Source organism: Aristolochia californica, unplaced genomic scaffold (assembly GCF_029961685.1).
Source record: "Aristolochia californica isolate CCGP_79_NKW_82.1479 unplaced genomic scaffold, dmAriCali1.0.hap1 SCAF_14, whole genome shotgun sequence".
Lineage (NCBI taxonomy): Eukaryota > Viridiplantae > Streptophyta > Magnoliopsida > Piperales > Aristolochiaceae > Aristolochia > Aristolochia californica.
Window position 1 is genome coordinate 10,996,331 of NW_027181815.1, and position 143,673 is coordinate 11,140,003.

The following is a 143,673-nucleotide window of genomic DNA, read 5'->3' on the forward strand; positions in this document are numbered from 1 at the left end:
GATCTCAGTCTTGGCCTGTAATATTTTTTCAGAACAAAGCCTCTCTTTCTACAGAAAAGACGAAGAAGAAGAAAGAGCTGATGCATTTTCCCTTCCTATCATCATCTATTCAACAGCAAGAAACTCTGTTCTTCTCCTTCATCCAGGTCCAGCTGCATGCTGTAAATTATCCGTTTCTTGCTCCCAAACCCCTGCCACTACTCCTCTCCCATCAGAACTACAGACGCCCGAGATCGAGCTTGAGTTCGTCGGAGTAGGTCGCAGTTCCTCTTTCTGAATTTTCTTTCGTAATTCGCTTTCATTATTTTTTCCTTAATTTAATTTTTTTTCTGTAATTACTTTTGTTCATGATTTGGTAGTCAAAACCGCAGGCCGATGGGTCCTATCCCGTGCAGAGAGTAACTGCCATAAGCGGGGGATAAGCTGCTCAGAAACATCACGCAGGACAATAAGATTGAGTTCTACAGAAGCCTGACTCCTGGAGCAGAAACCTGTAAAAGAGAGCAGCATTCATTGTCTTTAATATCTACTTTGAACTTGTTGTTGATAAATTTACTATTTATCCAGCTATTTGGTCGCTTTTCCTTCATTTGAGCATCATTTAGTCTAGATTGTTTATTCCAGACAGTAAGAGACCTGAAATATGTACAACAAAGTAGGAACTTGAATTTTAGTCACAAACCTTGTTTTAGACTTCATTTGGGAATCCGGTTATGGTTAAACTTAATAAACCTTTATGTTGAAATTGAAAATATGCCATTTTCCCTTTTATTCAATCATTGCCTGATCCTATAGGAAGCATTTTATTGAGATGAACTGATAATTTTGTATGTATATAATATACCCAATGGAGGTTGATGAATTCAAATGCCAAAGCTAAATGGCCCCTAACTTGGTTGATCATCACGCCATTCCATCCCCCACCAGTTCTTCCAGACCTTTCCTCAGCCTCCCCGCAGCCACCTCACAGTCAGCCTCTTTCAGTCCGCCAAAAGATATTCGAATATAACCACGCCCACCACTCGCACTTCCTGGAATCACAACAACCCCATGCTTCTTTACAAGCCAGCGGACAACCTCAAAGTCATTGGAGTATTTCTCAGGAAGCCTTGCCCAAAGATAGATGGCACCTTCCCCTCCTTTTACTGCATCTTCACCTAGAGGAGAAAGAGCCTCTCGGAGGATATCTCTGCTCTTGACGAGACCCTTCACTCGATCTTTGATCCAATCATGTCCTGCTTCAAGAGAATAAAGGGCCAAATGTTGCCCTATAATGGAGGCACAGATGGGTATGTTATCTTGGACTTTCAGAAGCTGAGCCCGAAAGCCTTCTACTTCAGATGGATAAGCAATCTGCAAGCAGAGTTATTTAATATAAAAAAAACGCTATTAAAAGCAGAAGGAATTTACTAGAACAATGCATGAGAACATATTTCTCCAATAATTGATATGGTGACAAGAAGACAGACTGCAGCCCATCCAGTATGTTGCAGGTCCATCTACAATGCCTTGCCGCAAACAGACAGAAGAATTAGCCTTTCCTAAGTAGTTTTAAGGTAGCCATGGTTCAAAGAAAGGCGTGGATCTAATGGATAAAAGCAAATGACCAGGGAGCTGATGACTTTAGAATAGACAGGTCCCTCAATGAGAATCAAGGCAGAACTACATTCAACAGGCATTGCAAAAGGGATACTTGACATGCAAGGAAGTCCCAAATGGACTAGGATGCCCTCTCCCCATGGGTACTGGAGATATTGATTCTTATCTATAATGGCACGGCACAAAACTGCAGTTAAATGTGGAAATGACAAAAATCTCCCTGGCATAATGTCCTTAATTAAGTGTTAGAGCAAGACCCACTGTTCTGAATTCCTACGAAGTATTCAAGACTGGAAGTGCTACAAAGCTGTTATTCAGGACTTGCTAACTACCATCATGTTAACAATGTATATAAATACAGCCAATCAATTCCAGGGTCAAACTTTCACCTTCAGCACCTAGAAAAATTCCGTGAGTGTTATATTTTGAAAGATCTTTGTGTCAGTAATTTCGAAACTACAAAGATTCAAATAAAATCAAAACATAAACTGATGTTTGATGTGTATTCTTTCAGTGAACTTTTATTGTATTTCAACCTTTCCTCTTTTGATGTTTCAATGCTAATTTTACCACTATTGATACATAGTGAATTATTTCGTACAAATGAATCTTTTCAACTTTATATTCAAACTGTAAATATTGCATAAAAATATTATATTAGTTTATTCATGAAACTCTGCAGATAAAAATATACATAAAAACAAAGAGACTGTTTGATATTAACAGACACATGGCACAGCAAAGATATGGACCAGATTATGTAATGGACAAATAAAACAAACTAGAATATCAATGCTCAACAAAGGGGAGAGAGAAGACCAGAAAGCAGTACTTACATATCCAACTCGCCATCCCATCATACCATATGCTTTAGAAAAAGAAAAGAGATTGACTATGTGATCACCTTCTATGCATGAATGTTTCAATCCATCATACATAAAGTATCTGCAAGTTGTGAGAGCAATTGCATGTGTCACAGCAAATAAATATTCACAAAACAAACCTGAAAATTTTAATACATGGACAAAGCTTCTGTCTACTTTGTGAATGGACTGTGACATGGCAACAAGTGGTTCTACCTACACGGAGTAACTTCTTTGCAAGAATCACCTTAGTCACCTACTACAAGAGGAATGACTGAAAGTTCATAACTTTATATATGGAAAACAGATCGACAACAGGATGCCAGTTGATTTATGTTCCCAAAGTCAGTCAGCCATCATTAACTTACTCATAGGTATTATCCACAACAAGCCAAGAACCAGCACGTAGACAGAGTTCTGAGATTCTCTACGTAACGGGAAGAAGATAATTAGTCAAAAACAAAATAGATGATACCAAATATGCAGCCTTTACTCAAGTGTGTATGAAATTGAGTACATAAGCTCATATAGAAAACAACATGTGCACTGTGAAGAAAAAAGGTTTAAAGACAGATTACCTTGAGAAGTTGCTCAGAAATGTAGGTCCCAGATGGGTTCCCTGGATTGACAACAGTGACAAGCTTTGGGATAGGTTTATTCTCTTCTCCTGCGAGAGTATGCTCCAGCCAATCTGCAATTTCAGAAGAAAAAAAAAAGTGTAAAAGAAAAAAATAGGATTGGTCCAGACAATAAACAGCAGATCTAATCAATACTGCTATTTCCCCATGCATTCATGTCACCGCTAGGCTATGTTATTAGAGATTATAGAAAAAATTCTTGGCAGCTTAGACTAAAACCAACAGCCAACAAATTAAGGAAAAGATCATACACAGAAAATAATTCACTATATATATTAAAACCACTAAAACTATTATATAGGTTCGATCCATTTGCATCAATTTCCTTTTCAGGGAGCCAGAAGCTTACAGCATTAAATAATTGAGATATTAATTCTCAGTTGTCCAACCTAAAAAAACTAATATTATTGAATATTTACACTCTCTTAATTCACATTTTACTTCAATCAATAAAACTAAAGGTAAGGAGTCTCCCACCTGCATCTGGTTGAAGTGTTTTTGGATCACCAGGACCCACCAGTATGTTAGTTATGCCTGTCATCTGGAAGGACATGTATGCATTGAAGTAGTATGGTGCAAACATTACAACAGAATCGCCAGCATCACACAGAGCAAGCACCAGATTAACAAATGCCTGTAGATCAGAGACAAAAGTTTCTTAAGTTCCAGAAATATTAACAAAACTCAGTTTCCCCCAGAAAACCGGATAACTTTGGCATGAGAGCTAATTGCTTCTACAATAATTGATCCACAGAAGCTAGTGAAGATATCAAAATACAAAATTTCGATTAAAATGTAACTTAATTGCAGCATGCATGGATAATTCACATGTTGTTACGAGGAAGCATTCACCATTTTCAAAGGTCAAAGTTGAAAATGAAGATACCTGGTTAGCACCAGCTGTCACCATTACTGAGGACTTGTGCAAATTATTCTCCCGGCGCAACTGGAAACACACATTAATAAGTTAATATAGTTAAATAGACATGCCCTGTGAGATTCTTATTATTCGGTGTTTCCAAAAAGCACATAATTCGAGCAGTTTATGAAATTGTCAATAGTAAACAAGTTAAAACAATGTATTCTTCCACTATGATAAAGACGGGTTTCTCAAATGTGAGTAACCGTAACTTCTAACTCTCAGGACCAGAATCAGATTTGACAACATGCTTATCAGTCCACATTCATGAAAACATATAAAATATTTTTAAAATATTGGATAAATACAGCCCTGGTCTTCAAAAAAAACAAACATGCAAATTATCTGAACTTCTGATCATGCTTTTTCATATTGCGAATGCACATTGTGTGTAATGTGATACTTGTTGGATGTGCATATTAGATCTAATAGAGATGGCACTTTGTATTGGGCTGCATCGTGTGACACATATTTCACATTCCTGTGCTCAACATGGTACCCAGTTCCTGGGCAGTAGACACACTCCTAAGAAACATGTCATTCAAGGCAAAAAGCATAAACTATGCACCCTACACCCAATCCAAATTTATACCTTTTCAATTAATGCTTTTCTAAGTTCTGGTATACCATCATCGGAACCATATCGACTAACTGAAGGTTCACAAACAATTTCTTTGACCTTGTCTAGAGCAGTAGCTGGAGGTTGCCAGTGCACAACACCCTGCATAAGATCCAAACAAGATAAACATCGTCACATAAACATTTTTTTGCCAACTATTTTCTATTGGTTGAAATATTCTCTTTTCCATGCCTGAAGTCTATATTCAATCATTATATTACTCCATGCTCAAAAATGCTAGCCAACATCACAGACATGGTCACCAGATTGGACTTAGGCCAACTGATTCTAACAACTGAATGATGAGGCAGCATTTAAACAGATAGGGAGTAGGACATACGGCCAAGTAATGATTGATACTCAACTGATACAAGTTTTTATAAGTACCTGGAAATTGTCTTCTTTTGAATTCCATCAGACAGATTGACAATAATCAAGCGTCATGGTAACTTAATAGTATAGCAAATTCATATCATTCAGCATGATAGTAGTTTTGTTCTCCCCACAAGGAGGAAAAAACAAGTGTTTGAAGCATAAAATTTCAACTCCACCAGTTCAGGCCAAAATGAAAAAGAGACATATACTCAGCACATTGATATTTCTTAAATAATATCTTCATTTGGTTTCCAACAAGAGATTGACAATGATAGAAAGCCATAGTAACTTAAAAGTTACCAAACTTAAAATGCTATGAAGCATTGAAATTGCAATATAACTGCAATGGTATTGAGATGACTATCGGTATATTCAAGAAATTGAATGTTTTATTAGATGCTAGAAAATGATAAAGCAGCAATATCCCAGCCCTAAAGGCCTCAGCAGATGAACATCCAGAAAAGAAGGGTGTCAGTAGCATGGTGCTTATTATCCTTTACACATAATTGAATGTCACTAAGAAGCACCAGGGTTAAAATATTTTAAATTTAAAGTTTAGAAACAACTGATGTGAATTTTGACAAAGTGGATACCTTGCAGCTTTCATATAGCTTCAAAGGCAAAAAAAATCATTACTGCAAGAGAGTTAATCAAAATTCTACACACGATTGACTTTACCAGCAATGCAAATAAAAAATAATCAACATGATAATTACTGCTAACGGTTAAAAGACAGACACATAAAACTATATTCTTCGCCTTCTATTTTATTTTTTACCATTCAGATGCAGAGTAATACAGCTGCTACTCAAATTGCTATATTATATACCGCTTGAAAGCATGAAAGCTAAAGTCAGGCCACAGATTTGGATTCTTTCAAGCTATGCAACAATGTTTTACAACTTCTTCTAGCAAACCTAAAAAATACATAGTATTCATGATCTCCAACCATTGCCATAACCACCTTTCCAGAGATTTTACACATCCTCAAATTCCTATGTATAAAACAGCTAATCGGCATCTCTGAACATGATAAAGAGGCTGGCAACCCACAAAATATCTAAGGTGTTTCAAGAATCCACCATGTTTAGGAGCCAAAGTAATACAGACAACACTACTACTAGCAAACTTTCAAAAAAAATGTTCATTGGTTCAAACAGAGGAACGATGCCTAGAAAAAAAAAAAAACAACACGAGTTACATTCAAAAAACATTACTAGGACCAAATGCATCGGCAAATACCCGAACAATGTTATGGATCCACAGGTAAGATTTTTAAAAAAGAAATGTAGTTGTCAAGACAAAGAAAACCTGAGCCAGAGAAATCGCATCCTTAGCTCCCCCAATCAATTCTTGTATCTACAAAAATGAAAGTTTCTTGAGTCGGGATCAAAATCATTCCATAAAGAAAGACAGTACAGAGCACGCATGTAACAAGCACATAGTCATCCCTGTCCATGCATGCATCTCCATATGGGCCTGGGAATCCACAAAACCCTTGGCTTCATCAACAAACAATGACAAATTAATCATATTGGTTGCTGATTCATTACCTGAACCATGACCGGTGTATCAGTTTCCAAAGCCCTCCTCGCAAGCTTTGCAAAAGTCCCCATGTTCTCTTCTCTTCTCTCCTCCTCGCTTGTCTCTTTCTCCTCTCCTGGAAGATCACCCGATCATAAGATGGCGTATAAAATAGAAACGCGAGAAAAACATCACGAGGACAAAACAAAAAACTACCTTCCTCTGTTTTTTACTGAAGGAACCACCAAACTTAGCTAAAGATAACTACTCAGCTACCGATACTTTCAACAACCGCAGTCATCATCCTCTCAAAAGATGAATAAGCTCCAAACCAGCCATAAAAGGTAAACACCTTTGCAGCATCAATATTTTGACCACATCAAATGCCTTTTTATCTGATTTCTAGAAGCCGCCTCGAAAGTAAACAAACCCTGCCCAGAATAACTCCAAGAGAAACCACAGGACAGTAGAATAACTCCAAGAGAAACCCACAGGACAGCAGTAGATTACAATAAAAGCTGTTCCTTATATTATATATGAGCCTGTCTATCCTACGAATCTCGTCTGCAGTGTTGCTCCAGAAAGAAAGGGCGCAATCTGTTTTGAATATCTCTTTATAAGGTTCTTTGTCCTTTATTCAGAGGATTAAAATAAAAGCAACAAAATTTTGTCATCACGCATTCCTCAGGCCGGGTGACCTCAATCAATGGCATCAGTGCGTCCCTGACTCATCTTCCTTTTCGGAATACAGTCAGCAATCAGTGCCTTACCGCAGATTTTTTCATTTTTCAGCGTTTCACCGAGCTATGTGCGTTTGACGGAGAAACCCGATTCTCTCCCTCTGTGCTTAACTAAAAGATGGCTGCTATCTTTAACGGACAAGGTTAAACAATATGTAACGGAGAAGCAAAACTACTGAGCAGATATGCATCAGATAGGTTTACCGAAAAAAGAAAGAGCGTCAGATTAGCAAGTCATGCGTCAATTAAGCGTCAATTACGTACAGAGCATAGTTCCAGAGAATTCGAATCTAAATCATGAACCACCACTCGCAGCTGGCGAGAATTTGATACGGCATGGGAATTTGGCTGCTGAGAGAAATCTTTATGCTTGCCCTTTTTCACCGTTCTTCCTATTTCTGTGGAGAAAAAAAAAAACGAACAAACTTCCCCTGTTTACAAATTGATTACCATTAACGGTGGACCACAAAAACCTCATTTCTGCATCAACTGTTGGCAGTGACTGGCCTGAAAAAACGATGAAGAAGCGAAACAGGAAAGAAAGAGCACCAGAAGCTTCGACGACCAACAAATCACAGAAGCGCCGTCGCATGTGCGACTGACGGTTTTACACCGTTTGGTAACGTTTAAGTCTTTCTCTCTCTCTCTACTGTTGTGTTGAAAGTTGATTTTAATTATGATCTTTTCTACCAATTTTCTTACGTTAGATCAATCTATATGTCATGTCTGTATAGAAATTACTGAGTACGGGAATATTCCTGGTGAGCCACGGGGTTTGATTTGAGCCTTTGACACACCAGCTCACGTGTATGTTTTTTTTTTTTTTGGCTCTACGTATAGTTAGGGGTGGAAGCCAACTTATGAGTACCTTTTGGAATACAATGTAAAGTTGGGTACAAGGCTCATCCCAAATTGGCTAACCATCTTAGAAAACCTCTTCCCTAAATTATCCATATGATTACATGTGAGGAGAGAGTGTTAAGGAATAGTCTCACATAGATTAGTGAGATCAAATATCTTGAATATATTAGCCATATTACTAAATTCATCTCCTGACATTGTTAGTGAAACACCAATGTTCTAGTCATGTAGATGACTAAGATGAATCTGAAAATCATCTCCATGGTTTTATTTCAGGAATCTGGGTTCCACAGTATATTGCGAATCATCCGGATGAAGTGGGGTGAGGCATTTCAAACCGTCGTTGATTTTTTTTTTCGGTCTCTCTCCCGCACCTTCGCTCTCTCGGTCTCATCCTTCCCTCATCTCTTCTTCCTCCGAATTTTTTTCTCTCACTCTCGGCCTCCATCTCCCTTCTCCCTCTCGTCGTCGCCTAATCCTTCCCCCGCGCATCGCCTACTCTGCCTCTCGTCGCCGTCGCCCTCACCTAGTCATACCCTAGCCAGAGCAACTGCTCTAAACCCTCTCTTGTTGTAGTCGCCCCCTACCATCGCCTGTTGCCACCGTCAGATCAGCCGGTCACCGCTCTCGCCGATGCGGCATAGAACCGCCCAGATACCTAAGTTGAGGGGGGGAATTATTTTCCCCCTTGGATGCCCCGTCCCGCACAGCATGTGAGTTTCGCATGTGCGATTTTTTTATAAAAAAAACTTGCAAATCCTATTTTTAGCCTATTGTTCTTTTGAACGATGCAATTTACTCCGCCCCAACCGCCTCTAGTACTGCTTTTCCTCCGGACGATGCAATAATACATAAAAATATAGTGTGTTAAAATTAGCAATTTATCAAAATTTCCTATTTATTTATTAATTTTTTATAATTAATCATGTGCACAGTTATTTGGTTCACATAATTATTGTATTAATGTGCAATAAACTGCAATCATAAAATAATATAATATCCAATTTAATTAATTAATATATTAATATATTTTAATTATACATTAAATTACTTATTGTGTTGTAATCATGTTTGTTTTACCTAATTTGAGGTTTAAGTTGATTTTGGTATGTATTGTTTGATGCACACGAAGAACTCTACGAAGCCACACGGTTTGATTTGAGCCCTTTTTTCCCAATCTAACTCGGGCAACCTTGGGGGGTTAGTGTATTAAAGGGGAAAAGGAAAAGTGAATGAACTAATGAAAGTGAAATGGAAAGTAAATTACTTTTTCATGTTAGTATGTTCGATATAAAGTATACCGAAAAATACTTTCTTGTGTTAGTGATATCAAAAACAAGAAAATAAGTTATTTTTTATAATATACCTAAACTAATAATAAACCTAAACAAACATGGTTACTTTTATAATTAGTAATTTAATATAATATTAAAATATATTAACATAATAAATAATTAAGTAGTTTATTTATTAATAAATTAAGATAGATTGTAGTTTATTCTAAACTAATACAATAATTACGATTTAAAATTAAATTATTAATTCAATTAATTATAAAATATATTATACTCAAACAAAAATATTTACTTTTATAATGTCTAGATACTTTATCAAATTCTTAGTTTAACAATATATTAATTATCACTCTTAAATTAGTAACTTAATATAATATTAAAATATATTAATGTGATAAATAATTAAGTATGATATTTTATTAATAATTTAAGATAGATTGTAGTTTAGTCTAAATTAATATAATAATTATGAGTTAAAATTAAATTATTTTTAATTAATTATAAAATATATAATACTCAAACAAAAATGTTTACTTTTATAACGTCTAGATACTTGATCAAATTCTTAGTTTAATAATAAACAGTAATGAATATAATAAATAAATAAATATGGTATTTTATTAATAACATAAGATAGATTTTAGAGTAATGAAAATTAATAATATAATTTTGAAGTAAAATAAAATTATTAGTTTGAATTAATTATAAAAATAAAAAATAAAAAGACTTTGGTACAAAATTTGATAACGGATGGATTTTTTTAGCTTAGTGACATGTTTAGTGTCTTAATCTTTATCTCATTGTGACAAATAACTTTTTTTAAACATTTATAAGTATCTTTTATTTATTGAGGGTTTGTGGATTAATCTAATATATAATAATAAAAAATATCCTCGAAGATCCTATAGTTCTTGCACAAAAGCATTCGGATGGCTAGAGAGGGAAGAAAGAGAATAATTGAGAAGGCGAGAAGAAGAAGAAAGAAAGGAGTTGAGATGGAAAGAGGTTTCTATGATAGCGAGAGGGTTCAGTGAGACGGTGAGAGAAGACAACACGATGAGCCAACAAAGAGCGAGAGGCGAAAGAGGGGAAGCGGAGAACGTCGAGACAAGGTTCCAGCAACCGGTAAAGAGAGAGGAGCAAAAGAGGGAAAGCAAAGAAGGTTGAGTGAGGGAAGGTCGACTAGCAGGACACAGACCGTCAAGCGAATGAGTGAAAGTAAATGAACCAAGATTTGGTTTGGAATTCACTTTCACTTTCACTTTCCTCCGGGAGATAGTGTAATAACCTTTATTAACCCCTTCGGGTTCACTAACAAGGCCTGGTCGAATGCTTTCAGGCTATCAAGTCAAATAAGTAGTCAATGTTTTTGGCTACTAATAGTCAATATTTGCGTAAAAATTATTTCACCAATAAATATTTTGTGTTTTTTATTGCATTCTCACTTCAAGTTGAGCAGACCGTATTTAAACGACACGTGTTTTTGGGAAACTGGGTGAGTCAAACTCATCCTGGTTGACCGGAGCCGAGTCCGATACCGGTTCCGGTCACGAACCAGTCCGCCTTGGAAGTGTTAACGTCGTCGTTCGGTTCGTCGATTCTAATGCCACTCTGGACGCCTGTAGTGAAGGTCACTCTTGTAAATTCTGATGTGAAGTTGCTAGATCACGTGTAAAGGTACCCTTTTTTAATTTTCAAACTGAGGGCGTTCCCGTAATTTGGCCTCATCTCGATAAGCTTCTAGGGCCACGATTCGTTCGATTCGACGACAATGGGGCCCACCTCGGTTTTGCATTTAAAGATTCTCTTGTCTTAATGCCCTTGTATCTGGTGATTTACACTTTTGCCTTCACTTCAAAATTTTAACCCGAGAGTGATTAACGTAACAGCCAGCGAAATGAGATGGAAAGACATTAATACCCTCGCTTTTCAAAAATTTCTTTCATGCATTTGGATAGTACCGGGAAAAGTGTTTTGAATCTGTGGGGGTAGTTTGGGTAATTCGTTAGGATTGCGATGGTTGACAATTCCTTCCGACATGAGGAGGTTATTGTAATTTCGTATCATTTATGAGACATAATTATTCCTTTTTTTTTTTTTTATTATGCGAAATTTGATTTGAACTGTATGCCGTCCCGCTCACGCTCCGGTTATTTTAAGGAGCGGTTTCTTCCTTTTTTCTCTCTGCGGATTCTTTTCCTCTGAATCTCACTCTCACTCTCGCTTGCATGGTCGTCTGGGCGGAATCCCTTTCTCCCATTCCGGCCATTTAGCTCGGGATGCAGAGAGAGGTTAGTGGGTATTCGAATTTTATTCCTCTGGATTCTTCTTCTCCTTCTTCCTTTTTTGTTTGTTGTTTGTTTGTTTGTTTGTTTTTTTTGCCTTTAACGTTTGTTACCTTATGTTTTTCTATTGATTGATGTCTTTAATAGTTCGATTTATCGATTTTTTGAAATGTTGAAGCGGATAGCTTTTGGAGGGTGGAGATCCGTAATGCAGATGATTTTTTCCTGCATTTGTCTTATGGGCTACGGGTCTTTTTTTTTTTTTTTTTTTTTAATTTCCTTGAATTTATTTCGCCAAAGCGCTTTAGATTTACATTTTTTATGTTTCAGGGTTTTGTTGGTTGGAGCTATTTGATGAATGTAATCCGTAGGATGGGTGAGATGAGAGCTTTGCTTTTGTTCTCTGCAATTCTTTATTTCTTATGTTTTTTAGGCGGCTTCCCTTTGTGGTTTGGGAAGTTGCATGTTGTCTATTTTGAAGCAGTTGGATTTAATTATTCTCTTATTTAAGTTGATAAAATTATTTTCTGCTTCTATTTCCTACGTATGGGGCATTTTATTTTTTTGTTATTTTCGGCAGAATCGTTAAATTTCTAGCTCATTTTGTCAAAGTTCTTTTCTTGTCTCCTTCATCTGTGCATTGTACAGAGTCAGTGGGATATCATTTATCCGGACTGTCAGTAGCGGCTCCAAAAATGTCTGTTACTGGGATGTTAATTCCTTGTACAAGGTTCTTTGTGTGTTTTTTTTTTTTTTTGAATTGTTTTTCTGTTATGTACAAGACATAAAGTAGCTCTGGTTATTGCACAAATACATTATGAGAAAAAAAAGGAATGCTTCTAGAAGTTCTCAATTTATCTGGCGCCTGAACTTTGAAGATAGGAAGTGTTCTTGACGAGCTTAATGTTAAGTATTAGCTTATCCTGGATGACAATTCTCTCAACATGTTATCTGTCAAAATGTAAGCCCCATCTGACCAAATTTTATTCTAAATGATTAACTCTAAAATAAGTCACAAGGAGAGGCAGATGTAGGTGCCTAGTTGATCATGGAACTCGCATCCATGAAAGGAAAAAAAGAACATCTAATGCCAGTTCTTAATTTGCTTCAGGTTCTTGCAGCATGTGCTTTCCATTGATCCTTCTGGACATAGAATCATTGAACAGGTTGAGAGTTTGCTAAAACTACAAAATGAGCAAATATTGACATCCTCTACGGAGAAGTAAAGAAACTGTTTGAATTCCTGCAAACGGTCTCAGTTTGATGAATTCTCTGTTATACAGATGTTTCCTTGAGTCAAGTAAAGCCATCTTTGATAAGGGGTAACAGATTATGACTGTATGAGACTAATCCCTGGTCGTCTAGTCTCCTTTTCTTACTGAATGATGAAGTTGCCATTAAATATAAAAATCCACTTACGAAGGTAGCTATAGAAAAATCTAAATTTGGTGACAATTAAAAGTAATTCATAATGAGATGATTTTTTTACTGGTTTTTTTCTTGGGTTTTGAGTTGGAGACTAGAGATTAAATTGCTTGCAAGTCAAAAAGTCACCATTTAAATTTCCCTTTGTTGGTTGAAGAAAGTGATTGCATCCAAAGCTGAAGATGATGTATATCTGCCTCGTCCAACTTTGTTCTCATTGTTGTGTAATGGTTTCAGCTAACATGAAGTTTAGAAAAGCATAACCTTCAAAGGCCTTATGTGTTAGTTCAAGTGGTACTTGGCAGATTTAAATGTTTTGTATGACATTCTTTGACTCATGGATTTGCAGGTTTGATGATTGGTTCCAGCTAAGACCTTTGCGTCTGTAATTCCTTCTCTAAGTCCAACATAATGAAGGAAAACATAGCAATTCCGATTGACAGAGGGTCTATTGGTCGTATGACCCGAGCTCGAGCTGCAGCATGTAGCTCAACTAGTGGTGCTCTTCCCCCGAGACCACCTCCAGTCAAACAAGATCAGGTGCGGGTCCTGCGAGGAAATTCTAAAAGGGCAGCAGCATCAGATGAAAATAGATATAGTGCTCCCACAGCATCTTTCCAAAATAAAAGGAGGGCAGTCCTAAGGGATGTCAGTAACATCTGCTGCCAGAATTCATATAAAAGCTGTGTCAATGCAACAAAAATGCAGGTTAAAAGACTTTTTTTTATCATTACCATGTTTGTTTTTTCCAGTTTCAAGTTAAATGATAGATTTCCCTTGAGTCAAATGAATGAATAACAACTTATCAACTTGTTTATGCTTTCAGATTAAAAGCAGCAGAAAGGTTAGAGTGTGTACTGGTAGGAAGGAATCAAAGGTGATCCCAGTTGCTTCTTCAGAAAACACGGAGGTCCAGGTGGAAGGAAAAACAAAAATGGCTGAAGAAATATGGGAAATGGGGATATCAAAATTACAGGATACCGGAATATCTGAAAAATCTGAAGAACCACTACCAGACCAACAAAATGCTGATAGTGTTTGTGATGGCATGAATAAAACAAGTTTTGCTCTATCTTATCCTTTGCTTGAAAAACAAAGTTCCAGACAACCTTCTTCATTGAGCACTATAGAAAGAGGTCTGGGTTGTGCTTTCATGTTGTCTTCTTATTCACATACTATGATTACTATCTTTCACTACATCTATCCAAGTCAGCAACAGAAGGCACTGAAAGCGGAGGTTTTTCAATATTATTTCTCATAGTTTGTAAAATAATTTTGCTAGCAGGAATCCTTTAGGGACTTCAATAATGGCCTTCTCAGTGGGTTGAATTGTATTCTTTAGTACATGGACCATTTTTTTTTTTAGAAAAGAAAATAACTGGATTGCTCATGTGATACAATTTTGGCTTAAACATGCAGTTGGAGGGAACTTTTGTGAGGACCACGAGTGTCCAAAGGATAGTAAATTTGTAGATATTGATACTGATTTGAAGAATCCTCAGATGTGCAGCCTCTACGCGGCAGATGTATATACATGCTTGCGTGTTCAAGAGGTTGGTATCATGGAATCATGTCATTTAAATTCCTGGTACCAGTATTTTCTCCTTATTTATTGTCATGTAAATAAGACATACCTATAGAAATAAACCTACAATACTATGTTTAAATTCAGCGCCATGTTTCCTATAATAGCTTTCTGTGTTTCAAGTCTGAACTCCTGTCCTATGTATTTTGTCAATCCTTTGTATGATGTTTGACCTTTTTGGTAACTTTATGAAATGGTTGAAGATCTGTTGTTTTGCTTCCTCAGCTCATGCAAAGGCCTTGCTCCAATTTCATGGAAATGCTGCAATGTGATATCACTCAGAGTATGCGGGCGATTCTGATCGATTGGCTTGTGGAGGTTTGTGGGTTGTAGTTTTTTCACTTTTGTGTGTTTTGTTTTGTTTTGTTTTTCCACCTCTCTATGGTGAGGCTCTGTCATATTTAAGTTATTAATGTTGTGTTGCATTTTTAGATCAAATTAAAATATTCAACAAGTCTTCTAAAGAGAAGGCTGAGATTAACATGGATGGAAGCGGTGAAGAATCATTTAGAAGCCAGACTAGCCAGAGAACTAGCAGAGTTGAGGAAAATCATGTGGTTGATCCCTACATTATTGGGAAAAGGCTTTGATGATTATGATTACAGTTAACATAGTTGTCTAGGTCATACCTAAGGCCGTTTGGTTTAGTGGTATTCTCTTTACATCAAGCGCGTCAGGTCACGAGTTCGAATTGCGCCACGCCCCTCTAAAAAAAAATAGTTGTCTAGGTCATCACTTGCATTATGTTCATTTGTAGTATAAATTTAGGATAGCATAACATTAGTGGTGGTAACCATCAAGTTGTGAGCATTTTCTGTATGGGGTTGTCAGCTTATTCAATTAGAACATTTTGAATGTTTGTTTGATAAAGTAGAACAATTCTATCCTGATCTTATAAATATTTTAGTTTCCAACTCATACAATAGTCTTTACAGATTATTTGGTGGCCAATTTAAAACTTAATAGGGTCTCAGTTGCATCCTCACTTCTATAATGTAAATTTTGAAATGACTAGCATTTACTATTTTGAATATAGTACTCTGGAAAACGTGGTCTCCAATGAGAAAGTTCACCACTCATATGACTTGTTTGTTTTTGTTTTCTGAAGGAAATGATACTTAACTGAAGTAATTGATGAGAACAATCCAGAATATCACCTTTCTGTTTTTAAATATAAATCTTGTTTCTGAGGTATTAGCTAACATATTAAATATTAGACATAGCTACTAGATATTAGGTAACATAATATAGTTTTGATGGTATTATTCATTTATCTATTATGTATGGTGTAATATCTTTATCTGGGTTACTTCCAAAATTTTTTGGATGTCTGCAAGATATCATATAAACTCACTTTCTTTACCTGCTCAAGTATGAAGCATTGGACTATGGTGCCTTTTCCGTTTTGGTCAAATTGAGTGTCAAAGTTCTCTGCAGATTTGACTCTCGAACCTTTACAGTATAATGAGTATGTTACTGGTGGCATGTCTTCTGTTTAGGTTTCTGAGGAATATAAGCTTGTTCCAGATACGCTTTATTTGACGGTATACATCATTGATCGGTTTCTTTCAAAAAATTACATCGAGAGACAAAAGCTCCAACTGCTTGGCATAACTTGCATGCTGATTGCCTCGTAAGCTTTTCCTTGTACTACAGCTGTTTTTCCTGTTCTTTTTTGATGGAAAAAGGTAATAATTGAATGATTTGTGTAGAGGGTCTCTTCTTTGATTTAATTGCTGAAATTGGTGTAACTTTTGTAATTTCCTTAGTAAGTATGAAGAAATTTGTGCTCCTCGAGTTGAGGAATTTTGCTTCATCACTGACAACACTTACACAAAAGATGAGGTATTGCAAATGGAAAGGCATGTTCTGAACTTGATGGGGTTTTACATATCCACACCAACTATCAAAACATTTCTCAGGTGAAACAAATAGTCCTTCCGAGAGTTTCTTTCTTTTGATGTGTATCAATTAAGGGGCTAAAGTAAACCTTTTCTGAATTTGGTTTGCAGGAGATTTCTTCGAGCAGCTCAGGCTTCTTATGATGTAAGGACTACAGAGTAGCAGCTCTGATGGGTGGCAAATAAATCTCTGTTTTGATGTCTAAGGTTCAGTTCATGTAAAATTCTTTGTTAAGATACTTACTGATTTGAGGTCAATCCTCTGACTTTTGTAGGTTCCAAGTCCTGAGTTGGAGTTCTTAGCTAACTATCTCTCAGAACTTACACTGACTGAATATGGTTTCATGAAGTTCCTTCCTTCCATAATAGCAGCTTCAGCTGTGTTCCTTGCCAGATGGACGCTTGACCAGTCTGATCATCCATGGGTTTGTATTTATTTCTGCCTGTTCTTATAATCTTATTACTCAAGACTGCCTTCCCAAATTTAATCTGGAATGGACTTCATTATATTTACTTGCAGAATTCGACTTTGGAGCATTACACTGATTACAAGTCTGCTGATCTGAAGTCTACGGTTCTCGAGATGCAAGAGTTGCAGTTGAATGCCAAAGGCTGTCTTTTGAACGCCATACGTGAAAAGTATAGGCACGAAAAGGTACACTACAGCCCACCTTTACTGAACCATCTTTGATCGGACTGTTAAATAAATAAAGGAATATCTCACTTAAAGCTGTAATACCACAAGACCTTATATGCTCAATTTCCTAAAGCAAAACAAACTTTTATATTGGTTGCTGGGTGTGGCTTTCAAATGTGTAATAAAATGTTGCTTCTTTTTAACCCTTAGTTTCATATAAACTCATCTTTTTCACTTAATACTTACTCTTGTATGTTTTTATATGTATTGCCATGTTCACAGTTTAAGTGTGTGGCATCTTTGACTTCACCAAAACTGCTTCAGACAATCTTCTAATGACACATGGTGGATGTCTGGCTCATTATCTGACCATGGGTTCTCACCTTATTCAGATATACTTGTTCTTCCCAGAGTTCTGACATGATCTCTATCAAATATCTTGTCTTTCCCTTCTGTTTGTTAAAGTCCAACTATCGTTGTTGTGGCCTTTATTTATTTTTATCAGGTTTTGGTTCTTCAAAACCCAAAATGTAACATTCTATGTTTAAAGAAGAATAGAGCCGTCAGTTTGAAGTTAATAACATGCTAAAGTGGCTAAGTTATTTCAAGCTCTTTTGGCTCTTGTAAAGTTGACAGCTGATAAACTGATGACAATGTTGTTAAAAGAAGAGATGCAGCAGCTCTTTGAAGGTAATGCACCTCAATCTTGATTCATTTTCTTGATTGTTCTTTCCAAAGTGAAAATTTCTATAATATCTTGTTACTTTTTAGGTCGTATAGTTTATCCAATTGTCATTTGAAGATTGGATTCCTTCAGGTTTTAAGCTATTTTAACTATTTGACTATAAGTGGGCACGATGAGTATGGGCAAGCGAAGTACCTGTTTCTGCAACATGGTTCTCCAGTTGTATGTGAAGTTTCAGGTCTATTGAGAGCAGAAAGAAGGCAACTTCTCCGGTTCTCAACAATTTGATTATCTTAATCTCCAGGAGAATCGACATGTCGCTGTCTTGATCTCATGTACAGGGTAGTGATTTCCTGATAATGGTTCTTGTTGTTTCGGGAAATCCGTGTTGAATCCAGCAAAATGGTTGAACGTGATCCTTAACCCTTTCCCCCTCTTGCCGCTGGCTTGTTTGACTCGCTCTCCTCAGTCGGGAAAGATTAAAAAGAGGTCGGGGGATTGTTGATTGTTGATTGTTGACTGTGTTATCCACAACCGGCCAGCCGCATCGAATCCGTGTCAGACGCTTTTTTTTTTTTTTTTTTTTGTGCGTCACTCTAGCTGGGGACGGCCCTTGGTCTACATATACCTACTTGCAAGGTATTTTTAACGCGCATCTGGCTCTGGGAAATTACAACCCTAAGGCCAATGAAATTAAGTGGGCAAAATGAACACAACATATCGATCCAAATGTCCCGTTATTGAAGACGAAGATGGTCATGTCTTGGACCATAAGAGACCAAAGACCGTAGACGATAACAAAGAAAGGCCCACCCACCACTCATCAACCGTGTCCCAGAGAATCGTAGCGCACGTGAGCCATTTCGCAGCGGAGAGGCCAGAGGGCCCAGGCTGCGCCTCTTCTCTAACGGGAGTCGTCAGTTTCGTCGCAGCAGCAGCAGATTTCTATTGGCGGTTTATGTCTGTGAAATTAGTTTTTTGTTTGAGTTATCCGATCAAAGAAAACAGAGACCGGAAAAAAAAATAAAAAAATCTGCTCTGCACTTCTGGAGACAGTTTGCCGCGGTAGGTGCGCTTCTGCACGGCTTGAACGTCGACCGCTTCGTACACATTTTATGCGCAGCCGAGATACGGGGGAACCAGCAGGCAGGCGGGAGAAGCTTCCAAGGAAGGAGGATGACGATATTGAGCGTCTTAGCCTACCCTCACGGGTCTCACCCGCTCCTTCCTTCTGTTTCTCCCTATAAATTCAATTCCGCTTTTCCTCCCTTCACCATCCTCTCTGGTTGTTTTCGGAATATCGCTACAGTCCCTTCGTCGACTTTCGTTCTCTCCCCAATGCCTACCCAACCGGCAAAACCGGGTGCGGATAAACCTGAGGCCCTTTTTTGGCATTATATATTTGTTGATTCGTGCCTTGCTCTGTCTATTGCAATTCGTTGTCTATTATGAATTCTAGGAGTAGTTTACTCTCATTCATGTTTTTTAACACAAAATTCGGGACTTGAGGTCTCATTGTTAAAAATCTGATCTAGGACGGCCCAGGACCGCGCGTTAGTTCGGTACCATACCTGGAATTATGAATGTTTTGTTAAACTTCTTGTAAAAAAATCTGGTATTGCATGTGCTCCCTGATTGTTCAATATGAAAATTCATTCTCATACCTTCCTATTTAGCTGTACCTCGCTTATTTATTGTCCATTGTAGGCTGACAATCGAATTTTTCTATTTCCGTTTTTATTATGGAAATTTGGTAGATGAAAACGGTCCGGGAAATGAATGTGTTCTTTCTTGCTTTCCTGAATTTTCAGATATTTTTAACTGGTCAAATTAGTTAAATGCTGTTGTTTTGAGATATTAATAGCCTCCGGTATTATTTATTTATTTATTTTCTTCTTTCCTAGATGATTCCCATTTTCTGGCTTCTATAATTGTTAGTTCTTCTCATATATCATATTGAAACTGTGTTTATTTTTTTCGAAAAAAAAAAAGAAACAGCTGTTCAGTCACTTGTTTCTGCCTAAAGATTATGTTAATAAGGACGTTAGACTGGGGCCCTTACCTATCTAGGTCCTCTCTGATGTCTCCATGTACAACATATGGATGGTCAAGTACATATGCTGTTTTAAAGCTAATCAGTTGGATGAATTTCAGAGGAGTTCTCAGGGTGTTCTTGGTTTGTGTTCAACTTCGAAACATCTTAAGCTCTCCTTCAGTTGTAGAGATGGACACCAGTTATGAATTTAGGATTTCTCTGTGGAAAAGAAAATGTACCATCATTAGTCCACGCATATTGTCTTGCTTTATGACCTTTTTTTACCTTCCGTTGTGCTAATTCTTCCAATTAGATGATCTATCACATGATAATTGTGTGTGGAAAATTCTTGAACTTTTTTCAAGAGCTTTCTCTAACTGGCTATGGAATTTGACAGATGTTTGAATTCTTGATACTATTTTAGTATCACTGTTAAATTTGGAAGCTGATTGAGGAAGTTTTGTTCTTTGGTTTCAGCTCTGCTCTCTTCGAGACATAGTTGTTCTTGGATGCAAGATACATCCACAAACTATGTCAAAGTCTCTAGCAGAGGATGCAGGCCTAGGCAATTGAACTCAGAATTTCCAACAACTCCAGCTGTAGTTTCTACTGTTGCAGACCTCTTTGATTTCATATGTGCGGGCCCACTGATTGAGAAATTGGGTCTCACTCCTGAAATGGTAGAGTCCTCTATAGACAAGTGGCTAGAGTGTGGTGTGGTCCTGTGTAGATTGTTTAAGATGAATGAGTTGCAATTGAGTGAGGCAGATAAAGTAAGGGTTTACCACTATTATGTACCAGTGTATATCTGGTGTGAAGATCAGATATTACACCACCAGTCATTGTTTAAAGACAGCGAGGAAGTCCCTCCTTTAGTGGTATGTAATGCTTAGTGTGAATCACCTCAGTTTAATTTTAATTTATTTTTAAAGAATCAGAAATTCGCTAGATGCACCATTTGTTCAGCCATTAATCCTTTTGAAATTTCTGTCTGCTGCAGATTGGGGTTAGTGCTCCTCAAGGGAGTGGAAAGACCACTCTAGTCTTTGCTTTAGATTGTCTTTTCAGAGCATTAGGAAGGTAAAGCTATTGCAACCACCACTAATTCTGCTTCTTCTAGAAACTTCTGAGGCTCTAGAAATATGTTTCCTGAAAAAAAAATGTTTTCTACTTCCAGGAATTCTGCAACACTATCTATCGATGATTTCTATTTGACTGCAGAGGATCAGGTAATTTGTGATGATAATTGTTTGCTATAGTTCTCTGTCTCATTCTTTAATTTCTATTGATTGACGTTTCATATTAAATGCAGGCTAAAGTTAGGAGTGAAAATCCAGGAAACTCCCTCTTAGAGGTATTTTACCCATAAATGATCTCCTTTTCCCGGTGACTAATTTTGGAGGACTACAAAAATTATCTATTTTGATGGGTATATCATAGTGATTTTGTTTGGATGTTTGTCCAGTACCGTGGAAATGCAGGGACCCATGATCTACCATTCTCAGTGGAAACACTGACAGCTTTAACCAAACTAACTAAAGAAGGTAATTTTCCTTGCTTTCTATTTACTGAACTGTGTTATTCTTGGGTGTCTCCATATAGATACTAATCGATTCAGCTATAGTGCAGGCATGAAGGTGAAAGTTCCACGTTATAACAAAGTAAGCCAACACAAGACCCAATAACTTCCCCTTAGTCATGATTCCAAAAATTGCTTACTGATGAATTTTGTCACATATACGCAGTCTGCTTATGGTGGAAGAGGTGACAGGGCTGATCCTTCTACATGGCCCGAGGTTAAAGGGCCACTCACTGTAAGGACCTCTTCAGTAGAGTTGGTAATGAAGGAAACATTGTATTCAGCAGTTATCTAATTGGTCTTCTGTTTTTTAGGTTATTCTTTTCGAAGGATGGATGCTTGGTTTTAAACCTCTTCCAAATGAAGTAGTTAAAGCAGTTGACCCTCAGGTAGGGCATTGAAATAAGCATCTCCATTTGTCAGTGTCTTCTTCTACGAACTGTTTTGTTCATATATAAATGATTTTTACAGCTGGAGGTTGTCAACAAGAACATTGAAGCTTATTATGAAGCGTGGGACAGGTTTGTTGGGGCATGGCTCATTATCAAGATTAAAGATCCCAGTTGCGTTTATGAATGGAGATTGCAGGTAACCTGTTATTGTTGAAGTTAGTCATTGCAAATCTGCCTACTTTGTATGTTTCCTTGAACGTTTATGACCTAAATATTACACTTACTGGATCCTGCTCATGGGTTTATAGGGAGAGGTAGCCATGATAGCAGATGGCAAGCCTGGTATGTCAAAAGAGGAGGTGAGTTCTTACTCCACTGTTTTGTCTTTGCCTGTTTTAGTTTATTGACACTTTTAAGGAAGTGCTGGAACCTTTCTTCTTTAATCTGTTAAATTTGTCTGATACTTCAAATCTTGAGTAAAGTGTGAAACATTACAATCAGTCCAGTTGGGGAGTGCTTGACACGGTTTCTTCTGTCTGCTATCTGGACATGACTTTTTTGCAGGTTCGGGACTTTGTTTCACGGTATATGCCGGCATACAAAGCGTATCTTCCAACCCTTTATTCCGAGGGTCCTGTGGGTTCTGATCCAGAGCGGCTCCTTGTTGTGGAAATTGATGAAGAGAGGAATCCCATCTTGGGTTTATGACCGCCCTGTTTGTTGGCTAGGTAATGCTAGGTATTTTTTCCTGCAGCAATTGTAATTCTAATCCATTGAAGAAAGTCCTATTCTAATCCATGAAGAAAGTCGTCTTGGCAGCGATTTAATATGTACATGTAACCTCGTTGTATCGGCCTTAAAAAGTATATTGAATGAAAGCAATTCTTTTACTCGTCTCTGTGTTCCTTGCATAGAGTGAATTGTTGCGTCTGATGTGAGGAACTGAGCTTAGTAGCAAGCATAAAATCTTTAGCCTGCCAGTGATAAGCCAGAGGAAGGCCAAGGATGAGGGCAAGGTCGAACGTTACATTTATTCATCATCCTCTCCAAATCCTAAAGGGTAGCTCTATTAAGGTTACCCAAGTCAGTTGTGCCTAATGATACACCTTATTATCACCACCATTAAAGACATATTTGAAGAGAAATAACAAACGTGCCCCATATCTTCTATTTGGGTTTCTTGGGACCTGCATGTATGATTCTGTCTATGTACAAATTTTTATAGTCATAGGCAGAGTAGAATGAGAGTTATAAGGGAATAAGTGATTGCTTTAATTGATCTAATTGGGTTGCTATTTGATTTTTTTAGGAAAATAAAGCACATGGTGACCCTAATCTCTTCATCTCATCTTCCTTATCATTACCATTACCCTCTTATTATTTGGCAACTTTTCTCCTACCGTTCTTTATTTACTCTCACTTACACATTTGGCCAATCCTTTTGGAATGTTGCTTAAGTTGGTCCCTTTTTATTTATATGAGTGTTTTTAAGTATTTTGAGATTTTTTATTGGTACCCTTTAGTTTTTTTATAGTTGTCTTGTGAATGATATGTATAACCCACTTTAGTGATTATTATCACTATATCTATTCGAAATCATTTGAGGTGGTTTCGGCTTATCACCCATCTCGACCCTTTGAGAGTGTGTGCCTAGTATCGTATTTATCCTTGAAACACCGGATGAACTTATTACTATGTCTATGTTATTTGTTTTAAGCTGGGAATACTGCCATTACCTCCTAGTTTGAGGGGGAGTAATGGGTTTCAAACCCTACCCAGAATGGGGTTTTGGACTAGTGTCCAAACCCGCTCTATCTATAACGGATAAAAGTATAATATTATAATTATGTCATTCACCTTAATAAGAGTGAAGAAGAGATAAAAAAATATAAACTAATTACATCAATGACACCTTAATTACATCATATCTTCTAACTCATTGGCGCTCATGAAAGAGACGAGACCCAATTCAACTAGGCGATATGGTCCGAGTTTAATTTTGTGATTGAACCGGTTCAACTGGCTGATCCAATGAAGGTTTTGTAACATTGGTTTATATATTAAATTTTTTAAAATAAATTGAGGATCTTGAGTAAAAATTACGCCATTAAAGTAAATATTAATACATTTCCTTTTTCTCAATGCTTCTCCCTTGATTGATCTTGCGAACATAACCCTTTTTCTGCAAAGAGTGAAACGCTTTCATTCACCAATGTGATTATGTCAACAAAACTGAATTCAAATTCAGGAATTAGAATGTAGTTTTTTCCGATGTCTGTTAAGAATTCATGAGTACCTGCAACTCCAATACGAAGAACTGTTTTGAACTAGGTCCATCGTGATTGTTATTTAGGAAGAAAAAGACTCATCGCGGAAACCAGCCCAACCAAGACTAATCTTCCCAGATCTCAGACAAGGAAAATATGGGAGAAGCTTGATTTTCACGCCCCTTCTCTATATGTCGGGAAGTTCCTTTTGTTCTGTGTGAATCCCAATTTCGCCAATCCGTCCCTCCCGTTTATTTCTTTCTAAACGAAAAAGAAAGGAACACAGACAGCTATCCAATCCTGTATTGTTGGCCGCCGGAGGAGATTACTTCCAGACGTGACATTAGAAAGAAAAGGTTCAATTCAAGGGGCAAAAAGCCGCCGGAAACAAAGAAGATAAGGCAGAGAAGAGGTAAATATGAAGTCTTATCCGGGCAAAAAACAGTAACAGGACGAGAAACACAAAAAATGACGGAAAATAATAGCAAAGTAGAACATAACGTTACATATATATATTTTTACTTCCTTCAAGAACAGCAGCAACAGAGAATGTCCAAGCAGCACTCGCACGTCTCGAAACAGCAAAAGCAGCAACATAGAGCAAATAGACTGCAAGAGACAAAAGGTAACAAGTGTTACTTCTGTACATCTTTCCATAATTTTGCCTTCTTCGCACAAGGTAGTAGAAGAATTCTAGGGAAAGAATTGAAAAGCTATTAACCCCTGGATTCTCATACGAATACGATCCGCTCTACCGGAAAAATTAACTCGTTGGCTCCTAAATAAACTACTCCAGTTTTAAGTTTCAGAATCGGCAGATCAAACCAGGAATCTCGACCGGTGAGGAAGAAGCATATATATCAGCGGCGGTCCATTTTTACGCAAATCGAGAAGTAGAAAGAGAAGAAGAGAGTTTAAAGCAGTAATTGACCATGCGTAGAGGAAGCCTCTGTCCTCGTGGCGTCGCCGAACGTGGTAGAACATATCCAGATCCTGGTAAGGTGGAGGGGCGTACATTTTCACCCTGCTCTTCTCCTCCTTCCTTGTAAGTATCAGGCAGGTGTGAGGGCATTTTATAGGCTCAAATGAAGCGTTTCCTTAGTATAGAAGGCAGCAGGAAAACAGGATTGACGTGGTTATCTTCTTTCTCTGGTTCTTGTTTTGATGTGGATAGAAGCTTTCTGTTTATCAGATTACAAAATACGGGGTCAGTAACCGGTAATCGCAGAGAAGTTTCGTTGCGCTTGTCTTGTATGGATCGCGACCTGAGATATTTTATCCATGTCTGCACCAAAACGAATTATTTTATTTTTACCCAGTTCCGTTTTAATGGAGAAGAAGAAGTCGATTGTGATGGTTACCCACGTATTAAACTGGCTCCAATCAACTTCTCTGGCCGGCATTCTTCAAATAGATAAGATATGCAATTCAAACTTTGACATCTTTTAGAACCAGATCATGCAAGATTTCATTCACAATGATCATCAATAAACCTGTTTATTAAATAAATAATTAATTAAGTAAGTTCAAATTTGCTCATTAAAAATTATACATTAAAATTTTTATTTTGAAACCATGATTGTAACAATTGGTCTCATAACTTTATAAAGAAATCAAACAGGGACTATCAACATGTCCACTAAAAATCGTCATGGGAAGATTTTTTATTAGTGGTTCTGCTAAGTTGTTAGAGAAGGTATCTTTCAAACAACAACCTCCTCTTTTCTCGATGTGTCCCAAATGTAGTGGTATTTGTCTTTTATATGTTTAGCCTTGGAGTGGTAGTTTGGATATTTTGTGATAACAATAAATACTTCATTATCACAAAAAAAAAACAGTATTGGTCTCTCTCTACATATTCCACTACAAGAAGACTTTGCAAAAACTTTCTAAGTGCTTTTGAGTAGAAATCTTTCGAACAACAACTTTCTCTTTCATTAAATTATGAAAAATTATATATAAAAAATAAATAAAAATAAAAATAAAAATATAATTTTAAATTATACAAAATTATAAAAATAAACAATACATGACATTGAAAATGGATCTGAAGAACACCGACTCTCACACTCTACTTGCATCTGCTAAAAAACCTGATGTGTCTCGTCTTGCTACATAGCCCTCATATTACCCTCATACTCCTCTAGTAGAGATTCCAGTTGCTCATCAGTCTTACAGTGAGACTCCCTCAAGCTCTCATTAATCTCACACCGTCAATTGCTTTGGAGTCTAGCTCAAAGCTTCCTATGTCTAATGCAGCTCATCCCCGATATGTGACATGCATTTTTGCCTCCTCTTCATCTACCTCTACCATAGCTGTCACTCCCCTTCCCTTGAGAGGCATAGTTGCACTTTTGGATTGATCAAGTTGGGAGTCTGGTGCCTCGGTTGGAATATGGAGCATGGCTGCACAAACATCATCAAAAGTGTCTAATCAACTAAGTACATGTGATTTGGTAAAATCAAGGTAAAGCTTCAAATTGGCAAGATAGATGGCTCAAACAATTGCTTCTATTTGTTTATCTTTAGTGGAAATATTTGAAGAGTGTGGTTGAGATATTTCCATTCTTGTAGAAACCCTCCAAATCGAGCAAAATACCCACGAAGATTATCACCTTGCATTGTCATGTATATCTCCTGAAAATATCATAGAGCTTCTAAAGACTATCAAGAGTGGAATATAGTTTGGCACGAGTGTATCAGACATCTTTGGCAATATCCACGTGAACAAAGTTAGTAGCAATAGATTCTTCCATGTTATTTATCAACCAACTTGTAACAAGGGTGTCCTCCCTTAACCACTTTTGGTAGGAAGGATCTTCTTCAACCATGGAGGGCTGAGTGAGGTGTCCACCAAGGTCTTTTGGAATCAAAAAATGTTTTACAAATTGAGACCATGATGAGTAATTAGTCAAGCCTTTAAAGTAGTATGGTAGTGATTCATAAAAATGTTGGTGTAGGTGGTTTCTCTCAAGGGAGGTGTTGATTGAGATATTTCAAATTAAAACTTAGTGTGACAAATTAAAATTAAAGTTGAAGTAAGTGTAAACTAAAAATATGCAAACACCACAAATTTAACACAAGGCTGTTTTGTTCTCCTATTGGATTTATCGCCCAAGAATCGTTACTTGGGAAATTCCACTAATTAGTACTATTAACTGGAATTTATATAAAAGAGATCCAACTCTCTTTTAAGCCATGTGTATGCTCAAATAAACGGCTTACAAAAATCTCCCATGAGATTAATTGGCTAAATTCTAGCCCTAGCAAACCCTTCTATCTAGAATTAAAGGTCCTAAATCAATCTATGAAGTAAAAATACAAAAGAAGAAAAGATTACACCCTTGAAATGATGGATAGACAACCTTCTCCTTTGAGATATTCAAGCCTCTGATCTTGAAGCACAATTCAGAATGATTCTAGAGCTTGACTTAATGTAATGCAAGGAGAAAATATTTGAGAGATGGTGGAATTTGTAATTTTCTATTTCTTTTTTCTTAAAAGTGGGTTTGGTGTGACTTTTTAAGTAAAAATTGATATGAATATAGTAAATTTGTAAATAAAATCTCAACAAATACTCTAAGATACGTTTGGTGGGGTATTTATAGTTTCCCTAAGCCAAACTAATTGTTATATGGCCATTTAAAAAAAGCTAACAACTCAATAATCGATCAATCATATGTAATAATTATATTTTTCTCAGATTTTAGATAATTGATTAATCTATTGATCGATCAGTGCATGTATGGCCTTTTAGAAAAGTTAAGTTGATCAATGAATCAACCTTGATTGATCGAACATGCAATGAAGCTTGGACTGTGCAAAATTAAGTATTATCGACCAATACAATGGGTATGATCAATCATACCTTATGTCCTCATTGGCATAATTCTATTTGATCAATCGCTACATAAGTATGACTGATCATGTCTTATAATTTTTTAATAATTGGACATCTATGATCGATCAATGTATTGGGAGTGATCGATTAAGCTTTATGACTCATTTTGGTATAGTTCTATCCGATTGATCCAACCATTGGGTTGATTTATCATGTTTTATATTTTTGACCAGATTGCACTCTCGATGATCGATCATTACCTGATAATGATTGATCATGACATAGCCAATTTTCTAAATTAGGCTTCTAAGAATGAAAAAAAACGATCCTAAGGATTTCTAGCAAGTTGAAAACAATGATATGCATGGGAAAAACATATTTGAATGAAATGTGTCCTAAAGCTCCAAAAACTCATTTTTACCTCAAATTTGAACTTTTGGTGTTATCTTCTTACATGATTAGAATTCTTGAGACTTTTCTAAACAATTTGGATTCTAATCTTCAAGTCTTCATTCCTTCACTTGTGGGTGTTTCTTCAAAATGACTTGACATATGAATCGAGCTTGAAGTCATGAGATGAATTTGTAGGTTTTTTTGCAAGGACTTTGATTTTTATGTCTCTTGAAGGAAAATATCTAAAATTCTAAATTTATAATTATTACTACTATTAATTTTTGTTATCATCAAAATATGGATGAGAGTCAACTCTCGATCAACAAAAAATCATGTTTATTGAACTCATATATGGAGTTGAGAGTCTCATGTCAACTTTCATCCATGGTTAGACAAAAACAAAAGTAGAACTTGAAGACTCAAGGAAGATTTAAAAAGAATAAGAGAAGAATTGAAAGGACTTTGCTTAAATTATCAAGTGATAACAACATTAGTTAAGCAACACCTAAACTTATGTGTATATTTCGAATCCAACAACCATACTCTCAAAAAACAAGATTTTTAAGAGGTCGAACATAGCATATATAGTGACTAAGAAATATTGTGGATGACTTGAACTTGGAGAGAAACCAAAAAAGAAGAAATAACAATGAAATTATAGCTGGAAATTCAAAATGATATCTATTTTGTATAAAGAGATCTTATGCAATAATTAAATCCAAATCCAAAATTCGGGTTTCAAGCCATGAAGCAAGTAATTTAGACTTTATGACAAGGACTTGCAAGGCAGCAATATTTCCAGATTAATTCCCCAAGTTAGGCAGATTGCTTTTAATCAAGCACTGATTTAGCCCAACTTGGACCAGACCTTGTCGGGTCAACCAAATGAACTAGCTACTTGAGAGCCACTTACTGCCTCTCTTCCACTCGGGTTAACCCAGCGGGCCGTATCGATTCAGCCCAACTTGGACCGAGTCAACTCGGATCTGAATCAACTTGACTCAGATCACTTACATACCTATTTCTTCCGCGATTCGGCTATATTGGTCTAAGACCTGACTCAGCTGGATTCTGTCTTTGTCTCCAGCTGGATTATTATTTTGAGGTATTTTTAGCTTATTACTTGGTTCTAACATATTATTTAGTGCAACTTCCTTATTTAGTGTTGGACTATCTGTGGATTATTTATGAGTCATTTTAAGGATTTTCAATATTTGGGACATGTTATTTGGGCTTAGGCCCATTTCAACTGCTACTATTGTGTCTCTTTAGTTGAGACATTATTATTGAAGAAGGACTTCACAGTTGTTGATTGATGTCAAAATTAATTATTTTGATGAAGAAGAAAGTACATGGTGGCCCCTAAATATTTTCTTCAGGTGATTTCCCATTATCCCCTTATTTGACATTTTTACTCCTACCCTAAATACTTATGTCTTCCGCTCCTAACAGGCCGGTCTTTTGGGTAGCGTTGGCTAGGTGCTTAACATTGTGAAGCCTAATTAACACCTTACACCTTACATGTGTTGATGTGTCCACGATATATTAACTGCTATTTCATTAAGGGTAGTTTGGATATTTCACACTTATATTATGGTTGCCTTAGTTTTCTCTTTAAATTTGGGGGCGTCATTGTTAGGGTTTATCATCGAGAAAGATACTCAGTTGCAGTTGAGAGAGGTTAGAGAAAAACACGAGTGTGTGCGATTTCTCTTGTAAACTATTTCATCTTCATAGTGGTTTACTGTAGCGGCAAAAGACAGGACATAGTCTCACCTTGAGGCATACTTGTATAAATCTTGTGTTCTTCGTGCTTGTTTTCTTTTCTTCTTTTGTGATTATTATTGCTCTTGTTAGTATTGAATTAGGGCGTGTAATTCCTAACATGTCTCTTGGAAACGAAGAAAGAGACCACCAACTTGAGGGGGAGTATTGGAAGATATGGTGGATTGCAATTTTATGCGAGAAGATCCTATACACCATTTTCAACAAGTTGGGTGCTCATGATGTTCTCTCACCCCTAGCATGAGAGGGAGTGTTGGAAGATAGGTCCAAGCCCACATGACCATAGAAGACCCACAAGTCCAAGTATGTGGAAGATGGGCTCAAGCCGACAAGACCAAGGAAGGTCCACACATCCAAGAGAGATGAAAGATGGGTTCAAGGCCCAAAGACCAAGGAGAAGGCCCATAGGCCCACACAGTGATGACATGATGGTAAATAAAGAGTCATCTCATAAAGATGACATTGATGTAATTATTTTAAGTTTTTAGGGGTATTATTCTAATATTATAGGATTATTAATCTATAAATTGAGCCTCAGAGAGAGGGTTAGGACACAAGTACATAACCTTTTTCTTCCTCGTGTTTTATCCCAATGAGTCTCTCTCTCCTTTCCTTTATGAGCCAAATCCATGGAGTCCTAAAAATCAACACCTTAGGCTACATGATTCAAAAGGAAAAAGACATAAGAGGACATACACCAGTTTATATAATTACAATTCTATATCATCTCTTTGGAAGTTTTCCTTATTTATTAGTCATGCCACCCCTACACACGTGGGCGTCCTTTAACACTCCCCCTCAAGTTTGTGTTTGTAACTTTACTTTGCAAATAATCTTGGTAAAAAAACTTGTGTGCTAGTAAAGAGATTCTAATCTTGTGTGGCTTGAAAAAGAAATTTACGTTGCCTTGCATTGATTCATCTTCTTCTTGTTCATCTTACATGTAGTCTTCATCTTCTTTTTGTTCATCTTATATGTAGTCTTCATCTTCTTCTCATCTTGTTCTCCCTCTTATTTGGATATTCTAGTCACATAAAATTTGATTACAATAGCACGAAAAATTCTTCATTGTTGGTTACCGCTTTCTTGTACTTCTTCTTCCACTTCTTCTCCTCAAACTGGGTATCTCTTTGTTCTTTACCAAGAGACCTACCTTGCACAATATAATAGTGAGAGAAGAAAAATTATTCCTAGCTGTACGGCAAAGCTTCATACATCAGTTAAAATGGTCATAGTCTGAAACACACTCCGCTTAATTTCAATGGTAGAAAAAGGGCCCCCAACTTTAGGGCACAACAAAAAGATTAACTTTTTAAGGATAACTCAAACAAAAAGCTAACTCTTGGGTGAATAATAAAGAGACTTGAATCAAGCTAGATGTTAGGCATACTCCTATACTTTAGGTAGTGGGTCTATAGGCATTGCTCTGAAATGATTTTAATAATCACAAACTGAAGAAAGTACTTTGAGGAATTAAGGTATGAATGAAAAGATAACAACTCTCATACTTCAAATTGAAGGAGGCGGACAATGCAATTCTTTATAGTTCCAAGTAAGAAGGAGGAGCTTTTAGACCAATAGATGGATTAAAAGTTACAAGGTTTGACTCAAGAGGGATATAAAAAATAATTCCTATATGAACATGATGATTAAAAATCTTTAATAGAATTTTTTTAAAATAAAACATAACAATGGAAATTTTCTAAAAATTGGCTTATCATATAAGGCACTTACTTTTTTACTCAACTTGACTAATTTGGAAAGAAAATATTCAAGAGATAAATTCTAGAATAATAGAGACTTAGGACACTAATATTTAGAATTTTTAATGAGGAAACAAGACTTTCTAATTCAAAAATTTTAGACTTTGTAAAAAAGGAAACTAAACTCATATAAGGAAAGATCAAAGAAATAAAAATGTTAATGAAGGAAAAATACTCAAGTTGGCAAAATCTTGACTAGAGTTTGAAAATGAATAGGAAACTTAACCAATATTAGCAATTCAAAAGGTGAAACAAAAAAATTGGCTTAAATTCGGATTTTCACATGCAACAGGATACCAACATGACCTTTGATTTTTCTAATGTCGATATCTCTCTCTAGAAATATAAAATTGAAAAATAGTTTATTGGGATAGAAAGTAGAAAGTAGACTCACTTTTGAGATATAATTCTCTATATAAATTCTCAGTCATGTTAGTACAAATCGTTCAGAAATTTGAGGGTTTTTGCTACTACTCAAAACTTGTCTACTGATTGACCTTTGTTTCTTTAGATAGCGATTTATCTCTCTAAAAAATCCAATTTCAACAATTAATTTTGAGTTAAAAATTAGACTCAAATATCCTTCCGAAGGTATATAGTTTTTTATATAAGAGTGAGAAAAACAATAAAAATAGGAATTGGAAAGAAGACTAAGGGAAAATGAGAAACTCCTTTTTTTTTCTTCTTCTTCTTCCTTCCTTTCTTCTCCATCTTCTTCTCCTTTTCCATATCAATATTTGCCCGCTTTGATACCATGTTGATTTCCAGGGCCAACTCATGAGTACAAGAGATTTCAAGGGAAGGAGAGAAGAGAAGAATTTTAGCTCTAGGGAGAGAGGAGAGAAGAAGCCAAGGGAGAGAAAGAAGAGGAAAAGAGAGAGAGAGAGAGGTGTCAAGACGAATTTGAGTCAAGAAGAAGAGGCTTGAATGCTCTCCCTCAGGCCTTGTGGTTGTATTTATAGTTGTGGGAATGTGTTTACATTGATTAGAATGCGCTTAGGACTACATGATTCAAAAGGAAAACAACATAAGAGGATGTACACTGACTTGCATAATTACAATTGTATGTCATCTCTATGGAAATTTTCTTATTTACTAGTTATGCCACCCCTACACACGTGGGCGTCCTTTAATATTTTATATCCTTATGAGTTATTGTCATCATAAAAAAAGGTGGCGAATGTCGGTCTAAAGCATGCTTGCAACTCTAAAAAGCCCTAAAAATTTTTTTGGTAGCATATTTTTATACCAACCAACTCATGCCAAAAAACAAGTTATCCAAATCTAGCAATGTCTAACCATTGAAGAGAGTTCAGTACTGTAAGCAAAGAAAACACATGGGACTGAACAAAGTACAAGTGCTAGTCCAACAGTTAGGAGAGAGAAAATTCTTTGTTGCGAGTTTTTAACCATAACAACCAAACAACTAGTCTGATGTAGGCAGAAGTGAATAGGAAGATATGACCAAGATATAAAGCTCCTCTAGTTGATTGATAGTTGACCGAATGACTGGAAAGAGAAAACTCTCTCTTCAGAATCACTTGCCTAGATGACCAAACATTCAAGCACCCTCAAAGACTTGAAAAAGAGAAGAAAATAATTAAGGTTGATCAATCAAATTGCCTTTACCCAATCAATATTAAAGAGAAAAGTTGCTGGAAGCTTTCATTTGATAAACCATTCGAATGACCATAACAAAGAAGCCAAATGCCTAGAAGATGAAGTTGAGGCATCTAATGAAGATTGTTTGATTGATGATCACTCATTTGTATGGCCCACTTCAAAAAATTTATGGGAATAAAGGCTTTGATATGGATAAGATAGGTCTCCAAAATCTATATGCAACCTTCCTATCTATGTGATTAGTCTCTCGTCTTGAAGATTTCAAATATTTTATCAAGATTCTTAATCAAGATTTTACTGATTTTGACAAGAGGACAAAATGTCCATTTTTAAGCTCAATGGTTTAATTTTTTAAGGTTTTCATTTATTTAAGAAAATTTTGCCCCAAAAATAAACTTTTAACTCCTAACAAAATATCAATGTCTCCCAACTACTCGCATACTTTGGAACAAAACTTGCAATTGAACTTAGGCATTTTGAAAAGCCAACTAGAAAAGAGCATTTTGAAATCCTCATGTGTTTAGTATCTTTTATTCTAAAATTTTAATGGTCATACTTTGAAATCACATTATTCATTCTAGCATTGGAAATTAAAGGCGATGTTGAATAGTTTTAAAATTTTGGGGTTGTTATTTACAAAAGCCAAGTATCTACCAATTTATATTTTGAAATCAATTGTTTATACTTTGCTAGACATATCTAAACCATTGTTCTCTTACTTTGAAATCAATTTTATGTGTTCACTTTAAAATTCAAGCATTGGTGAGCTGATATTTTGAAATTAATTGATTGGTCTTAGTCTAGCATATCTGAACTCAAGTTATGATATTTAGATTCCTTACTAGTGAGTTTGCTTTATAAAATCATATTTGAATTGAATTGCTTGAAGTACCCCATATTTGAAAAGCCAATTCAGTTTTATCAAGAGTTTTGAATTTTGATATCAAGTAATTAAGCACAATTTTAGAGCTATTGATTTTTACATTAATTACGTACTTAAAATTTTTGTGTCTTTTTATTTTTGTGATTGAATTGTAATATTTGCTTTATTGAGAGACTTTAATATTTGAACTATAAGTAGAAATTCTTGCATTATTGGATCAAACCTTTAGCAAGGTAAGATCTTTCTCATCTCGATTAAAGATTTTTCTCAAATTGTCAAGTCTTCGATAGAAATCAAGTCTAAAATTTTTAAACATATCATTATACTCTTAAAAGGTATCAAAATCTTATATCTTTTTGTCTCAAGTTGTTAAAATATTTCTCATTACATTAGATTTTTATGAACATCTCATCTACCCAACATCTATTTAGTATGTCATAGAAGTAAAATATAGAAAATAGTAGAAAAATGATATTCTATTTGTTTGTTGTGTGCAAAAGAGTATGATAAAATGATATTCACTAGAAACTGCCAAAGGCACTGGGTACACTTGCTATCAATTATATTCATGTTCAGATAACTCACAAAATTTAAAAGTGGAAACTAGTCTAGCCATATAGTGCAGACACCACACTGCAACAGCAACAGTAAAAAAATCATAATTACCCAATACTTGGCTAATATTAAATTATATATTTATACAAAATTTCTCATTTTTTTATTTTTTTTGGTGCTACATTGGCATCAACAAGTAGAAGTGTCTTTTCTCAGTTCTCTCCTCACTCTTAGATAATCAATTTGGATGCTTTTGAACTTAGAACCAGCTAAATACATTGCTTTCAATATACCACTAATAATGTCACAAGTTTGTACATTAGTTGATGGTTCTCCATCTACAATTCACAACAATGGATCTTCCAAAAGCACATCTTATTCTTTCAGTGTCAAATATTCTTAAAGTTCCCCAATTTTCTTTTACTTTTAAAAGTCAGTAACCTTACAAAACATTTTAATTGCACTATCACTATGTCTACCACTCATTGTGTTTTTTTTTTAAGATCTACAAATGAAATAAGTAATTATTGGTGGTTGTGAATATGGTGCTCTAAACTACTGAAACAATGATCTCTATGTAGATAACAAAAACTAAAATTATGTACCATTACAATGGCACTACAATTATTACAATATCAAGTTCCATAAAACACTTTCCAATTACAACAAAGGGGGGGTTAGTCCACAATGAAGTGGAATAAATTCCCCCGTATTACGTAGTTCATTAAATAATGTCGTTAGTGTAGAATGAATTGAATTGAAGTTAAATTACATCACTTCATTCTCTTAGGCAAAAGCCGGGGAATTTGGTTTTCCACCTATTTTGCGAATCAACCGATTGAATCGCGTGTTGCTCTTCCCCTTCCTTCGGCCAATTTTTTTTTCTCCCTCTCTCTCTCTCTCTCTCTCCCTCTCTCTCTCACACTCGCTCTCCCTCTCGGCCTCCAGCTCGCTTCTCTCTCTCTCTTCTCCCTCTCTTTTCCCTCTCGGCCTCCCACTCCCTTCTCCTTGTTGCAACTCTCTTTTTCCCCAAAATACCTTCTGATTTCCTTCGATTTCCCTCATTTTGATTTCGATTTTCTCCGATTTTCAACATTTCGGCTTCAATTTCCCCATTTGGCTTCGGTTTTCCCAAAATTTTATAAGGTAAGCCTAAACCCTATTTTTTTAATTAATTTAGTGTATATTTGTTACAATGTGGGACCCACCATGGTTGCACGAGTTGGTGGGACCCACCATGAGGACGTGAGATGTCAGGAAGAGTCCTCACACAAGCTGGCATGAGTTGGGAGATAAGATACCACGAGTTGGTATCCTTATGAACATAAACTGGAAGATCAAGTGGAACCCACAAAGATAAGACCATGAGTTGGCTTCCTCTCTTGTATCTTAAAGAAGAGTTCGTGTTTGAGTTATATTAGACCTCTAAATAGATTGTGTCATCTTATCATGATAGACTTATATTAGAGAGTTAGAATTAGAATGTAATTAGGAGACTTAAAGTTTAATTGTACATGGACTCTATCACCTCCTCTACTATAAATAGAGGTGTTGTAACTCGGAATTAAGATCATCAAGTTCTAGACTTCTCTCTTGAGTGAATTTCTCTCTTTGCTTGACATCTCTCTTATTTTTTTCTTCTTCACTTCTCTCAACCCGAGAGTTTTCTTTTCTTTTTCCTTCTCCCTCCCCTTGCTCAAGATATTAGTGAAGGGATCCTAAATTCAACAATATTTGATTTAATTTTAATTTTTGTGCGTAATTTGTATTGATTGCTGCATAATTGTGGGATTTAGGATTAGGGTTTATGGTATTTAGGGTTCAATTTCTTCTTTATAGGGTTTAATTTCAGGATTAGGGTTAGGGTTTAGTGTATTTAGGGTATGGTTCAAGGTATTTAAGGGTTTAAGGTTTTTTTTTTTAAATTAGGGTTATCAGTTTTTGGGGTGATAGGGTTTAGGGCTTGGGGCTTTTAGGGGTTTTAAGTTCTAGGGTTTAGGGTTTAGGTTATGGAATTAGGGTTTAGGGTTTTTTCAAAAAAACTTAGGGTTCTCAATGTTTGGGGTCATAGGGTTTAGGGTTTGGGGATTTTAGGGGTTTTAAGGTCTAGGGTTTAGGGTTTTTGGTTCTTTTAATTTTTTTTAGGGTTCTCGGTTAGGGTTTAGAGTTTGGGGTGATAGGGTTTAGGGTTTGTGGTGTTTAGTCCAATTCAAACAAGGCTGAGTCGCCTACATGGGCGCACATTCGCCAATAAAACCCGACCGCCATCACTGATGAGGTATGGTTCGTAGTGACTGCGAAGTCATATGGAGCTCTACCAGAGGTGTTCAGTGAATTTGTACTTGATGAGTGTGTTTTTGCATTGTTTAGTGCTTCTGCAATAGAATTAGTTTAATTAATTTTGAAATATTTTAGAATGTTGTTGAATATTTTAGAAGTGCTATGGAATTATCTTGCCATGTGGTGAGGAGATTTTGGTGTTATAAATATCCACCACATGGTATTTTTTTGTTTTTTGTGTTTCCATGTGTCCCTAGTTACTATGACGAGTAAAGGTTGTCTGATAAAGTTTTCTCCTTGAGGACCATCTCGGATTTAGATTATAAATGGTTGTAAGAAGACAGTAAACTGATCGATCATATGACATTTGGACCTTCGATGAAGATAGCAAAATGTTCGATCTCTTGGTCGAACAAGTCAATCTAAGGAACAAGTCGCCCAATGGGGTTTGGAAACATGAGGTATATATGGACTGTATCAATAAGTTCAATGAAGATGAAGTCAATCAAAAAACGATTGAGCAACTCAAGAATTGAACAAGATCATGGAAGAAAACATACCAAATGGTAACGAGCTGTCTCAACACTAGTGATAGTTGTATCTTATTATTTCATATGTACTAAACTTGTAACTTGATGATTTTAATATTAAAGACACAAACTCGTTATTTGAATAATTTTTCTTAGGTTATTAATAAAGTTGTATATTTATTTATTTATGTATTATTTTTATTAATTTTTATTACTATATTAAACTAGATATTTTAGTCTAGTAATTAAAATATAGTTAAAGTATGCATTTGATCAATTTATTATTTTTAATTTTGTGGAAATATATTATTAATTAATACCACGTAAAAAATCCATCTTTTGTTATTAATAAAATATTTTTATTTATTTATTATTTATTTTTAATTATTGTATTATATTAGTGATTTAATAGCGGTAATTAAAATATTATTAAATCAAACATTTGATCAATTATTTTGGTTTCATTAACCTATTTTTATAATTAATAAAATCAATGGTTTTAAATTTAACAGAAAAATATTACTAATTAATAATACATAAAAATATATTGTGTGTTAAAATTAGCATTTGATCAATCTGCAATCGTTAAATAATATAATATCTAATTTAATTAAATAATATATTAATATATTTTAATTATACTTTAAATTACTTATTCGCATAGTAATCATGTTTGTTTTACCTAATTTTGGGTTTAAGTGTTATGTTTTAATTAAGTATACTATTACAAGTTACTGATTTTTTTATTTTTGATATTTTTCTCATTTTGGGGTATTAATACTGGAAACTGTTTTTAAGTACACATAAACTCGTCCACACTAATGCTAAGTATGAAGTTGAAGTTAATGTAGATGAATGAAATGAATTTGAAGAAGGAGATAAAGATGAAGTTCAAATTTTAAGTTTGTTGACTAACCCCCCTATATCACTAAGTGTATTTTCTTGAAATACGCACAAACTTGTTAAGACCCATATCATAATCAAATGAAATTCTATACCTCTATTAATCTCATTTTTTTGTATGTTGTAACTGTAACTCTCTTATGTCTCATAGGATCTTGGTTTCTTGCCCTAGCCTGTTGTTGGATAGCCCAAAGAAGGCAAAAGGAGGAAGAAAAAAAAAAACTCTAAATCACCATGGGAGTACGACCAACCGACTCTGTTCCTTTTGATGGAGTCTTGGAGGTGACTATATGAATACAATATCTTCTGGGCCCAACTTGGATGGCCTGTTGCCCTTCGAAAACCTGGATTATCATTGTACCAAAACAAGGTCAATGCTTCACATTTGATATCTCATTTCCCTAATACTCATCACTTATAATCCCCTAATTGTGTCTCTTTCCTCTCAGTCTTCTCATTCATATTTGTCCTCCACTACCACCCTGATGCTTTTTTAACTCGTCTACCTTGGTGAATGTCCATGGAAGAACTAAGATTTATGTACAAAAATGACATTTTAGGGAACAACATTGCCTATTGCCTATTGCCTATATGGATGAAAAAAACACCAGAACAAAAACAAGAAAATTGGTCGGCAGTAAATGGATCTTCATAATCACACATAATCCTGACAACAGTGTAGAACGACTGAGAACTCCATTGTCCACAGAAAGGTAAGGGAATTGATATCTAGAAAATCTTTTTGCTAAATTAAATTATGTTCTCAATTGTTAGTAATTATTATCATAAGGCTATTCATCAGTTAGATATTAAAAAAAAATGTCTTTCTTAATGGAATTTCCATAAAGAAATGTACATAGAACAACTACCAGGACTATTGAAGTAGTAGGTTAACATTTTTAAAAAAAATAATGTGCATAATCATGCTATTCTTAGTGGGTATGTTTTGTCAGAAATATAGTAAGCAGATAAGGCATCACGATTATTCAATTTGGAAGAAGATGGGCATCTATGACCAACATGATCTAACATCAGGGGGATTGTTGGAGTATTAAAATAATTATGGCTCTATTAGTCAGTGCATTAATAGGAATAAAGGCAAGCCAATTTCCTGAGTGTCTAATACTTACTTGGAATGCATGTCATTTTTGTAAACCCTCTCCCCGTGCATTTTGATACTTCTTTTGTGGTATAGTGTAAGTGTTAAATCAAGGCTGCTTGGACAAAGCAGGAAAACTTCACTTCCTCATTCCAGGCTGCTGTTTGCCTGACTAAAGACGCTTCATCCAAGGCTGACCACTGCAATTTTTGGGGGTCAGTTGTGATGGAAGTCTATGCCTCACACAACAAAGAACTAATCAACAATCCGCACGGCTGCCGGCTCAATAGATGCAGGTTTCGTCTCTCCAGGGATAACGAACAGGCTTAACAAATATAAAGATCAGCATTTAACGTAACTACAGACAAATGAGGAATCAATTGTAGTAAAGAAGAAACCAACATTGGAGGAAAACATGCCAGGAGAGGATAGTTTTCCATGATCACATCCATCGAACAGGGGGAACAGCACCCCACACATTACACTGAAACAATTTTTAAAGTAAACAAATAGATTTTTTTTATAAAAAAGGTACATTTTGGCATCCCATCATCCTTTTTGTCTTATGATATATATCAAACAGATGCCCATACAAGAACCGCACAAAAAAAAAAAAAAAAAAAAGGGACTAGCCTACACATCTTAAGATACACATTACCCTCCTAAATTAATTCAGACCATCGACAATAATGGGAGAAGCAATAGGTACGGGTGTTACCAGAACGGCTGTGTTTCCAGCCACTGGCCTGTACCCTGCCGCACTCTCCAGGCGTTCCCACATGAGCTTCCGCTTCTCCTCTGCTGCCTTTAGTTTTGCTTCTTCTTCATCAAATTTGCTCTGACATGTCTGGAACAGCACCTCATCCATCTCTAAGAACATCTTGCGCACGTTCAAAGTCAGGTTAAGCACAGCCTGGTTCCAGTGGTTCCGAGTGTTACTCTCCAGTGCAGGGAATATTAGGGATAAGATGCCCTGCCTGTTCTGTGCTATCAGGCTTACTATGTGATCATTGTTCCACAAGAAGAGAGCCCGTTCTGCCACCTGAACAAGAATTTTTTAAAGGTTAACTCAAACATCTGAAAAAGAATTTTTAAACAGTTAACTCAAACATCCTTCATCATGAGACCAGCTGAAAGGGACATGCACAAATGGTAGACAAAATAACGCAGTTCCCTGGTACCATTAGTAGAAAAATGCACAGAGGTCACTCCATGAAATTCAGAGAACATTCAGTATGCTTTTGGTCAACTCATGGAGGTGAATGAAAATTGTATATCAAGTATGCCTTGATGGGGAAAAAAGAAGGAAATAAAACGAGAAAAAGCCTTTCTTTTTTAATAATAGGATCTTTTTTTAAGAAGAAAGGGAAAACAAAGATACAAGGCTTAGAAAGGATTCACATTCAGGTGTTGGAGGTTGACCCCCAATTTCTCAAGTTTGTTAGCAAGGCTAAAAACAAAGACTGAAAAAAATGAGATAAGCAGGTAAAAAATGGAAGGCGAATTGGTAAAATGAGCGAAAAGTGGTGACATATGTTCCACGATATGCCCCAGAAAACAAATCCCTCCCCAGCATCCAAGTAAAGACTTACATTAGAAGGTCAACCAGAGCTGATTAGAGCTTTAGGTGATGGAGCAGCGAGTAAAATAAATATTTTGTAAGAAAGAAGCCAAAAGGAGGTAACAATTGGTCAATTGACATGCCCCATCAAAAAAAATCCACACTACCTTCCTGGTAAAATGATATACTAGAATGTACCTAGGGGCAATCATAACACTCCACGACTGAACAACCTGCAACACTAAAATCTTTTGGAGAAAAAAGCCAAAAAGAAAGTATAACTTCCTACCAACAAGCCTCTATCAGACTACACAAATAAAAACACATATTGAGATAGATCATGTCACATGACAGTGGCTATAATCCGCTAGATCTTTCTTATGACAAAGGTGATCGTCTCCGAGAACACACTAGCTGTAAGGCAAGTATTAAAAACCTTAGGTAATTGATTAGGTGCTGAAGTAGGATAGGAATTCAATTAACTAGCGGTCAGAAAAAGGTGCAAATCAAATTGAGGATGTGGAATGAGCAGTAAAAACTTTTTGAGCTTAACATTTATTAAAAGGTTTAAAAAATATTTTTAAGCTAAATATGTCAAAATCAGGTAAAAATGATTGAACACAAAATTTTGTGCCACACATTGAATCAATAGTTATTGGATAATTCTTTTCTGCCTCGAGTTGAATAAATTTTAAACTTAACCAAATATTGAAACGGAGACTGCAATTTAACAAGTTCATCTTTTTTCCACTTACCCATCCCATTACCTTATTCCTGCATTGAAGAATCATTTCAGCCAAAAGGGACATCATAAAAAAGAAGGATTCCATTCTCCAGAAGTAAGATGGGGAATGACAAATACGTTAATGAAGACCACCGTTGTTTTCAAAATGAGCTCTTGGGTTCAAGTCTCAAATTACTGTGATCAGGTGCAACATTTTCTCTAAAAATAGAGGGATTAAGTATAGCCCATGGAACAGAAGACTAAATATTTGCATGAATATTGATGGGCGAATAATAGTTTCTAAAGAACTGTAACTGATTCATAATTATGTGATTAGTTCTGAATAGACAACTAGCATCAACTACAAAATATATGACAGAGGAAAGACGGTGGCAATTTACGACAAAAGTCTTTGCATGGTTTTGAAATGGAAAAAATTTGAATAAAACACTTGAAACACCAAGATCCAGCAATATCAGGCTGAAAGAAATGGGAAGTCAGTTTCCACTTCATATTAGAAAATCTCCTACAGAGTACAGCACAGACCAAATGTTGTATCCAGAAGAGGACTGAAAAAAGCCATTACATGATGCATAAACAAAGCAGCAAAATTCTCAGAACAAAAAGGCAACCAAATTTCAAATATTTGAAGGAGTTATTTTTTGAAGATATTAAAAGTCACAAGATGCAAGGACTTATAAAAAAAAACTATACAGTGGAGGTCAAGAAACCTTCAGAGTTCATTGACAGAAGAAGCCTTCACATCATGGTGCAATGAAATGCATCAGCAAATAAAACTCAGAAGAGAGCATGCAGCATCTCATATCTAAATCAGTAATCTGACCACATCAACTAAAATCTGAATCACGATTACCAATTGAAAACAAAAAGGTTGGGTTTGTGTGTAACCATCAAATCAGTAGCAAATCATGTCAAAGTTTACCTAACATGACAAACAGTACCTTGACACAGGTAATGGACATTGTGTCCTCCCTTCTTTCCTAATGCTAATAATTTTTTAATATTGACATATGGGGCATATTGTTAACAACTACGAATGGCCAGCTAGAAAAGTACAGATGGATTGGGCCTTCTGGTCACTGTCCATAAGGGGCGGTTTCTAATGAGCTCTTGGCTTCGGGTGTAATTTGTCTACAATAAAAAAAATATATATATGCAAAGGCCAAACTGTATAAAGCAATGAGTTAATGATGGAAAAAGACAATGGGGGCAAGAAACATGCATTAAACTGATATAAATACAAAGAAAGAAGGAATTACCTGGAAGTGGGAACTATTAAGGCAGCTACTTATCCGCCTGAAGAGTGGGACCATACATTTTTGAAACTCTGACATGCTAGTTGCTTCTAATACTTCTTCCAACTCACCCAAGAACATAACCTCCTTTTGACTATTAGTCACTGGCCAATACTTCAACAGCCCCCTGATCACTATACTTGCCAACTTCGGATCCTTCTCAATAAACTGGATCACACAGAATGTCAAAGGCTGGAGATATGATCCTACAGATTTTGGCTTATGCAAAGGAATTAAAGCCCTACACAAAAACATCTTGTGCTCCTCCTTCAAGGGCAGAGCAAACCCACTGATAACGCTTCCAAATATTTCCAACAACTCAGCGATCCCATTATGCCTTTCCGTTTCAAAGACAAAACGGTAAAAAATGTTGCTCACTGCTTTCCGGATAAATGGCCGATGAACCATAAACTTCCCATATATCCTATGCAATATTGTTTTCAAGCAATCCCTTTCTCTTGGATCCTCCGAATCAAAAAGCTCGAGCAATCTCAAAATAAACGAATGATCTACATACTTTTTTGCTACCTTTGCATCAAGTGAAGAAGAAGCAACAACTCTTAGCAGTAAATCATACACAATTTGCAAATGGGACCACGCTGGATCAAACATCGGTTCTTCTTCTTCAGTTTCTGCTCCAGGTGTATTAGATCGGTAATTCGGTGGGAAAACCCTGAACAAGTTAACAGCGGCCATTTTGCACACTCCTGCAATCATTTGTTCAGAGAACCTTGCCGATCCGGAGGCAACGAAATCAACAAGATCTATTAAGGATTGCCGTTTGAGGTCTTTTTCCACGGCGTTCTTGTTAGAATCATTGAAGTCAAAAACAACACTGCAGAGATTCAACTTACTAATGAATAAGTTCTGTTTCTCTGCAGTTGGGACGTCTTTGAAGGATAAAAGAGGTTCGACTCCAGTAACGACGCTAGCCGGAAATACAGCCGATGACATCCTCTTGACAGACGGCGACCTTCCGGAGGCCGGATTGACGCTGTTGGAACGTTGTACGGAGTTACCAGAAGAGGCTGAGCAGTTGCCGGAATTACTCGATGCCGAATCAACATTGTCGGATTTCGAAGACTTCCGAGGAAGTTTGCTGAGGAATTGCTTAAACATGGCGGCGACTGCAGGTGTGCTGAAACCCTAGATGAAGATCACGGTGCCCCATACAGTAAATTCAAACTCGACATCCTGAAACAGATGTCGAAGCCGAAGATCCTGGCTAAAGCAGCAAAAAATGAAGGGGCAAATGCTTGATTTCTTACACAAATCAGTACCAATAACGAAGACTCACGGATCCTAACGATTGCGAGTTCGACTAGATCGAAGTCTCCGGCTGCAGCCAAAACCCTAAATACAGTAAATGAAAGAAAAAAAAGATGCTCTGAGATTTCAGTCCAGTATATGAAACTCCAGCAAAGAGAAGAGGGAGAGATAGATCTTGTTTGATCCAGCTCCAAAAGAACAAAAAACCCCAAGATTTACAAGGGATTAAGAAAAAGACACCGTTTGCCTACCATGTCCAATCAAAAGGGCAACCCTACACTTGGGTTCTGAAACTGAAAGAAGAAACCTAGATTCCGGTCAAGCACGGGTTATTTAGGCGAAATGGTAACATAAAAGCGAGAAGACAATAGAAACCCTCGATCGGATTGGTCCGTGACACAGATCCGGAGTTCTGAAGTCGAAAACTTTTGCGGCCGAGAAGAAGGATCCCTAGATCAAGATCTTTCTCGCACGTATAAAATTGGAAGGTTGAAGGTTTCAGGTTTCTCTCATCGCTCCATCCGCCATGGGTTTTCTCGAAGTATGGAAGAAGAAGGCATTTTTCTGGAGAGAGCAGGTATCAGGTATGGCGGAAGAAAAACAAGTTCCTGCGGGCTGCGAGATTGGTGGTGGTCGGGACCCACTTGTGGGTCCACCACTGCAAGCGCACGCCATCCAATGGCCCACCCGAGATGAGACGATTCGTCCTCTGTACCCACTATACCTGCCGGCTTCGTTTCGGCCGCCTCCCTTCTTGCCTGCTTCAGCAGAACGGTCCGAAGACGACCGAATCCCGTGGCTCGTGGGGATCCTCATCGTGGGATTGTGTCTACACTTCTAAGCTCCATAAGAGAGCTTTTAAATTAGAATTTAAATTAATATACTTTAAAACGGAATAAAAATGCCCAACCCTAAATTCTAAACCCTAAACCCTAAACCCTAAATCCTAACACTAATGAATATTTATACGTTTTTATATATATTGATATATTCTATTATCATATAATATTTTTAATTATTTATATATTTTTTTTTATTTTGAAACATTGAAGTGTTAAAGAGATCCCCGGCCTAAAGGAGGGTAATAAGTTGTGACAGCCACATGGATTTTGTTTTTATTTTCTTATTTTTTAGGATGCATGTCCCATTTACTAACTAATATATATTATGTTCTAGTGACGAAGTATGGTGCATCAACGTTAATAAATTATGTTGGTATAATATGAGGGGTGTGGAGAGATATTGCGGAAAATTTGTAAAATGTCTTAAAATGTAAGCATACAATAGTAAACAACTTGAGTCTTTAATGGGCGAGGTGGTGTCACGAATCTAAAGACCAAGGGTATTAAAGGCAACTTAAGTGTATTTTTCTAAAATAAATTTAAGTTTTGGTTGTAAATTATTTATTTATATTGTGTATAATTTCTGTTTATATAGATGTCTCTTCATCCTTTCTATTATGATTTGATAATTTAGGGTCATTTATGCTATGATAGGAAAATAAAATGATATGTTTTTTTTATTTGACTAATTTTTTCTATCTGAAAAAAAAAATCTCTTTAATGAGTTATCTTGCATTTTTTTTGTCACATATATATATATATATGAAATGATGATAAAAATAATTAGAGTATTTTTCGGATGTTAAAAAGAAAAAATAATGGGTAATTATATAAAATATGATGTCTTAGTTGCATTGTACACCTAAAATATTAATAAATATTTGAAATTTAAAAATATACTACATAAAATACGTACATTTAATACATTACACAAGGGTAAAAAAAATCTCAATGAAATAGTAATCGATAATGGATGGATATGTACATTTGGGATTGAATAATTTGACTAACATGAGTTATCAATATCTTTCTTAACTTGGTCACTATATTCCATAAATATTTCAGTGAGATATGCACACCGATTGTGTCAACTCAAATTGTTGAACAATAAAAATGTTACATTTCTATGAACCTCCATCGAACAATTATGTGAATAACTTTATAGTCTATACATCAAACCAAAACTAAATGATAATTAAGTGATCAAGACATTACAATATGAATTCTTTGCTTCCAAGCCAACATCTTGGTTCCTACTATATTAAAGTTTTATTTATCAAACCATATCCTTACCAAAATACAATACAATAGAAAAATACTTAATCACTTTTGATCTTCCCACAAGAGCATAAACTTATTCATACTCTGCCATCATCATTTTATAAACCAAATATTCTCAAACACTAATTAGATTTCCATAAGTATTGGAAGATAATTAAACTAAATATTTATTTTCAAGTGCAAACTCTTCATGCTTGAAATCTTGGGTTTCATTTGCAACATGTCCTTCATGGTAAGTCTCTCTTGTTAAACTTAGGAGTCAAGAGAGAACAAAACACAATGAGAGCCATCAACAACACAAGAAGGCAAAGCACAATTTACATGGTTCAAGATAACTCCCTTACAATCTCATTAAACATACTTTAGTTTTATATTTGGTAATTTTTTTAATCTTTACCATTAAATATTAGGTTTAGGCCCATGTTAAACACCTAGCCAATACTACCACCCAAAAGACCGGCCTGTTAGGAGCTGAAGACAAAGGTACTTAACCCAGGACCATAACATCACACCCCACCTTCGCGAGCCGACGTCCACGGCGGCGCAACGACACTGGCCCAACCCGGTGGCCTACTCTAGCGGCCGCCTACTCCTAGTGCCCCTACGCAGTTCTCCAGGTCGCCCCTTCCGAACCTACTAGTAATTTTAATCCAGCCTTTGCGTGCCCCGGGACTCGAACTCGCGACGTGGGAGCCTGCTCTGATACCAAATGTTAAACACCTAGCCAATAATACCCAAAAGACCGGCCTGTTAGGAGCGGAAGACATAGGTACTTAACCCAGGACTATAACAGCCCATCTCAGAAAGACTATATGGAGTTAAAAAAACGTTTTCACAACTAATAACCGTAGGATTTTTATGACATTAATATCTGTGGAATTATTCCTTCTAACACTCCCTCTTAAGTTTTTCCCAACTGTAATCTACACAGGATTATTCCTACTAATACACCCTCTTATGTCCAAGCTTACACATACGACTAAGAGGCCTAAGACGTGAATATAATATATGGGTTTTAAACCAAATAGGACATGAACTAGGCATAACAAAATAGAAGTTTTGCTGGAATACTATTCCAAAGTTGGCTTCATGTCCATCGCAAAATGATTGGCAAAAGTTATGAGATCTTTTTTCAACTAAAAATCATAGAATTTTTTGCAACATTAATTTGCGGGATTATTTCCATTAATAGCCCTTTAGGCTTTTTTGGGACATTAATAACCCTTTAAGCACAATAATTGTGGTATGATCTCACTAAAGCACTTGATCAAACCCAAAACCTCAACCATTGTATGTGTGTTAGGCATTCCATATTTAAACAAGCACGAATAATTTCAAGATATTGGCAATTTTTAATTGAAACAACCAATTTATGGGTCATCTAGCTATAAAATTAGCCAATCTTGCAATCAATTTCCCAAACAATTTCTTTAGCTAGGTGGACCAGATGACCAACAAAACAAGTCTGGATTTTGCATGAAGTGATTATCATCCTGTAAAGTACAATTGATATTGAATATCAATCTAATTTTTCACCAATAGAACTTCAAATTTTTGAACCTATACGTGGTAATTTAAACATATAGAGATTCAAGTGAATGGGTGTTATGTTTATACTTTACTAAGTTAGCTATAGAAATTTTAAACTAAATATTTTAAATGCTAACTTAAGAAAACAACTCTCACTCCCACTATTGATGATCAGGTGGGGGGACCGGATAAAATTAAATACAAATTAGTTGCATTGAAATCCAAGGTATCCTTTTATTGATTCTTTATAACAATTTTTTTTAGCTTGATTGTCGAAAAATTAAATAATTTAAAGCATTCATATATAATTTTTTACTTTTAAGAGTTTTTTTTTCTTTCTTTACCAAAAATATTTTTGAATTGTTCACTTTTTTACATTACCAATAAGAAGAGTTAAAAGCAAATGAAGACTAATTTTGTACCATGAAAGTGCAAATCAATATTTCTTCATTTTAAAGTGAAAGTTGTTCTAAAATTTTATTGCATGGTTGTGTAAAATATGTATTCACTAGATCAAACCTCCAAAATTGGATTTCACAAATTTGGAGGTATCTTCTCAAGGTATATATAACATCGATGAGAGCAAACAAGCTACCAATATATAGATTTTACATTGACAAGAGTAGAAAGTTGATTTATGAAAAGAATAGAAGGTAATTTTTTAAAAGAGTTGTTAATTACACTTGCTAAATCACAATTAAAATTTTACACCCTAGATGCAATAGCTTTGGTAGCCATGTGGCTGTCATAGGGTGAGGCAAGAAAGTAGGGATGCTTCCTCTCAGAATCCCTAGTTGTCACACCGCTATTTTAGGCTAAGATTCAATCCTAAAGCTTCGGCGTGTTGCCTAACTTACTTTGGGTGAAAAGTAGGCTAGTAAGTCTTCGTTTCAAGGGAAAACAAGATCCGTACATTCCTTCCATCTTTTGGCTTGTTGCAAGGTTGTTGGGCTCCTCCAAAACTTTCTCAAAAGGATGCTATGAGGCATAAGCGATTGTTGTTTGGTCACCAACTCGAACGGGCTATAGCCCGTGAATTCACTTTTCTGCAAGTTGTATGAGAACTAGGCCACACCAGGTAGCTTCAGCCAGTTCTTTTGATTAGCATTAACAAAATCTTGTAAATTCTCCTCCAAGATAGCATTGATCCACTCCGTCTTCCCATCAGTTTGATGATGGAAACTTGTAGAAAAGTTAAGGGTAGTTCCAATAATTTTGAAGAGTCTGATCCAAAACTTACCCATAAATCGAGGATCTCGATCATTTACAATTTTTCTCAGAACTTCCCAATGTTTTACCTCATTGCCCATGAAATTTTTTTCCACCTCTCCAATACAATCACCCGGTACAACCACGATTGTATTGTACTTCACAAATTGGTCCATTGCCACCATAATGGAACCAAGGCCTTCAGTTTTTTTGTGTCTAGAAATAAAGTCCATAAAAATAGACCCATGATCTTTCTAGGATAGGTAGGGGCTTGAGCACACCCCATGGTTTTCACTTTTCCACCTTATCTTGCTGGCAAATAAGACAAGTAGGAACATACTCCTCAAAATCTTCTTCCATTCCAGGCCAATAGTAATTGCCTTTTAATAGAGCAAGTGTTCTCTTTTGTCTTGGATGTCCAACACATTTGGTATCATGACATTCCCGCAAAGACTCACATCAAAGACCATCGTGTTTGGAAACAAGAAGTCTTCCCTCTTTTGTGCACAAGATGCCCTCATTCAGCCAAAATTGACACGTACCTCCAAGAGCGGCGACCTCCACCAAATTGCGAGCTTGTGAGTCTTGCCTAAGACCCACCTTGATACGATCGATCAATGTTGAACGAACCTAATTGAGAGAAACAAGAGCTTCTAATTTAAGTGTAGCTAGTTCGGCTTAAGGAATCGACTATATTCTTGTTTGTGCCAGGTTTGAAATGAGCAACATGTTGAATTCCCTCAAAGAAGTCTTGTCACTGAGCTTGCTTCAAGCTAAAATTCCTTGACGTGAGGAAGTAGCTAGATGCTATGTTGTTCGTCTTCAATACGAACCTCTACCCCAACAAGTAGAGGCGCCAAGTGCGTAGACAATGCACTATGGCCGTCATTTCCCGTTCTTGAATGGTATAATGTTGTTTTGTATTATTAAGCCTTCGACTGTCAAAAGCCATCAGATGTCAGTCATATTCTAAAATACCAACAATTTCAAAGTTAGAAGCATCAATAACTACCTCAAAAGGCTTACTGAAATCAATAAGTTGCAGGACTGGTTCCTTAGTGACAGCATCTTTGAAGGACTTGTACGCTTCTTAGCATTTGGTTGACCACATCTTCAAAAAATTCATCAAAGGAGCTGCTAAGGCTGAAAATCCTTTAATGAATCTTTGATAGTAGTTCATGAGCCCAAGGAAGATTTCAACTTGGATACATTGGTTGGAATGCATCATTCATCAATTGCTTGTACTTACTTTTCATCCATCTGTATCTATCATCTTCCAATCCAATGTCCCAAAAGGGACACCTCTGATAGGTCAAATAAACACTTCTCCCTTTTGTTGAAAAAAGAGTTTTTAATGCAATGAAAATGCTCCTATATGTCCCTACTTTACACCACAATATCGTCCAAAAGATAACTACAAATTGATCTAGAAAAAAGGGTGGAAGAGTTTGTTCATAAGAGTACAAAAAGTTGTCGGTGCATTTGTCAAACCAAACGACATGACTACAAACTCAAATAAACCATACCTCGTTACACATGTGGTCTTTTTCTCATCTCATTCAGTGATTCACACTTATTAGTAACCCAACCTCAAGTCAAGGTTACTAAAATATGAGCAAGATAGAGTTGATCAAACAAGTCTGCAATGAGGGGAATTGAATACTTGTTCTTTATAGTCGCCTTGTTCAACGCTCAATAGTCGATGCATAACCTCATGCTTCCATCCTTCTTCTTTTGGAAAGGTATAGGTTTGCCAAATAGAGTTTTGGAAGGGTGGATGAATTTGGCTTAAAGAAACTCCTTGAGTTGTTTCCAAAGCTCTTCCAATTCTGTTGGTGTCTTGCGGTAGGGTGCTTTGGCTAGTGGTTTAGCAACTGGTTAAAGCTCAATCATGTGGTTTACATCCCTTCGTTGAGGCAACCACTTTGGAAATTCTTCCGGCATCAAATCCTAGAACTCCATTAGGACCTTTTCAATGTTGGTCGGCACAGACTGAGTCTCTAGTTGTTGTTCATTTTCTTTTAATGCAATGAGAAAAGTAGACTCTCCTCACTCCCTTCTTAAGCCGGAGATCTGAAAGCATTGTGGCTTTCCCTTTTACATGATCCCCATTGTTTGAAATTATACAAGGCCCAACATCAATCATAACCTCTACAAGTCCCAAATAGGGCATTACGAATGCCCTCCAATTACGAAAAAAGTCCATGCCCAAAATTACATTAAAATCATCAATGTAAATAACAATAAAATCGAGAAAGCCTACCCACTTTTCGACGATAACTCAGGTGTGTTTTGCCATGCCAAGCACCGCCTTGGCCGTAGAATTTACAACCTTCATAAGACTATCATTTTGCTCCAATCATAGGATTAATAATTTCACTTCTTCCACCAAAACAAAATTGTAACTAGCTCCAGTGTCAATCATAGCTTTTGCTTTAATGTCATTAATCAAAACATCTAAATAGAGGAGTTCTTGCTTAGATCTTACAACGGTTTTATGGTGATCTCGATGTGGGCTTGAAAGGAGTTAAGTAACATCATTGAACCCATTCTAGGTTCGTTGCTTAGTTACTCAGCAACTTTGTCTATTTTGATGGCATTCAATTGCCTCTTTTTTGGGACAATCCTGCACCATATGATCACCTTCACAAATAAAGCATTTAATATTTTTATTAGAAGTACCTTTGTACGCAAAGTTCTTCTCCTTCTCTCCATTTTTGGAGTTTAGGTTCTCGTTCTTGGAATTCTGGTTCCAATATTGCTTCTTATTTTAATTCTCATTGTGACCATTTTTATCAAATTTTGTGGACTTGGAGGTGCTTTTGTCGGATTTTCTATCAAAATCCATTAACTTTTCAGCGGTGGCTAGAGTGGCAGCAAACATCTTCACATCTCGACACGTCAATTCTTGCTTGACCCATGGACAAAGTCTGGCCAAAGATTAAAATAACCAATCCTCATTGGTCATGTTAGGAATACTAAGCATCAAAGAAGTAAAAGATTGGATGTACTCACCGATAGTTCCCCTTTATCACAATGCCAGCAATTCCTTTTGTGCCAAGTAGTTGACATCTTCTGAAAATAAGTAACGCTTCAATTCATGCTTGAAATCTTCCCAAGTGCCCATCGAGTCTTCTCCATCCTCGGCATCACCCACTCTCCTCCTCTACCATAAAATAGCATTATCAACAAGGAACATGGAAGCGGTACAACCTTGATTCTCTTTAGAGTTTTGAAACTTTAAAGTATTGTTCTACTTGTCACAAGAAGTTTCCGCTCACTTTTGGATCGTGTATGCCATTGTACGATTTCGGTTTGGGCACCTTGATCTTCATCAGTGACAAAACACCTTCTCTATTTAGAATGGCTCATTTGAGAATCACCATTCACATTCCCAACTTTTTTAGCTCCGACCACATCTTATCTGGGTTGTTGTTTGTGTCCGCTTTTAGCACGACAATGGTTCTATGAAAATTGTCTTCTAGCTCTTGAATCGCGTCAAGACTATATTGTCGGACATCGACCATCTCTTAAATCTTCGCCTCCCAACTTGAGAATTGGAATTCCACCTTCTTGAGCCTAGATTCCAAAAGAAGTTAAATGAGATTAAGTTTTAGAAACCTTATTCTTACCTTTGTTTGAAGAAATTTCCAATGTCAGTTCCGAGTAAACCATGGCATAAACAATTCTACTTTGATACCACTTGTCACGTTGCTATATCAGGCTAGGATTTGATCCTAAAGCTTTGGCACACACGACCTAGATTACTTTGGGTGAAAAGTAAGCTAGTTCTTCGTTTCAAAGGAAAACCAAGCCAAAAAAAAGAGAAATGAGTTCTCCCATAAATGGGGTAGTCTTTGCATGAATTTTGAGATGGTTACATCAAGTTTACAAAGCCTATTTAGAGGCAAATAAAGGATAAATCATCCTTATCACTTATCTTACATGAGCCAATGAGAATTCGCAACATAAACAAGGCAAATCCCATGTGCCCTTTTTTTTACTCAAACTACCCTATCTCAATCCCTTTTGAGTAGGAGAAACTTAAATTTCAAATTTTGAAGCAAAACTGCCCATTAGCTAGCCAGCCAGTTGTTGGCTGTGTGCTGGGCTGGTGTTGGTTGTGCGTGCCACGTGCTCCACACTTGCCAACCGAACGCACTCGCTCGTGCGTCCTCTCTAGTGCGCCTGTGTACCCTGCCTCGCGTGCTGCTACTCACTTGCGCACGCCCCCTGCACCCCAACCGGTGTAGCCTTGGGTATTTTGTGCCAAATTCTCGTTTTTGGGCCCTATGAGAGTGTTTTTACCTCTAAATGTTTTTTTAGTGTTTGGGGTTGACGTACCATATTGTGAAACCTTTTTTTATGTTATGTCTAGTGCACCCATATTTGGCCTTGCGGTGCACGTGTTCGTCCATGGCACTACTGACCATGTATCCCTAGTACACATGTACTAGCATTTGCTTGATCCCCTTCAATCGCATATACAAGATAACATGGATCCCATTAATCCTCCCTATGTGATACTTGTTGCATAGTGCTTATAATAATAAATCTGAACATGATTTCCTTTTTAGCACAATTTGGATTTTTGACAACCTACTAAATAGAGGCAACTGTAGGGGTGGAGCAACCGAACCTCGACATTGGCAGGGAGACAAGTAGGTTGATCCCTCCTACCATTCTGATAGTAAGAGTACGAGGAAAGGAACAATCACCTCCTTTATCTCAATTTTTTCATTAACATTTCCTCTTTGGCCGAAAGAAAGAATAGAGGGAAGATGTTCTCTAATCTTTAATTTTCACACTAGTAGAAGGGAGGAGGGAGAGTCAGGCCTTACTCCTACCATGTGAAAGAGAAGGACAAACACTTTCCCACCAAGGCCCACCTTTTTTCCATGGAGATGTGAATCAAGGGAAGGGATTTTCTTTGGAAGAGGGCTCCCCTTCCATACACAAGTATATAAATGTGGTGGAAGGTAGTGGTACCTCTCCCTGCCTCACCGTCGTCCTAAAGAGACAGGACCAAAGGAGGGACCCCACCTCCCCATTGTCCTAAAGAGATGGTGGTCATTGTGAAAGATACCAAGCTATAATAGCAACCAAAGACTAGTTCGAATTACCGTAAATAGAGGTTGAAGACCAGATCGTCGAGATGCAAAAAAACCCTAATATCTGTTGTATAGTCTATTGTAAAATCAATATAAATAAATGTAAATCATCACTATTTTATTCGTGGTGATTACATAGACTTTAATCAAATCTTACATGGTATCAGAGCCATGGTGGGTTGACCAGTGAGAATCACGAAATGCAACAATGAAAACAGTAGGTGGAGGATTAGGGCTCTCGAGTGATTTCTGGAAGAACTCAAAGCTCTCATCTTTAGAGACGAGGTCCGAGAAATAGGGGAGAGGCGTGAGGGCCATTTGTGTGATGGAGAAGGTGGAGAAATTGACACTGAGTCCACGGAGAAACTAGTGGTGTTTGTTAGCGATGTCGACAGGTCTATGGATTGCGTGAAGTTGGTTGTAGAGACCCTTGAAAAAGCAGGTGTAGGCGGCAACAAATTGATTTGTGAGCTTCAGTTGCTGGAGGTAGTCCTTGAGAAAAAAATGGAGAGCCTTTGACCGATGGTTGAAGGCATTTTCCAATGTGAGACAAACCTCACGTGCAGTGGAGAGGCCAATGGCTTCGACCATTAGTTTCTTGGTGAGGGAGGAATGGAGGAGGTTGAGAAGGCATTGATCCATTGCTCTCCATGCCAAAAATTTGGCAATAGGGGTGGTAGAATCTGTGGCAGCAAACTGAGGTGGTGGTGCAAGGGTTCCGTCCACATATCCGAGCAGATTTTGACTTTCAAGAAGGAGAAGAAGTTGACTTTTTTAGAGGAGGTAAGTTGTGGAGGAGAGTTTAATGGTAATCATGTAGATTAAAGTATGAAAGGGGAGAAGATAAGAAAAGGATTCAGCAGCCATTGAGGTTTGACTCTTGAGAGATAGACTACTTCACATTTCGAACCTTCGAGATCAATGTCATGGATTGGACAGAGAGACGAGGGATTTTTCCAGAAACTTTGAAAAAGGCAATTTTTTTTAAAATGTTTGTGTACCGAGTTGGGCATAGGATTGAACGACAGACCCATGTGAACTCGGGTTCCCTTGTGCGGGTTGGGGAAGCCTTGGCTTAGCTCTACGACTCAAAAATGTGGGACACTGATTCTAGTGGTCTCTCCTCCTGGAGTCGAGGAGGTGCACAAACCATTCTTGATTGGATTTCGGCGAGGTCATTGATGTTTTCAGTGATCTTGAGGAAGAGAAGGTAGGGCCATAGGACGCGATGATGATGCAGTTGGCAAGAAAGGGGGGATCATCGAAATGATGCCAAAAGTGAGAGTGGTGACTATGCCGGTGTCGTGGCCATGGGCGAATGCACAAAGTTGCGACGCCAGTGGAAGCAAAGTAGGAGGAGGGCAATAGGGCTGTCAACGCTGTGATGGCGGTGATGAGTCGAGTGGATGTCAGAGACCGCAACTCGATTACATCGGTAAAAGAGGGGTACCCCGTCGAAAAAAAGAGAGAAATGCAATTGGGTGACAGTAGGTTGACGAGGACTCCTAATACACATCTCCTTTGTGAACTGCATTTTTCTATTCCACAACGACCCCTTATCTTAACAACAAAAGTGAAATTTTCCTGAGCTCCAATCCAATTTCTCACAAGTGAGTCAAGAATGTTAAATTAGATCATCATTTTCTTTGAGAACCTATTGTTGCTGACAAACTTCACACACAGTATGTACCATCTCACCTACAAGTTATTGACATTTTTACCAAAAGTATTCTATGCCCTCTTTTTGAATTTTTTCGGTCCAAGCTTTAGGACTTTTCCAATCCAACGCTTAGCTTGAGGGGTGTAGAATTTAGGATCCCATGTAGAGGACTTTGATCAACCTAGAAGAAGAAGAGAAAGGAGATGAGAGGAAGAAGGGATCAACTACAAAAGGGAGAGAGCTTGGACCAGGAGGAAGGAGAGGTGCGCCAACCAAGGGAAAGAGGGGGGCTGGACGAATTTGGGAGAAAGGAGGAGAGAACTTCAATGCTCTACCTCTTAGCCAATGCCTTTATTTATAGCTTTTACAATGCCCTTTGGGCTACAAGTTTATAAAAGAAGAAACATAAAAAGGACAAGTATTTACACCTTCATGTCATCTTTATGAGAAGCATCCTATATTACCCATATGCCATCACTTAGATGTGTGGGCTTCCTTGCCTTGGACTTGTGGGCTTGAGCCCATCTTCTAACACTCCCCCTTAAGCTGGAGGAGAAAAAATATCATAGATGCCCAACTTGCCACATATATAAAGGATAGGATTTTAGATGTAACTGGTTTAGTGAGGATATCTGGTACTTGCTCTTGTGATGAAACATGTTTGATGGAGATTATACCCGATTGAAATTTCTCCCGTATAAAGTGGCAATCCACCTCAATGTGTTTAGTCCTTTCTTGGAAGACTGGGTTTGAAGTAATATGAATGGCTGTTTGGTTATCACAATGTAGATTTGTGGGACCTCCTTTATAAAATCCTAATTCGGTAAGAAGGGTCCTGATCCATAAGAGTTCATTAACTGTGTGGGCCATAGCTTTGTATTCTGCTTCAGCGCTAGATCTTGCAACCACATTTTGCTTCTTACTTCTCCAGGTGACCAACTTCTCTCCAACAAGAGTGCAATATCCAGACGTAGACTTCCTATCATTAGGTGATCCAGCCCAATCTGCATCTGAGAAACCTTCTATGTTGAAATGGTCATTTTTTTATAAAGTAATCCTTTTCCCAGGTCTCCTTTTTAAGTATCGTAATATTCTCTCCAAGGCCTGCCAGTGGGTAAGTTGTGGTTTATGCATGTATTGACTTACCGCGCTTACAACATATGATATGTCTGGTCTAGTTACCGTGAGGTAGATCAATTTGCCCACGAATCTTTGATATTTACCAATATCAATATTTTCTCCAATCGTTGCACATAATTTTATATTAATATCCATAGGTGTGTGAACTGGTCAACACCCTTTCATTCCTATTTCTTCGAGGTGGTCCAAAACATACTTTTGTTCAGACAATATTATCCCATGTTTGGATTGAAGAACTTTTATGCCTAAAAATAATTAAGCAGTCCCAGATCTTTAGTTTTGAATTCCTGACATATCATATTTTTTACCTCTTGTATGCAATGTGCATCATCGCCGGTTAAGATAATGTCATCAACATATATAACCAATAATATTTTTCCTTTTGAGGTATCTTTAAAGCATACCAAATGATCTACCATGCATCGACGAAAGCCAAACCGTAGTAGTGTCTCGCTAAATTTTTAAAACCAAGCCCGAGGGGACTATTTAAGCCCATATAAGGACTTTTATAACTGGCATACAAACTCCCCCTCAACCACATAACCAGGTGGTTGAAGCATATTAATTTCCTCGTGGATATCCCCAATTAGGAAGGCATTCTTTACATGACGAGTTAGTAGCAAGAGATAATAAGATATGTACCGAATTTAACTTGGAAATGGGAGAAAAGTTCTCCTCATAATCCACTCCATCACATTGAGTGTATCCTTTAGCAATGAGTCGGGCTTTAAGAGAAGCAACGAACCCATCCGGGTTATGTTTAAATGAAAACACCCATTTACAACCATTTTTTTCCTTTTGGGATTGGTGCTAAGTGTCAGGTTTGATTGTCATATAACGCATACATTTTCTCATCCATAGTCGTCTTCCATCCTGGATGCTATAGGGCCTCATGATAGGACTGCAAAATTGAAGTAGAAGAAAGAGATGCAAGGAACTGAGAGCAAGCGGAAGACAAACGATGGTGAGACATAAAGTTGGATATAGGGTGAGAAGTAGTACAAGAATGACGTTCGTTTCTTAAGGCAATATGTCTTGTATCAAATTTTGAATCAAACATAGGAGGGGATGGACTTAGCAACGTAACACTGATTTTATCAAAGGATGGAAGTGTGAATGAGCTAAGGAGTTGGGTCTTAGCTACCTCAAGATATGGCTTGATATTCGTCAAACAAATGGTTGTTGCCAAGGCCTCTCGTTGTCTTTCTTGAACCGTAATATCTGTTGAGTACGGTTGAGCGATCTTCAATTCTTGAAAAAGTCCCCAAAATTGGGCCAAGAACTCATGAATATTATCCCCTTGCTTAGTATTCAGTATATTTTGTAAGACATCAAATAATTTTTGCAAGGAGGTTGTGCTAGAGTATAACTTAGCATATGCGCCCCAAATATCCTTGGCAGTTTCCAAGTGGACCATATTGTTGGCCACATGTTCTTCCATGTTTTTTATGAGCCAACTAATAACCAGATTATCATTTTTATCCCACTTGAGGTAGGCTACATTTTCTTCATCAATCGGAGGAGAGGGTTTGTTTAAATGACCGAAAAGATCACGAGTAATGAGAACCCGTCGTATCAATTGTGACTAGATAAGATAATTGGAGAGACCCCTCAAGGGAATAGTAGTAATTCTACATGTATATCTAATCTCCATGATGAAGCAAATCAAATGCTTAAATCACACCAAGATCAATTGTAAAGGGCGTCTAAAAAAATCCACTAATGCAACTTGGAAGATTTGTGGACCAAATCAGGCACTTACAAAGAGAGATATAGATTTTTTCCACAAGAGTAGGCACTAAATCATATCCTTTAAAAAAATGATAGATTTAAACCCTTATGCCTTAATCCAAACTCAAAAAAACTGTAGCCAAACATTTAAGAATTAGAATCTTCTTTTGAGATCCTTAGTAGCAAGTCAAGTCTTTTATAACTCCTTAACTCGTGGGAACAATCCAACTTCAAAGAAACAAGTGTTGGAGTTCAAGGAAGTAGAAAGGGCAGCAGAATGATAAAGGCAAGTAGACGCTAGAATTTGAACCATATGACGATCATCTAACAAAATAACAAGACCCCATAACAGTACCCAAGTGTGAGAGAACTTACCACAACATGTCCTGGAATTCTAACTCATAGAAAATTGATCCAAGTTACATGTAGGTAATCTAATCGCAAATCATTTTCATCAACACATCGATCTTTATGAAATACTAGCATCAACCAATCTTGATCAAGCTTGCAATTTAGCTACAAGAAGATCAAGATTATAACATCACAAGCAATTAATCTTCACAACTTATATGAAGATCATTTTGTCTTGATGTAAATAAAAAATCAAGACCTCAACTTATAGAAGGAGAATATGTAAATAATGATCAAAATTGACTTATCTCTTCATGGCTAAACTCCTTCCATGAATAAATTCTTGGATAAATTTTCATAAATATATATTTGTATACTTTATCAAGGGGAATCCTAAACTCCTTGTTTTGATACCATGTAAAATTAAGGATCCGATGTAGAGGACTTAGATCAACCAAGAAGAAGAAGAGGAAGGAGAAGAGAGGAAGAAGGGATCAACTTTAAAAGGGAGAGAGCTTGGACTAGAAGGAAAGAGAGGTGCGCCGACCAAGGGAAGGAGGGAGGTTAGACGAATTTGAGAGAAAGGAGGAGAAAACTTCATTGGTCTACCTCTTAGCCAATGTCTTTATTTATAACTTTTATAATGCCCTTAGGGCTACCACTTTAGAAAAAAAAGACATAAAAATGATAAGTATTTTTTACACCTTCATGCCATTTTTATGAAAAGTATCTTATATGATCCATATGTCATCATTTAGATGTGTGGGCTTCCTTGCCTTGGACTTGTGGGTTTGAACCCATCTTCTAACAAGGGTTGTATGAAGGATACCAAGCCGTAGCAGCAGCCGAGGACCAATTCCTATTACTAGAAAACATAGGTCATAGGTCGTAGACCAGATCACTGAGATGCATAAAAACCCAAATTTTCGTTGTATAGTCTGTTGTAAAATCAATATAAATTAATGTAAATTCTCACCATTTAATTCGTGGTGATTACAAAGATTTTAATCAAATCTTACAGTGCTCTTTACCCTCTTCCTAATACAACAAAAAACTGGAAGAAAAAAAATGAAAACTATGGTAAGCCGCACTAACCTCTCAAAGTAATGGGTTCTTACTTGTCCTAGTGAAGTATAGGTAATATTACGCAAGTAGTAGCTTTTCAATTTCAATAAAAGACCAATCGTAAAAACGAATGATGTAAGAAAAGAAGTTTGAAGGTTGTTGAGACAAGGATTAAACTGAGGTCCCCTCAGGATGAGGTTGTTTAGGGGTGGATACCCTAGAGCAATCCTGGGTCGCTGAGCTCTGCCGCCTGTAGTTCAAGTGACCTTCAGATCGAGATATCTTATCTCAAATTTCCAATTCTTGCCCGATCTTTCTTTTCCCCGTCGTAGGAGATATAAACGAAGAAGATGACATCCGGTCGGGGCCCCTTCCATTCGTGGGATCGATGCACGGCGTCTTTACGAGCCTAGGAACCTAGCCTTTATGCCCTCAACTAATGAACCACCGGAACTCGTCCTTTTCCTGCAACAGCCGCCACTGGTAGTCGTTCGTTCTGGATTAGAACTCCAGAATCGTAGACAAAGCAGGAGATAATCCGCCAACAAAAAAGAACGTGGTGAGCTTCACGTTATATTCGAAACTAGAACTTTCCTGAAAGTGATTCAAGAGGCTTCACAATTCAGTTGGGTCCAAGAGCTTCCAACCATGTGCATTACATCATATTCAATTCATACATTCCCCCGCACATCAAAATCCGAAACTCGGGATCAACCAATCGCTCATAGAAAACAGTTATTTATACTTTCTATTGCTTCGGCTTATTGTACTCTTTCTTCTGTGTTCTTTCTTTCTAACGAAATGGGGCTCCATCCACTTCGAGCATTGAACACTTCTTATCAAGAACGACATCAGAGTTGTGATGCTCTTGCGTGTATGGGCATCCACTCTTGTTAATGAAGCACTAGAAATGGGAGAAATCACATAAATCTGTTGCTTGAATCACACAGCCCATCGATGGTGTCCGGGTTCTCTTGCCAGTTTCTGAAACGTTTAAACGTTTTTATAGCTTCTGCAAACGTCCGTGCAGGTTTTGTCTCAGAAACCTCTAGCAGTATCATCGTCTCCTACAATTTAATTATGTGAAACTCCGTGGCTGCCTGCAGGCCTTGTCGGAGAAGATGGCTGCAGTAACAGAAAGTCGGTATTTTTTCTTGTTGACTAAACCAATGCGACTGAAAATCTGAAGACCCATTATGTCATCGTCTTAATAAAGGAAAATCAGAAACATTGTCCTGATGACACAAATTCAGTGTTAAGTGGCAGAACGCCCACCTCTTGATCTTCTTGTTAATGAAAGAGCGGCACAACCTACAGTCTCAGCTCCATGATAGCAGTCTGGTTCAATAATAGATAACCCAGAAATAGAAATGCTTAAAACACCTCTGAAGTGTCTGTATATTTATTGCTGTTTATAAGCCAAGAATATCATTTCAACAAATGCTAGCTTGTTTCAGTCTATATAATTCAGAAAACCAAAAATTGCTGTGGCAATGTCGATTACATTAGTACAATCGCTTTTCCTTATTTCTAATCTTTAAACTGTGGTCAGAAGATAAAAAAAGAAAGCTTCTCTTGACTCTTATATACATGCTTCAGAACATGTCTTCGCCATATATATCAGGATGAGTTCCCGCGTCGATCTGGCGTCCTAGAAGCTGCGTTCATAAAAAAATCCGGATTAGAATCTGATAAATTGATAATATTATGAGAAGATGGAAGATGGTTGATGAAAGATATCTAGAAAGTAGATTACCTAAACCAGCTGCCTCGGAGCTCTTCATCAATCGAAGACGCTTGCACGATTCAACGAACATTCTGCAATTTAAAAAAAAAAAAAAAAAATCCTGGCTTAAAAACATAAATGGAGAAAGAGAAAACGGATACCCAGAAAGAGAAATGGTTTCCGCATCCCAAAGCTGCATGGCGTAACTCGAGCGAGTTAACAAATGTTTTTTTTTTCTTGAAAAGAGAAAGAAAGACCGTTATTATTGAAAAAAGTCATTTAGCAAGAACTTACTTCCATGGGACATCACCAACGAGCATCCAGTCGCCATCTTTATCTTCGTAAGTGGGAACATATTGAGTGCCATTCACAAGGTCCATCAGCCTGCTCTCGCACAGAGATCGTTCTTTTCCAATACCCAAGGACAAAAAATATCAAATCAACACCGGGATTAGGGAACAAAAGAGTCAAACCCTATACCAGAGAAAATACAAGAATACTTACGAATGGTGAGGCAGCTGAACATCTCCTCCAGAGCGTTTAACAGCTCCTGGTAGCTTCTATACATCTTCAGGTCTACCTTCCGCAGATAAGGAGCTCCATCAACAGCCACCTTGATATACGTACAGCTGCTCTTCACGGAGTTCTTCCTGAACGACCTCACTGGTGGCCATCCGACAACTTGAGCCCTAAAAATTCAAAAAGTAAAAAAAATCAGCATTTAATAACTCGATTCTCTCACTTGAATAGCCGAAGTGAAGAGAAACAATCAATCATAAGAGCAATTTGTCAAGTGCACTCACTTTGCAGGAGGGGTTTTTCCGGCGGTAGAATGCCCATCACCACACAATTTTGAGCAATCAGACGAGTCTTTGCCGAGTGGCTCAACGCCAGAGCTTCCGATGTTAAGATCAATGGTTTCGCAGAACCCACGTTTTCCTCTGGTTTTTCCCCCGATTTTCCCATCGGTGGAAGTAGCACTACTCCTCGACCCACCGGGTAGTCCCAACGTCAGCTTAGTTTCCTCTAAATTCAGAGCGGAAGAGCGCGTCACCGGTAACATACTTGCCATCTTCGGCTACGTTTTCCTCCTCTTTTCCTCTCCAATGGCGAAAAACTCCATTACGTCTTCCTCATCCCTCCGTTCCTCCTTAATAAAGGGTTACGAGGAGAGAGAGAGAGAGAGCGAGGCGCCGAACAAACTAAAGAAGGCGACGTGGCCCGAAAATTGGACTATTTGACATGAGGTGACGAAAGCTTTTTAGAAATTTGAACCATCTGTAGGCGCCATTGGAGCCCATTGTCAACTAGCTCCCAACACATGTCGACTCGGCTAGGCTCTAGTCATCCTCGTCATAGAAGGTGGGCCACTTACGAAACGTCGGCGTTTCGGAGCTTAAAGCTATTTTGGCTCTAAGCCGCGGGAAGTGTGGAAGTGAAAGGAAAGCGACGGCATTATTAACACGAGGGGTAAAAGCGTAAACGGGTGAGGTGGGGCCGGCGTGCGTTGGAAGAAGTCAACTCAGCATGAGGCGAGGAGAGATGAAGGGGAAGCAACGGTGCTGGTGGGTCCCAAGAGAGGCATGTGACTCTGTTGGCATGTCGGTGACGTGTCAGCCGATCAGCAAAACTGTCGCCATCTTAGAATAAAATTGGATGGATCGTGGAAGGGGGGAGAGATTACTTAGACAGCATGGAGCCCTCTTTTAGCTTTCGTTTCACGTGTTTTGTGATTCTAGTGAAAAGGAACAAACCATAGGTTGTCCTACTCGTAGTCCCCCCCCCCCCCCCCCAATCTCTGAGATGGAAGAATTAGGGAGGGGGCCCCTATAGAACTTATTCATGTTACTTGGGAAGGTGGGGGCTCCTCCCGAAAAGGGAGGGGAAGGGTGTAGGGCGTAGGCCCCCTCTAGTTCGATATTTATACTTTTAACATAGATGTTTGGAAGGTGAAGTGCTCCGCCTTGCCCTCTCCCATTCTATATCCAGATAGAAATTCTCCTTTGTTTGCATATTAGAAGATGGGAGTGAAGACAATACAAACCACTAGAATTGGTCAGTTTGATTGACTTGCTCTTCCTTTCTTCAGTTTTTTTTAAATCTAAGCTTACATATGATGTTGGGTTTGGTTGAATCAGGTTTAATGACATTGATTAGAATAGTAAGAAATTCATTTTTCTATCTCTTTTAACTTAATTTGAACTCGGGTTAATTGTACTCATCTCCTGCGTCTCCTAGCATTGAATCACAACGGGTCCAACTGCAAATTGTTCTCACAGTAAAAGCTTTGCGAAAACGAAGATTACCACCAGCCTTACTTCTGCTGCAGCTGCTCTTCAGCAGGAACAACGGAAAACCAGGAACGACCCAGGAGTCGGGACCTCCTTCTGGTTTGGAATTTTATGTAGAATGAAAGGGAAGGGAAGAAGGGTAAGTCCACAAATGAAACGAAGTAACGAACGAACGCACGAGAGCGGGGATTTTAATCATCTTGGCCTCCCTTTCAAGCTTCCATCATTCTTAAAGCTATGTCGGGTAAAGACCAAACTGACTCGATGAGTTTTAAATTCAACAAATAAATGATGCGGCAGACAGGACGTCAAAGGTATCCATGAACCGGGAGATCTCTTCGAAATCAGAGATGCTCCTCTTTTAATTTCAAACTCTCTTTTGGTCCTTGTTAACTGCGGCATTATCGCAAGGGGACTTCGTCGATGAAGCAAATTCCCTACTCCTGTGGTTAAACCCAGAAATTTTCTTTTCTGTTCTCGATTCCTCACAGCTCCCGTATCGTCACTTGTCTGAACTGTGGGCGGAGAGAATTAATTTAGTTTCAGTGGTGGGTAGGCCAATGTTCATGCACTAGTAAGACGAGAACGTGGATTCTTCAAACAAGGCCAAGTCTTTCAGCTGTGTTACCTCTCTTCAAGTCAACGGAATGAATCCATGAACATGCACGCTTATCAGCTCTGAAAGTCTTCAAGAATGATCCTCGAAATTTGAAACAGTTAAAGATTCTGACTTCACTGTGTTCAATGAATCAGATTCGAGAGGGAAGCAGTGTTCATTGTAAACTTTTGCCATTTTAATCGTCGGCTTTCGGAGGGTTCAGCGGCGGAATCCTAAGAAGTCTTAACTACCAAAAGGCCCCTTCGGTAGGCACCGGTGTCCGGTAACAAGGGTGGGCCTACCCTTGCACAAAGTTTAGTCACCCCTAATTTTTCTACTTTAATTTAGTTAATTAATGTTCCCTCCAAAGCTAAGACATATTGAACATTACACGTATAATGCCTATATGCCCACTCTTGTCATTGATGTGTGACAAAGATCGAGGTTACAATAAAAATAAGCTTCATAAGTTGTTCTTCTGATATAAATTACCAATCTTTATGAAGTGAAAGTGTCTATTTTCAAATGTGAAAGCCTTTTCCATGGTCCGTAGGCATCACCTCTCGGACTTCGATTAAGTTTTAAAATTTCAATCGGTTTTTTCGAGTAGAACAAAATTTTACGAGTAGTGTAAAAATACATATTTACGTGAGTAATTAACCAATAAGAAGATGTTATATGACCAATTAAGAATATGCTATATTACCCTAAACTTTTTATTTTAATATTTAAATGCTTTAAAGTGTAAATAAGTTAAGCATTGCATTGAGTTGGAAAGTCCTGACCACTTTTCGGTTGACGACCGAAACAAAGTTTTTGGTGAGCTTTTGTGCTACGATAAGATGGAAAGGAATTACTTTTATGGGCAAAGTTTTCACGTTTTTTAGAAAAATCTTCGGGTTTTTTTTTTATGATACATACAAGAAGATATTTCTTTTCTAACATTTTAACTATCTAATTAAAATTTTATTAATCAAATAAATAAACACTAGATTACTAAAATAAAAATTTCAAGATACCTAATTGAACTAGGGTCAATAGTAAATTGCTTAATTTGTTGGCAAACTAGTAGGGAATCTCCTTTTAAGTCGAGATTTATTAGTTCATGTAAATGAATCTCATTTATGCTTCTCTAATTATTTGAATGAAATAACCTTAATGCTATTTGATAAGCTAAGTAGATTCAAACATATAGGTTAGGAGCATCTCCTAATCGGTAAATAAAGCGGATGCGAAACTTGAAGAATCGGAAGAAGGATGAAATTTGTCGTGCTTTACATTAATGAATCATCGGTAGAATACATGATAAGAGTTTTTTTTTTTCTTCTCTTCCTTGGTGGTCACTTACATGATGTTGGATGGTTGAATTATATGGTCCAACTGTGGTCGGGACCTGTTTGGTTTGTACTCATTGCTGGGGTGTCTACATATTAGAGATGCACGAAATGTTGTTCCACACCCTCACCAAGCATGTCCCATGAACAGTTATCCGTATTCATGTCCATGTCCCGGCCGGTCCCATAAAATAAAACTCCGGTTCCTTTCCACGCGACCAACCGATTAATGGAGATGGACCCCATGGCAGGTCTCAAATCGTCCCGAATCGACGGATAACTAATTACTAATCTCCATTTAATGCAGACGAAGCAATGTTTCAGTGAGATTTGATGAGTTGAAACGGGAAATGAAAACAAGGACCCACACAGTGCCGACTTCTACCAGTACCGAACGAGAATTTAACAAACAAACAAACAAAGAAACAGTGGAATACTGGAACCTGTCTCTTCTCCTTCTCCTACATTGCTTTTCCTTTTTTTTTTTTTTTGTAATCACTAACATGGAATGGAACCCTAGAATACCAACTTTTCCTCTCATAAATGACTTTCGTAAAACCTATTTTTTGATCCCGGATCATGCGGTGTTCGATCGGGAGCTGGACGGATGAAAGAACGTCTATTCGTTTTACAGGCAACTTCAACATAAACACTCGGTACTAACAGAGAAAAACAGTATAAGAAACAAGTCGTGAAACATGATTGTGTTCAGCCATGCTGTCGACTTCTCTGCTGCACGCCTCCTGGTGAGCTTTTCAATTGCAGTTGGAAGCCCTTGGCTTCCGAACTTTTCATTATTCTCAGTCTCTTGCACGAGTCGGTGAACATCCTGCAGTCATTACCAGAGAAACGTGAGCATCTGCTGAAATTACTGATCGTACGGTGTTTGAAGAGATTCAGGCCTCTATCACTAGCTCATTCCGTTTATATAAACTACTGATCAAGATAAAGCCAGAAAGCTTTGGTTAAGGTTAGGGAACTTACTGCCATGGAACGTCTCCGACAAGCATCCAGTCTCCCTCTTTGTCTTCATAAATTGTGACATATTCCGAGTATTCGGACTCTTCTTCTCCGGTCAGGCTTCCTGCCAAAGATCCACCACGAAGCAGAAATACAATTTAGCTCTGGAAATGGATTACATGGTATCTGTAGTTTTTGAGTAATAGACCAATAGTGATAGCTCTTATAAGTAGTGATCTATTTCTTCCCGACTTGGAATTATCGAACGTATTTGGGTTTTCTTGGATGGTTGAATATGGATGTGTAGAATAATTTCATGCAGTTAGAGAAGTAGTTTGAACGACGGACGGTGTTCTTCACACACTGACGCCATGGAATATTTCAGTTTAGAATGAAGAACTTGATAAAATAGTAAACGAATCAGTCAATTATAATCTCAGGTTTTGCAGGTGTGGAAAGATCAAACTTGGATTTCGCATGAGGGGCAAAAATTAATCTAAAAAACCGAATGAGAAGGAGAAAGAATCAGGACTAGTTGGACGAGAAACTAACCGATTCTGAAGCAACCGAAGAGTTCCTTCAATCCCGCCGAAAGGTCATAATACCCTTTGTAAGCACCCAAATCAACCTTTCTCAAATAGGGAGCCCCGTCCATGCTAACTTTCACGTAAAACTTCATCTTCTCCGTGGCGTTCTTCTTGTCGAGAAGAGCGTGATTATTCTTCTGCCGATACGAACACACGGGAGGCCAGCCAATGACCCGAGTCTCCGTCTGGTCACTTCTCTCATTGCTCGAGCTGTTCTCATCCTCCGCGTCACCGGTCGTGATCATCTCCGCGAAAACCCTCTTCTTCTTAACGCCGCTGTTTTCCACGCCGGGAAGACCCAGCCTCAGCTCTGTAATCTCCAACCCTAGATCCTGCCCTGCCATTTTCTTTTTCCTCTTTCCGACTGAATCTTTCTTTTGCGGTTGCTTTCTTGCGAATACAATATTCAGAATTCTTCCAGAGCTTTTGATGACTTTGTGAGATTGAGGACGGCGAGATTGGTTTTTATAGCAAGGAGACAGACAGGGAACAGAGACAGGTCAGGGAGGGGGCGTTGGCGGTCGGTCACATGAGAGGCAAACTCGGGCCCATATGCCCGCTACAACGCCGTTCAAGGGTCGACTCAATGTGCCGGAACGGGACACATCCAACGGCCCCTGACGGTCCATGCGCTGGTGGATACAGATGCCACCCGTCGGATCCTACCCACGTGGCAACCCTCTCGTGACGTATGTCGCTCCATTACGTCTGCTCGACGTGTCACTCTCCGTCGTCCCGGTGGCGTTCGTCCGCGTTTCACGGTTTTAACGCTTTTTACAGATTGAAGATCTAATCCACCAGCTATCGTCTTCGAGAAGCACATACGTGTGCCACGTTTGGTCCCACATTTTCATCTCGAGTATCTGGTCGAGTTCGTGGTGGGCCCAGAAACAATATAGGCAGAACGTCTGGAGAAGGCCAAAATCCGGTTGGCCTTGGTCCGGATCCGGATCCGAATCCGCATTTAAAATGGACGCGGTGACAGATCCGATTAAAAAACAAAAATGACAAAATGACCCAAGCAAGCAGGCGACAAAGTGTCGGGCCCACTAGGCTCTGGCAATATCAACCACAATCGTAGATGCCGATGCCTTCCCAATTGAGATCAAAACCCGATTATGTGAGTTGAGAAATTAATATAAAAATAATGATATTGGGGAATATTTTGGAATAACTGGATCTGATAATTAAAGGGGATTTCATGGAATCTTAATCGGAGGAACTGTGGGCTTGCGATCCACTAAAATAATCCAGATACGTGGCCGAGAAAAAACGAAATTCTTATTTCTAGTCTGGTTGTTGAGACATTGACGGTTCACTGTCGTCTTCACTTTACACCACGTGGCGCATGCGGATCGGTTCTTTCCGGTACAGTTAACCGGTTAATCGGTTGGTGTCGAGTGGCTAGCGGATCCTGTACGTTGATTTATCATTTACGTGTGTACATTCATTAAGATGTACCAATGCGACGCAGGCTGACACGGATTGTGCCACATTGATGGGTCCTACGTGTCTTTGGTTGATGTTACTCTAAATAGTAAATACTGATTATTCATTATTGAAACAAACAAAAATAAATAAATAAAAAATAAAAAGAAATTATTTGATCCGGTGGCTACTCGAGTGGTCGATCGGAGAAGTTGGGTAATTTTTACCCGGCGGTGAATGGACTTCGCGTGCTGGATCGAGACACGGCGTAAATCGGTTAAAGGAAGGCAAGGTGGGGCCAGGAATCATTTAAAGGAGATATTTTCCCCTTTACTTTAGACCAAACATCATCACCAACCGGACGCGCTGCCTTTGAATTACATCACATGACGGGGCCCACCGCGACATCGTCTTCACCTGTGGATCCACACCCCGCTTCCTTCCACACTCGCGTCTCGCCGTGGCTTAGAATCTGGAACGAGGATCTTTATAACAGTGGATGGTGGTCCCACAAAAGGGGGCTGCTCTGCTGGCTCCGAGTTGGTGGCCCCAAGAAATAATTCTTCGGGCCCACCGACGCAAATGTTTCCACGGTCAGCACTGACCGGTCTTTAGAGATCATCAATGCTGACTGGTCTGCTGCGGTCTAGCTACGGCAACGGTGGGCTCGGTCGATAGGCGTGGCAGTTTCTAGCCCATGGATTCTGCCTTCACCACCCGGTGGGAAGTTTCCCTAATTCATGTGGATTTGTACGTAACGAATTGACAAGTTTTTCTTTTTCATAGGAATGATTGCTTTCAATAAAACCTAATCTGTGGGAGACAAATGTGAATCGGAGAGTTTCGATTTGGTGACTGAGGAGGGAGTTTGCTCTTCGTATTAATGGTTAATTAAAGATTAGTGGAGTTAAACTTAGATGGAATTAATTAGGTATGTTTTTATAGAGAGATCAGGGATGGGTGCACAAAGCTTAAATAGACTAAGACTCAATACTTTTGGTTTTTTTTTTTTTTTTTTGTTTTGGAGCATTTCTAGTCCATTGTTTGATCAAATAGTGGATCGATCGAGTTAGTTGGATGGTTCCTAATGTAGTATAAGAAAATTCTTTTGATTGAAGAATCCAAAAGCTCAATTTGGGTGAGGTAAAATGTTAATGGCTTTGATTAGCCATACAATTAAGCATAAGATTTGTATAAATCTATATAGCATAGATGGTAATCACTGTAGATGAAAGTTGTTTATGTTAATTAAAAGGTTTATATTCTATTAAATTTTCATGAGTTAGATTGCATTTATCTGTATTATTATTCTTAGATTCTAAGGTTTCATGCTTTACAAGGTTTAGAGTAGGAGAGAAGAATGAAAAGATAAGAGAATGGTTTCATGCTCATCGCTTGGGGGTGGGGGTGCAGGGGGCAAAGCCCCCTCCTGGTCCACGATATATTAAATGTTATTTCATTAAAGGTAGTTTGAGAATTTAGCTCTTGTAATGTGGTTGCCCTAATTTTCTCTTTATAATTGAGGGGTGCCGCTATTAGGGTTAAATCATCATAATCCGAGGAACATCTCAACTTGCAGCTCGAGAGATTATAGAGAAACACCCGTAACTGTGCAATTTCTCTTGTAAACTATTTCATCTTCATAGTGGATTACTACAGTGGTGGAAGACAGTACGTAGTCTCACTTTGAGGCGAACCTATATAAATCTTGTTGTTTGTTTTCGTGCTTACTTTTCCTTTCTTCCGTGATTATTATTATTGTTCTCGTTAGTTTGGAATTAGGGCATTTAAATCCTAACAAGTGGTATTTATAGATTGATAAAAATCTAAAATTATAATAATACCCCTATAACTTAAACTAATTACATCAATGTCATCTCTATGAGATGACTCTTTATTTACCATCGTGTCATCACTGTGTGGGCCTATGGGCCTTCTCCTTGATCTGTGGACCATGAGCCCATCATCCACATCTCTTGGAAGTGTGGGCCTTCGTTGGTCATGTGGACTTGGGACCATTTTCCAATACTCCCCCTCAAGTTGGGGGTGAGAGAACATTATGAACGCCCAACTTACTGCAAATGGTGTATAGGATCTTCCCGTATAAAATGGCAGTCTACCATATCTTCCAATACTCCCCCTCAAGTTTGTAGTCTCTTCCAAGAAGCCCAACTAGTATAATATAAGTGAGAGTAAAATCTCTCCTAGCCATAAGACATCTTTCCATACTTCAGTCAAATAACTCATATTGGATTTTGGGCACACTCCTATCTTCTGTACGTAGTGGGTCTATACGCATTACTCAGAAGTGTAATAAAACTCCTCCATCACTATGTCCGTCCACAAGATACCCACTCTCAAATGGTAGGAGTAATAAATGTCAATTAAGGGGGTAACGGGTAATTACTTAAAAGATAATATTCTAGGGTCACCATGTGTTTTCTTCTTCATCATAATAACCAATGTTGACAACAATCAACAACCAAAAAGTCCTTATTCAATAATAATGTATCAACCAATGAGATACAATAACAATAGCTTAAATGGGCATGGGCCTAATAACACATACCAGATAATGAAAATCCTCAAAAAAGACCCTTAAAATAATCCGTTGTGAGTTTGTGTGCCAGATAATATGCTGGAACCGTGTAATAATCCAAGATAATAATCTAACCAGAGAAAAAATGGACTAAGTCGAGCCGAGTCAAATAGTAGACCAATATAGCCGAGTGGCGAAAGAAATAAGCATAGAACTCGGGACCCAAACACGTATAAACAAGGCGAAAAACAAGTGGGCCAATTTAGGTGACCTAGACCCAAGTTGACCCAGTCAGGGTTTGCACGAGTTAACTCGGCCGAAACAGAACCAAGTGATTCTCAAGTCACTGGTTTCCTGGCTTGAGTCGGGGGAGTCCGGTCCGAGTCTCGGCAGGCGCTGAACCGGCTACAGTCTTTCAGAAAGTTAGGAAAGATGTAAAGTGATTTACATCTAACTTAGGAAACATTTAAATCGCAGTCATCATCTTCCCCGAACAGTGCGGGACGACAGAGTCGTCCCGTGGCACTTGCTCCCGAATAGACGACGATGAGCCAACGAGAACTAGAAACGGAAGATGGCTGACAGCTCGATGATAATTTGGCGGGATCAGTGGCAGACTTCCTCGCAGTGAGAAGTCGTCATCTCTAGAAATGGCAATGACGCTAGCGCAGAGTCACTGTGAATAACAGCGGAGAGACAACTCTGCAGAGAATCGGGACTTCCCAAAAATAGCAACGCAACAATGGATCGACAGAGTTTTTTTTTTCCGAAGATAGTTGCGTCAGACCGATTCGATCCAGGAAGAGTTTTTGAAACCAACAGCGAAAAATAAATCTAGCTGTTGTATATGTTGTCGACGCCAATTTGTCATCTTCCTCCCATATTCGGATTCTTTGTGGAAGCCTTATGCTTGTGGCTTTCGAGGTTTTAATATGGCACGATGACAGCAAGACAGTTGATCTTGGATGATCTTCTGAAAATAAACAAATAGTAGCAAAGAGTCGAACCAAGACAGCCGTGATAATCGGGAAGATGCCAGCAACATAACATACTTTCAGAAATAAACCAATCCGGCAATCTTTCGATCAAATTCAAGCCAACCCCGCAGAGAAAATCAAACTAACGTCGGCGCGATTTGGGTTTCCGGTATTTCTCTTTTCTCATTGTCCACCGTCGTTCGAGAGGAGAATCCAAAACTCGCTCAAGCCCACTCCTCTTCCGATGAACTCAGATCGTTGGAGCTGAACTTCGAGCAGTTTCAACTCCCTCGGTAACACGAAGCCATGAATAACCTTGATGGAGGTTGGCTTTACATGGTTGTTTCGGTCCCCTATCTCGTCACTCAAGCCCCTTCAATTGAGCCATCGCCGTGAGTGCTCAAAGATCGAAAGCTCCAAACAGAGAACGGAATTTGAAGCGTATAGAAAGAGGTATGATTTTGCTTCCGTTTAAATTATATGATGAATTTCATGTTGTTATTAGAAATTTATGTTTAAGACTTACCGTTGGTATCAGAGCAGACTTCTGATCTAATGTTTCGGTTCCATTTGAGCTTAAATTTAAAAGCTCTGTTTTTTACTCTATTTTCGGCTCTGTTTTTGTTTTTAAAACAAATTTTGTGCGGTCTCTGTATGCTCCCCGTTTGCAGGAGTTGGGGCTCTGGCATCGGCGACAACCAGCGTCGAGCATGACGCAGGTGCCGACGACCATTCCGCACGATATGTTGGCGCTGGCAACTTACAGAACATCGACGGAGATTGTCGCTGTACGCTCTCTATGAGCTCACCGCGACAGCTCTCTCACGACTCCTTAGAGCGTCGGAGTCGCAACGCCGACGCCGGCGACCATTCCGACGGGTTTTCCGGAGTCGACGACTTGAAAGAACGCCGACGAACCTTCCTTTTGCGCGCGGCTGGAGGTTGAAGACGACCTCCAGTGCGCAGAAATAGGTTAATTACAATCATAAGGTATTTTTGTAAATACCGGACGAGTTGGCTCGGGATGAGTCTTCTGCGACTCACCGTTCCAACTCGACAACCACATCTCACGTCGAGTTGACTCGGGGAGAAAAAATATCCCACAGGAATTTTTATTATATTTGAGTTATTAGTTAGGATAAAATATCAAGTTATTCATAATTTACCAACAGGGATTATGAATTCATAAATAATTTGATATTTTTATCATAAAGAACAAGTAGAAATTAATTGTAATTAATTATACTTAATATAATAAAATTTATCCCACAAGAATTTTTATTATATTTGAGTATATTAATTAGGATAAAATATCAAATTATTCATAATTTACCCACATGAATTATGAATTCATAAATAATGTGATAGTTTTGTCATCAAGTTTACTCATAAAGAATATTGAATCTGTTTAAATTAAAAAACATTTAGCCCACAGACAATGTTTTTTATGTCAATTGATTTGATTTTTAAGCATATTGGTAAAGCATGATATTTTATTCAGGCCTCAGTTTTAACATCATCATGTCATTTATAATTTTATGCAGTTATACAACCTGCACATTTCTTTTATATTCATTGTGATATCCTTGATCTTAAGGGAGATAATTATAAAGTCTGGAAATAGAAAATACTTCTTCATTTAGGGTGGATGGACATAGATTATGCTATTAGGAAAGACGAACCACCAGTAATTACTGATACCAGCACTACAGCTGAAATTACACTTTATGAACGATGGGAGCGATCTAATCGCCTCAATGTAATGTTCATTAAGACTAAAATTGTTGTTGGTCTTCGTGGTTCTGTCGAGCAGTATGAAAATGTCAAAGACTTGCTAAAAGCCATTGATGCTCAATTTGTCACTTCAAATAAGACATTAGTAAGTACCCTAATCATGAAGTTCTCATCCCTAAGGCACACCAGTATGAGAGGTGTGTGTGAACACATCATGCAAATGAGGGATATTGTGGCCCAATTAAAAAATCTCGAGGTTGATATGTCAGAATCTTTCATGGTGCATTACATCCTAAATTCCCTTTCGCACCAATATGGACCCTTCAAAATCCCGTACAACACATATAAAGATAAATGGTCAGTTAATGAACTTTTGACCATGTGTGTTCAAGAGGAAGGGAGACCGGTGATGGAATAAGGAGAAAGTGTCATGCTGGCAACACATGGAAAGGGCAAGTATCAAGCCAAACAAAAAGGGAAGGGTAAAATACCCCCCAAAGCTGGTATTAATAAAGATTCCAAGTGTTTCTTCTCTAAAAAGAAGGACACATGAAGAAGGAATGGGTCAAGTTTCAAAAATGGCTTACTGACAAAGGTACACTAACCTCATTTGTTTGTTATGAATTTATATGGTTAATGTCAATAATTACACTTGGTGGATTGATTCTGGATCAACAATCAACATCTCGAATTCCTTGCAAGGTTTGCAAAACCTAAGGAAACCAGTGGGAAGTGAGCATCACATTTTCTCAGGAGATCAGATGAGCTCACATGTGGAAGTTATAGGAACTTGCTATTTAACTTTAAGTAGTGGCTTTGTTTTAAAATTAGAAAAGACCTTTTATGTTCCAAGTTTCTCCAAAAACTTGATTTCAGTTTCAAGGCTTGTACCTTATGGATATTCTTTTAACTTTTCAGACTCATCTTTCAGTTTATATTATAAGTCTGATTGTGTTGGTAATGGTACATTGTCTGATGGTCTTTATAACATTAATTTACAAAACAATGCCACTTACGGTTTACACTGAGACCTGGTACTTGTGATGAGCACCATCTCTAGTTGATAATCACGACTACAATGTCAACATTAACATGGATATAAGACCAGAAACACCATGCTGCTCGACTTGGTATTTATTTCTTTGCCAGATTTGAATCAAAGAAATGTTGCTTAAATTTCTCTTGAGACAAACTTCGCCTCTTGCAGTAGTTGATTTTCTGGCAGCAACTCTTCGACGGAGGCATCAAGCAAGGACAGAGTAGCGGTAGAAAAAAAGAGTGACACCCATTGGGAGAAAACAAGAGGAAGAAGAGGCTATGGACTTATATCCTAACCCTCCCTTTGAAGCTTAATTTATATATTGATAAAATTATGATATTACAATAATACCCCTAAAACTTAAACTAATTGCATCAATGCCATTTGTATGAGATGAGTCTTTATTTCCCATCCTGCCATTACTGTGTGGGCTTATGAGCCTTCTCCTTGATCTATGGGCCTTGAGGTCATCCTCCACATCTCTTGGATGTGTGGGTCTTCCTTGGTTGTATGGACTTGGACCTATCTTCCAACATATACCTAGGAAATATTTGAGTAGTCCTAGGTCTTTGATTTTAAACTTTTTATTCAAATCTTTTTTCACTTGTCGAATATCCGTAGTGTCACTTCTTGTGATAATAATATTATCAACATAAGTAGCCATCAGAATCATACATTTTGAAGTTGTTTTAGAAAAAAATGGGTGATCACTTTCACATCTCATGAACCCAAGGCGGATAATAATAGTAAATATGTCTAACTAGGCACGAGGAAACTATTTTAACATACAAATAGCCTTATTCAGAAGACATACTTTCTCCCCATCTACCACATAACTAGATGGTGAATCATATAAACCTCATCTCATAAATCACCATTTAGAAAAACATTTTTAACATTCTATACAATAAGGTTGTGCATATCCTTTAGTAACTAGCCTTGCCTTGCATCAAGCCACTGTACCATCATGATTGTATTTTAGTATAAAAATTCATTTGCAACCGACTGTCTTCTTGGGGTATTCGGGTACATAGTGTGGAATTTTGGATTCCATGGTGGAAGACCTCGATCAAGGTGGTGGAGAAAGAGATGGGGCAGAAGAAGAGAAGAAAAGGGAGAAGAGAGGAGAGGAGAGGAGAAAGAGAGAGATGGTTGGTAGATGTTGGAAGATGGACTCAAGCCCACAAGCTCACAGCTAGTAAGCCCACACGTCTAAGTGATGGTATATGAGTAAAATAAAATACTTTCCATAAATATGACATAAAGGAGTAAATACTTGTTCTTTTTATGTCTCTTCTTTTATCAAGTTGTAGCCCTAAAGGCATTGTAAAATTTTAAAGGCATTGGCTAAGAGGTAGAGCATTGAAGCTCTCCCTTCTTTTCTCAAGAAATTCGTCCAACCTCCCTCCTCACTTGATTGGCGCACCTTCTTCTCCCTTAATCCAAACTCTCTCCATCTGGTTCTTCTCCTTCTCCTTCTCCTTCCTCTCTTCTTCTTCTTCTTCGTTGATCTAAAGTCCTACACATGGGATCCTAAATTCTACATGGTATCAGAGCAAGGAGTTTAGTATCCCCCTTGATGAAGTATGCAAGAAATTATTTATGAAGTCTATCCAAGAATTTTTTCATGAAAGGAGTCCAACCATGAAGAGATAAGTCAATTCTAGCCATTATTTACATACTCTTTCTTTAATTGTCAAATTCTTGATTTCTGAATTACACCAAGTCTAGATAATCTTCATATGAGAGGTTGTGAAGATTTATCTCTTATGACTAAAGTGATGTTATAATCTTGATCTTCATGTAGCTAAATTACAAGCTTGATCAAGACTAGTTGTTCCTAGTGTCTTATAAAAATTGATAAATTGATGATTTCCAATTCGGTTACCTTTATGTAACTTGGATCAATTTTCTTTGAGGTGGAATTCCAGCACATGTTGTTTTAAATTCTCTCACTTGACGCTGCTCATGGGATTTTGTTATGTTGTTGGATGACCATCATATGGTTAAAATTCTAGCACCTACTTATCTCTATTACTTTGCTGCTCTTGAACTCCAATGATTGCCTTTTTTTTACTTTGGAGTGTTCCCATGAGCTGAGAAAAGTTTGTTTCCTAGAGTCTTGATTTGCCTCTAAGTATCTCTAAAGAAGATAGTGGTTCTCACATGTTTGCCCACAGTTTGTGTTGGAGTTTAGATTAAGGCATAAGAGTTTACATCCATCCTTTCCTCTTTGTTTTTCTATAAAAATATGAGAGGAATTGAGTGATGGGTGGATCTTGTCCCCACTTGACAAAAGCACAAATTCCTTGATGATTAGGTGCTTGCTCTCGTGGAATTTTTTTATTCCTTCCATTGTTGATGCCTAATTTGGTCCACGGTTTCTTCAAATTGCATTGAGTAATTGTTATTTGAAGATGCCCCTTGCAATTGACCTCGGCATTTGAATTGTCTCATAATAGAGATTGGACATACAAGTAGAAAGAGTGACATACTCCACATTACTACAATCCCATTAAGAGGTCTCTCCAATTATCTTAGCTGGTCACAATCGGTACGGATGGTTCTCATTACTTGTGACCTTCTAAGTCATGTACTCAAACTCCTTCCTCCGATTGATGAAGAAGATGTAGCCTACCTCAAATGGGTTAAAAATGATAACGAGGTTATTAGTTGGCTCATCAATAACATGGAAGAGAATGTAGCTAACAATGTTGTCCACTTGGAAATAGTCAAGGACATTTGGGACACATGTGTTAAGCTATACTCCAGTACGACCTCTTTACAAAAATTATTCGATGTCGTACAAAGTATGCTGAATACTAAACAAGGAGATCACATTCATAAGTTTTTATACCGATTTCTGGGCCTTCTCCAAGAATGGAAAATCGTTCAACAATATTCAACAGATATTACAATTCAAGAAAGGCAACGGGAAGTCTTGGCAACAACCATTTACTTGACAAATATCAAGCCCTACCTTGAGGTTGCTAAGACCCAGCTTCTTAGCTCCTCTGCTCTTCCATCCTTTGATGACCTCAGTGCCACATTGTTATGGATCCCTGAACCATCTCCTACTTCCCCCATTGATGCTCCATCTGCTATGTACTTCGACAATAGGGTACATCATCTTAATACTGAGGATGCGGCATAGAGGTGGTAGAACAGGTCCGACCCATTCCCGCACTGAGCCTCGTCTTTGCACTTACTGTGGTGGTTAGAACCACCTTGTGGAAACCTGCTGGAAACTTCATGGCAAGCCTGATTGGGCCATGTCTAACCCAACTTACGTTAATGTTGATAAACGGGAAGAAAAAGTTAACTCCCAATCCGAGAAAGTAACTCTCACTGTTGAAGACTATGCTGCATTTCAGAAGATGAAGTATTTAAAGTCTTCCATTCCACCATTACCTACTGCTGCTACCACCATTGCCTTGGGTATGCTTTCTTCTTCTTCATCCTCTTCCTCTTCCTCTTGGATCATCTACTCCGGGGCCTCCCAACATATGTCAAGTAACAAACATATGCTTCATTCCTTATCTCCATGTCTACCCCTTGAAATTTGTTACTATTGTTAATGGTACTCAAACCAAGGTACTTGGCAAGGGTTCCTCATCTCTTACATCTTCTATCCTCTTCAAGATGTTTTGTTTGTCCCTCAATTTCCTTTAAATTTGCTTTCGGTTGGTCAAATAAAAAAAAATGAATTGCTCTATCACCTTCCCACCATCTTCTTGTACATTTCAGGATCTAACTATGAAACGGGTGATTGGTGGGGGCCATGAAAAAGGGAATTTGTACTGCTTTACTCTTCCGCTATTAGCTGCCCTGTCAAGCACTACATCTGAGGCACAACTTTGGCACAACCTGCTTGGCCATCCGTCCACATCTTCACTTCGTCATTTACTTCCTTCATTCACTTTCTACTTTCAATTGTGACGTTTGTCAATTAAGTAACACTATAGGAGTACATATTCTCCCCGCCTTACAACTACAAGTGTTGCTTTTTTGCTTTAATACACTCTGATGTATGGGACCTTTGTGTGTCTCTAATATTTCTCAAGTTAAATATTTTGTTACATTTGTTGATGACTTTACCCGAGTCACTTGGTTATATCTATTTAAAGAACGATCTGAAATCCTTCCTATTTTTAAAACCTTTCATGCTATGGTGTTGACTCAATGTGGAAAGAAAATTCAAATCCTTAGGTCTGATAATGCTAAGGAATACTTATCTAGTGAGTTCCAATCATTCTGTGAGGGTAATGGGCTTATCCATCAAACATCGTGTGCCTATACCCCTCAACAGAATGGTGTTGCTGAAAGAAAGAATCGCCATTTTGTTGAAGTTGCTCGGGGCCTCCTCTACTCCATGAAGGTACCCTACTTTTTATTGGCCTCATGCTATACTTACGGTCTATTTTCTTATCAATAGGTTACCTTCATCTGTTCTTAGCAATAAAACTCCTTACTCTAATTTATTTCATGGTGAAGATCCCTTTTCTCTTCCTCTTAAGGTTTTTGGATGAATATGTATTGTCCATATCACTTCCCCACAAAAGAGTAAGTTTGATCCTCGTTCTATGAGGTGTATTGTTTTGGGGGTACTCTCGTACCCATAAAAGATAAGTTTGTTACAATCTTACCCTTCAGAGGATGTTTGTATCTCAGGATGAAATCTTCTTTGAGGACACCTCATTCTACTCCTCGCATGATGCTCCTCCAAGGTTGACATTCCCTCCTACCACTCCTTGTCCACTTGTGCCTTTCAATGTCGATATTACTCAACCCCCTAAAGCACTTGCTGCCACCTCATTGGTGGAGTTGTCAAATCCACCCGAGGTAAGTCCTTCTCCTCCTATGTTTGGGCCAAATTTTGATACTAGACCTATTGCTTTAAGAAAGGAACGCCATTCTTGTACTACTTCTCACCCTATCTCCAACATATTAAAAAAAATTATATGCAACAATTACCTGGATTTGTGGTTAAAAGGGAGTTGGTATGTAGATTGAGGAAATCCCTATATGGTCTATAACAGTCTCCTCGTGCGTGGTTTGATAAATTTAGCCAAATACTGATACGTGTTGGATTTCATCGATGCTCTATAAATCACTTCGTATTTATTAAAGACACACCCAAAGGGAAAATACTTTTGGTAGTCTATGAGGACGATATCGTCTGAACCGGTAGTGATTTTGATGGCATTCAAGAGGCCAAAAAGAAGATATGTGAAGAGTTCAAGACAAAAGACCTTGGACTACTTAAAATAATTTCTAGGTGTTGAGGTGTTATAGTCCAAGTATGGGATTATACTATCTCAGGGGAAATATGCCCTTGATCTACTGGAGGAGACAAGAATGATGGGGTATAGACCAGCAAATACCCCCATGGATTCAAATACCAAGTTATCTACAAGCTCTGGAGAAGATGTGGATATCGAGAAATATCAAAGACTTGTGGGAAAACTTATTTACCTTTGTGTAACAAGATTGGATATATCACATGAAGTAAGTGTGGCAAGCCAATACATGCACAAACCATAACTTACTCATTGGCAAGTATTGGAAAGAATATTATGATATTTGAAAGGAGCTATAGGAAGAGGGTTTCTCGATAAAAACCATGGTCACTTCAACAAAGAAAGGTTCTCGGATGTAGATTGGGCCGGATACCGGGATAATAGAAATTCCACCTTTAGGTATTGTACAATGGTTGGAGGAAACTTGGTTACATGGAGAAGCAAGAAGCAGAATGTGGTTGCAAGGTCTAGTGCAAAAGCATAGTACAGGGCCATGGCACAGTCAGTGAGCTTCTATGGATCATATTTCTTCTTACTGAATTGGAATTCTATAAAGGAGTTTCAATAGATCTACATTGCGATAATCAAGTGGCGATCTATATCACTTCAAATCTAGTCTTCCATGAAAGAACAAAATACATTGAGGTGGATTGTCACTTTATACAAGAAAATTTCAAGTCGGTATATTATTCCTCAAACATATCTCATGACACGAACAAGTTGCAGACATCCTCACAAAGTCAGTCACTCACAAAATCCTATCTACCATTTGCAACAAGCTAGGCATTTATGATGTTTTCTCACCCCCAACTTGAGGGGGTGTTAGAAGACGAGTTCAAACTCACATGAGTATGGAGAAGGTCCACACGTCCAAGAGTGGTGGCATGATGGTAAATAAGATGATATCTTATAAAGATGGCACAAGGGTGTAATTATTCTAGGAGAGCATGTTTATTTATGTTATTTCTTATGTAAAGCTTGTAGCCCTAATGACATTATAGACATTGTAACATCCTCTAAAAACTATCAATAGAGGCCCTTGGCATAGGGTAGAGCATCAAGTGTCTCTCGCCTTCTCTCAATTCGTGTCTAAGCTCTCTCTGTTGTCCCAACCTCTCTCTCTCTCTTCCTTTGCCCGAGCTCTTCTTTTGCTCTCTTTTCTTTTATTCTCTTCTCTTTTCTTCTCCTCTTTCTCTCAGCACCTTGCTTCAGGTTCTAATCTTGGGGTCCTAAATTAAAAAAAAAGGACTTCAAGCATAATCGATCAAATAAAAATATATTGATCGATCATACTTGTATTGCATAGCTAGAGAGAATCTCAATTGATCGATTAACCACTAGTAATGATCGATCAACTTAGTTTTTTGGAAGAATGGTAGCATATTGATTGATGAGTCCATCGATCAATAAGTTACTATATGATAGAAAAGTAGTTATTATGATCGATTGATTGATTCGTCACTTACCAGTGATCAATGAATCAATGACTTGATTTTTGCCAATGGGAAAATAACGGTTAGTTTGAGTTGGGGAAGCTATAAATACCCCCCAAATCGTGAGTAAAGAAAGACATGAACATTTATTGACATATATTCAAGTTACAAAGCTTTATCTTGCAAATTCCCTTTCAAAAGTGTTTTAGAGAGAAAGAGAGTGATCCTACCTATGAAAAACTTTCATCTTTTTCAATCATCCTTGCATGCATAATAGTACAAACTCCTTGATCATTCTACAACGTACTACAAAGGAGGCGGAAGTTTGAAATCTCTGAAGGAGAAGTGTCTCTCCAAGTAAGAGTGTAATTTTTTTCCTTTCTTTTATGTATTTGTGAAAGGTTCATCTAGAACCTGGTAATGTAGATAAAAAGGCCTAACTAGAGCTAGAATCTAGCAATAATCTCTTGGGGATATTGGGTTATATGAAAATCGTGTATTAAGCTACAAGTGGCTGAAGAGAGCTGGAATCTCTTTGTAACTTTCCAGCTATTAGAATGTAATAGTGGAAATTTTCATAAGCAAGGGTTCTCGGGTGGTGAATACCACTAGAGGAACTTTGAGAACAATTTTTTTTTGGCCCTATGGTGTGTGCATGTCTATACTTACATTGAGTTGCTTATATGTATGATATTTTAATTACTTGCACAAATCGGTTTTAAATTTGAATAACTTGATTCACAAGCCACCAGGGCCAACAGTGGCCATCAGAAGAGGTATATATGGATCAACCATCTTGTTATACGATTGAGGGGGAGAAAGTATGTTGATTAAAAAAGGTCATCTATAGGCTCAAAAAATCTTTATGGGCCTGATAAGTTCATCATGGTTGTTACTCGGCTTGGGTTCTAGATTTGTCAAAGTGATCATTCAATATTCATAGAAAACATCACTCGAGGGAAGGTTCCTGTTGTTGTGTATGTTGATGAAATTGTTATTACGAGGCAATGACTCTAGTGGTATTCAACAAGTGAATGAGAACTTAAAAAGGGAGTTCTAAACAAAAGACTAGGACTGCTCAAATACTTCTTGGGTATAGAAGTACTTCAATCCAGTCATGACAGAGTTTTGTTACAAAGAAAATATGTTTTTGAGTTGTTACAAGGAACATGAATGCTCGGCTATAAGCCGGCTAACACACCTATAGAGCCAAATGTTAAACTTTGTCCTGAAAGTGGCAGTGATGTTGAAGTTGGGCAATTCTAGGGGTTAGTTGGAAACCTTATCTATCTCGTGGCTACAAGACTTATCCTATTTAGTAGGTGTTATTAGTCAATTCATACATCAACCTCAACAATCTCATTGGATAACATAGGAAAGAGTTCTCTGGTACTTAAAGAAAAATCTAGGACAAGGGTTATTATTTAAATGTTATGGACATACTGATATTAAGGGCTTTGCCTATGTAGACTAGGCTGACTCTCCAAATGATAGAAAATCTACTTCCAACTATTATGCAATGGTTGGAGGAAATCTAGTCACATGGTGAAGCAAGAAACAAAATGAGGTGGCAAGGTAAAGTGCAGAAGTTACATACAGGTCTATGGCACGTACAATAAGTGAGCTATTGTGGCTCAAATCCTCCATGACTAAGCTGGGATTTTATTTAAGTACATCCATGCAGCTTCATTTTGATAATCAAGTCGTTATTCATGTTGCAAATAATCTAGTGTTTCATGAAAGAATAAAGTATATTGAGATAGATTGTCACTTTGTTCGTGAAAAATTACAAGTCAGTGTGATATCCAAGCAGTATTTCCCATCCAAGAATCAACTAACAATCTTTACAAAGCCATTGCTAAAAATTCTCTACTAGAGACATGTTCCAAGTTGGGAATCTTTTTTGTTTTTTCATCTGTTTGAGGGGGAGTTTTAAAGGAAATGGTGATATTATATGTAATTAAGTGAGTGAGTGACATGAGATGTAATTATGTAATAACTTAAATTCCTTTCTTACTCATGATTATGGTTTTTTACCCTCACAAAACTATAAATAAGATATAAGGGGGAGAGCTCCATACATGCTCTCATTCCCCTCGAGAAACCCTAACTTCTTGTTACACTTGCCCCCTCTCTTTTCTCCCCTCTCTCTTCTCCTCTTTAAACTTAGGCCTTCTAGTGATGGAACGCTATAATCTAATACTTTATTAAATAAGTTTTTCATTACATAAATTTTGGGTCATCATTCCTCTAAATTAACTAGTCTATCGCTTAACATGAGCATATTATCCTCCTTGTCTTTGTTTTACACACAACAAAAATATTTTACACACAATAGTTTTTCTACCAAGTTGTGCCTAACAATGCTCCCTCCCTTTTTATTTACATGGGATGGGCTGCATTGGCCCTCTACCTTACAACTAAGGGGCATCACACTCCCTCTATTGAATAAGGGGACAAATGCCCTCTTCCGGACAATTTTTTTATATTAAAAAATATTAATTTTAAAATATATAATAACAATATCATTGCCACTATTATTATATATTAAATGAAGTTTTATAACACCAAAATGAAAAGTTTTTCTTCACTTTTAAATCACTTTATTATATTTTTTATTTTTTAAAAATAATAAAATAATGATGACATCCCGTTTGGTGGATGTTCAACCCCAGTTAAATCAGGTTCAACTAGACCTAATCACTTCACCAATTCATTTTTTATAACATTGCTTATATTATAATAAATTTATAGATATGATTTTTCTCTAAATTTTAATTATATTTTTTACAAAAATACGACATCTAAAATTCTAAATACATATATTTGGAATTAAAATATTTATAAATATTGTAGGAATTAAAATATCGAAAAGAGTAGTATAAAAAATATACTATACCGAAGAGTTCCCGTGTGCCTTGTGGTGTCGAGGGCATCTTACCCGTAGCTTACATAGGTGTCCACCCAGGTCGAAGCCCGAGGAATACCCAACTACTGTCCTTATTTCTTTCTCCTCCAACGTCCGTAACCCTAACTTGCCCGATTCCAATTCCTCTACAGCCATTGCAAATTCGAAGTTTTGTTCGCCTTTCTCGCAAATTGTGTCATCCCAAAGAAAAATTCTAGAGCTCGAGAGGAAGTTCACAACGGATCCTGTAATGAACAGGTATCTCGTGCATTCTACTGTGTCGCTTAATTATTTATTGTTTTCTCTCTCTTCATGTGTGAAAGTTAGATTGTAGAGTGATCATTTTAGTAGATAAAGAAAGTTATTTAAGTTTGTTCACCGCTGGTATTTCGAAGAAGTGACTTTTTGCATATTCTAGCGATTTTACGCAAACTGTGACTTAAATTTGAGCTCGTCAGCTCTATTTATTTTGTTTTAAATTGACGAGATAAATATGCATTAAGTGGTGAAATGAGCAAACTATAGCTAACGGAAGCGAAAGGAATATTAATGAAGTTCACAAAGGTTGTAGGGAATAGGGAAAGGGCGGTTCACTGCATTTCTGAGTTCTGTTTTTATGTTGCTGTTCTATGAATAATTTGAATGTAGAAAAGGGTGTGGCAATGCTTTAAAAAAGGAAAAAAGGAAAAAAGAAGAAGAAAAGTTTGTACTTTTGACATCGGAGGCTGATTTTTTTTTTTTTTAATTATCCTGTGGGAATCCAGATACAGTTCCTTTAACTGGAATCATATGTTCATTTAGTACAAAATTATACATTACTGATTTGGTTACTCTCTCTTTATCTCTCTCTCTCTCTCTCTCTCTCTCAGGTTCACCAAGTGCAAATCTCTTCAGTTTAGCTATCTAAATTATTTTTATTTTACAGTTATATTTAATTAAATCCCTCATGATTTTGGCACCTCTTCGATCATTATATTTGAAGTGTCTTCTTAATTTGTTTTAATTGGAAGTTTTCTCTTTTCCAAAAAACACAGGGGAAATCCACATGCTACTCTCCACTTCATTCATTCTGAAATTTGGTTGAAATGATTTTTCAGAAGCCAAAATAACAGCATCAGTTATACTTGCATATATTTTTTTTTCATGTGCTCTTTTAAAGTATATATCTATAGCAATGATGTGGTGGAGTACAATCATAATGTGGAAGAGTCTGCTGAAGAATACTTAAAGATAGGGGATCACATTAAGGTCACCTGTGTTTAAAGAAGAAGGAAGAAGGATGCTCAAGTTAAAGAGAAGAAGGACCAATCAGAAAAGAGGAACTGATTTTGATCCAGCTTTTTAAAATTCATTTTTCTTCTGTTTTGATTGAATCTTCTTAGCTTTCCTTTTCCTTCTTCTTTCATGACACAAGTGACCTTAGGGTGATTTTGTGTCAGTAAGTATTCTTCAGCTAACTCTTCCACATTATGATGTACTGTGCCATGATGTTGCTTAAGGTGATGACGTATTATATATCTGGGATTATTTCTTTTGCCCCTTTTTCCTGACATTTTTGATTTTCTGACTTTTGTTACACTTCTTTGAATATGTTTTGGAAACAAGTTCTTGTATTGGATTTATACTTAATTTTGTCATTGACTATGCTCCTTTCTGGTCTGTTAATCTGTTTGGAGGTTTTCAGTTTGACACTAAACTTCTGTCTCAAAAATAAATGAATAAAATAAATAAAATAATTTTGAGACTAAACCTTGTTACCAAGAATCAAGGATGCCTAGGTAGTAGCTATGAAATGATCTTTTTTCCATTTCATTTTTTTAATACCTACATTCTGGGTTTGTGCCATCTTTATACCTTTAAAACAGTTGTTGCTTTTCCTTTTTCTCCTTTGCAGGATCTGTGACTTGCTCCAGGGCTTCCAGCTTCTCCTTAGATTGTGAAGAGGATCTCCCAAGATTTCATTTGATCCTCTTTACGATCAAGTTTGTCATTTTTTCTGTTAAAGTTATGGAGATACAAACTTCTGGGAAACCTATAGATTCTTTGTTAGAGAAGGTCCTGTGTATGAACATTCTTTCTTCTGATTACTTTAAGGAGCTTTACAGATTGAAGACTTACCATGAAGTCATTGATGAGATCTATAATCAAGTGGATCATGTAGAGCCCTGGATGACTGGAAACTGTAGAGGCCCTTCAACTGCATTCTGTCTTCTTTACAAATTGTTTACAATGAAACTTACTGTCAAGCAGATGCATGGGCTTCTGAAGCATCTAGACTCGCCTTATATTCGAGCTGTGAGTATGATTCCATCTTTTTATTGCGTTCAATGTTTTGATAACAATAATTTGAGTAATGCTACTGCTACTATGAAGTAGACACAGGGTGTGTGTGGACAGAAGGGTACGATGTCTTTTTATTTTTGTGCAGTATGACTCTGTTTCTGAACTCAAAGCCAAATTAATAACTATAGCCTAACAATTGTAACTCAAAGCAAATTTAAAAACCGCGGCCTAACAATAGTAAGAACATGATTTCTATTTCTAGAAGTTGAAAACATGTTCAAACATGTGTCACTAAGAGGGTGTTGCAAAACTGATCATCAACTGGTTACAGACGTTTGGCAAGTATCTAGATTAACCTACTTGGACAGTCCATAATTTAGAAGTTTCATTGGCTGATGATTCTGGCTGTCCAGTTGATGGCATATGCATTGATTGGTTTTTTGGAGGTTACCATCAGCATAGAACAAAATCTCCTTCTTATTATGCTAAAAAAGGCTACCATTACTTAAAAGTATAACTTGTGTAGACTTCTTGATGTCGGGTGGGACTGTTCCACTAGGACTATACATGACACTTCAAATTGTGGCCTTCATGTACTAGCCTTTTGCCTCGTGTCCCATGTTACTGATAGTGTTCAAGGACTTCAAATTAGTTTCTGGTATAAGAAAGACTATTTTATCAAGTCAATTTATATTATTTGCTGATCAATACCTTGACATGGAATTGTAGGTTGGTTTTCTCTACTTACGATATGCTGGGGATCCTAAAACATTATGGAGCTGGTTTGAGCCTTATGTTAAAGATGACGAGGTACTAAGTGAAATATTTTTTCATTAAACTGAACTAATCCAATTCTCATATTTAATGGCTTTTTTTTTTACTTGTTTTTCAATCTCTTGTTGTTAGGGATCTGTTCCCCCTTCCTTTGTAAATTTTCACTTGTTAATATTAATACATCTTTATAAAAAAAAAAAAAATCTTTTGTGTCATCATTTTCTCTGAATTAGTTTCATTGGAATCCCTTTTAATTAATACATGCAGAACACTTGAGATATCTCAAACAAAATTGAAATATTTATTCTCATCATTTTAAAAGAGAAAAAACTGAATTTTTAATAAAGTGATATAAAGTGGACAAATGAAGCGAAGAGGTTAAGGAGGGAACCAAGATTTCCTTTTTTTGGAAATTTATATTGTAACAGCTAATTAAAATTTCCGGAAATGTCTATGGCTGATTACTAGTGTCCATGATTGCACAAATTGGCCTAGGTTACCTAGTGAGATGTCTAAAATCTGAGATGACTTGGTCAAGACGTTATATGTTGTTTGAGGTGTCACATATTTGATATGAGACCTCATAAGAAATGTTGAATTTTTTTGGAAAAATAAGAAAAAGTAAAAAATAAATTTATGTCGCAGATATGATATTTGCATTATTTTTGTTAATTACATCAGTAAAATTTTACGAAGTAAAACACATATTTCATAAATGAAAAGTACATAATCCTTTGACTTACCAATTTCACTTTCAATACAAATATATTATCATCAAACTTTTTTTTTCGAAACTGATGAGCTTTATTGAAAAGCAAGCAAAACAAAACAAATAATTATTGGAGCAATCTAGTTACAACAAGAGATTGCATGGAAGCTCTGTTTTTAGCAATAGAATCAGCCCCAGAATTAGTTGATCTCAGGACATGGGCCCAAAAGCAAGAAAAGATGGATACAATGTCTCTGATATCGCAGAAGGTGGCCCAATGCCGTCAAAGGGGCTCGAGGAAAGGGAAGGCAGCAAGACGATCAATGAAGATAATGAGGCCTTGGAGGATAACCATGGGGTCGACCCAAGTGGAATCGGAGATACCCATAGGTCTAGAGTAAGATAAAAGGGTGGCACCATCGGAGTTTTTGAAGATACCGCTGAAACCAGATGTAAGGGTGGCATCATCGGAGTTTTTGAAGACCATTGTAACCCGCAGGACCAGGGTAACCAAAAGCATTGATATTGGAGTTAAGCTTCAGCAAACCAAAGGGAGGAGGTTCCCATTCTTGCATGGTAGGGCTACGATAAGGGTTGAACATTTGAGCAATTGCCTGCCAGCTGCTATGGAGGGTGGGACAGCCAAGGCTGATGAATTCCTTGTGTGAACGGATCCAGTGGTAATCTAAATGGAGATACAGCTGGAGACGTTGTCAAAATTGGCAAATTTGTAGTTAAAATGCCTGTTGTTCCTCTCATTCCAAATGCCCTAAGGAATGAATGCAAGGCAAACAGACAGGAGGGCCGTTCTCATTTTGGGAATATGGGAGCAGAGCAGGAGGCAGCATGTGGCATGAAGTTCCTGAGGGAGGCAGAGCTGTAGACTAATCATGCCAAGTAGGCAAGTCAAAACTTTCCATGTAAAGGGGTAGTGGCGGAGGAGGTGGGTGACACTCTCATCAGCAGCATTGCAAAGCAGACACAGAATGGGGGGACCCAAATTGGCGTCGACGGAGGTTGTCCATGGTCAAGATTTTGTAGTGGGGGGCTCTCCAGATAAAGAACTTGTCCTTGGGGTGAGCGGCGAAGCGGCGAGGCGGCAAGCGATCATAGTGTGGTGAGGCTCATGAATTGCGGTCCATCCCGAAATGTGATGGTATGTGGAAGAAACGGAGAAGATGCCACTGTTAGCGGGTTGCCAGCCCAATCTGTTCTCGATGTTGTGTTTGATGGTGATGCGGCTAAGGTCATGTAGGAGGGCACATACTAGGGTTAAACTTAAGGCCACGGCTAGGGTGCAAATTCCAACTATTATTTTCTTCCCAAGAGTTTGCCACGGTGATGGATGGATGGTGGCTGAAACAGAAAAGTGCTAGGTGGGACTCAATGAGTAGCGAGGACCCAATCCACCATTTCAATGCGTTGACTGTTACCACCATAGTAGCTGATAATAGACTACAGACTTGAAGGTTGGAAGGAGGAGGTAGAGGCGGCACCAGATGGGAGATAATCTATGGCGCAGCCCACCAGAAGTCCACCAAGTCAAGGAACAACACAGCTTGGCAGCAACCATGTCCTTGCCAAACAGATTTCGTGGGAAGTGTTAAACTTCCAAAGCCACTTAAGGAGGGCGGAACTCATATCCTTGGTGAGGCCTATCCTTAAGCCACCCATGATCTTCGGCTTGCAAACGTCTTTCCACCAAACAGATGGTATTTGAATCCATCAGTATCCCCACAACAAAAAAAGTGGTGTTTGATGCTGCAAACAGAGGCCGAGCAAGGAAGGAAAGTGAGGAAGTGGATTGGAAGTCCGGCAATGCATGAATTTAAGAGAGTAAGACATCCGGCTTTAGAGAGAAGATTCCCATCCCCCTCTCCCTCCAGGTAGGCAAGCAACGCTCCATCCTTTCAATCATAGGAGACCAAAGCCCCTTATGAAGACACACGTAAGTAGTGGAGAGGGCAGCCATGGAGCATCCGAGATAGCTGGCCATGGACTAAAGTAACTCCGGATCAGTATGGAATCCCGTGATGGAGGTTTTACTCCACTTTATTTTTTGTCGTGAGGTCAACTCAAAGAGGGCGAGGAGTGCTTTCAAATGTCTGATTTGGTCCATGTGTCATTAGCGAGTTGAAGGAGGGGGATATTAAATTCTTTTTGATCAACCATCTGGGAGAACCTGCCAACCTCCTTGGCCAAGTAGACCATAGAAGAAAGGTACTCTGCCACAAGGTTGAAGAAGAGGGGGGAGAGAGGGTCTCCTTAACAAATTCCGCGAGTGTTCTTAAAGTATCCACACACAGTGCCATTGAATAGAACGGTGAATGAGGCCGACAAAATATAACTCCTGGTCCAAAACTGCCAATGCTTGCCAAACCCTATACGCATGAGAATATCATCAAGCAGGTAACACAATCAAAGGCCTTCTTAAGATTGAGCTTTATGATGATTTTTTAGCCTTGCCGGATCTCTTGAAGTTGTCAATGATTTCATGGGCTGCCATTGCTGAGTCAAGGATGCTACGACATTTGATGAAGGCTCTTTGGCCATTTTTTTTTTTTTTTGATAAAGATGTATTTATATATAAACAAGAAAATTACAAAGGAAGACGAAGCAGCTCCCTCACAACCAGAGATTGCAGAGACGATCCCTGCTTGGCTAGCACATCTGCAATAGATTTCGGAATGTGAGACCATATACAAGTGTTAAGTGAGGTAATATCTAAAATTTCCCGAAAGATATCCCAATGGCGCCACGGAGGAGGGGAAACACGTTCACACCATCCAATGACCACTTTTGAGTCTCCTTCAATGTGAATGGGACCACTGCAATTGTCTCTGAAAATGTAGAGCCCATTGAGTAGGCCATAAAACTCGGCCGTTGTAGAGTCAAAAATGTCTAACGGACCAGCATAAGAGAAACATTGATTGCTAGATGAATTCAAAATAATTCCCCCAAAACCAGCAATCCCCGGGTTGCCAAGAGAAGAGCCATCAAAATTCAGCTTGAGGTATCCAGCTTTCTGGGGGGCCCATTCCTGCATTACTGGAGCCTTGATCCCAAAGTGCATCCTTGCCAAGATATTCCAATTATCCCGAATAGAGGTTCCTTTGTAGGAGGAGAAAACCTTCTTAGTTATGAGCCAAGAAGATATTTGCCCCGACACCCTTTCCTCTACTCTTACATCAGATTACGTTCATTCCATAGCCCCCATGGTATGAAACTGGCACAGGCAAATAACATCATTTTCCCAAGACCCGGGGGGGGGGTAGGCCAACTATCGACTTGCTGAAAGAGATCAAATAAGTTGATATGCATAATTGCAGCCCCATTTTGCCTAGAACAGAGGTCCACACATACCATGCAAAAGGTCAATGTAGGAGAATATGATTGACAATTTCCGCTTCAATGTTGCATAGAGGACATGGGGTCAATAGTTGGTGGCCCCTTCTCTTATGGGCATCACTTGTGAGAATCTTACTTTGGCAAGAGCTCCACATGAAGAATTTTATCTTTGGAGGTGCACAGAGAAGCCATACAAAGTGAATATCATGCTCCCTTAGCATCGGATCCCAGTCATTAATAAAACTGTATGCAGATAGAACTGAAAATTTTTCACTTTTGTCAGGCCACCGGATAAGCTTGTCCTCATCAAAAGGTCTCATTCTGACAGATTTGAATGAGTCCAATAAACAAATTGCTTCCAAAGCTTCTGAGTCTGTCAGGCCCCTTCGAGGGTGTAGGTTCAGACTCCCCCTTCCTCCCTCAAACGCATCAGCAACTGACATCTCCCTCTATGTAGAGAGGAGGATGGCCTTGAGTATGTGAGCGAGGAGACTAGCAATGATCTTGTTAGGGGCTAGAGACAAGGCTGACAGGTCTAAAGTCTTGCAGGTGCTAGGTAGCAGCTTTCTTAGGAGCGATCGCGATGAACAAAGCACCTAAGGCACGGTAGGTGATCCCCTTCTGAAAAAAGTTGTGAACCATGCTGAGAACATCAGACTTGATGATGGACCAACATCACTGGTAGAACTCCCTATTGAAGTCGGGCTAAGAGCCTGATCAAGGGGCAGACCCAAAGCAGCAACTTTGATTTTACTATCAAACTGAAGCTGTAAGTAGAAGATTGAATGGCTTTGATCACTTAAAAGTTGACTTTTGGTTGTTGATTTTGATTTACTTGTTAGTTGTGTCCACCCATGGGATTAGATATTTCAAAATCTTTTGGTTTAGAAGTTAAGAATCACTTTTAGCTACACAAACAACAAAAAATGAATCACTTTTAAAACATTCTTTTAATAGCTTAATGATGTTTTTAATCTTGTATATTTTACTATAATCTTGGAATGTAGTACTAGCAGAGATGGTTTGGTAAAGACATGCTTACTGTGGGAAGCACGGAAAAAAACCTACGCATGAAAGGGTTGTGATATCATCACATAGTATTTCATTAATTTTGCTCACAACTTCAATTAATAAAGCATTTTTTTACGAATTTTATGGTTATTGTGAATTATTATACTATTTTGAGACGACTTGTCTTGGATCCAGGATAGATGCCCTGACTTTTCCCATATCATGCCAAATTCAATGACCTGGCTTGGACCTAAGATCTCTAGCAAAGCTGGATATACAGTTTGTATAGACCAGTTTGTCAGCTTAGGACATGGTTCTGCCAACCTTGCAAAGAGAAAACTGCATTAGCTGAGAAGGGTTTATGCATCGGCTCTGTCACTGTAGCCTAAACTTATCAAATATGTGTTTTGACCACCAGTTGGATGCATTTATCTGTTCTGATGACACTCTCCAAGTAAAAGAAAACTTTTTTTTTATGGGATCTGATACTGGTGTTTCTTCTCAAATAAAACGCTGATTGTAATGCTGGCAAAGAGATTTGTTGCTTATCTGATTCATATGGGATCAGATTCTTCTATCTTGTGGTTACATTTCGCAGAAGAAGACTTCAAATTCAATTTTGGAATAAGATACATTTCTCTGAAGGCCATGAGGGGGGAAAGTACAAAAAGTGAGGCATCAGTAAATGAAAATTTACAGTAAGAGAAAGATATATGAGGAACTGCACATTCTATTTACAGATGGATGGCAGGGACAGGCAACAAGTAAGTGCATAACTAATCCATTACTTGCCAATTGGACTGTCATGTAGTCTTTCCCAAGTTCTGCTTACTCTTCCATGTCCTTGGAGATAATTAGTGATCTCCAAATCCACTGGATTTTACCTTTGCCCCAATTGGTGTCAACTCTTTTGACCAGGATGGGTGCTTCAACTCCTTTGTGGAAACTTAGTGAGTCAGTTAGAAGTGCTTGTATTTGTGTGACTTGAATCAGCTTTCTTTTGGACTATATGGGCCAACTAGTTTTAAGCACATTTGTCCATCTAGCTTGGGGTTTTTTTGCCCTTTTTCCTCTTTCATTTTTTTCTTTAACCAATAAGGTTACCTGCCACATAGTTAAGCATGAGTCCGTTTGGATTTCTTCAGCCTTCAACACCTTCTCATTTTCTCTCATGAACAAGGGAAATGAGAGCCAATAATTTTTTCTTTTGAATGCCATGGCTGCCTACCAAAATTACTGCAATCCAGCTTACAAATCTGAACCAATTCTTCCTCTCGTCAGCCGTCATCACTAAAATTTTCTGCAAAGTAATTTTTTTTGGAAGCTCCTAAATCTGATTTGCAATCGCAGGCTGTCTATCAGAGGTCAGTAATGAAATGAATGATGTTGCTAAAATACAGGCTCTAACTATTGATCTAGTTAAAAGATCTACCAATGGAAAAATCTCTTATGAGTAAGCTATTCAAGTACTGTGAACTTGGTATTATTGTTATTCACAAAGGAATAAGCCATTTGATTCAAATTGAATTACTGATTTTTAGGCCTTTATTTAGATCAATGGAATAGATCACATGAATTGGAGGTATAACATGCCAAATCAAATTACTTGTAGGTAATTTCCTACAAGTAATCGCTGGCTCTAGTCCATGTAGTCTAAATAATTCATCCAAAAATAACAAAATTTTTTAGATTTTATGATTTTTATATCATACATCTATTGTTACCGAGTGATGATTATGCGTGGTTCTCATAAATTTATCCATCCGATCATGAGTTTTTTGCCTTTAGGTCTTTTGATTAATAAATAGTTCAAACCAATATGGTAGCTATTTTATCACTGTTTACTGTGAGCAACATCAATCATGAAAATCAGATGGGACTGGATAATTTTAATTGTCAGAATACGTTGTCTAATCATAATAATGTATATATGAGTTGTTCCACTTCTATGGGATGATCGTAGCAGCAAATCAACTTCCAAATTTTAGCATCACCTTGTCAAGAATTACATGCAAACATCAAGAAACTATGTTTACATGCTCTAGAAGTTACTTATTGGAAGTGTCAAGAGTCATTCACAATGCACATTAGAAGCAAGTTTGTTACCTAAAACAATTAATTGCTTATAGAGGCTGTTACTTTATTGATTATAACTTTTCGGGTGGTTGACGGGCATTGCACTGAAATTTCTTATTATCTTTTGGTTAATTATTAATATCACATAGTGAGCAATGATACTTACCTGTCACTGGAAGTTGTGGATTATGTTTGTTGATTTTGCCTTTTGGCTTAATAAAACTCACCATTCTTAAAAGAAAATGAAATTCATGGATTATTATGAGTGATAATTGTGGGATAAAATAAACTGTGTCATCAATTAACATTTTAAGATTTTCGTCAACTGTTAAGTCATGAGTTAGAGTATGTCATCTGGTTCTTGTTCACATTTAGAAGTTCTTACACCACAGTGATCCGTTCATGAGCACTGAATGGATCACTGCAGATTAGAATGTGGTTGTATTTCATGCCTTGCAATTTAGCTTGTTATAATAAATAATGCTGTCAATATCATCTTTGATTCATTGTTTAATGAACATCATGGTTTACGTGATCCCCAGTATAATCATGTAAGTTCTTTTCCCCCGAACCTTGATCCTAATCTGTCTTGAAAGAATTTGGTTTGAGCATAAAGGTTTTTCTGCCCTTAGTTATATTTCTAATTTCCATTGAAGTCTCATTTTTCTTTTTGGTCCCGCTGCAACATTCTTGGGAGTTAGCCCATGACTTGCTGATTTGGATATCCTAAGCAGCAGTTTGCTTTTTTATTGCGGGTATATATTTGTAATTTTCTCAGTTATGCTGATTGTTTAGATTGAGCGTAATTTTATATGTGAAAGCATGTTCTATTAGATTTTTATTTGCTTCAGTTTGCAAAGTGAAGTACACAGCAGAATAAAGTGGGAAAAACTCCAATTTTAGCTCATAATTATGGTGGCTTAAAATTTTATACCCTGTTTCTTTAGGAATTCTCTCCTGGCTCGAATAGTCGGATGACAACAATGGGAGTCTATGTCCGTGATCTGCTTCTTGGACAGGTATCAACAATCTGCTAACCTGTTTTTTTTTTTTTTTTTCCCTTTTGCATCTCACTGAGTGTATCAGTCTCAGTGTGCGCCATTTTTTCTCGTACTTTGCCGTTTTGGTTAACATTGCTCACTATGCTGGTTCATGCGGGTACCGAATTATAAGTTTGGGCTGTGGCGCATTTCTTGTGAGGTCTTGTGATAATCTTATGGAGGGGGGAACACTTCTATCCTTCAGTAACAACTTAGTGTAAGGTTTGTATTTCGTTCTTGAAATGTGCAAAAAAGTATGCAAAATTCCATATCTGTCTGGTCTATGCAGGGGTACTACAAGTTTAATCAGCTGAAATTTGTCAAAAAGAAAAGAAAAGAAAAGAAAAGTTCAATCATCTGAAATGTGGAGGTTATGTAACTTGTATCACATGTTGCTTCTGTTTGTTGCTCTATCAGGAATTTATACTTGTATTGTAGTATTTCTTTGTAGTACAATACTGAATTACTGTGTCCCAACTGCATTATTTAATGTGCTAGGCCATTTTGCTGGGAGGCCTTTTTTGGTTGCACTTTGCCAACATGCAGTCTGGACAGATCATCATATTTTGCTTTGCTTTTTTTTTTTGTAATGTAGACCAAGTTCCTAGTTCTGGTGGTCTGCAATTTTATTTTTTATTTTTTATTTTTTTAAATGACAGAAGCAAAATCATCATGAGTGAAAATTTGGAAATCAGAACCTGTGAATTTGCTTGATTGGTAGGGTGGTGATCTGATGAAGATTAAGCTGGTTCACGTCTTGATGATGTGATAACGCTTTCTAAAATTTAGAAAATATTGCTTAAAAGGATTTGGTTTACTTTAGCTTAGCGTGGCTTTGAAGGGTATAAGTTGAAGAGAAATACTTACCTTCAATTCATCTAATAACTGAATCTTCTTGAAGTTCATATAGAAAATCCCATGGTTTGAGAAAATTGTGAAATATTATTGAAACTGATAGCAGAGTGTTAGTCAGAAGGATAATAAGCAACAACTAGATCCATTTAGATGGCTGAAACAATAAACAGAATACTGCTTGGATGAAGCAAGAAAGAAAATTCCTCTTTATATAGTAGGACTTTTTGGTTGCCTAAAGCAATTAGGAGCAATCTTAGATTAACAACAGTAATCCATTACAGTAAGAAATGTGAACAAGAGAGGAAAACAGAATGGATGTTAGCTGGCCCACCTGAAAGTTCATGTTGCATTAATGACAGTGAAAAATACAAAGGTAGAGAAAACTAGGAAAGACTAGCTTGGGAATGGAGCATAAATTAAAGCTACGAAGCAATGAGAAATGCAGCTTTATGTATAATTCTGTTACTAGGGGGATGGTTGTATCTAGAAAACTCGAATCTGAGTGAAAAAAAAAAATTATCCTCTGAATGACTTTCATGCATTCATGCTGTAGAATTACTTCAGTAAGTGTGTCAACCTTAAAGAGGTGTTGTTGAGGGTGGACACTATCTGGAGAAACTGACTGATTTTTGCAACAGCAGCTACCTTTCTTCTGACTGGCAAAATTTGCCAGGGGGTCCCTCGGGGACAAGTGGCTTTTTGAAGGAGATACTAGCACTACTGCAGGATTTACATCTCTGAAAAGGAGATCGTGAGAATAGGACTGGATATCAAGATCAAACGAACCTTTTGCAGGGTGATTACATACTTGATTTGTTGATGCGAGGTTTTTCACTGGTGTGTGGGAAATCTTGATTAAAAAATCAGTGTGGAGAGAAATTCCCGGGAATCCTAGTTACAATGGTTGCAGTTTTTTCTTGTGTCGTCTCATACATGGTCTGTGTTAACTGTGTGATTCTAAAATTGGGTAGTCTAGCTTTTCCTAGTATATTACGGCACTAATCAATGTCAGTTCATGTTATTCATGTTCTTCCTTATTTTTTCACTAATGTAGTAAGCCATAAAGAATTAATTTGTCTTTCTTAATGTTTACCATTTTTTGCAGTACTATTTTGATACTCTTTTCCCTCGTATCCCTGTTCCAATAATGCGCCAGATTGTTGCCAGCCTTGAGCAGATGAAGCTCCCCTCCAAACATTCTGGTGTCACGGGAGAATCAACCCGTCATGGATCTGATGATACTGCTCGTCGGCCGCCTTCTGTTAAAGCTGCTTTATCAGTTTCTTTTGGTCAGAGAGCACCTCATCGAGCATCAACACGAGATTCCTCACCAGTGCGCAGGACACTGCCACCACCTCATGAACGAAACAGTAGTGAAGATCCAAAAAGATCCCCTGATAAGGATAAATACAGGGACAGGGACAGGGACAGGGACAGGGACAAGGTCCGGGATAGGGAAAGTAACCGAGATAGGAGGCATGACCGACATGGAGACCGGGATAGAGATTCTCACCATTGCAGACACTCAGAGAGAGACAGGAAGGACTTTGATAGGGGCAGCAGGGATTATGATAGCCACAGAAGATCCAGTTCTCATCGAAGTAGGAGTAGAAGCCGAAGCCGAAGCCGGAGCCATAGCCGAAGCTTGCAGGTTCGTTCCAGCCCATTAGGTGACGGTGGCAACAAGGAAAAGGCTTCCTTATCAAGTGATTTGGCCAAGTTAAAAGATATGTATGGTGATCCGAGTGATAGCAAGGGTGGCAATGCAGTGGAGAGGGGTCCTAGGGATAGTAGGGACGAAGAGGTGATTAGACTCGGTGGGGCTTCTTGGAGATAGACTTGGTACAAGTACGTGAGTGAGAGACAGAAGTGTCTTAAAACTTGTTGAAGAAGGAGATTTGTGGGAAATACAAGTTAGAACACGTTTGGCTTGAAATAAGTTTATGTTTTGAACTCACCCTATATCTTGGATACGTGAGTTCACCCAGCCAATTCAAAAAGTTGTAGCTGGAGTCGAGAAATATCTTCAATTGAAAAGTAACTCCAAGCTTAAAAGGGGGAGAAAGGCCCTTGTTGTTGTGCGTTCGTTATTCAGGCAAATGCTGTAATGTTGTTTGAGTATTACTTTTGTCAGACCAGTTCATCCCTGCCTTTATAGCTTCTTCCATGGGAGCATGTTGTTCTATAGTGATAACAATGAAAGACTGGATCGCGGGTACTTTGTTTGTGTTTGGTAACTTTTAATCTTCTTGAATTTCTTAAGCAAATGCTTGTTGGAGAAATGGTGTTATGACATGAGGTAGGCTACTTCAAACTGCAATATCAATCCAAAAGGCCAATGCTTCGCTTTACTGCAGGCTCTTGGCTTCATTGCCTGTTTTATACCTATTTCTAAGGTGTGTGTCTTTTCCATAGATGGACTGAAGATACTGGGTGATGGAAGCTACAGAATAAAATTTGTACCGAGTAAATAGGTTAAGGAATCACTCCAGTATGCAGTACCCATTAACATATGATTTAGGAAATAGCAGAATAAATAATCAGGTAAAAATTAGGCGAGGCTGAATGTACTGAAGTTTTAAAGTTTTAAAACTAAATGGAGTTTACATGTATCATAATTGTTAGTGATTAATAGGTTTTTTCCTAGAGAATTTGTTCTCAATACAATAGATTCTAGCTTTGATTTTCCTCGCCTCCCATCAATCCAATAACATACCCACACTGACCAATGGTTTATGCCCAAAACTCAAGGCTAAAGAAAACTATACTATAAAAAAGAAAAAGCAAACGCAATAAAAGAGATAAGATGGAATAACGACATTTGGAGAAGCAAGAGGAGGCATATGACAGGTAAGTGTTTTTGTCGCGAGATAGGTGTCGTCTTTTGATTCTTTGTTCAGAAAATCCGTAGCCCACACGACAAGATCTCACCAATAGGCTGACGAATATTTTTTGTGATCCCACTAAACCTCATCTAAAAATCTTATGCATGAACTCGAAACATAGAGATGTTCAAACTGAGTAGTAGAGTTTTGTGAACCACTGTGCACGAGTTTTACACACTTGATGAATATTGAAATTCCACAAACTGGACACAATCCTCCTTTTATACAAGAATAGAGCGCCAGTTCAGAGAAGCAAGAATTATAGAAAATGAAAATACGGTGGCTACTTACATTGGCTTCAGACAAGTAAAAAAGAAAGAAACAGAAAAAAAATAAATATGGAATGGATGTATCTGGACTCCGGACTTGCAGATTTTCTACACTTGGACCGACAAAAAAGGCACTTACTTGTCCTTTCAAAGCGGCAGATGCTCCATTTATTATGCACTCTCAGCCGGCATGTGATCAACCACGCTAGCAAAGTGATCCGAACGCTTGGGCCTCCATCTAGTTCTTCCTCTAACCACCTCCGCCCCATCCTCCAGGCGAAGTAAGTGCTCACATTCAAGCCCACCACCCCCATCATCCTCGGTTCCCTCGCCACACTTGCGGGAGACAGCAGTCAGAGACTGCACCACGCTATCCTTTCTGCACTCCCTCCTGTACTCCAGATTCATACCTGCAAGTTCGTGACTCTCCAAAATCCTTCTTGGGGTGCTCTGCAAAATCAGCAGGCCAATTCTTATAATTCAGAACAACTACAAGAACATGCTTCATTCTGTTTATAGACAACACATTCAATAATTACTAGTTTTTAAGGAGAACATATCAAGCACACCAAGTTGCAATCCACCCTCTCATCATAGATCTCATTACTTCTTTCTTCTCTCTCCTTCACCATGTATAAGCAGAGATCAATAGGAAAACCGAGTACAAAGCCTTGGGCCGTGCTTTATTTACTAGTCTGTATAAACTTCAAGCTACATCAAGAGCTCCTTCAATAACAAAAGAAAAAAATACAGTAACCTACTTTAGGTGCTCTTGTAAAAATCAACATTCCTACTTATTCCTAAAACTTCCATTCTACATCCCCATTTGCCCCAAAATATATCAATACAACCTACTATTTCATTTTCTTCTTTTGCATGCTCAAGAAGGGAGTATATATGCTAGAAAACTTGGAAGTTCTGCTCCAATTCTTTTTAGTTTATCCAGATTCTGCAACATGTAGATCAAAAGGCAGTGGCCTCCTAACTACCAATATACCCACTAGACTAGACCACGGTTAAGGTTCCAAAACTAAATGAAAATAGTACCCATTAGTGGCCATCTGAATTCCTTCTTTAAGTTGAAAATAGACGGGATTCAAGTACATTTTCTATCAATGAGTGACACTGAAGACCCCTCAACATGAGCCAGCTAATCAGAATACACAAAATAAGATAATCAATTGTTTCTCACCCACCTCCCTCAACTCGATTCAGCAAATCATAAGCTGACAAACAAAGATTCCAACACTCTCTGGATTTCTTCTATGAACAGTCGACATCAGCCACAAATATTGCTGAACAGAATGCCTCCTCCATAAAAGTTTAGGCAGATTAAACATAAATCTCTCTCTCTCTCTCTCTCTCTCTCCTCAGTGGATTTCTTTGGTGAAAAGCAAAAACTAAATGATAACAGAACTAAAAAATACAGTCAACATCAACCGCACTTAACGGCTAACAGAGTGCCAACTGCATAAAAATTTAGGCAGATTTAAACACTCACTCTGGATTTCTTTTGTGAAAAACAAAAATTTTATAATAAGAAAGCTATTAAAATACAGTCAACATCAACCACAGGTATTGGTCAACAGAGTAATAACTGCATAAAAGTTCAGGCAGATTGAGACATAAATATATTTGAGCTTCACCACAAGAGAAATGGGAATACAGAAAAACCATAGACAATGAAATGAAAAGAAATCTAGGAGATGTAGCCTATGAACTACCTCAAGAATCCAAGCAATATACTTGACATTGTTCACATGCTGATTGACATCCAAATCGCTCCATCGAGGCTGCAGAATATTTAAAAGGCACCCATGGTCATTGCAAGAGAAGGAAAAAGCCAAGTCAGAATGAAAAAGGAAAAAAAAAACTATTAATCACATACAGCCAAGCCTTTTTGAACAAAATCAGCAGTGTTGTCATCAAGCTTTGGTAACTTCCTGCTATCCTCATTCACTATAGGATCACGATGTGCAAAGTATGGTTCTATTTCCCCTCTAACTTCTTCTGGAAGTTTTGATAACTTCCTTGTCTTTTTATTCATTATCACCCAAACACTGCATGTTTACATCAAATTCAATTAGACATGATTTAACTCCAGTCATCTAACATAAAATTTTATGGTCTCAAATCCAGCATATAAATACTAAATCCAACCAAATGACTCATTCCATAAGAATGAACCTATAATGAAGTGAACTTGTTTCCAAGTTTGTTTTCAACAATTTCCAACCTTGTAGCCCGTGTATAAATTTGGCCTGTGTTTGCATTACGGATAAGCCAATCACGGCGTAATCCGTTCTTTCCAGTTGCAGAGACCCAAGTGTCCACTTCAACAACATCTCCCCTGTGATAACATTAGAACAAGAACACAGGATATAAAAAAACACATCCCAGTTCATATAGGAAAGAACATTAAAAAGCTAAAAAATGTTGGTAGAATGTTAAATCATCAATTGTAACCATTCAAAGTGAGTATTCAAAACTTTAATACTTCAGTCTCCTTAAATGAAACCAATAGACTTTGGCTGCACTTCATCATGGCTTAAATACAAGAGCCAATTTCTACAATAAAAGTTGAATGAACCAGAATGAACAGATAAAATCAATCCTCAAAAGTTTTATGTCAGCCTAAACCAGTCCAACCACAATGCAACTGAGAAACATAAAGAACGTGTGAAATTAGGTTAACAATAGGGTTCTAAAGCTTTCATATAATCGACATCCCATATTTAAATAGCACCCTTTGCCAGTGAGTAACTTTTTTCTGACTGTCATACTGCTAATCCAAAAATCTGTCTAACTCTAATTCCAACCACCATGAATGTGTCTAACTGTAGCATCTTTATTTTCCCTATCATGGAGAAACGAAACTTATTTAACCAGAAGATATTGGAAAACAAGTACAAATAACCAAAGAAACTAGATATGCTGAAAAGTCAAAAGAAGATAAAGTTTGACAATTCGGACCATGATTTACTGATACTGACAAGCATACAGGAATGAAACATTGGTCAAGCCTACTCCCAAAATGACATGCCCAACAGAGTTCCAATTTTGATGAGAACAGAATTGTGAGATAGGACCATTTCACAATAAACAAGGAAAAGGACATCCATTCCAGATGCTTCTTACTTGGTAAATGGAAAGCCACATTATACAGAAAAAACTTCTGGGGTTGAGATGTCTAGACAACAGAAGTTTAGACAGGTACTTAATTACTTTACTAGGCAACAAAACAAAGTAGCGAATTACATAAAGAAAGAGATCAAACATTACACGTATGTAAATTAAGAGTTGCATATTGCAAAGTAAACAGAGAACTTTTGGAAGCATGTTTACTTCACACAGCATAGGTATATATAGTAAGACACATAAGCCCCTAATTCACACAATGGATAAAGACACCGCAACTGTGCCTACAATACTCCTAAAACAAGGCTAAGCTAAACGCTGGCAGGAGAACACTTAAGGTTGTGCCTACATATTGAGTTCTGTAGAAAACTTCATTCAAAGAACCAATTTCAGGAAATTTGCAGAAGGCTCATGAAGTCAGATATACTAACCACAAAGGATAGCAATCCACGAGAACCTGCATCTTAGCAACAACCCATATCAGATCTCTCTTACTCATCTCTGGTGTTGAACCAAACCCACCACTCATGAGCCCCGCACACTTGGCATGGTTAAGGGCAGTCTCCTGTCCACAATAAAAAGTGTGAGACAGCCGTAGTCCTTAAAGCTAAAAATTAGCATATACCAATGTATAATTAGAAAGAGAGGAAGGAGAAGGGAGAGGAAGATAGAAAACAACGGAGACACGTTGGAAAAATACTTGAAACAGCGCAAAAAAAGAAAAAGAAAAAGAAAACAAATAACAAAATCTTGCCTGTAAGTGATTCATTGACGTCTCTATAGATGCTGTACGATCTGCACCAATCTCATAGGACCTAATCATGAAATTCTGCCTGAACACAATTCCATCCTGCACAATCCTGCCCAGGCCAAACGGATCGACTAGCATATCAGGCCGCCTGGGCTTCCAGTCAAGATTTGTCCATTGCTTTTCAGCTGCTAAGAAGATTGTCGTGATCGCAGCAAGAAGCATGCTCCAGTCCGGTAACTGGTTGATGAAAGTCCTAGGAGGCGGGGACGGAGCAGAATCCTCGTCCTTTGCACTTTCCAATGCGAGGCCTACCTTAGTACCATTTATTTTAGGTGAGGCTTGGGCATTCGCCTTAACCTGCAGCCCACCAGTAGAGGCCGATTTTGGTTTGATGCCACGTGCATCCAAATTATCAGGACCTCCAGCAAGCTTCATGGATGTTTTCGATGATGTCGTCGAAGAGGAAGATGTGATCGGAAAAAAAGCCGAAGCAGCGGCGGAGGCAGCCATTTGTGAACAAGCGAAATCAGTCAGATCAGGGAACAAGTCAGCCAGATCCTGAATCTCTTCGTGAATCTCCTCTCTCGGATCAGCAGGAATACACTAAGTCAATCCTAAGGACAGCCACCATCAAAATCGTAAAAATGTAGTTCAGACTATGTTCAAAAACTTCAACCACAGAAATATTGACAGATCATTAACAGAATTTGTTTACTAGGACACCACAAACTTCATTTCACAGCAATAATGACGCGAGCTTTCTTAACATCTTGACAGCATCGCCGATTATTAAAGGAGCCAGCTTTTCAACTCAAGAAAAAAGGATGATCAAAAGAAGAAGTTCAAACTTTTAACAAAAAAACTAGAGCGATAAATAGCAGAAGATTCCTTGCACAACGATACACTAGATGAAGACTACTCGTAAGCCTTGTAACAGACCAAGGACGAAGGCAATACACAAAAATTAAGGCTACACGATTACTCTCAACAAAAAGCTGCCGTTTTTCAGATCTACCATAAACCGAAGCATCTGACCGTCCCTCCTAAAAACCTTGAATTACGCTCAAAACACGTAAAAAAAAACCTTGAATTATGCTCAAAACACGTATAAAAAATCCAAACCAAAGCATTAAAAAAAATCGCAAGCAAAAAGACAACAGTAGAAATCAAAGTTCTAAATCAGAAATTCAAACAGAAAATATAAAAATAAAAACAAGCCAAACAAAAGAAGACGTACAACATAGATCAAAATGCAGCAGCAAGGAAAGAAAACCCCCGACCTTTGGCAACACTGATCCGGAGTAGACCTGCCATGGCCCTCCTTTTTCTCTGCAGACTCGTATTTTCAGAAATAAGAGACGAAACAAAAGTCAGGAAAGAAAAAGTCGACCCCAGAGAAAAGAAAGGGTACGAGTCTGGGCTTGCGGTTTTGGATGGTGGGAATTTAGCCGTCGCCTCTTCGCCTATTTATACTCACGACCGGCCTCCCGCCTCCGCCGTTCAAGTTCGCCTTCGTACAACGAAGCCCTTCCCCGCGCTGACCTAACTGCCCTCACATTATCCCAAAATACCCCACCAGTCCAGCGAAATTTCAAAAAAATGAATAAATAAATAAATATTCAAAAATAAATCAAAGCAATTTCAATTAAATATAATATCCTTTTTATATTTTATTTTTTTGAATTTTGAGATAAGTAATTTCAGTTAGCACAACAATCTTCAAATCATATAAGACAAAAAAAAACCCAATTAAGTAAATAAAAATCCTTCATTTTCATTTATTTTTTGTTTTAATATTTAAAAGTAAGGTTCTAAGAAAAATTGTAAATTTGGAAGGATAAATCAAAAACTTCAAAGCCTTCAATGGATAATAAAAACTGAACAGAACATGAACAAATTAATGAAGAACAACTCCATGGATGTGACTCAAAATTAAAAAAAAAAAAAAAAGAATTGAATAAAACTTACTTAAAAAGTTTATTTATTTTTTATTTCTACTTTAAAAAAAATTTCCCTTATTTCACAATGTTTTTTCGCTAGTTCAAATTCAAAATCAGGTCAGTATTATATTCATCGACGAATGCTTGGGATGGACATTTCGATTGTATAAAAATTAATTGATCGCTGTAGCTGACAATTACAAACACATTGAAACAGATTCATAGAGACAGATTGGAAGAAGAAGTAAAAAAAAAATTGGAGCAGGTTAGACTCAGCAATCTATGAAATCTGAGAAGTAAACCTGATTCTTGGATTGGGAAGAAGGAAGACTGTAATTGGCAGTGGTGGTTGAGTTATGTTTATTCGCTCTGTTTGATCAAATTTGAACGCAGTTGGATAAGGTTGAAAAATGGCGAGGCATAAAACCTCAACAGACTTGGGTCTTCGGATAAGGAAATTTATCAGCCTCAACTGCATGATTTAACACTCCTAGATTCAAGCTAATCGAATTAAATAAAGACGATACAAAACGAGGTAATGCTTTTCTAGATTTCATCCCTGAGATTTGACACATCTCGGCGAGGATAGACGACGGAGGGCTGGCAATTTCACGGCCATTAACGCTTAGACAGCCTCAAAAAAGAAACCAGAGCGTCAGGGAGAATTTGGGAGGAAAACCAAGTAAGTTGAAGGTTACCCTCGACAGGTGTATGTCTGCATCATCGCAACTCCATCCAACGACTCTCAAGCTGCAATTAATGGAGAATCTCCGGTAACTGGAACTCTTTCCGAATTATCGGCACTTTGATGGTAGAAACAGGGATCGAATTCGGGCCCCTCTCCCCTTTCATCTCAGCAAGTGGAGCCCCTGAAGAAGCGGGCAGAGGCGGCTTCTCTCTGATCCATCGCCTTTCACGAATTAATAGATTATACGACAAAGAGTGATAGTGTATATGCACCAATTTCTGCCAAGCATCCTACTTAAGAAAGTTGAAAACGGTAAATAATTTCCTATTTAAGTAAAAGTGAAAGTGATTACACTCATCACACACTCTCTCTCTCTCTCTCTCTCCTCTCTATTTATTTTTATTTATTTAAGATAATATAGATAATGTAGATTTTTATATTTAAATTATAATAAAACATATTTGTGCTATTATAAAATAATATTTATTTATTTTTTAGTAATTATATTATTAATTTATACTATATTAAAGTATATCTTATGTTATTAATTAAATGCTATATTTATTTATTATTGTTATTACTATATATTAAATTAGTGATTCAAGAGTGATGATTAAAATATTGTTAAAGTAAGAATTTGATCATGTATCTAAGTATTATAAAAGTATACATTTTTGTTGAAGTATTTTATTTTTTATAATTAATTAGTACACCAGTTAATTTTAACTCGTAATTATTGCATTAATTTAGACTAAACTGCAATCTATCTTAATTTTTTAATGAAGTATCTTTATTTAATTAATTATTATGTTAATATATTTTAATATTACATTAAATTGCTTATTATAAAAGTAACCACGTTTGTTTAAGTTTATTATCTGTTTAAGTATATGATTTATTTAGGCATATTATAAAAAGTAACCCATTCTCTTATTTACACTATATTTTTCATTTTAGACACTAACACAAGAAAGTGTTTTCCAATGTATTTTACATCGAGCATACTAACACAAGAAAATTATTGAATTGAATTTCCCCCTTAGGCTATTCTATAGACCCTTTTTAAGATCACATCCATCCATGTGTTATTTTCCATAGGAAAAAAATGTTTTTTTTTTGTTACAATTTTAAAAAATGCACGGTAATTGGAATAGGTAAAAGAAAAATAACCCTTGCCAGTTCCATCCATTACCTGTCACCATCCCTTATTCTAGTTGGAGAGGAAAAATAATTATGTAATAACTTCAGTCTCCCAAGGAATGCATGTACTTGACTTATCAAAAAAGATAAATAGATTATCCCGTGCATTTATAATTGGTATTTTTTTTATTGAGATCATTTAAAATGATAAAATAAACCAATTAACATTCTTTTAAATAATGTAATCTCTATAAAAATTTAAAAAATTGGGTGCAAACAAAGTAATGAGTCATCCCTTCTTTGTCTCTTACAAATTAAAGAACCTTCTCCTCTTTTGTTTTTTTTAATCAAAATAGTGCGCATTGAAATTAGAGTTCAACTAGAATCATTTAATAGAATTATTTGTTAGTGTCCCTGGTTGAAAATTTATATCGATTTTTCTACCATATATATTTCCAAGAAATCTTCAGATAAAATCCTATTAGTGTTTTACTAGGAAATTACAAGGAAAATAAAATAGACTTATTAGTGATTTTCCCGGGAAATAAATGGAAATTAATAATTAATCTCTTATATTACCATACTTATTCAATAAATTTTCAGTAAAAAAAATGTCAAATACAAAATTACCTTGTGTTAAAAGTATTATAACATCAATTGTCAAATATTTATTCAAATTTTTTTTATGTGGTTTCTCGGCCTGTGGAAAATCTTACCTGAAAAATTATATAATTTTTATGATAATAATTTAAAGTTAGAAAAGTGTTTGAGGAAAGATAAGGCTTCACGTAGGGTGACTAAATAAATTCACCGTCAAGAACGAAAGATTTTGGAGCCCCCGGATTACTGCTCGTATCACTTCCTCCACGATGAAAGTATGGGAATCCTCTCTGCTTTCTGCTCCCGTTCCTGAAACTTCAAGCCGTCCAACCCACTTAGTTAGCAGTTAACAGTCACACGTTAGACGGTTGTCGGTGCCATTAATATAGCAGAGAACCAAAGCGGCTAGCTGTATCAGATGGACGACTTCTCTGCGTCGTTAGATAATGAATGTGTTTTTGGTATTTCCCAAATAAGCAAATCTGATGAAAAAAGGAAAAAAAAAAAAAAGGAATTAAACTCTGTTAGCTGTTTGTACTGACGACGAGGTTTCTTCCGGTAATTCTGAGTCGATGACCTCGAATCTCTGTTATTATACGTGTTTTCTTATTTAAAGATGATTAGCTTTCACTCTTGATTTTAATTAGTTTCTTCAATCTGATCGAACTATTCTGTCAGATTTCGTTGGCAGCGACGATTTCAACTAAATTTATTCATGGCAGCGGCAGTGGTGACATTCAATACTGGATCCCCATGCAGCGGAGTATGGACACGTCTCATTTCGCTCACAAATGAGATGTGGAGCAGAACGCTCGTGAGATGAATTTCTGCTTTCTGGCTTGGAGATGGGACTGCGCCACCTAGATTTGGTGGCGGCATATCTGATGGCCAGTGGGGCCTGTTGACCCTTGAATGCCTGAAAACGAAACCATCTTGGTGTTCTGAAAAGTATTTTTCGATTTTTGACCCTCGTGGGATATCACAGCTTGGATCATCGCCAACCCTTATTTATTTCTCACAGTTAGAAGTCAAGCTCGATTGCAGGTAAAGTTCATCGAGTCTCCCTGGACATGGAACGCTGCCTTGCTGCTTTTAACAGGTTCTTGTTCACCTAAACTTGCCTATAATTAAACCCAATCAAAGCAGACGAAGAAAAATTCCGTCTTCGGGTTCGGGAAATAATACAAACACGAGGGAGCTATGGTAGCCTATTTTCATTTGATTTTTCTCTCGTCTCAACCTCCGCCATCCACCAAAATAAAAGCCGTGAAGATATATAATCCAATTAGTGTTACCGTCGTAAAAAACTTCAGAGGAATCAAACCGTTTTTGCTGTAGAAAGTAGTTGGATCGATATGCTTGAAGATGGTGGCACTTTGGGCTGTTAATCCACAAGAACTGACCATTCGACTTCATCATCGGAGGGAGACCCAGCAGGTATACAGAGATCATAGTCTAGTTTGAACAAGGAAGGAGCAGAGAAGCCGCATCGTAAATATATATAAAATAGCTTTTCTGTTCACGTAAATTAATTGGGTTCAGGCAGATTTACTTAAAAAACAACCCAGAACTTTGGAGACATGTACTGCAAAATCGTCAGAGTCGTGTGTGGCACAAGGAAGGATTGTTCTTCATTTAAAGCCGATCGAGGCTGCTGCTTCCCCACTGGGACCCTTTTTATATGAGCTCTCTGGCATGTCAAGTCTCCTCCGTCAATTCGATTTGAAAACTGAAAATTATCCATTGACACCTGCGCAGCCGTGCTGTGACTTGCGGCAGATAGAAATGAAAGAGGAAAAGGTGAGAAGGAGATTGGTGTCTTTAATGAACACGGTTGAGTGATTGAAGCTAGGAGTCTAAACTCCATGAGGTTGTGTTGCCATGAATGGACGGTTGAGTGAATACGTCCGTCTTTGTACTGGAAATGGGAAAGTCCAATCAGTTTTTGTCTGAGGAAGATAGAGAGAAGGTAAAAGACGATAGATATCTGAAAACTAATGGCGTGGAAGTGACGAGTAAATGAAGGTGAAGGGTTAGGTGAGCTAACTGGCCGCTTTGCAAGCTTGGCGTGTTTGTAGTTAGTGCAGTTGGTATGGATTTACAGCACGGAAGCTCCCTCGTTTTTTGATCGATTAAGCGATATTGCTTTTATTTTCTTGTCCTTGATTGTTAATGATTCAATAATGAGAATGAATTGCTGGAAGTTGGGCAAAAAAAGATGTTAAGGGGAAGTTGGCCAGAGAAAGAAGGGTGTCTCTTATTTGAACAACAAACAAAGGTGACGCTCTCTCTCTCTCTCTCTCTGGGACATCAAACCTGACACGTAGAGGTGTCAATATGTACTAGCCATTAACCCATTTCTTAATGGGGGTTGAACCATTAACCAATTTGTTCACGTGTTTAATATTTTTAGACCCAATAACATATTTGGCTAGTTCAGTTATAGTTGATCATAAGGAGTTGGTGTGAAATGTAAGCTGCAATTGAGTCTTTACATAGAAATTTAGATAGGGCTTTTTAATAGAAAATCACTCACACATGGGACACATGAGAGAGAGAGGCAAGCCACACTCATATACATGGATAGGTCCATACCCACATGTATGCACACATACACACTATGGTAGACTCCCTTTTCTTACACGAGTAAATATATATCTAAAAATATATTAAAATAAATTATCAAATTATGTGAGGTCTTAGGTTTACGTTAATTAGGGACATATTAATTATTAAGTTAATTTCTTAAAATGAATTATTAAGATAAAATATTTATTTTATTTAATATAAAATAAACTAATTTTTTTGTCTAACTACCATGTTTATGTTATTAAAATCATTTTTATATAATTATTAGTAAATTATACAAACCTCTATAATACATATGCTACAACTTCCAGATTCCTATATAATACATTTATATAGATCAATATGTAACAGTGTCAGAAAGGAAATTCGATCCAAATCAATCTGATCCCCAAAATAAATGGGTTTGGATTGGATTTTAAATTTCAAACTCTAGTTAATTATTTGTAAATAATTTATTTTACTAATTAATATTAAAGTTTTTTACTTAGGAAATTTTCTTCTACGATTCTTATTTACTAATTGAATGACTCTTAGTGTACCATTCTAAAACTTTAAAGTTTAAAGATTAAAACTTTTGCCTATTGATTTGCTTAGTTTCAAACACAACTCTAAAGTCAACTCCTTCCAAGTAACCGCTCATGGTCATTGGACCTCATTCCATTCCCTCTCCTAATTGTTGTTAATTGACTTTGGCATTTTTGGTAGAGGGAAACTATCAAAAAATCCTAAATCTTCCCTCCTTTGATGTATGATTCCTATTTTTATGACAAATTTAACCACTTCTTATTGCAATCTATCTAGAATTTCCTTTTACCCTTTATTTTCTTCATTTCTCTCAGAGTTTTCTTCTATATAAATGTTTGTCTCAGTCATTGAGGAAGAAACCCCCGTTTAGATAGCGGACTCTTCCTATACTCTTCATTTCATGAGGAAGAGAAGTTTGTATCTTGTATTTTCTTTTATTATGATAATGATATAACCAAAAAAAAACCCTAGAGTTTGTTGGTAGCTATTGGGGGGGACTAATCTCTAGCACTTTTAGATACAACCTTAAAATCTTTCCCAATGGACTAAATCTATCAAGTTTATATCTCTCTACCAACATATTCGAGATTCCTTAGAGTCTTTGTTCACTTAAATAAAATTAAAAAGAAAAAAAAGGGTATTGTTTCACAAATAAATCGTTGCTTAGCTAGAATTCTAATTCAGTAGTAATTACTCACCCAAATGTCTATTGGGAAGGGGCGACAGGCATACCGATACATGCATGTGTCAAAGCTTAAAAAAAGTGTTTTAGATGTTATTTAATGTATACTATCCAAGATGTATTAGGTTATACATATCAGGTTTTGGGTAATCCTATAAGACATATACTTTCAAGACATAAGGTTGACAGTAGATAAAGAAAAGAAATTAAAAATAGATATTAGCAATTATCTAATCTCATTAAAATGCAGCAAAAAAAAATACTTAATTAAAATTTACACTTCAATATTTAAAATGAAGAAAGAATGATTTTAAGCAATGTTTACCATTTTTCTTTATTGAATTAAATTATATAACGTTGTTTCATTTTGAGAAGAGCAATACATGTAAATAGTTCAAATTGAGAGGGGCGATTCTTACAACTTACTAGTAGATAAGGACATTAACTAATCTTAGTTTTTTAAAGATAAGTCATGTAGTCCAATACAATATCACTACTTTGGCTAATTTGAGAGCAAAATTTTAAGTTGTCACATGAGTAAAGTAAAGAAAATCAACATAACAATAGACCTTGCGAAACTATTTGGGAAACCACATTGTGAAGCAATTTGATATAAATAAGCCTAATTGACTTTTTATATTTTATGACTTTTTTGTTTTTATCCTTTATGGCTTATATATTTTTTATGTTTATTACTTTTTGTTTAATCTTCATGTTTCCTTTTCAATTTATTTACATGATTTCATCTTATTCATAAAATACTAAAATTTTAAAACTAGGACTATTTTATTTTTTAATATTTATTTTCCATTTTTTATTTTCTATTTTAGTTTATTTGATATTTTCCATTTTCTAATGTCTATTTTAATCCATTTTATCTATTATAATTTAAATTTAATATTTTTTTTATTTTTAAAAGAATTAAGAAATCCTATTAATTTATTTATGAACTATTATTCTTGCATTTTCATATTTTATAACTAATTAAAAATACAATATCTTTTAACATATTTTTGTTTATTTACAAATGAACATGTGCATTGTATTTTACTATTTTTTATTGTTATGTCTTACGATTTTATTTATTATATGATTTTTTATCCTTTTATGAATTATATACGTTTTTCCTATTTACTTATTTTTGTTTAATCCATTATTTATCTTTCCTTTTCCTTTTCTATTTTTAATTTATTTCAATTCTCAATCTTTACTAAACTTTTTGTTTATTGTTGTTATGATATTCGACACTACTTTGGGTAGATGTTCAATTGTAATATTGATAAACAAATTTAATCTCCTTGGTAAATTATTGTCAAAAAATAATATTCAATCTTCATGGTGATTGTTGTTATGATATGTTATGCTACTCTAGCTAATTGTTTGATTGCAATGGTACGCCGATTGCTAGATTGGCATAAAAAATAATCTTGAAAGAACTTTTCTACCTTTATAACCATTATTATTATTATATTCTATGCCACTTTAGCTAAATGTTCGATTTCAACACCCTTGGTCTCCATGGTAGATCAATCCCAAGATATGCTTTTAAACAACCATTGGAAAAAACTTTTTAGATGATCATTGTTAGAAATTATGATATTCAATGCCACTTCAAGTAAAAGTTTGATTACAATATCGACAAATAAATTGGGTCTCCATGGTAAATCAATCGCAAAATAGGCGCTACAACAATTTGTTGACCATAGGTTGACTCCCATGTTGCTTTTGATGACAACAAAACTAAATTGATCTAACAACTTGAAAACCTAAGTATTTCAAATACTTTACATTCAAGAGTAAATGCATCTCTAGCTCTAAAGCTTCAAGCCAAGCTCAAGACCTTAAGCACCATTGAAGAACGTCTATGTAAGAAGATAACAAGAAGACTATAGTTCAAGTGAAATAGTCAAAAAGTCACAACCCAGTCACTTATGTAAGAGAGTATCCTAAATTCCCTTATATTAGTGCAAATATGAAATCAGAGCTCTAGGTCATAATTTGCACTTAGACATGTTCATGACCATCATAAACATCATTTAAAACATGTTTGAGCACTTAGAGAAAAAATATTCCCATGTTTTAAAGTCAACATTATGGAACTGACATTAGAATGATCGATCAGCCACTGGTGGTGATCAATCATCCAAAACAGTGCAAGCCAAAAATATAAAAAATGATCGATTAACTATAATCGATTGATCGATCATCTAAAATATGACCATTTCATACTATAACACATGATCGATCATTCCACTTGGATTGATTGATCATTTCTATCCAGCAAGCAAATTTCACATGGAATGATCGATCAAACATAACCTTGCTAGTAAGAGACATAAAACATGTTCGATCATAGAAACACACTGGTTGATCATACTTGTATTGCACAGTCAAAGGGAATTTTGATTGATTGATTATTCACTGGTAATGATCTATCAACTTAATTTTTATGGACCAACGATAATATATTGATTGATCAGTCCATCGATCAATAAGTTATTGTTTGACAGAAAAGTAGTCATTATGATTGATTGATTGAAAGTGCTTTAGAGTGAAAGAGAGAGCCTCACACCTTTGAAAAATCTCGTTTCTCTTTCATTAATCCTTGCATTCATATAATCCAAACTCCTTCATCATTTCACATCATACTAAAAATGAAGAGGAAGTATGTCTCAAGGAAAAACATCACTCCAAGTTAGGGTGTATTTTTACCTTTCTTTTACTTTTATTTGTGAAAGGTTCATCTAGAACCTATATAATCTAGATAGAAATGCCTAGCTAGAGCTAGAATCTAGCAACAATCTCTTGGGAAGACTGATATTGAAAAAATCGTGTATTGAGCTACACATGGCTAAAGAGAGGCAGAATCTCTTTTGTAATTCAAGGTATTAGAGCTTTTGAGAATAGTGGAATTTTCCCAAGCAAGGGTTCTTAGGTGGTGACTACCATTAGGGGAACATCAATAACAAAAAATCTCTTTGTCCTTATGGTGTGTGCATGTTACACTTTATCTTGACTTGCTCTTATGCATGATTTTTAGTTACATGCACAACTTGTTTTTAACTATAAGATAAAATCACCACCTCTTGATAAGCTACTTGGGCCAACAATTGATATATGAGCAAGTCAAATACTTAATTGAATTCAAAATCCCTTGGATTTTGTAAAAAATTAAATGGCATCTTAAGACAAATTGCTCATTCTTGATGGACAATCTACCAACCGTCCACCTTTGTTCAATGAAACAAAATATGGAGGTTGAAAGGTAAGAATGTAGTTCATCCTTCAATCCATGGATTGGGACATATGACATATAACCAAGAATGACACTTTTGAGCTTCATAGGCTCGAAAAAGGCCTTCCATTTGCGAAAGAATTTAATGAGCTGACTAGGGATGATAAACATCAGCTTAAAATAAACTCTAAGGCCATAAACCTCTTGTTATGTGCCTTAGGACCAAACAAGTTCAATAGGGTCTCCAAATGTAAGACCACTAAAGAAATTTTGGCAAAACTAGAGGTCACACATAAAGGAACCACTAGAGTAAAAGACTCTAGAATTAGCTTATTGGTAGTCCAATATGATGAATTCAAAATTAAATCGGGTGAGTCAATAGCTGAAATGAACTCAAGGTTCACTCATATTACCAATGAGTTGAATATTTTAGGAGAAGTGATTTCCATGAATAGGCAAAACGACAATCTTCTCAAGGCACTTCCAAAGTCATGGGACATGAAGAAAACAACCATTCGTGAGAATGCTAACTTTAGAACTATAAGCTTGGAAAAACTACTAGGAATCCTTCTCACATAAGAGAAGGAACCAAAAGATGTTGAGGAAGAGCAACCCAAGAAGAAAAATATTGCTCTTAAGGCCAAAATGATGCTGAAAGCAACTCTAGTGAAGAAAACTCATATGAAGTGAGTTTCATCACTAGACCTCTTCAAAGACTTCATAGGAAAAATAAGAATTTCAAAAAAGGCCAATTTAGAGCTCAAAATGACAAATTTCATAAGAAAATTGATGTTTGTTTTGACTATGGAAAACCAGGACATAGAAAGAACAAATGTCCAATGTTAGAAGAAAGAACCCCATCCTCAAGTAAAGATCCCAATAAAAAAAAAGAAAGTCTTGATCTCCTATTTGGATGCAAATGGAAGAAAAGTCTTGCCACTCGTAAGAAGAAGAAAGTGACGTTGGCCTCATGGCTATTGAAGACATTGATGATGAGTTTACCACTTCCGTAGAGGTAAGTGATTCCGGTTATGAACATGAGCTTGAATTAATTTAAAAAAAAATCCATTTATAATCTAAATAATTATAAAGAAAAATGCAATGCTCAATTACATGAGATTGAAAGGTTTAGGAAGAGTTTGTTGTCTTGAAGGAGGTAAATAAAAACCATATAGCAAATGCCTCAAGACAAAATGGATTGATAGACAAGCTATCATGTGATAGACTTGCATTTGTGAAGAAGAGCTTAGACCTAGAACAACATGTCAAACTTCTATTTCTCAGATCCACACCCAAGAGGAGAGTTGGGAAGAAGAAAACAAAGCAAAACAAGAAGTTCTCTCCCATTCCTCACATTAGATGCCACTATTGCAATGACATGGATCACTATGCCCGCATTTGTAAAGTAAATAATGAAAAAGGCGTCAAACAAACATGGTTACCCAAATCGACCGAAAAGGTTGTGGTAGCCCAAAAGAACTTGGGCAAACACTTTTAGAAGCCAAAATCACCTTGCACCCCAAATGTCATCCCAAAGGGATCCAACCAAAAGAGGTGCTCTAAGGGTTAAATCTTTCATGGTAAGTACGTCTACGTCCCAAGGCACCAAAAAATATTTGGATTTTGGAGAGCGGTTGCTCGAGGCACATAACCGGTGACAAAAAGAAATTCGTTGAACTCAATCCCAAAAATGGAGGTCATGCAACTTTTGGAGACAATAACAAAGGTGCCATAAAAGGAATTGGTAAAATTGGTACCTCAACCACTTTCATATCAAATGTATATTATGTAGAAGGGGTAAACCGTGACTTACTTAACATTAATCAATTTTTTGATAAAGGAAACAAAGTTTCATTTGAAAAGGACAAATGCTTAGGGGGGGTTAGTTAACTTGAAGTCCGAGATGATCTTCAATCGCATGACGCCCTTCAACAGTTGAAGTCGTTAGTGGAGCACATATGACATTTCATCTGGATGCAGGGGATGAAGCGGTCCTTCATCTCCACGGTTTATAATCCTTCATCTCGTTGAAGACCATTTTTTATCTTATTTTAGATGAAGGACGCGTGTGGCTTGATTTTCCTCTTTCTCTCCTCGCACCCCCCTCTCTCGTGCGTCCTCATTTATCTTTTTTCCTCCCTCTCTTCTGCACTCCCTCTCTCGTCTCCCTACGCCCCCGATGTCGTTGCTGCCTCTCTTCTCTCTGATTCTCATCTCTGGCCTCCATCTCTGCTCCCTCTAGTCTCCGACCTTCGTCTCTCGGTCTTCTCTCGGACTCACCCTCTCTCGTCTCCATGCCTTCCTCTTCTCTCGGACTCACTCTTCGGTTTTCTCTCTCACTTTTCTCTCTCTCTTCTGCCTCTCTTCTCCCTTTTAGCCTCTCACTCCCTTCTCTCTCTGGCTATTCTCCTTTCCCAAAAAATACCTTCCGATTTTGTTCGATTTCCCCATTTTGATTTTGATTTTCTTCGATTTTGACATTTGGGCATCGATTGCTTAATTTCTACTTCGATTAGGCATCGATTTCCCCATTCGGCATTGATTTCACCTTTCGGCTTCGATTTTCCCCAAATTTCAGAAAGTATGACTAAACCCTAATTTTTTTCATTAAATTAGTGTTATATTTGATTTAATTTTATTCTCAGTGCCTATTTGGGGGTTATTTGTGCATAATTGTGGGATTTAGGGTTACGGTTTAGGGTCTAATCATTTTCTGCTCCCGATCTGTTGAGGGGTGTACACAAGATGTCTGATAGATAATGCCATTTTCTTGAGAAAATGAGTCAAGGTCACTATAGAGAAATTCTTTGGCATTATCGAGCGAAGTACTTTTAGTTTTTTACCAAATTGAATCACCACCGTAGCATGAAATGACTTAAAGATGGAAAAAATTTAGAACTCTCTTTAAAGAGAAATATCCACATGACACAAGTAGAATCATCCACAAGGGTAAAAAAGTGCTTAACTCGGGAAATGTTTAAGATGCTCAAAGGTCCCCATACATATGTGTGGATCAAAGAAAAAGGAGCAACACCTTTAATGTCAGTTTGAGGAGAATATGTGGTCCTCTGGTGTTTGCTCAGTTGACATACTTCACATTTTAAATTGGACAATTATTAAAGTGTAGGAAAGAGAAGGTTCTGATGGATGTCCCAACCGATTGTACCATAGACTCACCTCAGTGTGTTGGTTGAGACAACTTTATGTGAGGCACGCCCAGGTAGTAGAGCTCCCCTTGTTCACAGCCTCCACCAATCACCTGCTTCATTGCAAGATCCTAAAACACACCAAAAGTGAGTGAGAAGGTGATGGAGTAATTGAAATGTTTAGTAAGCTAGCTAACAGATAAGAGAAGGGAAATGTTGGAACAAAAAGGATATCTATATGTGGAAGTGATGGCACAATAGAGGTGAATCCTTTCCCGAAAACTTTTATTTGGGATCTATCAACTGTGATAACAAATTTATCCAAAGGACAAGGAGAGACAGAGTGTAGTAGACCTTTGTTGCCTATTAGAAGCTCGAAGGTCCCCGAGTCAATAATCCAGGATGAAGAGGAGGTCGTGACAAAGAACATACATGAAGCGGTGGTGGCATAGTGGCAACAAAAGTGGTGGAGGAACTTGGAGGGGAGACTATCAGAGTTTTCATTCTCTGGAATAGGTCATACTCATCATCGGTGAGGGTCTTTTTGTTTGAAAATAGTGCAGACTAGTCATCCTTTGTGCTACTAGCTGAGACTTGATTAGTTGCGGGCCATTCTAGCTTGCCATGAAATTTCCAACACTAATTGATGGTGTGGCTTTATCTCTCACAAAGAGTGCATTCTGTGCCATCTGTTCTAGAGAGACCAGTCCTTCCACCTCTTCCTCGGCCTCCGCTATTATTTCTACAACGTCCTTGGCTGTGGTTGGTTGGTGTGCCCCTATTACTAGAGTACATAGCTGATGATACTTCAATTGGAGAGGGGGAAGAAGAGTCTGGAATCCATAGTAAGGTGACATACATCATCAAAGGTGAGAATAGAAGAGGAGCTAAGGAGTTGAGTTTTAACAACCGCAAGATACAACTTTATATTGGCTAGATAGATAGCAATTGCTAAGGCTTTCTGCTACTTGTCTTGGACAGAAACATCAGTGGAGTTAGGCTGAGCTAGCTTCCATTCTTAAAGAAAACCTTTGAATCTAGCCAAGTACTCATGTATATTTTCCCCTTGTTTAGTATTAAACATACTTTGGAGGATACCATATGACTTTTGTATGTTGTCAGAGCTAGTACAACTTCAAACATGTTTCCCAAATTTGCTTACCTATGTCTAGATGGGCAACATTGTTGGAGACAAGATCTTCCATGTTGTTGATGAGCCAAATAATCACCAAAGTGTCATTTTTAACCACTTAGTGTAATCAATATCGTCCTCATCAATGGGTGGTCCATGCTTGGTTAGGTGACCTAGTAGGTCCTTGGTAATAAGAAACCGTTAAACAGATTTTGACCAACTCAAGTAATTTGATATCCCTTGTAAGGGTATGGTGGTAATCTTGAGAATATCACTCTTAATACCCATATAATCTTCAACCATTGGAGACAATTTGAGGGTAATAGTTTACTCAAAAAGTGAGGTAGCCTAAGTAAGAGGCTTTAATAACCAAAATCCAAGTGATGCCAATGACAAGATAGACTAGCTCGGGTAAATGGAAGGAGAACCCGAGCTTAACTAGTCTTTTAGCAAGTAAGAGACCCACTTAGGCAAGAATAATTGCTGGCAAAAATTTGATTTAAACAAATCTCTTGTCTTCCTTTTAGAGAACATGAAAAATCAATCAAGGATATCTTGCATGCCGAGTAAAATCTTTAAAAGAAACAAATTTGAGCCAACTTGGAATACAACTAGTCTAGATTCAATCCTTCATGAGTTAGGAAAGATATGATTGATTGAAATCTAACAAATAAGGCCTAATCAAGAAGATCTTGAGGTGTTGTAATCTCTTGTCTTCCTTTTAGAGAATAGGAAAAATCAATCAAGGAAATCTTGCATGCCAAGTAAAAATTTTCCAAGAAAAAAATTTGAGCCAACTTGGAATACAACTAGTCTAGATTCAATCCTTCATGAGTTAGGAAAGATATTATTGATTGAAATCCAACAAATAAGGCCTAATCAAGAATATCTTGAGGTGTTGTAAGTTGGAGCCACCTTGGCTTTTCCAAAAGAACACTTCCTTAAATCTTTTTCTTCTTGCTTCCTTTTGTGTAAAACAATCTTCCAACATTGATTTCATGTGGTGATTTATGCAAGAACAAGAAGTCAACTCATGGCTTTGAATCAAACAAGAGGGTTGACCTCTCTTTAAAAAATTATTTCACAAGTAGTTGTTTTAAAACAGCCTTCGTCTTTCAGTTTCATTAAAAAATTGATGAACCTTGGCATGATAGATCATTCATACATGAGCATATCTATTTAATGCTCATAGGAATTCCGATACCTACAAAAAAAACTTCAAAAGAAGGCTTAAGCTGAGTGGAGTTCCAACTCTTCAAACATCACAACTTGGTTAATGGAAACACTTAGCATAATAGCCAAGTGATAAGATTTTCGAAATCCAATAGATAAAAAACACACATAATAGGGTCAAGAACTTTTCTCTTCATCATAAAAAATTTCATCCATGAAATAGTAACTTTCATGCAAAAAATATCAACATAAACTGATTTTCGGCTAAAAACAAGCAAACCAACTAAAAAAAAAAAACAACTTTTGACAAGCTTCTTCCAATAAGAGATACTTAAATCTCAACACTTTCTTATAATAACGAAAATTATCTTTGAATCATTTTCCATAGGTAAAAAAACAAAAGCATGAAGCCATGAATGAATGAAAATAACAAGAAAGAAACATTGATCTCATCAAGCTTCAATATTGCTTCACAAAAAGCTTTTTATGAGTAACTCTGATCATAACCTCCTTAGAACATCATCTCGACGTGGGAATCCTAAATTCAATGCTCTGATACCATGTTGAATTTAAGACCCACCCCGTGCTTAGAACCTCAAGTAAGAAAAGAGAGGGAGAAAAGAAGGAAGAGGGAAGAGAAGAAAAGAAGAGAGCAAAGAGAGAACCCGAGAAGAGAAGAGAGAAAGGAAGAGAGAGGGAGAGCATTTAGGCTAAGAGAGAGAGAGCTTCCACGAATTGAGAGAAGAGAAGAGAGCTTGTTGATCTAACGCAAGCCAAGAGCCTCTATTTATAATTTTTTAGAGGAATTTACAATGCCTACAATGCCCTTAGGGCTACAACCTTTACATGAGAAACGACATAAGTAGACATGTTCCATTGGACTAATTATACTCTTGTGCCATATTTATGAGATGAAACCTTATTTACAATCATGCCACCTCTCTTGGCCGTGTGGGCCTTCTTTAGACTCGTGTGGGCTTGAGACCATTTTCTAACACAAGCCAAAAATGAGCAAAGACTGATTTCAAACCAAACCAAGCACTTAATATCTGATTTTTTTGACTCCTCGTGCTCATCCAAATCTAGTAAAAGTGATTCACAATATTTCTTAATTAAAAAGGAATTATACCAGTAATTGAAATCTCAATAGATACTTGACAACTTAGAAGATTTTCTTAAAGAAGGAAACTTCCTTTCTATTGCACTCGTGCCAACTAGCAAGATAATATCACAATCTTTGACTTGCCTTTGTTTTCCTAAATGATTTAGAACGAAATTCTAGAGAAGAAATCAATAGAGGAAGCCTTAAAATAGATCAATCATAGAAAGATATGATCACAATCTTTAAGGTCGCCAACTTTATGGAGGAAGAAAACTTTTCTTCTATGCAAGTATGCCAAATTTGTGATTGAAATCGCAATCAAATCTTACATTTTCTCCTTATTTTTTTCGATAAGATACTCTAAAGGATTTTTACAAGATGGTCTCAAGACCACAAGTCCAAAGCAAGGAAGCTCACACGTCTAAGTGATGGCATATGGGTTATATAGGATGTTTCTCATAAAGATGACATGAAGGTGTAAATACTTGTCCTTTTTATGTCTCTTATTTTTTAAAGTTGTATCCCTAAGGGTATTGTAAAGGCTATAAATAAAGGCATTGACTAAGAGGTAGAACATTGAAGCTCTCTCCTCCTTTCTCCCAAATTCGTCTAGCCTCCCTCTTTCCCTTGGTGGATGCACCTCTCCTTCCTCCTTGTCCAAGTTATCTCCCTTTTGTAGTTGATCCCTTTTTCCTATCTTCTCCTTCTTCTTAGTTGATCTAAGTCCTCTACATGGGATCTTAAATTCTACATGGTATCAGAGCAAGGAGTTTAGGATCCCCCTTGATGAATTATACAAGAAAATATTTTTGAAGATCTGTCCAAGAATTTATTTGTGAAAGAAGGATTCTAGCCATGAAGAGATAAGTCAATTTTGGTCATTATTTACATATTCTCCTTTTATAAGTTGAGGTCTTGATTTCTGATTTACATCAAGACGAGATGATCTTCATATGAGAACTTTTGAAGATTAATCTCTTGTGATGTTATAATCTTGATCTTCTTGTAGCTAACTTGCAAGCTTGATCGAAATTGGTTGCTTCTAGTGTTTCATCAAGATTGATGTATTGATGAAAATGATTTGCGATTCAGTTACCTTCATGTAACTTGGATCAATTTTCTATGAGTTGGAATTCCAGCACATGTTGTTGTATGTTCTCTCACACTTGGCATTGTTCATGGGGTCTTGTTATTTTGCTGGATGATCGTCATATGGTTCAAATTCCTCTTCCTCCTCTTGGATCATAGACTTCGAGGCCTCCGAACACCTTTCAGATAACAAACACATGCTTCATTCCTTATCTCCATGTTTTCCCAATAAATTTGTTACTATTGCTAATGGTACCCAAACCAAAGTACTTGGCAAGGGTTCCTCATATATCACATCTTCTATCCCTCTTCAAGATGTCTTATTTGTCCCTCAATTTCCTTTAAATTTGCTTTCGGTTAGCCAAATCACAAAAAATCTAAATTGTTTTGTCACTTTCTCACCATTTTCTTGTACATTTCAGGATCTAATTACGAAACGAGTGATAGGTGGTGGCCATGAAAAATGGGGCTTGTATTACTTCAACCTTCCTCTATTAGCTACCTTATCATCCACTACATCTGAGGCACAACTTTGGCACAACCGGCTTGACCATCCTTCTACACTTTCCTTTCATCATTTACTTCCTTCATTAAAATCTCTCGCTGCTTTCAATTGTGATGTTCTTCAATTAAGTAAACATTGTAGGAGTACATATTCTCGTTGCCTTATAACTACAAGTAATGCTCCTTTTTCTTTAGTACACTGATGTATGGGGACTTTTGTGTGTCTCTAATATTTCTCATGTTAAATACTTTGTTACGTTTGTTGATGATTTTACTTGGGTCACGTGGTTATATCTCTTTAAATAACGATATGAAATACTTACTATTTTAAAAAACCTTTCATGCTGGTGTTAACTCAATTTGGCAAAAAAAATCAAATCTTTAGGTTTAATAACGCTAAGGAATACTAGTCTAGTGAGTTTCAATCACTTTGTGAGGGTAATGAGCTTATCTACATCGTGTGCCCCTAGGGGTGGCATCGAACCGAGCCGGTTCACGAGTCGCTCGAGCTCAGCTCGGTTCCAGCTTGATTCGATTTGATTTTTTTGGATCTCGAATTGAACCATGATTCGGTTTGAAAGCTCGCAAGCCGGCTCGTTAACTTAAACGAGGCCCAAGAGGAGGGAGCCGGGAGCGGGACGGGATGTCTTCGAGTTTTGACTCTAGAGTTTCAACTAGTAGAGTCAAAACTCTTCACCAATTCACCCCGCCCAGGTAAGTGCGTTTTGCCATCCTTCTATCTAGAGTTTTATAAGCCCTCCTCTTATGCTATTCTCTTCTTGTTACCTATGTGGGACTAATAAGCCTCTAGTGAAGAGGGGAAATAAAAAAGAAAAGGAAAAGGAAAGGAATAAAGAAAAATAAAGGAAGAAAAAAAGAAAAAAATGGGAGGATAAGGAAAAAATGAAAATGAAAAAATTGAGAAGAGGAGAAGAGTGAAAGAAAAATAAAAATATATATATATATATATATATATATTTAAAATATAATTAAAGTGAAAATGAGGAAATACATACAAACTATTTTATAAAAATATAAATAAAAAATAAGGGAAGAAAAAAGGAAGAAATTGGAAAATAAGGAAAAAAGGAAAATGAAAAAAAAGGAGGAGAGGGAGCAAGGAAAAAATAAATAAATCAGAGTTGACAGACAAAAGGAAAAGGAAAAAAATAGCAGGAAGAGGAGAAGAGTAAATGAAAAACTTAAAAATATAATTAAAGTGAAAATGAGGAAAATAAATATAAACTATTTTATAAAAAATATAAAGAAAGAACAAGGGAAGAAAAAAAGGAAAAATGGGAGAATAAGGAAAGAAAGGAAATTGAAAAATATGGAGGAGAGGGAAAAAGGAAACAAATAGCAAGAAGAGGAGCAGAGTGAAAGAAAAAATTAAAATATATATTTAAAAATTTTAAAAAATTAAAATATAATTAAAGTGAATATGAGGAAATAAATATAAACTATTTTATAAAAATATAAAAAAAAAGAGAAGAAAAAAGGAAAAAATAGGAGAATAAGGAAAAAAAGAAAATGAAAAAACTGAGAAGAGGGAAATGGAAAATAAAAATAAATAAGAGTTGAAAGACAAAGGAAAAGGAAACAAATAGCAGGAAGATGAGCAGAGTAAAGGAATAAATTAAAAATTAGAAAAATATATTTAAAATTTTAAAATGAATTAAAATTATAATTAAAATGAAAAATTAAAAAAAAAAATATAAACTATTTTATAAAAAAATATAAAGAAAAAATAAGGGAAGCAAAAAAGGAAAAATGGGAGAATGAAAAAAATGGTGGAGAGGGAAAAAGGAAAATAAAAATAAATAAGAATTGAAGGACAAAGGAAAAAGGAAACAAATAGCAAGAAGAGGTGATGAGTGAAGCAAAAAATTAAATATATATTAAAAATTTTTAAAATAAATTAAAAAAATATTAAAGTGAAAATGAGAAAATAAATATAAAATATTTGATAAAATATAAATAAAAAATAAGGGAAGAGAAAAAGGAAAAAAGGGGAGAATAAAGAAAAAAGGAAAATGAAAAAAAATGAGGAGAGAGAAAAAGGAAAAGAAAAATAAATAAGAGTTGAAAGACAAAAGGAAAAGGAAACAAATAGCAGGAAGAGGAGAAGAGAAAAGGAAAAAATTAAAAAACATATTTAAAATTTTAAAATGAATTAAATTTTTAATCAAAGAGAAAAATGAGGAAAATAAATATAAACTATTTTATATAAAATATAAATAAAAAATAAGGAAAAATAAAAATAAAAATGGGAGAATAGGGAAAAAAGGAAAATGAAAAAAATGGAGGAGAGGGAAAAAGGAAAGGAAAAATAAATAAGAGTTGAAGGAGAAAAGGAAAAGGAAACAGCTAGCAAGAAGAAGAGAAGAGTGAAGGAAAAAATTAAAATATATATTTAAAATTTTAAAATGAATTAAAAAATTTAACTAAAGTGAAAATTGAGGAAAATAAATATAAACTATTTTATAAAAAAGATAATTTTGTACATGAGAAATATTTTGTTTATATTTTCTTGTACAATTGAACCATTTACTTAAATCATTGTACTTAAAATCTTGTTCTCAGTTTGGAAGTTTCTCTAGTTCATAACTTAGAGTGTATTTCAAGTTTTTGTGACTTGTGAGGGCCGAAAAGTCGAAACCAGACGAAAGTAGGGAGCAGTAGGTAAAGGAGATGAACTTGATCCTATTAATTGAGACTCAATTATTAATATAGATTGTCAAGTAAATAAGACTCATCTACTATACCCTTTCAATTTAATTGACCCACCACAAAGATAAATTTCATGACATACAAAATAATTTGTAGTATTGGTAATACAAATTTATTAAAAACAAAGCCATATTAGTGGTTTTTATAAGAAATGTTGAAAAGATATTTTTAGTAGAAATACGTTTCTAGGGACTATTAGTGCCTCATGTTTTTTGGAAGCATTTTTCTAATTGGAAATTCTTATTAAAAAAATCATATAATTTTTTATATAAGATTTTCCTGCCAAGATGGGCTAGAAAACCATATAGAAATTTTTTGAATAATTATTTAACAATTGATGATGTAATACTTTTAGCATGAGGCAATTTTCATGGCAATTTTTTGTTTGACATTTTATTTGATTAAAAATGTATCGAAAAGTATAGTAATATATTAAATTGATTATTAATTTTTATTTATTTCCCTGGAAGAGGCAATAAGTGGTCCATTTAACTTTCCTAAGAAAATTTTAAAATATTTCTTGTAATTTTCTAGTAAGTCACTAATAGTAATATGATTTTATTTAAATATTTTTTTGGAAATATGTGTCCTTGGAAAATCATTTCTACTTTTTTCGTAGAATATAAATTTCAACCAGGGGCACTATGGAGGCCATAGTAAATATATGGCCAGATTCAGAAATTACAAAATATGCTAGACAACGTTTGGGGTAAAAAGATTAATATTGGTGCATTCTAATCCATTATCGAGATTCAATCTCGAACCTCTCCTATTATTATTTTTTTAAAATGTATGCATAATTTTATATATAATTTATTTGACATATATTTTATGCAAAGTATTAAATGTAGGTTGAAGATAGAACTGGGTTAAAATTATTAGGCTCGAACTCAATTACAATTTTAGGCTTTAGGATAGGGTATGCTCCAACTCGAGTTTGAAATATTTAAATCAAACTCGGCTCGAACGTAGGAAGGTTCAGGCTCGGCACGATTCAATACTACCTTTATGCCCAATTTTAAGTAGAGGTCATACCCAATTTTATGTAAAATTTATGCCCAATTTTATGTAAAATGTATGCATAATTTTATATATAATTTATTTGATATATATTTTTTGAAAAGTTTTAAATAAATATTGAAGTTCAAGCCCAGCTCAATCTCAGCTCGAACTCAGTTAAAATTATTGGGCTCGAGCTAGATAACAATTTTAAGCTCGAGGCTCGGCTCGACTCGAGCTCGAGTTCGAAATATTTAAATCAAGCTCGGCTTGAACATAGGCAGGTTCGGGCTCAGCTTGGCTCAAACATAGGCATGTTCGGGCTCGGCTCGGCTCAAACATAGGCATGTTCGGGCTCGGCTCGGCTCGGCTTGATGCCACCCATACCTATACCCCTCAACAGAATGGTATTGCTGAAAGAAAGAATCGTCATCTTCTTGAAGTTGTTCGGGGTTTCCTCTACTCTATCAAGGTACCTTAATTTTATTGGCCTCATTCTACATTTACAACATGTTTTCTAATCAGTAGGTTACCTTCATCTATTCTTAGTCATAAAACTCCTTACTCTGTATTATTTCCTGGTGAATACCCCTTTTATCTTCCCTTCAAGGTTTTTGGATGTACATGCTATGTCCATGTCACATCTACACAAAAGAGTAAACTTGGTCCTCGTTCTAAGAAGTGTATTTTCTTGGGGTACTCTTGCACCCAAAAAGGGTATGTTTGTTATAATCTTACCCTTCGCAAGATGCTTGTATCTCGCGATGTGACCTTCTTTGAGGACACCTCATTCTAGTCCTCGAATGATGCTCCTCTAGGTTTGTCATTTCCTCCTATCACTCCTTGTCCACTTGTGCCCTTCAACGTCGATATTACTCAGCCCGTTGAAGCACTAGTTGACACCTCATCTGTGGAGTTGTCGGTTCCACCTGAGGTAAGTCCATCCCCTCCTATGTTTGGCCCATAATTTGATACTCAGCCTATTGCTTTAAGAAAGGAACACCATTCCTGTACTACTTCTCACCCTATATCCAACTTTATGTCTCACCATCATTTGTCTTCTGCTTGCTCTCAGTTCCTTGCATTTCTTTCTTCTACTTCAATTTCGTAGTCCTATCATGAGGCCCTGCAGCATCCAGGATGGAAGGTGGCTATGGATGAGGAAATGCATGCCTTATATGAGAATCAAACCTGACACTTAGCACCACTCACAAAAGGAAAAATTTAGTCGGTTGTAAATGGGTGTGTTTAGTTAAACATAACCTGGATGGGCTCGTCTTGAAGCTCTACTCGTTGCTAAAGGATACACTCAATGTTATGGAGTGAATTATGAGGATACCTTTTCTCCCATTGCCAAGTTAAATTTAGTACGTATCCTATAATCTCTTGTTACTAACTCATCATGGCTCGTATACCAACTTGATGTAAAGAATGTCTTCCTAAATGGGGATATCTTCAAGGAAATTTATGTGGTTCAACTACTTGTTTATGTGGTTGAGGGGGAGTCTGTATGCTGGTCACAAAAGTCTTTATATGGGCTTAAACAGTCCCCTCGGGCTTGGTTTGAAAATTTTAGCCAAGCACTACTACGATTTGGCTTTCGTAGAGGCATGGTAGATCATTCAGTATACTTTAAAGATTGTTGAATTTAAGATCCCTTTTCCATAATTCCGAGCAAGAGAAAGAAGAAAGGAAAAAGAAGGGAAGAAGAGCTCTCAGGTAGAGAGAAGAAAAAATAAAAGAGAAAAGAGAGGTGGTGTCAAGCAAAGAGAGAGAGAGAGATTAACTCAAGAAGAAGATGTGTAACTTGATTAGTTCCAAATTACAACACCTCTATTTATAGTAGATAGTAGAGGAAGAGGTAGAGTCTTTATACAATTAGCCTTTCAATCCTGATTACATGCCAACTCTAACTCTCTAAGATAACTCTATTCAAACCAATCTAATAGAAGACTAATATGAGTTGAACTAGAACTCTTTCTTCATTCACGTGAATATAAGGGAGAAGGCCAACTTGTGGCCTTATCCTTGTGGGTCCCTCATGATCGTCCAACTCATCTTGATAAGGTTGCTAGCTCGTGAGATCCTTGTGTGTCCCACTTGATCTTCAAGGCTTCTAACTCATTTTAGCTTGTGTTTCTTAATTCCTTAACTTGTGCTTGCTTGGGTGAGGACTCTTCTTGGTATCCCATGTCCTCATGGTGGATCCCACCAACTCGAGCACCATGGTGGGTCCCATATTGTAACACTCCTCCTCAAGCTGGGGGTGAGAAGACATCATAAATGCCCAGCTTGCTGCATATGATAGATATAATCTTGTGAGTGACCGGCTTGGTGAGAATATATTCAACTTGACTTTGTGATGATATGTGCTATAGAGATAAGAAACCTGCTTGAAACTTTTCTCGTATAAAATGACACTCACGCCAATATGCTTTGTTCTTTCATGGAAGATTGGATTCAATGTAATGCGTATTGCTGCTTGATTGTCATATTATAGATCTATCGGAGCTTCTTTGTAGAATCCTAATTCAATGAAAAGAGATCTTATCCATATGAGTTTACTAATAGTGTGTGTCATGGCTCTCTATTCTGCTTCCGCACTAGACCGTGTTACTACATTTTGCTTCTTGCATTTCCATGTAACCAAATTTCCTCCAACCATCATACAAAATCCCGAAGTAGATTTTCTGCCATCCAGGGATCCGGCCCAGTCTGCATCTGAGAATCCTTCGATGTTGAAGTGACCATGGTTTTTATAGAGAAACCTTCTTCCTGGTGCTCCTTTCAGATATCGTAGTATTCTTTCAAGTGCTTGCCAATGACTAAGTTGTGGCTTGTGCATGTATTGATTTACCACACTTACTGCATATGAAATATCCGGCCTTGTTACACACAGGTAAGTAAGTCGTCCCACTAGTCTTTGATATTTCCCAATATCTACATCTTCTCTAGTGCCTCCACATAATTTTGTATTTGAGTCCATAGGAGTGTCTGTTGGTTTGAATCCCATCATTCCTGTCTCCTCTAGTAGATCAAGGGCATACTCCCTTTGGGATAGCACAATCCCATGTCTAGATTGTAATACTTCAACACCCAACAAATATGTGAGTAGTCCAAGATCCTTCGTCTTGAATTCAGTACATATTTTCTCCTCTATTTTTTGGATGTGCTCAGAATCACTCCCAGTTAAAATAATATCATCAACATATACAACCAGAATCACCTTACCTCTTGGTGTATTTTCAATAAATACTGAGTGAGCTCCAGAGCATCTGTAAAAATTGGCCTGTATGATAGCTTGACTAAATTTCTTAAACCATGCCCGAGGGGACTGCTTTAGACCATATAAAGATTTTTTAGGCGGCTTACCGACTCCCCCTCAACCACATACCGAGGTGGTTGCATGTAAATTTATTCTTTAATATCACCATTAAGAAATGCATTTTTCACATCAAGTTGATATATCGGCCATGATGAATTGGCTGCTAGAGATAATAATATACGTATCGAGTTCATTTTTGCCACTGAAGAGAATGTTTCTTCATAATAAATTCCATAGCACTGAGTATAACCTTTGGCAACCAATCGAGCCTTTAGTCATGCAATTGATCCATCCGGATTATGTTTGATAGTATAAACTCACTTGCAACCAACGACATTTTTATCTGTTGGAAGAGGAACCAGTGACCATGTATGATTTTCATTAAGGACCTTCATTTCTTCATCCATTGCTGCCTTCCACCCTGGATGTTGTAGAGGCTCTTGATAGGACTGTGGAACAGATATGGAGGAAATAAAAGAAAGAAACTGACAACATAAAGGTGAAAGGCGATGATGAGACACAAAATTTGAAATGGAATGAGAAGTAGAAGGTCTAGTGCATGATCTAGGTTCTTTCCTTATAGAAATAAGACGAGTATCATATTGAGGGCAAAAAATAATTGGTGATGAAGGACGTACCTCTATTGGATCTGTACACTCGGAGGTGTGGTGTCGACCACTTGCTTTGGGGGTTGAATAATCTTTGTATCACGTGGCACAACCGGTCGAGGGGAACTTGGTACCGAGGATAGACTAGGAAGAGCACTATTAGATTAAATCAGGAGTCTTCAAAAAATGTTACATCCCTGGACACAAATAGATGTTGAAGAGTAGGAATATAACAAACATAACCCTTTTGTGTGCGAGAGTATCCCAAAAAGCTACACTTGATAGATTTAGGATCAAGTTTGTTGTGTCTAGGAAATGAATTATGAATGAAACATTGACATCCGAATACTTTCAAAGGTAGAGAAAATGGATCATCATTTGGTAATAATCTAGAGTAAGGAGATTTATTACCAAGAACAGTAGATGGTAGACGATTTATAGGAAAGCAAGCCGTAAGGACTGTATGAGGCCAATAAAAGTATGGAAATTTCATGGCATATAATAAACCTTGAGCTACCTCAAGAACATGATGATTCTTCCATTCGGCTACAAAATTTTGTTGGGGAGTGTAGGCGCATGACGTTTGATGGATAATGCTATTTCCGTGACAAAAAGAGTCAAAGTCTTTGGAAACATATTCTTTGGCATTATCAGAAAGGAGAATTTTTATTTTCTGACCAAATTGTGTGAGTACCATAGCATGAAATGACTTAAAAATAAATAGTATCTCAGAATGCTCCTTAAATATAAACAACCAAGTTGTGCGAGTGAAATCATCAATAAATGTAATAAAGTATTTTACTTGAGAAATGTTGGAAACACTCAAGGGCCCCCAAACATCGGTATGAATTAAAGAAAATGGAGTAACACTTTTGACTTCTGGACGAGGAGAATATGTACTCCTTTGATGTTTACTCAATTGACAAACCTCACATTGAAATTCTGACTTTACTTTAAGAGAAGGAAATATATAATGAAGAGATTGTGTAGATGGATGTCCCAACCAATTGTGCCATAACCGTGTCTCATTTTTCAGTAGTGGAAACCATAGTCATTTTTGGCACGTCCAAGTAGTAAAACCCCCCTTGTTCATAGCCTCTACCAATCACCTGCTTCGTTATAAGATCCTGAAAGACACATGAAGTGGGTGAGAAGGTAACAGAGCAATTAAAATATTTTGTCAGCTGACTAACAAATAATAGATTTAAAGGGAAAGTGGGAACGAAAAGAATATCAGTGAGCGGAAGTGATGGTGTGACAAAAGTGGAACCTTTCCCTTGGACTTTAGTTTGAGAACCGTTAGCTATAGTAACAAACTTGTGTGAAAGACTCGGAGATAGAGAATTTAATAAATTTTTGTTAAATATAAGATGCTCGAAGGCTCTTGAGTCAATTATCTAGGATGAAGATGAGGTAGATAGCATACCTAAAGTGGTAGTGGCAGCAGTATTTGCGGAGGAACTAGTAGAAGAACCAAAATTGTCTTCATTTTCTGAAATACTTTATACTCTTCATCTGTAAAAACTTTCTGTGTTGCTGATTTTGTGGGTTATTTTTCTTTTGTATCACTTATAAAGGCTTGATTAACCCTTGTCAATTCTAACTGTCCATTGGCTTTATAGCATATTTCTTTATAATGGCCATATTGTCCATAGTAAGTGCATGCCTTGGAATCCTTGTAATAGCATTGATCTATAGTGTGACCAATTTTTTTACAATGAGTACATTCTTTACCATCTGCTCTGCTAGCACCAATCTTTCCACCTCTTCCTCTGCCCCCTCTATAACCTCTGCCTCTGCCTCGGCCGAGGTCAGATGATGATCCTCTATGATCGGAATACATAGCAGATGATACTTCAGTAGTGGACGAAGAAGTGTCTGGAATAGGAAGTAGTGTTGCGTATACATCATCAAACTTGGGGACAACAAAAGCACTCAGAAGTTGACTCTTGGCAATCTCAAGATGGGGTTTAACATTTGCAAGACAAATAGCAGTAATTAAGGCCTCCTTTTGTTTGTCTTGGATAGAAATATTTGTGGTTGAAGGTTGAGCTAATTTCCACTCTTGAAGAAAGCCTCCAAAGCGGGCCAAGTACTCATGAATATTTTCTCCTTGTTTAGTATTCAACATTCTTTGGAGAATGTCATATGGTCTATGTAGAGTATCCGGGCAAGAGTACAGTTTAGCACATGTCTCCCAAATTTGTTTAGCAGTGTCAAGATGAATGACATTGTTGGAGACATGTTCTTCCATGCTATTATTAGCCAACTAATCACCAAAGTTTCATTTTTCAACCATTTGTTATAAAAAATATCATCTTCATCAATAGATTATCCTCGGGTGGTGAGGTGACCAAGGAGGTCTTTTGTTATAAGGAACCTCCGAACCGATGTGGACCAACTCATAAAATTTGAGACCTCACCTAAGGGTATGGTGGTAATTCTCAGTATATCACTTTTGATATTCATATTCTCTTCAGCCATGATAGGCCCTTAAAAAAAAAAACTAATAACAACACCAAGTAGTACTGTTCAAACAACTCGATGTACGGAGAATTTTAGCATTGAAGTAAATTATCATTCTGTTTTTTTTGTCTTTCTCTAATACCACTCATAAGAGACTCAATAACAATCTTCTATATCAGGGGACTCTTTTTCCCACGAAAAAATTTTCCAACAATCTGATCATGGACTGGTCTCGGTTAACAAAATTTCCAAACCGACAAAATTGTTTTGATAGTTTCTTCTAGATAGAGAGGCATGTATATCCATAATATAATAAGAAAAAATCATTCACATACTCATCCTTAAATCACCTTCTAAAATTCACAAACCAGTAACATGGAAAAAAAATTTAAACACTTATCTCTCTACTTGTGTTTGTCCTTCACAAAAGAGCCTTCTTTGAGTGGTGTTGATCATCACTTCTTTAGAGCATTCCTTTGACGAGGGTTCCTAAATTTAATGCTCAGATACCATGTTGAATTTAGGATCTTTTTTCCATAATTCAGAGCAAGAGAAAGAAGAAAGGAAAAAGAAGAAAAGGGAAGAAGAGATCGCGGGTAGAGAGAAGAAAAAATAAAAGAGAAAAGAGAGGAAGCGCCAAGCAAAGAGATAGAGAGAGAGATTAACTCAAGAAGAAGATGTGTAACTTGATTAATTCTGAATTACAACTCCTCTATTTATAGTAGAGGAAGAGGTAGAGTCCTTATAAAATTAGCCTTTCAATCCTAATTACATTCCAACTCTAACTCTCTAAGATAAGTCTACCCAAACCAATCTACTAGAAGACTAATATGAGTTGAACTAGAACTCTTTCTTCATTCACGTGAATATAAGGGAGGAGGCCAGCTCGTGGCCTTATCCTTGTGGGTCCCTCATAATCTTCCATCTCATCTTGACAAGGTTACCAACTCGTGAGATATTTGTGGGTCCCACTTGATCTTGAAGACTTCTAACTCATTTCAGCTTGTGCTTCTGAATTCCTTAACTCGTGCTTGCTTGGGTGAGGACTCTTCTTGGTGTCCCATGTTCTCATAGTGGGTCCCACCAGCTCGAGAACCATGGTGGGTCCCACATTGTAACAAAGATGCCTCAAAAGCAAAAATATTATTGGTTGTATATGTTGATGACATTATCTTAACCGGCAATGATGCACATAACATACAAGAGGTAAAAAATATGATATGTTAGGAGCTCAAAACTAAAGATCTGGGACTGCTTAATTACTTTTTGGGCATAGTTCTTCAATCTAAACATGGGACAAAATTGTCTCAATGGAAGTATGTTTTGGACCTCCTCGAAAAGACATGAACACCAGTAGACACACCTATGGATATGAATGTAAAATTATTTGCAACAACTAGAGAAGATATTGATATTGGTAAATATCAAAGATTTGTGGGCAAACTGATCTACCTCATGGTAACTAGACCAAACATATCATATGTTGTAAGTGTTGAGCACGGTGGAGTCTGGTCCATACGTGCGAGCAGGACATGAAGGGCATTCATGTTGTTAATTTGCCCTTTGGCGTAAGCTACAATCAAAGGAAGGGCATTTCGATTTCATTTTTTTCACTTCCTCTTCGTGGTGTGTCTTCGGAAAACAAAGAGCGGAAGAGAAAGGGCTTTTGATGCTGTTGCTGGAAATACAGCAACGCGGTACTCAGGTTGCCGCCGGAAGAGCGAGGCCGTCGCCGGAGGAGCAAAGTCGTCACTGTTTCTGTCCAGAAACAGCAGCTCGGGGCGTCGTCACTGTTTCTGTCCAGAAATAGTAGCTTGGGACGTCGTCACTGTTTCTGTCCAGAAACAGCAGCTCTGTTGGTCAACGCTGCAGAAACAGCAGCTCTGTTGGTCGACGCTGCAGAGAAGGGTCTCTGCTGGCCATGTAAAAGGTGAAAGGAAAAGATACTGGTCCCACTTGTATTGTGATTCCTCTAATTGAAGAAATAAAAAAATCCTCTGCAACTCCCGTGGACGTAGGCAATTTGCCGAACCATGTAAAATTGTGTCGTGCGATTACCTGTCTCTTTATTATCATCATTTTTTCGTAACAACTGGTATCAGAGCAGAGGTTCGGATGAGGGAAAAATGATGGCTGGAGACGAAGTGAAGGTATCGGGGATCGAGAAGTTCGATGGCAAGGACTATGGATTCTGGAGGATGCAGATAGAGGACTACTACCTCCATGGGAGAAAACTCTATCTTCCACTGTTGGGGAAGAAACCGGAAAAAATGGAGGAAGACGATTGGAATCAGTTGGATCGACAGGTTCTGGGGATTATTCGGCTAACCCTGTCGAGGTCCGTTGCACACAACGTCAGTAAGGTGAAGACGACTATGGGTCTCTTAGAGGACTTGTCAGGTATGTATGAAAAGCCTTCAGCGAATAACAAAGTTTATTTGATGAAAAAGTTATTCAATTTGAAGATGGTAGAAGGTACATTTGTGGCACAACATCTGAATGCTTTTAATACTATCACAAATCAATTGTCATCTGTTGAAATTGAATTTGATGATGAGATACATGCACTGATACTATTGGCTTCATTGCCAAATAGTTGGGAAGCCATGAGAATGGCTGTGAGTAATTCTGCCAGTAAATCAAAGTTAAAATATGATGATATTCGTGATTTGATTTTGGCTGAGGAGGTACGCAGGAGGGATTCAGGCGAGACTTCGGGTTTGAGTTCCGCATTGAATGTTGATTCTCGGGGGAGATCACATGATAGGAACTCAAATAGAAATAGATCAAAGTCAAAGTACAGGAGCAAGAGTATGTCAAGGCCTGGTCAGCAGGCAACTTGCTGGAACTGTGGCAAAGCTGGCCACTTGAAGAGAAACTGTAAAAGCCCTAAGAAAACCGAAAATGATAGTGCAAATGCAGTAACTGAAGAAGTACAAGATGCACTATTGCTTGCAGTTCATACTCCAGTTGATGATTGGATACTGGATTCAAGGGCCTCATTCCATACATCCTACCATCAGGAGATAATGCAAAACTATGTTGCAGGTGACTTTGGGAAGGTATATCTGGTTGATGGAGAAGCCTTGAACGTGGTGGGGATGGGAGACATTGACATTGCACTCCCTAACAAGAATAAATGGACCTTGCAAAAGGTCAGGCACATTCCTGAATTGAAGAAGAACCTCATTTCTGTTGGGCAGCTTGATGAATGTGGCCATTCAGTGGTGTTCTCAGATAACACCTGGAAGGTCACCAAAGGAGCATTGGTACTGGCTCGGGGTAAGAAAACCGATACACTCTATTCGACTACTGGTATGATTAATACTATTGCTACTACCGTTGCAGAAAGCACAACAGATTTATGGCATTGCAGGCTTGGCCATATGAGTCAGAGGGGTATGACAGAACTGTTGTCCAGAGGCAAGCTACCAGAACTGAAATCAGTTGATCTCAATATGTGTGAGAGTTGCATTATGGGGAAACATAAAAAGGTCAGTTTTTTAAAGGGTGGCAAAACACTGAAGAAAGAAAAACTGGACCTTGTGCACACAGATGTGTGGGGACCTTCTCCAGTGGCATCCCTTGGAGGTTCTCGTTACTATGTCACGTTCATTGATGATCATAGTAAGAAGGTATGGGTTTATTTTTTGAAGCATAAATCTGAGGTATTCAATGTGTTCAAAATTTGGAAGGCCATGGTTGAAACAGAGACAGACTTGAAACTGAAATGTTTGAGGTCTGATAATGGCGGTGAGTATATTGATGGCGGATTCAAAGAATATTGTGCAACTCAAAGGTATTAGAATGGAGAAGACCATTCTTGGGACACCACAGCAAAATGGAGTTGTTGAATAGATGAACATAACCATCAATGAGTGTGCTAGAAGCATGAGGTTGTACGCTGGATTACCACCTACTTTCTAGGCAGATGCAGTCAGTACTGCAGTTTACTTGATTAACAGAGGACCATCAGTTCCGTTGGATTGTGGATTGCCAGAGGAGGCCTAGAGCGGGAAAGAGGTCAAATTTTCTCATCTTAAACTTTTTGGTTCTCTTTCTTATGTTCTTGTTGATTCTGATGCTCGTAGTAAACTTGAGGCCAAGTCAAGAAAATGTTATTTTATTGGCTATGGAGACGAGGCATTTGGTTATCGTTTCTGGGATGATCAGGGTCGAAAGATTATAAGAAGCAGGAATGTGATTTTCAATGAGAAGATTGTATACAAGGACAAGTCCAGTACAGTTGCTGAAGCAGCTCCTCAGGAGTCCGAGTTTGTGAGATTGGATGACCTACCAGAGGCCACAGTGCAGAGCAAAGATACGAGTGACGGGGAGAGTGGGTCCAGTGCACCCACTCCTATTATTCCTCAGTCAGATCCAGAGCCGTCCACTCCTGTAGTTGTAGTTCGCAGGTCAGTTAGGACTATTCGGCATCCACAACATTTCTCACCTATTTTGAATTATATTATGCTGACAGATGGTGGAGAACCGCAGAGTTATGAAGAAACCTTGCAAGATAAAAATTATAGCAAGTGGGACTTGGCAATGAAGGAAGAGATGGATTCCTTGTTAGAAAATCAGACATGGGAGTTGACTGAACTTCCACCAGGGAAGAAGGCATTGCACAACAAGTGGGTGTACCGGGTGAAAACTGAGCATGATGGCAGTAAGAGGTACAAGGCTAGACTTGTTGTAAAGGGCTTTCAGCAGAAGCAGGGTATTGATTACTCTGAGATTTTCTCTCCTGTGGTGAAGATCACAACCATCAGGTTAGTACTGTCCATGGTTGCTACTGAAGATTTATTTCTTGAGCAGTTAGATGTGAAAACAACTTTTCTTCATGGAAACCTTGAAGAAAACATCTACATGCACCAACCTGAGGGGTTTGCAGTACAGGGAAAATAAGGTTCAGTTTGCAGACTGAAGAAGAGCTTGTATGGCCTGAAGCAAGCTCCCAGACAGTGGTACAAGAAATTTGACAGCTTTATGTCCTGTGCAGGTTACATCAGATGTCAAGCAGATCACTGTTGCTATGTCAGGTATTTTGACAATTCTTACATCATTCTGTTACTGTATGTGGATGAAATGCTTATTGCAGGGGCTAGTATTGATGAGATCAATAATCTGAAGAAGCCGATGTCAGAGCACTTTGCAATGAAGGATTTGGGAGTTGCGAAGCAAATCCTTGGTATGAGAATTGTCAGGGACAGAGTCAGAGGCATGTTGAGACTCTCGCAGGCTGAGTATGTAAAAAAGGTACTCAGCAGGTTCAATATAGATAAGGCCAAACCAGTTGGCACACCCTTGGGCAATCACTTCAGACTCAGCAAGGATCAGTCACCTAAGTCAGAGGAGGAACGAGATTACATGAGTAAGGTTCCTTATGCCTCAGCTATTGGTTCACTTATGTATGCTATGGTTTGCACTAGATCGGATATTGCCCATGCAGTGGGAGTTGTGAGTAGATACATGAGTAACCCAGGAAAACAACATTGGGAAGCTGTGAAGTGGATTATGAGGTACTTAAAAGGCTCCTCAGATACGTGCTTATGTTTCTCAGGAAAGAGCTTAGAGGTGAGGGGCTATGTTGATGCTGATCTAGCTGGAGATATTGATAGCAGGAAAAGTACAACAGGGTTTGTTTACACTCTGGGTGGTACTGCAGTTTCATGGGGTTCAAATCTACAGAAAACAGTTTATTTGTCTACCACAGAAGCTGAGTACATTGCAGTATTAGAAGCTGCAAAGGAGATGATCTGGGTACAGGGCTTCTTGGAGGAATTGGGCAAGAAAAATCAGAAGGGGACTCTCTACAGCGATAGTCAGAGTGCAATATTCCTAGCCAAGAACCCAACCCTTCATTCCAGGACAAAACATATTCAGATCAGGTATCATTTTATACGATCATTGTTAGATGATGGACAGTTGGTACTTGAGAAAATTTGTGGAAGTAAGAACCCTACTGATATGTTGACAAAGGGTGTTACACTTGAGAAACTGAAGTTGTGCGCAACTTCAGTTGGTCTTCTAGCATGAAGACAAGAGCAGTGAGTTACAGAGGTAGTAGATATCATGTTTGAGGAAGAGGGTGATACAGTGGGTGTACCAGTCTCCAAGTGGGAGAATTGTTGAGCACGGTGGAGTCTGGTCCATACGTGCGAGCAGGACATGAAGGGCATTCAAGTTTTTAATTTGCCCTTTGGCGTAAGCTACAATCAAAGAAAGGGCATTTCGATTTATTTTTTTTCACTTCCTCTTCGTGGTGTGTCTTCGAAAAACAGAGAGCGGAAGAGAAAGGGCCTTTGACGCTGTTGTTGGAAATACAGCAACGCGGTACTCAGGTTGCCGCCGGAAGAGCGAGGCCGTCGCCGGAGGAGCAAGGTTGTCACTGTTTCTGTCCAGAAACAGCAGCTCGGGACGTCGTCACTGTTTCTGTCCAGAAACAACAGCTTAGGACGTCGTCACTATTTCTGTCCAGAAACAGTAGCTTGGGATGTCGTCACTGTTTTTGTCCAAAAACAGTAGCTTTGTTGGTCGACGCTGCAGAAACATCAGCTCTGTTGGTCGACGCTGTCGAGAAGGAGCTCTACTGGTTGACGCTACAGAGAAGGAGCTCTGCTGGTTGACGCTGCAGAGAAGGGTCTCTGCTGGCCATGTAAAAGGTGAAAGGAAAAGATACTGGTCCCACTTGTATTGTGATTCCTATAATTGAAGAAATAAAAAAATCCTCTGCAGCTCCCGTGGACGTAGGCAATTTGCCGAACCACGTAAAATTTGTGTCGTGTGATTACCTGTCTCTTTATTATCATCATTTTGTCGTAACAGTAACTGTGGTGAGTTAGTACATGCATAAATCACAACTTACCCACTGGTAGACCTTGGAGAGAATATTACGATACTTAAAAGGAGCTTCGGGAAGAGGATTACTTTATAAAAAACATGGCCACTTCAACATAGAAGGTTTCTCAGACACAGATTGGGTTGGATCACCTGATGATAGGAAGTCTACGTCTGGATATTGTACTCTTGTTGGAGGGAACCTAGTTACATGGAGAAATAAGAAGCAACATGTGGTTTCAAGATCTAGCACCAAAGCAAGATACAAAGCTATGACCCACGGTTAGTGAACTTCTACGGATCAAGCAGCTATTCATATTACTTCAAACCCAGTCTTCCATGAAAGGACCAAACACATTGAGGTGGATTGCCACTTTATACGGGAGAAATTTCAAGTGGGTATAATCTCCCTCAAACATGTTTCATCACAAGAGCAAGTAGCAGATATCCTCACTAAACCTGTTACATCTAAAATCTTATCCATTATATGTGGCAAGCTGGGCATCTATGATGTTTTTTTTCCTCTAGCTTGAAGGGGAGTATTAGAAGATGGGCTCAAGCCCACATATCTAAGAGATGGCATATGGGTAATAGAGGAAATTTCTCATAAAGATGGCATGAAGGTGTAAATACTTGTCCTTTTTATGTCTCTTCTTTTTATAAAGTTGTAGCCCTAAGGGCATTGTAAAAGCTATAAATGAAGGTATTGGCTAAAAGATAGAGCATTGAAGCTCTCTCCTCCATTCTCCCAAATTCGTCCAGCCTCCCTCCTTCCCTTGGTCAGCGCACCTCTCATTCCTCCTAGTCCAAACTCTCTCCTTTTGTAGTTGATCCCTCTTTCCACTCTTCTCCTTCTTCTTCTTCTTCTTGGTTGATCTAAGTCCTCTACACTTCTCTATGATTAGTCCCAATTTGTTGATTTGTTTGCAGATTCCAGATAACATAATGAGAAGAAAAAACATTAGTGCATAATTAAGTTTTTCTGGTGAGGCTAGTCATAGACAAAAAAATTCTACACTTCTCTATGATTAGTCCCAATTTGTTGATTTGTTTGCAGATTCCAGATAACATAATGAGAAGAAAAAACATTAGTGCATAATTAAGTTTTTCTGGTGAGGCTAGTCATAGACAAAAAAATTGCGGTTAAGTTTGGAACATGAAGAAGTAGATTAGACAAGTGAATGTCCAGAAATAATAGATAGAACCATCTGTTATCCTAGCTTTGTTTTCATCAGAGCAACGAAAATAAGTAGAGATTAAGGAAGATTTACTTATTGTAAGATCTGATGCCTCGTAATCAATAACCCAAGAATGAGGGAAAGAAATAGAATTGTAAAAGGATACGTTACCTGGTTGGGCTATACCAAAGGATAATGTATGCCCTTCAATCTCGGAGTACAATTGTTGAATTAAGTTAGTAGTTTCGATTGAAGCATTTGTAGGTGTAGAAGCAAGTGCATCAACGATGTTCACTTGTCCAACCCTTTTCTTATTCCTCTTATTTTTATCTTTAGAAAAGGATAGTTACATTTTGGGTATCTTAATAATAAAAGTTATCACTGTTAAGAGAGAAATTAAATTATTTTTGAAATTCAATTTGAATTAAATTATGTCACAATTTTAGAAATTAATGACAAATCAATATTTTAATATCTTGATTAATTTTTCTTTCTAAATTAAGTAAATTTGAATCCTTAATTAAGGATTCGAATTATCCTTCTTTGGCCTATAAATAGGCTTGTATTGATGTAAAATTCTATTATGGCTCATGAAAAATTCCCCATCTCTCTTTTCATCCATGGATTAGGCTCCTAGGGTTGAACCATGTTAAATTAGTTTGTGTCTTTTTTTCATTTGATCTTCAATTTCATTTTCACTTTAAAATTTCTTATGGTCGCAGAGCTGAAGGTTTGATTTTAGCTTTTTTTTCACAACTAATTTTTATAATTTTGGTGTGATATTTATTCCATTTTTTTCATTCAAATTAATTTATTCATTAGATAGAAAAATTTACTACGAGCATCTGGCCTCTTATTTCATCAAAATCCATTGAAAAATGGTTTATAATTTTGTGTTTTTTAGCAAAGGGCACCATATTTTTTACCATTTTTTCATTGAAATATCATGATTTAATATTTAAATTGAAGCATTAGTTTGAAAGAAGACTCAAATCCGAGTTTCCCCCTTGCTTCATCAAAATGCATAAAAAAATGATAGTTCAATTGAAATTTGAATTTTTGGTTTGTTTCGTGTTAAGAGGAAAACAACGAGCTAGCATGGTTCACTCTAATAAACCCATTGGCTCACACATCAGATTTCATAAACCAATTTTAACACTGGAACCACGGATAAACCTGAGATGATGTTACCGGGTTTGCAGCGCTTAATAGTGCCGATACGCGAGCTCAGTTCTGACTCGAGGATCCGCTGCGTAACTGATGCACAATACCGGACCCGCATTGGGAAACCGATAGAGAATGCACCTAACACACCACATC

The 143,673-nt window shown here is 37.3% G+C and overlaps 8 protein-coding genes and 1 long non-coding RNA gene across 16 annotated transcripts; 3 read left to right on the top strand and 6 right to left on the bottom strand.

Moving 5' to 3' along the window:
• Window positions 1-761: 761 nt before the first annotated feature.
• On the bottom strand, window positions 762-7,823 carry LOC137949633 (aromatic aminotransferase ISS1-like). The gene is made up of 10 exons (XM_068795743.1): window positions 6,754-7,823; window positions 6,567-6,673; window positions 6,325-6,372; window positions 4,612-4,740; window positions 3,987-4,046; window positions 3,578-3,734; window positions 3,041-3,153; window positions 2,831-2,889; window positions 2,436-2,544; window positions 762-1,353 (listed from the first exon to the last, which is right to left on the bottom strand). The coding sequence occupies exons 2-10, from the start codon at window positions 6,627-6,629 to the stop codon at window positions 904-906; spliced, it is 1,188 nt and encodes a 395-aa protein (XP_068651844.1). The 5' UTR covers window positions 6,630-6,673; window positions 6,754-7,823; the 3' UTR covers window positions 762-903.
• Window positions 7,824-11,635: 3,812 nt separating this feature from the next.
• Window positions 11,636-18,365, top strand: LOC137950439 (cyclin-A2-4-like). Of its 3 annotated transcripts, XR_011111944.1 has the most exons (12): window positions 11,636-11,724; window positions 13,493-13,851; window positions 13,970-14,279; window positions 14,563-14,696; window positions 14,954-15,046; window positions 16,228-16,361; window positions 16,498-16,650; window positions 16,741-16,774; window positions 16,905-17,054; window positions 17,150-17,284; window positions 17,549-17,956; window positions 18,084-18,364. XR_011111944.1 is itself a non-coding variant. In XM_068796903.1 (11 exons), exons 2-11 carry the CDS (start codon window positions 13,555-13,557, stop codon window positions 17,600-17,602), a joined length of 1,494 nt encoding a protein of 497 aa, XP_068653004.1. In that variant the 5' UTR covers window positions 11,636-11,724; window positions 13,493-13,554; the 3' UTR covers window positions 17,603-18,365. The 3 variants fall into 3 exon arrangements, 2 of the variants coding, with proteins under 2 accessions (XP_068653004.1, XP_068653005.1); XM_068796903.1 differs by having other exon boundaries at window positions 17,549-18,365; XM_068796904.1 differs by lacking the exon at window positions 11,636-11,724 and adding an exon at window positions 12,074-12,094 and having other exon boundaries at window positions 17,549-18,365.
• Window positions 18,366-18,963: 598 nt separating this feature from the next.
• Window positions 18,964-22,830, top strand: LOC137950148 (D-glycerate 3-kinase, chloroplastic-like). Its single transcript, XM_068796532.1, has 12 exons — window positions 18,964-19,314; window positions 20,464-20,864; window positions 20,987-21,066; window positions 21,164-21,215; window positions 21,299-21,340; window positions 21,452-21,530; window positions 21,616-21,647; window positions 21,732-21,800; window positions 21,880-21,954; window positions 22,037-22,153; window positions 22,266-22,316; window positions 22,522-22,830. The coding sequence occupies exons 1-12, from the start codon at window positions 19,128-19,130 to the stop codon at window positions 22,663-22,665; spliced, it is 1,329 nt and encodes a 442-aa protein (XP_068652633.1). The 5' UTR covers window positions 18,964-19,127; the 3' UTR covers window positions 22,666-22,830.
• A 1,737-nt stretch (window positions 22,831-24,567) lies between these two features.
• On the bottom strand, window positions 24,568-25,268 carry LOC137949536 (uncharacterized). The gene is made up of 2 exons (XR_011111870.1): window positions 25,156-25,268; window positions 24,568-24,833 (listed from the first exon to the last, which is right to left on the bottom strand). It is a non-coding gene; the product is annotated as an uncharacterized lncRNA (long non-coding RNA).
• Window positions 25,269-40,247: 14,979 nt separating this feature from the next.
• LOC137949679 (serine/threonine protein phosphatase 2A 57 kDa regulatory subunit B' kappa isoform-like) lies at window positions 40,248-45,313 on the bottom strand. Of its 2 annotated transcripts, XM_068795811.1 has the most exons (3): window positions 45,001-45,313; window positions 43,445-44,833; window positions 40,248-40,921 (listed from the first exon to the last, which is right to left on the bottom strand). In XM_068795811.1, exons 2-3 carry the CDS (start codon window positions 44,597-44,599, stop codon window positions 40,547-40,549), a joined length of 1,530 nt encoding a protein of 509 aa, XP_068651912.1. In that variant the 5' UTR covers window positions 44,600-44,833; window positions 45,001-45,313; the 3' UTR covers window positions 40,248-40,546. The 2 variants fall into 2 exon arrangements, with proteins under 2 accessions (XP_068651912.1, XP_068651911.1); XM_068795810.1 differs by having other exon boundaries at window positions 43,445-45,313.
• A 16,770-nt stretch (window positions 45,314-62,083) lies between these two features.
• Window positions 62,084-63,529, bottom strand: LOC137949538 (auxin-responsive protein IAA16-like). The gene is made up of 5 exons (XM_068795604.1): window positions 63,199-63,529; window positions 62,900-63,084; window positions 62,690-62,801; window positions 62,426-62,487; window positions 62,084-62,327 (listed from the first exon to the last, which is right to left on the bottom strand). Exons 1-5 carry the CDS (start codon window positions 63,465-63,467, stop codon window positions 62,290-62,292), a joined length of 666 nt encoding a protein of 221 aa, XP_068651705.1. The 5' UTR covers window positions 63,468-63,529; the 3' UTR covers window positions 62,084-62,289.
• Window positions 63,530-66,722: 3,193 nt separating this feature from the next.
• LOC137949539 (auxin-induced protein 22C-like) lies at window positions 66,723-68,588 on the bottom strand. The gene is made up of 3 exons (XM_068795605.1): window positions 68,131-68,588; window positions 67,603-67,702; window positions 66,723-67,447 (listed from the first exon to the last, which is right to left on the bottom strand). Exons 1-3 carry the CDS (start codon window positions 68,507-68,509, stop codon window positions 67,327-67,329), a joined length of 600 nt encoding a protein of 199 aa, XP_068651706.1. The 5' UTR covers window positions 68,510-68,588; the 3' UTR covers window positions 66,723-67,326.
• Window positions 68,589-85,550: 16,962 nt separating this feature from the next.
• Window positions 85,551-99,886, top strand: LOC137950437 (pre-mRNA splicing factor SR-like 1). Of its 4 annotated transcripts, none has more exons than XM_068796897.1 (5): window positions 85,551-85,781; window positions 87,418-87,818; window positions 88,536-88,616; window positions 96,672-96,743; window positions 98,725-99,886. In XM_068796897.1, the coding sequence occupies exons 2-5, from the start codon at window positions 87,531-87,533 to the stop codon at window positions 99,454-99,456; spliced, it is 1,173 nt and encodes a 390-aa protein (XP_068652998.1). In that variant the 5' UTR covers window positions 85,551-85,781; window positions 87,418-87,530; the 3' UTR covers window positions 99,457-99,886. The 4 variants fall into 4 exon arrangements, with proteins under 4 accessions (XP_068652998.1, XP_068652999.1, XP_068653001.1 ...); XM_068796898.1 differs by having other exon boundaries at window positions 98,776-99,886; XM_068796900.1 differs by lacking the exon at window positions 98,725-99,886 and adding an exon at window positions 96,898-96,951.
• Window positions 99,887-100,686: 800 nt separating this feature from the next.
• Window positions 100,687-106,090, bottom strand: LOC137949873 (palmitoyl-acyl carrier protein thioesterase, chloroplastic-like). Of its 2 annotated transcripts, none has more exons than XM_068796100.1 (7): window positions 105,943-106,090; window positions 104,666-105,276; window positions 104,343-104,476; window positions 103,010-103,123; window positions 102,662-102,833; window positions 102,498-102,566; window positions 100,687-101,223 (listed from the first exon to the last, which is right to left on the bottom strand). In XM_068796100.1, exons 2-7 carry the CDS (start codon window positions 105,170-105,172, stop codon window positions 100,945-100,947), a joined length of 1,275 nt encoding a protein of 424 aa, XP_068652201.1. In that variant the 5' UTR covers window positions 105,173-105,276; window positions 105,943-106,090; the 3' UTR covers window positions 100,687-100,944. The 2 variants fall into 2 exon arrangements, with proteins under 2 accessions (XP_068652201.1, XP_068652202.1); XM_068796101.1 differs by having other exon boundaries at window positions 105,900-106,090.
• Window positions 106,091-143,673: the final 37,583 nt, after the last annotated feature.

Coding starts and splice junctions, on each gene's coding strand:
- LOC137949633 (XM_068795743.1), bottom strand. CDS start 6,629: ATGGGGACTTTTGCAAAGCTTGCGAGGAGGGCTTTGGAAACTGATACA. Junction 4,047..4,611: donor GAAAAGCATTAATTGAAAAG/GTATAAATTTGG, acceptor GTGTGTTTCCAG/TTGCGCCGGGAGAATAATTT. Junction 1,354..2,435: donor TGGGATGGCGAGTTGGATAT/GTAAGTACTGCT, acceptor CTCTGCTTGCAG/ATTGCTTATCCATCTGAAGT.
- LOC137950439 (XM_068796903.1), top strand. CDS start 13,555: ATGAAGGAAAACATAGCAATTCCGATTGACAGAGGGTCTATTGGTCGT. Junction 14,697..14,953: donor CATGCTTGCGTGTTCAAGAG/GTTGGTATCATG, acceptor TTGCTTCCTCAG/CTCATGCAAAGGCCTTGCTC. Junction 17,285..17,548: donor AAAAGTATAGGCACGAAAAG/GTACACTACAGC, acceptor CCATGTTCACAG/TTTAAGTGTGTGGCATCTTT.
- LOC137950148 (XM_068796532.1), top strand. CDS start 19,128: ATGACGATATTGAGCGTCTTAGCCTACCCTCACGGGTCTCACCCGCTC. Junction 21,216..21,298: donor ATTTGACTGCAGAGGATCAG/GTAATTTGTGAT, acceptor TATTAAATGCAG/GCTAAAGTTAGGAGTGAAAA. Junction 22,154..22,265: donor TTTATGAATGGAGATTGCAG/GTAACCTGTTAT, acceptor ATGGGTTTATAG/GGAGAGGTAGCCATGATAGC.
- LOC137949679 (XM_068795811.1), bottom strand. CDS start 44,599: ATGTTTAAGCAATTCCTCAGCAAACTTCCTCGGAAGTCTTCGAAATCC. Junction 40,922..43,444: donor TTAATAGTTCCCACTTCCAG/GTAATTCCTTCT, acceptor ATTCTTGTTCAG/GTGGCAGAACGGGCTCTCTT.
- LOC137949538 (XM_068795604.1), bottom strand. CDS start 63,467: ATGGCAAGTATGTTACCGGTGACGCGCTCTTCCGCTCTGAATTTAGAG. Junction 62,802..62,899: donor GTTCAGCTGCCTCACCATTC/GTAAGTATTCTT, acceptor GTATTGGAAAAG/AACGATCTCTGTGCGAGAGC. Junction 62,488..62,689: donor GTTGGTGATGTCCCATGGAA/GTAAGTTCTTGC, acceptor TTTAAATTGCAG/AATGTTCGTTGAATCGTGCA.
- LOC137949539 (XM_068795605.1), bottom strand. CDS start 68,509: ATGGCAGGGCAGGATCTAGGGTTGGAGATTACAGAGCTGAGGCTGGGT. Junction 67,703..68,130: donor CTTCGGTTGCTTCAGAATCG/GTTAGTTTCTCG, acceptor GATCTTTGGCAG/GAAGCCTGACCGGAGAAGAA. Junction 67,448..67,602: donor GTCGGAGACGTTCCATGGCA/GTAAGTTCCCTA, acceptor TAATGACTGCAG/GATGTTCACCGACTCGTGCA.
- LOC137950437 (XM_068796897.1), top strand. CDS start 87,531: ATGGAGATACAAACTTCTGGGAAACCTATAGATTCTTTGTTAGAGAAG. Junction 87,819..88,535: donor ACTCGCCTTATATTCGAGCT/GTGAGTATGATT, acceptor ATGGAATTGTAG/GTTGGTTTTCTCTACTTACG. Junction 88,617..96,671: donor CTTATGTTAAAGATGACGAG/GTACTAAGTGAA, acceptor CTGTTTCTTTAG/GAATTCTCTCCTGGCTCGAA.
- LOC137949873 (XM_068796100.1), bottom strand. CDS start 105,172: ATGGCTGCCTCCGCCGCTGCTTCGGCTTTTTTTCCGATCACATCTTCC. Junction 102,834..103,009: donor ATTTATACACGGGCTACAAG/GTTGGAAATTGT, acceptor GTAAACATGCAG/TGTTTGGGTGATAATGAATA. Junction 102,567..102,661: donor TTGTTCAAAAAGGCTTGGCT/GTATGTGATTAA, acceptor AATATTCTGCAG/CCTCGATGGAGCGATTTGGA.